Source organism: Trichosurus vulpecula, chromosome 6 (genome assembly GCF_011100635.1).
Source record: "Trichosurus vulpecula isolate mTriVul1 chromosome 6, mTriVul1.pri, whole genome shotgun sequence".
Classification (NCBI taxonomy): domain Eukaryota; kingdom Metazoa; phylum Chordata; class Mammalia; order Diprotodontia; family Phalangeridae; genus Trichosurus; species Trichosurus vulpecula.
In genome coordinates this window covers 212640212-212784390 of record NC_050578.1, presented here as the reverse complement: position 1 = coordinate 212784390, position 144179 = coordinate 212640212, and the positions used below count along the sequence as shown (strand labels likewise).

At 42.7% G+C, this 144179-nt stretch overlaps 3 protein-coding genes and 1 pseudogene across 3 annotated transcripts; 2 read left to right on the top strand and 2 right to left on the bottom strand.

Annotated features, from left to right (window-relative positions):
• Nucleotides 1–56146: 56146 nt before the first annotated feature.
• Nucleotides 56147–74639, bottom strand: LOC118854484 (stem-loop binding protein). Its single transcript, XM_036764853.1, has 8 exons — nt 74397–74639; nt 72720–72881; nt 68632–68736; nt 67831–67890; nt 67259–67396; nt 66100–66249; nt 65064–65145; nt 56147–57029 (listed from the first exon to the last, which is right to left on the bottom strand). Exons 1-8 carry the CDS (start codon nt 74468–74470, stop codon nt 56913–56915), a joined length of 888 nt encoding a protein of 295 aa, XP_036620748.1. The 5' UTR covers nt 74471–74639; the 3' UTR covers nt 56147–56912.
• A 12301-nt stretch (nt 74640–86940) lies between these two features.
• Nucleotides 86941–107984, bottom strand: TMEM129 (transmembrane protein 129, E3 ubiquitin ligase). Its single transcript, XM_036763125.1, has 4 exons — nt 107631–107984; nt 102313–102787; nt 94028–94187; nt 86941–88473 (listed from the first exon to the last, which is right to left on the bottom strand). The coding sequence occupies exons 1-4, from the start codon at nt 107833–107835 to the stop codon at nt 88225–88227; spliced, it is 1089 nt and encodes a 362-aa protein (XP_036619020.1). The 5' UTR covers nt 107836–107984; the 3' UTR covers nt 86941–88224.
• A 7820-nt stretch (nt 107985–115804) lies between these two features.
• TACC3 (transforming acidic coiled-coil containing protein 3) lies at nt 115805–141432 on the top strand. The gene is made up of 16 exons (XM_036764923.1): nt 115805–115978; nt 125552–125714; nt 125880–126025; nt 126802–127884; nt 128566–128638; nt 130368–130527; nt 132699–132751; nt 132926–133032; nt 133719–133806; nt 134833–134958; nt 136527–136603; nt 136687–136730; nt 138939–139099; nt 139866–139972; nt 140074–140194; nt 141159–141432. Exons 2-16 carry the CDS (start codon nt 125553–125555, stop codon nt 141222–141224), a joined length of 2574 nt encoding a protein of 857 aa, XP_036620818.1. The 5' UTR covers nt 115805–115978; nt 125552; the 3' UTR covers nt 141225–141432.
• Nucleotides 117299–121904, top strand: LOC118854898 (annotated as a pseudogene).
• Nucleotides 141433–144179: the final 2747 nt, after the last annotated feature.

The window sequence follows — 144179 nt, the reverse complement described above, 5'->3', positions numbered from 1 at the left end:
AAAGGTCCTAGGGTAGCTAGTATTGGAGAGGTTTCCCTGAGGTTATCTGAAACAAAGCAGCCAGAACTCATCTTCCACCTGCTGTTTCAGAGACTGGGTTGGGAATGTTCACAGCCCTTTGAAAGAATCTGGGTAACCCCAAGAGAACGTGACAAGGATGGATCTTTTATTAAATACCTTAGATATTATAAAGGAAAAGAGGCCCCTCCATCTTCTTTCCCCTCACCCCCCTCCAAGCAAACAATCTATCTTCCCACTCCTTGAATTTATGTTCTGAGAACAGTCTGGCACAAGAAAGGCCCAGATGTTGGCACTCACTTTTTTATGTGGAGACGAGGAAGTTTGAGTGGAGGGAGCTTAGCCACAGTCAGTCATCCAAAGAGCTGTTTAAGCAGTGGTTTTGATAGATAACAGTGAAAACCGGTTCTTTCTCTAAAACAGTTTTTTCTGGTCCAGAATAATCATAGAATCATGACTGTTGGACCACCTGGAGAGGCGGCAGTAGCAGCAGTAGCAGTAGTAGTAGTAGCAGCAGCAGATTTGCTCTTCAGGTAGGTGCTGGACTCTGAGGTCCATTCCAACACACACATGCTTACAAACACGCAGACGCACATAGGTCATGTCTTAAACAAAGATATGAACCCTGAAGGGTTTTTGCAGCACACACAACCCAGCCTTGAGGAAGGGAGAGCCTTGGCCCCTAAAGTCCCTGCTTCTCACCCCAAGAGGAAGAAAAAAGAAGGAGCCTACACCTATGAAGGAGACAAACGGAAGGTTCCTTTTCATCCTGCAATGTGGTACAATGGGGCCACAAGACCTGGGTTCAAATCCTGGTTCTGTCACTTACTAGCTTTGTGACTTTGGTCAAGTCACAGATCCCTGGGCCTCAGTTTCCTTATATATAAAATAAGAGGACTGGATTTGACGAGTTTAAGATCCCTTCCAACTATAATCCTATGATCTTACGGATTCTGAAATGGCAAGACTCAGAGAGTCTAAGCTTAAGAGACCTTAGTGAAGTCATCAGGGCAGCCTTTGTTAAATCAGCATCCTCTGGGACATGGTGCTTATACCAAGCCAGACTGACCAAGGCCTGATGGAAATCCCAGGAGAAAACTGTATCCTAGTCACATATACACACTGACTCTCTTCTTTCTTTGAAAATATTTTTACAAGCATTTGTTATCTCTCCCTGCCACTGCCTCCCTCAAACCAAACAATAAGAAAGAAAAAGAAAATGCCCACAATAAATATACATAGTCCAGCAACAACAAACTCCCATGTTGGCCTTGTCCAAAATGTGTGTCTCGTGCTGCATTTTAAGTCCATCGCTCCTCCATCAGAAGGTAGGAGGCATGTGTCATCCGCAGACTTCCAGACGTGTGGCTTATCATTGCGTGGATCATGGTTTTAATGCCTTACAGGCTGGTTGGGTTTTTTCTCTATACTGTTGTCATTGTAGAAACTGTTCTTCTGGCTCTACTCACTAAGCTCTGCATCACTCCAGAGAGGTCTTCCCCATTTCCTATGAAACACATGCTAACTTAGGTAGACAGAAAGATAGATAGATAAATGGATGGATAGACAGATAGATAGATAGATAGATAGATAGATAGATAGATAGATAGATAGATGGATGGATGAATAGATAGATGGATGGATAGATAGATAGACACATAGACAGATAGACAGACAGACAGATAGATAGATAGATAGATAGATAGATAGATAGATAGATAGATGGACGGATGAATAGATAGATGGATGGATAGATAGATAGCTAGATAGATAGACACATAGACAGACAGACAGATAGACAGACAGACAGACAGACAGACAGATAGATAGATAGATAGATAGATAGATAGATAGATAGATAGATAGATGGATGGATAGATAGATAGACAGGTAGGATAGATGGATAGATGGCTGGCTGGAGATAGAGATGGATGGATGGATGGATGGATGGATGGATGGATGGATGGATGGATAGATAAATAGATATTGATGAGATAGACATGTAGGTAGATATAGACTGAAAGATAGTGACAGAAAGAAATAGAAGAGAGAGAGGCAAATAGACAGACACTGATATAGACAGGGAGACAAAAGACAGATAAACGGGATAGATTGAGATAGACAGATTTATTGAGGGTATAAAAAAAGACAAGATGGTTCCTACTTTCAAGGAGCTCACATTTAATCAGGGGAAGGAAAAAAAACACCCAGGAAGGGGAACAGGAAAATGTATCCCTGCAGGGGCAAGGCTGCTGAGAAAGCAGAATACCGAAGAATTGCATTTAGTTCTGTGAATCTTGTCCAGTAGTTTTTCAGGTATATGAGGGAGGCCCTTTTCTGGGCTCAGCTATGATGTGAGGGAGAGAGCAAGAAGACAGCCCTGTCCTCAGTGTGTGTGTGTGTGTGTGTGTCTGGGGTGGAGGTTGAGGGGAGGAAGTGAGCTAAAAACAGGAGAGTGTGCCAAGTGCCAACGATGTGGTAAGGGGCAGTAAGTACATATCAGAGTTCACAAGGATGAGAGACTGAGATGGACTCGAGTAGGCGGAAAGAATCCTCATAAAAGAGCCTCCTATCTCCTTGATTGCCACGTCTGAGGGGGTGGGGAGAAGGAATGTTGGGATGGAGAGACACACATACTGTTTGAGCAACCCTTTGATTGCGGGGCTGGGGCAGGAGACACAAAAGGCAAGGGCTCCCTCCTTCTCCAGCTTACAAAGGGCAAGAAACCCATTCTGACACTTTTAGTGGAGACCCGGGGTTGAACCTTCTGCTCCTGATGGGCTGGGACTTCCCTTCTCTTTGGTCTGTGACTAGTGACCAGGGCCATATGCAGGAATTTAGTAGTAATAGGGCCCCAGAAATAGTTGTGGGGCTCATCAAAATGTCAGTGTTAGTCATTGTGCGGGGAATGACCTTCCAATTAGGGCCCAGGGGTTCCCCGATGGTTCTACTTCTTCAAATGCCCCAAGATAAAGGCCCTAGGGGTAACATAACTAGTGCCTCTCAGAGACCACACAGGTCCTGTGCTAATCTCATTGTTGTTCAGGGGACAAAAGGTTAGCCACCCTCTAAGAGTTCACAGTGTAATAATCACAGCTGGACAGATGGACAGGCCAACAGAGAAGCAGAGAACCCTTTCAAGGATAAGACCAAAGACCACAGCAATGGAGCAGAATAGAGGGAGACTGCTGACTGATGTGTCAGACTTGGCAGGTTGTAAAGCCAGTTCCGCCACTAAATTGTTGTATGATTTTTAAGCAGGTCCCACCCCCACTCTGGGCCTCAGTTCGCCCAATTGTAAAATAAAGGTATTAGGCCCCTTCCTGCTCTAGACTTCGGGGCAGTCTAAGACTTTTAAAGTCTTTTAAAGGGTAGGAAAAGGGACATACCTGTTGACAATGATTTAGATAGCTAACTCTAAATTTGATTGACTTCCTTTGTAATCCTTTGTGTTTTATTTTATACATTTGGCAGCATGAGTCTGAGTCCATAGGCTTCCATCAAAGGGGTCCAAGGCATAGAAAAGGTGAAGAACCCTAGTTAGAGGGAATTTCTGCCCAGGTACGGGTTGGATTAATTGCCCTCTGGAAATCCCATTGAGCTCCAAGATTCCATGACTCCAGGACCGCAGGAATTTAAATCATTTTCAGAGGAAACCTCATCCCCAGTTTCGGGGGCTGACTCTGCTCTCCTTCCAGGGGAGGCCATTGGCACAAGCCCATCCTCAGAACACAGTTAATTCCTGAACAAAAATTAATGCAAGCCCTTCAGTGAGGGACTTTTAATGGTTTGTTTACCTGGCACTGGAAGAGATATTTAGCAAGAACTGGGGAAAGCTTTAATCTGTTGCCTCGGAGCTCCTGTTCTTGGCCAGATGGCCTTAAGCTCCCGGCCTACGCAGCCAAGGTCCTGTGCCGGCACCGTTTCCATCAGGGCGGTGCTTGGGAAAGTTTTCCTGCCTTCGGTTACAGGTTACAACTGGCACAACTTCCCCCACCCCCAGCCCAGAACATCCGTTCTTCAAACAACAGATGGGAAGAGAGGCCTGATGTGAAAGCAGGCCGCACCCACGGGCTGTGACAGCGCCCCCCCCCTTCCCCTCCTTCTCTCCCAGACTCAGAGCCTGGGCTGCAGGTGGGCTTCCCAGTGGCACAGGACCAGGGGATGGGGGGGGCCACCCTCTGGAGGAGGGCGTAGAGGTGGTCAGCCTTACAAACCAGGCTGAAGTCTACTACTGAGCCAACAGCAGGGTACGTGGGCCAGAGCCCTAGACCCAGGAGATCTGGCTTTTTTTTTTTTTATTTTTTTTTTTTGAGATCTGGCTTTTGTCTTTGTTTTTCACTGATGGTTGGGGAGTAGAAAGGAGAGAGAAATAAAGGATTGTTTTTGTATTTTTTCTAAGTCCATCTCTCCCACGCCGGCTTTACTTATTCTGAACCTGACCTTTTCCTTATGAACTGCCGCTTTAATGATTCACTAACTACTGTCCTAGAACTCTTCTCACCGGCCTGAATTTCTACTGCTTTCAGCCTGAAAATTCTTTCCCCTGGGTTGTTGTTCAGTCGTGTCCGACTCTTCATGACCCTGTTTGGGGTTTTCTTGGCAAAAATACTGGAGTGGTTTGCCATCTGCTTCTCCAACTGATTTTATAGATGAGGAAACTGAGGCAAACAGGGTTAAGTGACTTGCCCAGGGTCACACAGCTAGGAAATGTCTGAGATCGTATTTGAACTCAGGTCTTTCTTACTCCAGACCCAGTGCTCTATGCACTGTGGCGCCACCTAGCTGCCTTCTTTCTACATAACTCTCATTTGATTTTTTTGCTTCTATACCAGAGTTCCTGAGTGTCAGAGGAGAAAGCAGTGAAATGTACTTGATTTCATTCCTTACAAATTCATGATACATGTTCTCAGCCAGGCCTTCGCACTGCAGCTTGATGGTCTTTCTACTCTACTTCTCCTGATTCCCTTTCTTATTCCCCACGACAATCACTGCAAACTGTTTCTTCTCCCCTCTCCCCTCCAACCCCACACTTTATGAAATGAAGACAGCCTCCTCTCGCAATGAAAAGATAAGCACCCTCAATTTCCCTCCTCCATTCTTCATAACTTCTCATAGCCCATTTTTTCCTCCTTCCCTCTCTTCACTAAGGCTTATCTCTCTACCCCTTCCCTCTATCTCATTACCTTCGGCCTCTTCTGGCTCATTCCACCAATCATCTGCTCTCTAAAATTTCTCCCTCTCTCCTGGCTCCTTCCCACCTCCCTAGAAAATATACTCAGGTTTCCCTGGTTCTAAAATCTTCTGTTGACGCTCCTGTCCCATTCCATTCCATTCCATCTCTCCCCTCCTAGTTGACATTTAAATCAGGTTGTCTATACCCAGTGTCTCTCCCTTCTCACTATGCATTCCTTGTGATCTGTCTTCCACTCTCCCTATCCCCGACTCCCCACCACCACCGCTCTACCGAAACTGCTTCACCAGTTTCCAAATCCGAAGGCCACTTTTATTTTTTTAGCTCTCACCCTCCTTGACCACTTTTGCTCCCTCCCGTTGGGCACTCTCGCCTGTCTCAGCTCCTCTATCTTTCTAAAATGCTTCTCCTCGGCCAGCATCTAATTCTATACCCAAAGGGTGATGCAGGTGTTCCCCAAAGGTCAGTACTTGACCCTCTTCTCTATTCTCTGCATTTTATCCTTTGAGAATGACATTCATAAGATCATGGGATTTTAGAGGAGATCTAGGTTATAGTAGAAAGAGTGCCAGGCTTGGATTGAGGAGATTTGAATTCAGATCCCTTCTTGACACTCAGTAGCTGTGTGACTCTTAGCTTAGAGCCCACATGACCTTAACACAACTGGAGATGATGGTTTTTTTCTCCCCAGAGACAGTGGTCAGTTTGAGATAAGCCTGTGGAGTCTCAACTCTAGATACAGTGAGGAAGTTGTTCAAGGGTATTGACATTCACAATATCATAGAATGTCAGACTTCCAATGCCCTTAGTTCTACAGAAGAAAACTCAAGTGAAGTGTCAGAAGGAGAGGTGACTTGTCCACTGTCACACAGGAAGTTAATGACTAAGCCAGGACTCAGATCTAGATCTAATTCCTGACTTCCAGGGAGCTTAGCCTCTAGTGATAGACAACTGAGATCTCTTGACTGTGGACTGGCCCAGGGGATCATGACTGACAGAGGACCCCAGGGGTCCATGATTACTATCTTCTAATATCTGAAGGACAGTCAGGAATTGTACTTTTTTTTTTTTTTGGCTTGGCTTCAGAGGGTGAGGCAGCTAGATAGATAGAGCTCTGGGCCTGAAACCAGGAAGACTCATCTTCCTCGGTTCAAATCCAGCCTCAGACACTCACTGTGTGACCCTGGGCAAGTCACTCAACCCTGTCTGCCTCAGTTTCCTCATCTGTAAAATGAGCTGGAGAAGCAAGTGCCAAATCACTCCAGTATCTCTGCCAAGAAAACCCCAAGATAAGGTCATAAAAAGTCAGACACGACTGAAAACAAGTGAACAACAATCACAGGGTGAACTTGGAGCAACAACAAGGCTCATGATAGGAAAGGAAGAAGCTGGAAGAAGGTAGATTTCAGCTTATTATAAGGAAGAATTTCCCAACAATGGGATGGACTGCCTTGGTAGGTAGTGAGCTCCCCAGACGTATTCAAGCAGAATCCATGTGACTGTATTGTCAGGGATGATATAAAAAGATTCACGCTACCATAGGGAATTGGAATAGATGACCCTGGGTTTCCTTCCAGCTCTGAGATTCTGATTTGGAGGCTCTCATTCTTGGTTCCAGCCTAGCCCGTCTCTGCCGCTAAACACCATAAAAGCCTGAAAGAAGGCAACTCTATTTTTTTTTAATGCTCCAGCTTTCTCGTCTGCAAAATGGGTATAATCACAACCTCCCATCATTCAATAACCAGGGATATTGTGAAAAATAATTGGGTAATATCTCTACTATGCTCTGAGGTCTTTAGGCCTTCCATGCCTCACAGGGCTGCTGGGAGAAGGCCTCTTTAAAATTAAAAAGAGAGAGAGAGAAAGAGGGAGAGAGAGAGAGAGAGAGAGAGAGAGAGAGAGAGCTCAAATGAGCATGATAATTATACTGTAAAGAGGCCATAGCTAGAAGCACTAAGTAAATGCCAGGGCGTAGAAGACCAATTTCCTTAATGAGTAGCCTATGAACTGTTCTTTTGCAACACCCCCTAAGACCAGGGTGTGTCAATATTCAGAATACACTCAGAATCAGAGAGTATCAGAGCTAGAAGGGACCTTGGTCCAACCTGGTTCCAGCCATACCTGAGCAAGAATCAACTCCATTGCACGGATGACAGATAAGCCAGCATAGGGCACTTGGAACCATGAAGATTGGAGTTCAAATCCCGCCCCAGACACTTACTAGCTGTGTGACCCTCTGGGCAAGGCACTTTATGGCTCTAAGCCCTAGTATCCTCATCTGCAAAATGGAATAATGATAGCGCCCACCTGGCAGGGTTTTTGGAAGGATACCTACACAGGTAAAGCATTTTGCAAACCTTCCGTTGCTATTTAAATGCTAGCTATTATTAGGAATTATGACAAGGGGTCATCTAGGCCTCCAAGAAAGAGGAACTTTTAGCCTTCCAAGGCAGCGCATCCCTTCAAGGAATCTCATTGTTAGGAAGTACTTCCCCACTGGGAGCTAAAAGCTCCCTCTTTCCCCCAGTGCTCCCAGGTCTGCCTTCTTAATTCCCAATCCCCATTCCTTCTGGGAGCCCAGCTGGTATTGAAAGACTGTGACTGTTTCCAAAGAGCATCATCCATTTGGAGTAAAGAGCAGCGAGTCCAATCCTTTCATTTGACAGGCAAGGAGACTGAGGCTCTTGGAGTTAAGTGACTTGTCTAAGGTCATAGAGGTAGACCCAGAATCTGAACCCAGTGCTTTTTCTAGAGTTGTCCAAGGGTGGGATGCACCACTATAAAAGGTAGTAGGTTTTCCCTCCTTGGAGGTCTTCAAGCAGAGACTGGATTACCACTGGTCTGATATAAGGGAGGTTCTTTTGGAGTATGGCTATGCGGTTCCTTCCAACTCTCAAATTCTGTGATCTATGAGTGATTCTATTGCACTGAATCCCTCTATATTTTCTCTTCTTCAACCTCCTCAATCTCTAGCTCCTCGAATTGATCTTTATATGGCAGAATCTCCAGTCCTCTCTCTATTCTGGACATGCACCAGCTTGTCAAAAGTCATCCTAAAATATGGGACATAGGTCTAACGTGATCAGGATTCATATTCACCAGCTGGAATCTGACTAGGTCAAAAGACAGCAAGATTACTGAACTCACTTAAGCAAGGATCATGATGAGGGTAGGATGGTTGTTTTGCTAGAAAATGTAACTATCACAACTCTTGAACTATCACTATTTTTCCAAGGAAGCTTTGGACATGCTGAATTTGCCAAATTATATCCTACAAGGCTAGAAAGGAAGAAAGAAAAAGAGAAAGAAAGTTAGAAAGAGAGAAAAAGGAAGGAAGAAAAGAAAGAAAGAAAAAAGAGAGAGAGAGAAAAAGAAAAGAAGGGAGGAAAGAAAGAAAGGAAGGAAGGAAGAAAGAGAGAGAGAGAGAAAGGAAGGAAGGAAGAAAGAGAGAGAAAAAGAAAAGAAGGAAGGAAGGAAAGAAAGAGAGGAAGGAAGGAATGAAGAGAGAAAGAGAGAAAGAGGGAAAAAGGAAGGAAGGAAGAAAAGAAAAAAGAAAGGAAGGAAGGAAGAGAGAAAGAGAAAAAGGAAGGAAGAAGAAAAGAAAGAAAGGAAGGGAGAAAGAGAGAGAGAAAGAGAAAAAGAAAGGAAGGAAGGGAGAGAGAAAAAGGAAAAAAGGAAGAAAAGAAAGAAAGAAAGAAAAAAGAAAGAGAAAGAAAGGAAGGAAGGAAGAGAAAGGGAGAGAGAAAGAGAAAAAGAAAGGAAGGAAAGAAGGAAGGAAAGAAAGAGGAAGAAAAGAAAGAAAGAGAAAGAAAGAAGGAAAGAAAGAAAGGAAGGAAGAAAGAAAGGAGGAAGGAAGAAAGAAAGGAGGAAGGAAGGAAAGAAAGAAAAGGAGGGAAGAAGAAAGGAAGGGAGAGAGGGAGGAAAGGATGGAAGAATGGCAGAAAGCAGGAAGGGAGGGCAGGAAGGAGGAAGGCAGAAAGGAAGAAAGAGAAGAATGAAGTAAGGAAGGCAAAGAGAAATAATTTATTACAGCTTACTATGTACCTGGCACCATGTCAAATGCTTGGGGATACAAATACAAAGACAGACCTTGTCCCCAAGGTGCTTACATTCTAATGGAGGAAGAGTACACATAGAAGGAGCTAGAAGTAGGAAGGGGCTTCTCCGGAAGTACAATGTGGAATTGGTCTGAAAATCGTGTGGAGGCCTGGTTCTAGCCAGTCATCTCAGGGGTGGAATCCAAGATTCCTGGAGCGGGGATGATGACTGAGGTACAGGTAGCATGGTGTAGAGATGGCTGGGAAATAAATATAGCAGAGAGGAAGACTTCTGAGAAGAATATGTCTGTTCAGTTTGATCACTCACAACCAGCTCAATAAACATTCACTGACCACATGCTATGCGTAGAGCTCTGTGCCAGGCACTGGAATTCAGAGATAGACTCCACCCATCGGGGGCAGCAATTGTTATCCCTCCCATTGCCCACCTATATGACAGCCGCAGACTCACGCCTTGAGTTTTTCTGCTCGGGAGGCGGCTTCTTCTAATTCCTGCTCCCACCACTCCATTCTGAGCCAAGGAAGGCATGCACATCCCTCCTAGCCCCAATCTTGGAGGCACCCTTACAGGCTGTCTCAGGAGAGCTTCAGGGGTTACACGTAAGACAATTTGTAAAATACCATAGAAATATCAGCTGGGATTATTCCCCTCTTAGGTTCTAGACTCCCTCATCAAGAACTGCCTTAGAATCCTAGAATTTAAGAGAAGGGATCTCAGTGGCCATCTGTCTATAATAACATATCTAAAATGTGGTCTTCCTAGAAGACCACCAGGATGGAAGAAACCTATCAGCTTCAGATAGCCCATCTCACTTAGGGATAGCTGTAATTGTTATGAAATTTCTCTTTACTTTGTAAGCTTTGGTTTATTTCTCCTAAACACATCCCCACTGCTCCTTCATTCTTCCCTCTCCAGGCCAAACTGAACAGGTCTATTCAATCTTGCAGGTGACAGCCCCCAGGTCTATTTCTGTGTTATATTCCAATTTGTGTCTGAATGCCAAGTCATCCCACCACATCTCCACCCCCTCATGTTCAGCTCCTAGTCTTTGCTCAGAACTTGTCTGCCACACCTTGCTCCCCTCTCAGCCCAACCTGGAATGTCCTACCTTGATCCAAAACAGACACCATGGTATAGAGGACAGACCACTGGACCTGGATGTCCCAGCTTCAGTCCAAAGCTCTGTTGTGTTCCAGCTAGGTTACCTGAGCCAAGGGTTTCCAACTACTTCTGTTTACTTCCATTCCTATTGGCTTTCAGTAAACCTTCCCTTTCTCCCTCTTCAATATGAAAGGAAAATTCTAGAATTTAATTTCAATAGGATATTTTAGTTTTTGGCCAAATATTCTTATATCCCTTGACAAGTTTCTGGTATGTGTACTCCAACTTGGAAACTTCACCTAAGGTAGGTCATTTTCCTTTTCTGGGATTCAGTTTTCTCATCTGTAAAACAGGGTGTGTGTGTGTGTGTGTGTGTGTGTGTGTGTGTGTGTGTGTGTGTGTAAAACACTATCTCAAAGGGCTGTTGGGTAGAAAGTGCCCCTGAAACCATAAAGTATTATAGGAATGAGAATTGTTACTGATAATAACAGGGAGCATTTATGTAGGACTTGACATTCTGCAAAATACTTTTATATATGGTATCCCCAACAACCCTTAGGGAAACTGAGGCCAAGACAGGTTAAGTGACTTGGCCTGGGTTGAACAGCTAAGGTAAGTATCTTAGGCAAGACTTGAACCCAGATCTTCCTGACACCAAGTCCAGTGATCTGTGAGCTAGAAAACTAGCTACTATTTCTATTGTCAGGGGCAGCATGTACAACCTGGTTCCAGTTTGTAATCCCCAGTCTTCCACGATTTCTGGGCTCCTAGATAGGCAGCCAGCCACATAGGGACACACAGAGCAAAGGCTATATTCTTCTGCCCTACTACTGAAGTCTAGATAGAGGGAGAAAAATGGAAGCAGTGCTAGATTTTATATTCTTGGGCTCAAAGATCACTGCAGATGGTTACTGTAGCCATGAAATTAAAAGGTACTTGTTCCCTGGAAGGAAAGCTAAGGCAAATCTAGTCAGTGTATGAAGAAACAGGGATGTCACTTGGTGACAAAGGTCCGCATAGTCAAAGAAGCAGTTTTTCCAGTAGCAATGTATAGCTGTGAGAGTTGGGCTATAAGGAAAGCTGAGCACTGCAGAATCAATGCTTTCGAATTGTAGTGTTGGAAAAGACTTCTGGAGGAGACCCCTTGGACAGAAAGGATATCAAATCAGTCAATAATTAAAGAAATTAATTCAGGCTATTCCCTGGAAGGTCAGCTATCGAAGCTGACGCTTAAATACTTTGGCCACATAATGAGAAGACAGGACTCAGTGGAAAAGACCAGGATATTGGGAATGATTGGAGACAAAAAGAAAGGGGGACAGAAGAGGATGAGATGGACTGCTAGTGTCATGGAAACAAAGAACGTGAACTTGGACAGACTTTGAGAGATAGTGTAGGATAGAAGGGCCTGGCATGCTGTGGTCCTCGGAGTCACGAAGCATCAAAGAGTAGGCCACAACTGAACGACCGTACAACAACAACTGAAACCCTCACTCCTACCCATGGACACCACCCTGAAGGACTCAATTGTCCCCAGTTTGGAACTCCTGCTCTGGGGCAGAATTCTCCTGTTGATTCAATAAGCACCAGCTCACAGAACCCGCTCAGGACAGAAACAGACCACGATTCACCTATCTTAGTCCTCCTTCCTGCTGCCCTTTGTCCCTCTCCTTCTACAGCTTGTTCTGGAAACCTGTACATTGACTCCCATGCTCCACTCACCATCACAGTGACTCCCCAGACCAAATCACCCTTCCCTGGTCATTGCTTTACTACATCTGGTATCTCACCCTATTAGAATATGAGCTCCTCAAGGGAATGGACGGTCTTGCTTTTGTATTTGTATTTCTAGTGCTTGGAAGTGGTAGGTGTTTAATAAATGCTTTTTTCATTCATTCATTCTGAGCTTTCCAGCCATGCCCCCTACCTCACCTGACCTCTCCATCTGCTTTGTCTTCCCCCACTCTTTCTACTTATCACCAGATAGATATCGATCTGATTAAGCAGTTCATCCCCCTGATGCCGTCAGTTGGGGAATGGCTAAACAAGTGGTGGTATATAAGTGACAGAATACAAAGACACAATGAAACAGATGGTTTCAGAGAAACCTAGGAAGACTTATATGAATCGATGCAAAGTGAAGTGAGCAAAACTAGGAGAACAATTTATAAAATAACAGAAGTAGTGTAAAGATAACCAACTCTAAAAAAACTTAGGAACTCTGATCCACAGACTGACCAACCACAGTTCCAAAGGACTCGTGATGAAACATGCTATCCACTTTCAGATGGAGAACTGACGGACTCGAGAGTACAGATTAAAGCACATTTTCTTCTTAAAAAAAATCCATTACCATAAAAAAATTAAACATGAAGCCAGGTTGTCAGCTAATGGGGCAGCAGGGAGTCATGGGAGATCTGAGGAAGGATAAAAAGGTTTGCAAAACTTTCTGTGGTGAGTGAGATAGTCAATTAGGGAGGTGTAACAGGATTGCCTTACCACAGTGAGGGCTGAGTTGAGGTAATATAAAGTAAATCTGTAGTAGAACTAGTTAAAAAAAATCAACTCATCCCTCTCAAAAACTCTCCTAAAAACTGTGTAGACCTCACTAATAGTGCCCACGTAGTAAACCAACAACTGAACCCCCAGCTTTCTCCATAGCCTGGGCAAGAAGGAAGCATCTCTGGGGCGACCTCTAGCTTCCATGGTCCCAAAAGCACTATGCAGGCCCTGCTGCCCTTTACTTGAACATTGCTCCTGTCTGGTGTAATCCAGCTCCCAGAATTATCACTAGGATCAATATATGTCATATCTAGTCTATATGTCATATGCAGGCTGCTGAGTGCTGAGTTCAAATCTGGCCTCAAACACTCACTGGCTGTGTGACCCTTAATCTCTGTCTGCCTGTTTCCTCAACTTAAAAATGGGGGAAATATCACCTACTTCAGAATCAAATATAAGCTATTTTCTCTGCCCTCCCCCAGCTTGTCCAAACTATTTCAGCCCTCATCCATCTCCCCTTTCTCTGAGTTTCTATGAAGCTTAAAGTACACCACCTTCAGTCCTTTGACCCCAGGCCTACTTTCTTGTATGGTTGAATTGTTCCTAGGGTATAAGTCCAGTGTCTGGACCACACTATGGACTCCCTTAGTACAGGGTCTGGGTCTGCTTTTCCTCTGTCTCCCTCTGACTGGTAGTTCCTTCTCGCTTTCCCAGATTTTTCCCAGACTTTCTCACTCTCTGAAGCCTTCCGCTTTCAGCATGAGTCCCAACAGACTGGGAGCACACACAACAGCCTCTCAACCTGGCCAAAAGAAGAAATCATAAACTCACCCTGGCCTAGATAAAAATTTGTCCATGGGTAAGGAGTCTTCCATTTGGGGTTGAGGGATCCCCAAATGATCTTGCGTGATTATTGGCCCTGGTGGTCACCCAACGCTTATTAGTGAGTTAAAGACCCAGTTATACCTCTCCACCTAGAGAATACATTTAAGCAGAATGAGGTTAGGTGAGGCAGTTTTGCTAGGACACAAAAGTAAACAAACACCTCCTTTTAAGTAGAAAAGTGATCCATCCCAGCACTACCTGGCCTCGACTCCCACCAATGGAATGACTCAACCTGGAGTACAGCCCACTGGATTGAGGAGGAGGAAGGAGAGTCCCACAGTCGATGCTCTCATCTACCCAGGAGAGAGGGTGGCCAGCATGTAGACAGGCTGGAGGATCGCTGTGGCAGAGATGGTGTCGGGGGATTTCCTGCCCAAGCACGGGCTGGACTGGGCAGCCTCTGAGGTTCTGCAATTCTGTGATCTGGCTCTCAGTTCTGGCACTGTCACCCACTCAGCTGTGGGACCTTGGACAGGACACTTAACCACTTTTGAGTTTTTTATGACCATCTTACTTATAAAATGAACCAGAATCTTTAGGTCTGTTTCCTCCTCTCTAAAATAAGGAGATGGGACTGTATACTTTCTATGTCGCCAACTCCAAATCTTATGACTTAAGGCTTTTAACCTTTGTGAGACTCAATTTCCTAGTCTGTAAAGTGGGGACAATACTCAGAAGACCTGCCTCATTGGATTGCTCCTCGTGATCCTAGTGAATCATTGTTTTGGTGCATGAAGAGAACTTGGAAACTCTAAATTGCCATGCTAATGTGAGCTATGACTATTATTATAATAATATATGCAAAGTGCTTTGTAACTGCAAAGGACTAGATAAATGGGAGCTATTATCACTGCAAAATTAGCACCTTATTATACAAAGTAAGACGATCAGGTAAAACGAAACTGGTTGCTTAACGCGCAGACCAGAATTGACGCAGCCAAATGAGCTCTGGCCTCGTCTAAGTCCTCTCCTGGTTCTTCCAGCCTGCTCCCAGATCCTAAAACATGTCTTGGCTCCTCCCTGGGAAAGGCCTTCAGGGCCAGCAGTGCATTCCTTTGAATCTCTTTACTCGGGACAAATCCTCATCCTTTAAGGGTACATTCAATTGCTGGAACTAGCCAACATTTCCTTGGGATCTGAGTCTGGGAGAATCTAATTGCAGGAACGAAATTCTGAAGGCTGGGGATACCATTCTGGGTCCATCCTCAGGTAGCTCTGAGATAATGGAGATGATTTTCCCTATTCACCCTGCAGAGTAAAACTTGAACACAGGACTTCTGACTCCAAATGCAGTGTTCCTCTTGCCTTACCACAAGGCTAACATTCATCAGTGCAAGAGTAGCAGCTGCTATTTTTTTAAAGAGAGCACCCATTGTGGACCGGAGTAGTCAAGGTAGTCTTCTAGGATGAGACAGGATTTGGGGCTGAGTATCAAACAAGATGCTCCGTCTCCTGATTCTGGGCATTTTCTCTGGCTGTCCTGAATAATCTCCCTCTTCATCTCTGTCCCTTGGCTTCCTTTCCGTCCCAGCTAAAATCCCGCCTTCAACAATCCCATTCCTCAAACCCTCTGATTCTGGTGCCTTTCCTCTGTGGATTATTTCCCATTGCTCGTGCATGTATCTTGTTTGTACATCATTACTGTTTACATATTATCTCCTCCATCCGACTATGGTGAGTTCCCTCCAGATGAGGACTGTCTTACCTTTCTTTGTGTCCCCAGCACCGGGACCCAACAGGTACTTAATAAATGGTTATTGACTGACTAAATGGAAGAGTCATTACAGGTCATGTAGTCCAAGCGCTTCATTTGAGTTGAACCTTGAAAGAATCTCAAGGTTCCAAGAGGCGGAGGTGAGGAAGAAGTACATTACAAGCACGGCGGATGGCCAGTAAAAGGCATGGTGATGAGAAACAGAGCGTTGTACATGAGGAACATGGAGCTGGACCACGGAGCGCACAAAGGGGAGGAATGTGCGATAAAGCCGCAAAGGTCATTTGGGGCCAGATGATGGGGAGCTTTAAATTCTAAACAGAGGACTTTGGGAGCCGTAGGGGTTATTGAGCAGGGGAGTAACATGGTCAGAGGCATGCTTTGGGACAATCCCTTTGGAAGCTGAATGGAGGATGGATCGGAATGGAATGGTAAGAAACAGACCAGGAGACCAGTTAGGAGGCCCCTGAGATAAACTCCAGGACTGAAGGAGGGTTGTGGTTGGGTGAGTGGAGAAAAAGGCCTAATAAAAACAGCAACAATTTACACAGCACTTTGAAGCTTACAAAGCACTTCGCAAATACAATCTCACCAAATTCTCACAACAACCCTAAGAGGTAGGGGCTACTTTTATCTCCATTTTGCAGATGGGGAAACTGAAGCAGACAGACGTTAAGTGACTTATCTGGGATCCACAGCTAGTTGAGTGTCTGAGGCCCCATTTGAACTCGTGTCTTTCTAGGTCTAGATCCAACACTCCATCCACTCTACCGCTAGCTGCCAAGGCAGAATGTCTAGGAGAAAGGGGGAGGCTGAAACCATAATATTCAGCAGCCGATTAGATATTCGGTGTGAGAATGAGACTAGAAGGGGGAAGGGTCACTTTTCAGGATCAGGCACTCCAGGAAGACCTAGAAAAATCCTAGGAGTATAGATTTAGAGCTGGGACCCCTCTGAGAGTTTGGTGAAGAGGCGAGAGCTTCAGTTCTCAGCCAGTCTCCCTTTGGGGACTCCTCACTGGGGTGCTCCCGGCTCCCAGCTTCAAGAGAGAAGATGACAGAGGTCCAACTCCACTTCATGCTGCTGAAGGAAAAGACTGGCAGTCTCCATCATGTCCTTATTCCCAGCTGGAATTACAACAAGCTCTTTGGGACAGGGGTTACATTCACATACATGGATCATGGGCTTATAAATTGAGTGAGTCAGAGACAATTTCTCCTGCACAATTCTAGATAGTTTTGAAGAAAAGGGCGGACCACTTTAGTTTCAACTGCATTGAACTATCGTGCCTATCTTCCTACAGCCCTTCCCACACTGAGCATTTCTATCTTTCCCCATTTTTACCAATTTCATGAGTATAACGTGATCTTCCGAGTTATTTTAATTTGTATTTTCCTGAATATTTGAACACAGTTATCAAGCAATTGTGTGCAAAGGCTGTAAGATGTGGTCTCTACCCTCATGGAGTTCAGTCTAGTAGAGGAAAAAGACATAAACACAGATTACTCCAATATACAACATTATATAGTAAGTATGTTAGAGAGAGGCAAACAAAAGTCCTGCGTGAGGTCTGAGGGTCTGAAAGACCATGCACCGAAGGAGCATATTCATGTTTACTTCAATTCAACAAACATCGGTTAAGTGCTTATTTATATATATATACATATATACATACATACACACACACACATATATTTATGTATGGCTCCATATACCATGTGGTATGATGAAAAACAATGAAGTCTCTGTATCCAAGGAACTTACATTCTATTAAGATGGGAGGTGGGGAGAAGCTAATACTGATTGCTACCATTTACGTAGCACATTCAGGTTTGCCAAGCACCATACAGGCATCTCACTGGATCCCCACAACAACCCTGAGAGGTAGATGCTATTGACTATCCCCATTTTACAGTTGAGGAAACTAAAGCAGGTAGAAGTTGAGGGGCCTTGCCCAGGGTCACACAGCTGGGATGTGTCTGAGGCCATATTCGAACTCAGGTCTTCCTGACTCTGTGCTCTATCCACTGTGCCACCTTTGGGACAGGGGTTACACAAAAAAGCTTCATGGAGGCATTATTTGTCTTAACGAAAAGATGGAAACAATACGAGTGCTCAGCGGTTTGGGAATGGCCAAACAAACTATCATTTAGGAATATTATAGGATATTACTGCACTGTAAGGAATTACCAATATTAAGAATTCAGAGAAACAAGTGAAAGACCACAAAACTCAAGTTCAAGACAAAGGATGAATCTGGTACCGAACTATCGAAGTTGAAGTGGATGTTCTTCTAGAACAGGCTAAGTAAGTGTCTGAGGCTGGCTTTGAACTCAGGTCTTCCTAACTCCAAGCCCCCTGCTCCATCCACTGGGTCACCTAGCTGCCTCACTTGGAAAAGAACGGATATTTTAAAAAGAGAAACTATAAGGAGAGACCCACAGAAGCAGGAAGAGATGGAGGAGCCAGGGGACAGAGGAAGAGCCAGGTAGAACTTGGTGTCACCAAACCCAGGAGCCCTGGAAGCATCCTGATGACCCTGAGAACCAGTGTGAAAAGCTTCACAGATTTCTAGCCTTTCCCCAAGACTTCAGGACTTCTCCAGCCTGTCCTGAGAGATATGCAGGGAAACTCATGAGGCAAATAGCAGCAGACTCCAAGCTTTGATGCAAAGGTGGTAGGTGCTTGATAGAATGGGCGTGGAGTTTATGAGAGATGACACCCATTTTGTACATGTATGAGGAAAGAGAGCGATCTGACTGTTCGATTCCCTCTGGCTATTTGTGTTGTTTTTATGTCTTAATTAAATTCTCTCGCTATTTATTAGATTGCTGGCTTTTGCTCGGTCTTATAAGGAAGAACAACACATCGCAGGGTGCTGGGTTCATTATGTCCCTAATTAATTACCTGAAACAACACATGCTGAACTTGATAGGAGTACCAAGGGGCCCCAGAACCAGAGTTCTCAGGAATTATATGGACCCAGTTACTATGTTTCTGTTCTGTTAACTACCAAAGTGGGAAGGCAATCTTATCTTACTGCTTTGGGAGAAAGTACTTTATGTGGAGTGGGGGTGGTTACAGATTGTTTGGGAAGGATGGCAAAAGGAAATAACATTTTCATTAGAATATATGTTGAGTTGAATCAATAAAAAAAAAAATCTAAATTAAGCAACTACTTCGTGCCAGACAGTGTGCTAAGTGCTGGGAATACCAAAAGGGCAAAAGACAAACCCTGCCCTCAAGGAGCTCCCAAACTCAATCTTGTTCTAAGAAGGGAGTGCTACAGAAGACATTTAAGCCTAAGAACCTGGGGTGGGGAGGAGGGAAACAAGATGAAGCATCTAAGTGGCACAGTGGACAAAGCGCTTGCCTTAGAATCACAAAGACCTGAGTTCAAATGCAGCTTTCAATGCTTCCTATTGTGCAGCCCTGGACACATCCCTTCACTTAGCCTCAGTTTCCTCATCTGTAAAATGGGGGTGTTCATCGGAGCCCCCACCTCTCAGGGTTGTTGTGAGGATAAAATGATATGTGTAAAGCACTTGGTAAGGTACCTAGCATACAGTAGGCGCTATATAAATGTGTGCTGGTGGTGATGATGGTGGTGGTGATGGTAGTAGTGATGACAGTCATGGAGATGAGGCAGCCGGGTGGCACAGCGGACTGGTTGTATGACTCAAGCCAACCATTTCGCCTTTCTTGCCCTACGGGGATAATAAAAGCACCCATTTCATAGGGTTATTGTAAAGATCAAATGAGATGCTATGCATATATAAAAAGTACTTTGCAAACCTTAAAACATTCCTTAAACGCTAGCTATGATTCTTATGAACCTCCCCAGGTCCTTGAAATCTCAGCCCTTGTAGGAATCAGTCTACAGAAGGGAGACTTTTTCTGACCCAGGGCTCACAGGCAAGCCCAAAAAGGAATTAAATGTGGAAGGCAGGGCCAGGCCCACCCTCCCTTTTCCAAAGGCTAGCTGACCAACTGGGAACTGACCTGACAGTGGAATTTGAGGGCAAGAACTGTAATTGGTTTTTGTTTTCGTATCCCCAGAACCAAGCAATATAATAAATGCTTGGTGAATGAATGCACAGATGAATGATTGGATACTGGCTCACAGCGCTGGTTGCTTCTTGCTGGTGGGTGGGTTGGCCTTTTTTCTTTTTCTCTAGGTTTTAGTACAACCACCTCTGCCGCCAACCTGAGCCAGACCTGAACGGGAGGAGCACTAGTAATGGTGGCCGCTTCTGGTAAGTCCAAGATGGGAGGGGAACGTTTTTCTCTGCCTGTTCCATCTCCCACATACCCCTTCCCCCTATGACTCCAGGGGAGGGATTGAGCTCTGCACAGAGAACAGAGTCATTTCCTATACATTTTTGGGCCTGTACAAGGTAACAGATTTTGAAACACACACACACACACACACACACACACACACACACACACACACACACACACAAACCACGGTTACCTGGCCCAGGCACTCACACAACTGTCTGCTCTAGGCCCAGCTTCTTTCCTCCTTCTTTCTCTGTTCCCCTCTCTTCCTCCCCATCCTTTTAATGTATGTTTGTAGGTATGTATTTATCACCTATCTATCATCCACCTGAATCTTCTCTCTCCTCCCCATCTTCTCTATCTATCATCTATCTTTTCCCTCCTCATCTTCTTTATTTTCTCTTATCTGTCTATAGCTTCTTTGTCTCCTCTCCATCACCCCTCGCACTTCTCTTTCCCCCTCCTTCCTTTATCTGATTATGAAAGAATTAAATGAATAAATGAAGGCATACTTGTTCATAGAGAGAAAGGAGAACATGAACATGATTACTGCATTCAGGTATTCAAAGGGCTGCCAGGGGGAAGAAGAATCAAAGAAGCCTACAGAAGGCAGAATTAGGAGTAATGGGGTTGGGGGTAGGGGAATAAAGTTCCAGGGAGACAGACTTTGGGCTCAATCTAGAGAAGAGCTTCTTAACCATTAGAACTGTCCAAAAGTAGGTGGCCTGCCTTGGTAGGTGACCAACTCCCTAGAATCAGAGAGGGTCACAGGATCTCCAGAATAGAAAGGACTATCTGATCCAGTCTCTGGTAGAGCAGTAATCCTCTCTATGGGATCTCTAATAATCCCCTTCAGTTTCAGGGATTCTCTTGCCCTATCTCTGTTTTTCTTATCTGTTTATGTGTCTCTCCTGGTCTGTCTTTCTCTTATCTTTCTCCTCTTCTCTCCTCTCTTTTTGTCTTTTTCTCTAACCCTACCCTGATCCCTATGCTCGGAATGTCCTACATTCACCACTTCACCCTGTCCCCCCACCCACACATTTCACTTTGGTTCAAAGCTTCCTCCTTCCAATATGCAAAATAACATTTTAGAATAGAGGAAGACCTTGGTATCTATCTAGAATAAAGGGAAGATATGATGTGGTAGAAAGAGCACTAGGTTTGGAGTCAGTCAGCAAGCATTTATTAAGCACCTACTGTGTGCCAGTCAACGTGCCAAGGGATGGGGTTACAAAGAAAGGAAAAAGATAGTTTCTGCTCTCAAGCATCTCATAGTCTAATGGGAGAGACAACATACTAACAGCTTTGTACAAACAATATATACCAGATAGAGTGAAGGCACTAGCATTAAGGGTGAGAGAATTTCTGTTGTTCAGTCATTTCCAGCTCTCTGTGATTTCATTTTGGGGTTTTCTTGGCAAAGATACTGGGGTGTTTGCCATTTCCTTCTCCAGCTCATTTTACAGATGAGGAAACTGAGACAAACAGGGTTAAGCGACTTGCCCAAGATCACATGGCTACTAAGCGTCTGAGGCTGGATTTGAACTCGGGTCTTCCTGAGTCCAGCCCCAGAGCTCTATCCACTGCACCACCTAGCTGCCTCCAAGGGTGACAGAGTAGGGGCTCACTATATACACTTAAATATTTACAGAAGCATTTGTGGTACCAAAGAACTGGAAACAGATGCCCATTGACTGGGGAGCGAATCAACAAATTTGGATGCATGAATGTCATGGAATATTAGTGTGCTGCAAGAAACAACAAATGTGATGACTATAGAGAAGAATGAAAAGACAGAAAAGTGAGCAGAGCCAAGAAAACAAAATACAAAATGCCCAAAACCATGGAAATGGAAAGAAAGGCCACAGAATGATCAAAAGGTTATGTTGCAAAATCACAAAGCCCGAGCACCACCCCAGACAGAGGGTGAGAAGACAATGCCCGCCCTGCTCCTTTACAGAGGTGGGAGGCCCGTGAGTGTGAAAGTACATTGAAAAAATCTATTCAGCCAGTTTAATGGATTTTTTTTGTCTTCCTCTTTTTTTTAATCTTTAAAAATATCTGTTAAATGGGATGCTCCCCTGGGAATGCAGAAGGAGAGATACTTAGAGAAAGTCTGGTTACGTAAAAAAATTAAATGTCAACAAAAATTAATTTTAAGAAGAAAGAACAAAGAGGAAATGGGAGAAAACGTCTTTATCCCAACTCCTTTGCAGAGGTGGGAGGTTTGGAATGGTGGACATATTTGCAGTTTTTTTTTTTTAATGTCTTGATCAGTTTTGCTGGGTTTTTTTCTTCCCTTTTTTTCTTTTTAAAATATTATTTTGGGGGCAGCTAGGTGGCACAGTGAGTAGAGCACCAGCCCTGGAGTCAGGAGGACCTGAGTTCAAATGTGACTTCAGACACTTGACACTTACTAACTGTGTGACCTTGGGTAAGTCACTTAACCCTGATTGCCTCGCTTCCTACCTCCAAAGGAAAAAAAAAGAAGATAAGATAAAATAATATTTGTTATATGAGAAGGCTCGTCAAGAGGGGAAAGGGTACTGGGAGAAATTCTAATGCTGTAAAAATAAAAGATATCAATGAAAATTTATTTTTTTTAATTTATTTTTTTTAAAAAGAGTGAGGGGCTAGTCCTGTCAGTGCCACTAATTTGCAGTGTGACCTTCCTGCACAGGGCCTCAGTTGTGCTATGTAAAATGAGAGAGTTGAACAGATGAATTCTATATTCCCTTTTACTTCTAAAACCTATGCACAATGCTACCCACCTCCTGACAGAGAGGGGATAGGCTAAGGGTGAGGAATAATACACAGACACAGACACAGACACACACAGACACATACAGACACAGACACACACACACACAGACACAGACACAGACACACACACACACACACACACACACACACATATTTTTAATATGACCAGCGTGTGAATTTGTTTTGCTTGGCTGGATATATTTATTATAAGAATTTTGTTTTTCTTTTCTCTTTTCAAGCAGTCAAGGGAGAGAAAATTTGATGTTTGTTAATTGGTAAAAATTAATATAAATTATATTTATAAAAATTTAAATAAAAATTATGTTTTTTTCATGTGTGGAAATTGTGGCTTAGCAAGGAAGAAATAAGCTTACCCCAGGTAACAGGACAATCATTCACTCATTCATTTTGTTTATTCATGGATTCAAGAAATGTTTGCTGTGTTCCTTTGGCCAGGCCTAGCTCTGTGCTGGGTTCTAGGCCCTGGGTAGGGCAGGGTAGAGGAGACAAAGGTAAATCAGATACAGGCTTAAGCTGAGTGTCTATGAGGGGCAGGGGTAAGAGAGGCCCATAAATATTCTCATGCAAGGTAGGAGGGGATAAATTCCAATAGGAATCCCAGAAGCAAAATACCAAGAGACCAGGGCTGGGGAGAGAGATCACATTGGACTAAGGAAATCAGGGGAGTTTTTATGAACCACACCTTCACTGCTGGATGTAGTCCTGGACCAGAATTTAAAAGCCACTTATCATTCAACCCCTTATTTTATGCATCAGGAGGCACCTTGTGTCCAAGGTCACAGTGTCCATGGTTAATGGGAGAGCTAGCTTTGAACCTAGGTCTTCTGACTTCAAAACCAGTACCCTCTCATTTAGTGCAACCCACAGCTAACCACCTCTGTCCCTCCAGCTTCAGCATTCCTGATAGGGGATCAATCATTTCATCTCTACTTGCTATCAGTGATCAGGAGCTTCGAAGGCAGCCTAAGCCACTTTTCAATGGCTCTCTCTAATCCTCAGGAAGGTTTTCCTGAAATCTTCCTCCCCGTGACTGCCTCTCATTGCTTCCACCCACCCCTCTGGAACCAAAAGCAAACCTAATTCCCCTTCCCCTTAACAATCCTCAAGTTATAAGGGAAGATAATGACCAGTAAGTCCAATGGCTATAGAGCATTTTTTTCCCCTGCATTTAGGCTCATCCCTCCAATCGTACAAGCCTGGAGCTGTGGGTTGTCCTCACCTCTGATGACCCTCCTCAGCTCCACTACCCTCAGCCCAGGGCCGCTGGATTCCCTTCGGTTCCACTGACCCAGGAAGGCATCACTGTCTAATGTTGCTCCTATATGCCATTCATTTTTCCTGGTGACCAATTCACAACCTCAGACCAGGTGTGCCTGTTACCCAGTGACTTGGGACTTCTTTCCAGACTGGCTCTGGCTAGGAGGGCCATCCCTGTATACTAGGCACCTATGCCAAGAAAACTGGCTTGATGCCTGGATGAGATAATCAAGATATTCAGCAAATTCATAAACTAGGACCCTGTTTACACTTCTATTGTCAGTCTTCTGTTTGTTTCAAGTACTGTATGTACCATGTTCTATGGCACAGAGGTTACCGGTAACAGAGTAAACACACGTACTAGAATTTCTACAAGAAAATAGGCTTTTTGTGACTTTGATATAACATTGCTAGCCTTCTCAAGGGCCGGAGGACAGAGAGAATTTAGAACTCAAAATTTTTTTTAAATGAATGCTAAAAAAAAATTTAAATGCATTTAAGAAATATTTAATAAAATAGATTTAAAAAAAAAAGAATTTCTACAAGAACATCTACATTGTACACAGTTTGCATTCCACAGCAAGGACCCAGGCTCAGGCAACACTTGGATGTGCCTGAGGCCACATTTGAACTCAAGTCTTCCTGACTCCAGGTGCAGTGCTCCCTCTCCTCCTGCCTCAGCTACCTCTTAGCTGGGTGGCCCTGGGCAAATTACTTTATCTCTGTCAGCCTCAGCCTCCTCGTTTGTAAAATGGGGATCATAGCCTCTACCTCCCAGGCTCAGCTGAAATAATGTAAAAAAAAAAACCAAAACATTTTGCCCGCCTTAAAGCATTTTGTAAATACTGGCTATTATTATGATTAGGTTCTGTGGTAAGGTATACCATAACAGAAACATCACAGGACTGGGAGGCAAGCTTCCTCACTAAGAGGGAGTGCCCCCTTTGGACAAAACCTCTGAATAGGGGCTTTTGGTGAGTAGGGATTTTTTTTCGTTTTTTGCATTGCTATCCCCAGGGCTTAGCACAGTAAACAGCACATGGTAAACGTTAATAAACAGTCCATCCATCTGTTTAAGCTCACAAATCTTTAGTGCCACTCTAACCAAGGTCAGATTCCACTTTGCTCCGCTTTTCTGGTTGGCATTGGAGGCCCTTCATGATCTGGTGGCAGCCTGGGTTCAGACATCTCCCTACCAACCACATCACGTATGCTCCAGACAAACTGTGCTCCCCTCTCCCAAATGTGCTCTGTGCTTTCCCACCCCCACATTTTTGTTCTCAATGTACCCTAGGCCGGGAATATCCTCCTTTCCCCTCTTCACTTGATTCCTACCTAACTTTTACAGACCAGCTCACATGCCACCTCCTCCAGGATGCCTTCCCTAATCTCCTTTGTCATAAACGACCTTCCTTTCTTGGACCTCAGATCACGCTTCACTTAAGCACTCACCCTGTCTTGTTTGTTTTTTAATTATAGTTTTCTGTGTATTTGTCATATTCAGCCTGTCCTTCGACAAGCATTTATTAAGTGTTTATTATGTGTCAGGAACTGTGTTAAGCACTAGGGATAAAAAGAAGGGCCAAAAGAAATAAAAAAATCCCTGCCCTCAAGGAGCTCACGGTCTAGTGGAGGAGCCTACCTGAAAATAATTAGGAATATAAAAGGTATATATAGAGAGAAAGAAAGAGATGATGGCAGCCTAAAAGAAGACTTAGCAGGTGTTGGGTGGGGAGGAATGGGGAGACAAGAAGAGGCCCCCGGCTAAGGTGGGACATGAACTGAGTTTGGAAGGAAGCCAGGAGAATGAGATTGCAGAGTATTCTATGCCTGGGAACAGCACGTGCAAAGGCACCAGGAGGGAAAATGGAGGGTCGTGTTCAAAGGACCGTGAGTAGACCAAATCAGAGTTCATGGAAGGGACTAAGGCATCAGAAAGCTGCCGAGGTTGGAAGGGCCTTGGAAGAGAGGTTTCAGTGCCCAAGAGAGGACTTTCTATGGGATCCTCGAGGTGAGAGGGAACCAATGGAGTTCACCGAGCCTGGCTTGAACCTACTCTTTAGAAAAAAAAAAACACCTTGGAGTTCAGCGGAGGATGCATGGGAGCTGGAGAAACCTAAGGCATCCAATGAAGTCTTAGGCAGGATTAAGAGAGTAACAGCGTCCAGACCAAGGGTGGTAATTGTAAGAGTTACACAGCCTTCTGCCCTGGTCACATCCAGGGACTTGCGTCCAGCTCAAGGTGTAGCATTTTAAAAAGGCTATTGACAAGTTGGGGTGCATTGGGAGGAGGGTGACCAGGATGGGAAAGAGAAATAGGACCTATGAAACATAAAGGCTAGTGGAAGAAGGAGGAGAGAAGACTCAGGAAGGGTGTGATCATGGTATTCCAGCATACGAAGCAAAGTGGACTTGTTCTGCTTGGCTCTGGGGGAAAGACTGGGAGTTGGAGAGGCGCAGATTTCAGCTTGACGTCAGGGAAGAACTTCCTAACCATGAGAGCTGCCCCCAAATAGAATGGACCGCCTCAGGAGATGGTGAGCTCCCCGTCGCCCAAGATCTTGGAGCAATCTACTGATCATAAGGTCACAAGAATCTCATAACTGAGGTCATCTGTTCTCTGACACATTTAGACTCATACGCTACAGTCTTGTAACCTTCACAAGCTGCTTTCCTCGCAGGAACCCCATCAGTTAGCACAAGTGGCACCGATGCCATGCTGTTATTGTCATTGAGTTGTTTTAGTCATAGCTGAACCTTCGTGACCCCATTTGGGGTTTTCTTGGCAAAGATACTGGAGAGGTTTGTCATTTCCTTCTCCAGCTCATTTTACAGATGAGGAAACTGAGGCAAACTGGGTTAAGTGACTTGCCCAGGGTCACATAGCTAGTAAGCATCTGATGCTGGATTTGAACTCAGGAAGATTTTAAGCCTAGTGTTGCATCCACTGCCGATGTCATTCTGCCCATTGGTGAAAGGCCTCTAGCACACCTGACCAGCTGTGGAGGAAACAAACAAGGGTCAGCCAGAATGGGCAGGGGTTGGGGGGTGGTCTGCATCATTACGCTGAGCCTGTGTCTATGAGATCACAGATTCATCAGGTGTTGAAGCATTCTACAAGTGAGGAAGGAAGGTTAAGAGGGGTCATGTGAATGATCCAGCATCCCACAACCTATGGAATAGAAGAATCTGAGTCTAGGTCTTCTGACTCCAAACCCAGGGTTCCTGGTCCTCACTGGGATGCTCGAGATGGGAATCCTGACTCAGATGCCCTCAGAGGACCGGTCACCCTGCCCCAGCCCAGAGGCTCTTCAATGCTGACAGAAGCACTCTACTTTCTACCCTATTTTCCCCAGCTCGGTGGATAAGGCTCTGCCCACAACAGGCAGTAAATAAACATTCATCGAAGTGAATTCTGTGGAGTGGAAGGAGGTCACAGCTCCCCAAAGCACTTGGATGGGACCCATGTAGGTTGTTTTTTTGTTTTGTTCTGCTTCAATTGCCCTGGTTCAGACATCACCCCAAGCTCCCCCCTCTTCCACCTTCTGGATAAAGGCTGACCTACAGCCTCCTCTGGCCTCCCGTCTGGAAGCCAAAAGCTGATAGCATTTACTCATGCCTCTTCAGAAATGTTTTCCCATGAACTAATGATTACCTGTTGATTGATCGATTAGGGAAATTACCCCCAAAGTGCTATGCCTGTCAGTTTGCTTTTGTTCCCATTAGAGATGGGTGGTGGGAGATCTCGGGACCAAAGCAGTTGGGGAAAGAGCCAGTTGGTTTCATCTTTGCCAATTTGGCTGCCTCAGAGCCAGAGAAGAGGCCACCATCTACGCCTGGGAATCTGTGGGCACCCCCACACACACCCCTGCCAAGGCTAAAAGTCTCCCCCTCATCATTTGTGCTAGAACTTAATTTCTTGGTGGAAGAAGGCCAGAGTTTAATGGGGTGGGGTCTTAAGGAATAAAGAAGGAGTGAGGTAGGGAGCTGGCAGGGTGCCGGGTGAGGGGGTGTGTGAAAAGGAGATGTGGAAGAGGCTTCTGAGGTTATCTAGTCTAACCCCCTTGTGCCATCATGCTACAGAAAGAGCACTAGACTGGGGCCCCAAAGGCTAGGTCCCCGCCTCTGCTGCCTTATGCAGATTGCTGAATTTCTCTGGACCTCATTTTCCTAAGATGAGGTGATTAGATGAGCTCTAAGGTCCCTCAAAACTCTATGATCTGATGAAGTTACTAGCTAGGGTGTACCTGGCACACAGTAGGTGCTTAAAAATACTCATTGACTGCTTAATGGATTGGCCAGGAAGGCCTTGCTCTGGAGTATCAGTGGGGACATTTCCATTATGGCAGATTCCAACACGTATGTACTACATTTAGAGTTAGAAAGCGCTATGAGGGCATCTAGTCCTCTTTGTTGTCCTCTTTATCTTATAGGAGGCCTGATGAGATGACTTGCCTAAAGTCACAGAGGTAGTAAGTCAATCAGTCAGTCAACAAGCATTTGTTTATGAAGCACCTACTATGTTCCAGGAACCACGCTAGGAAGTAGGGATACAAAGAAAGCCAAAACACTATCCTTGTCCTCACAAGGACTGGGTGGGGAGAGGGGGGGAGGAGCTCACAGTCTCTCACAGTCAGAGGTAGGATTGGAACCTAAGCTCTCGGACTCAGATACAATTTGTTTTTAATATTACGAGGGAAGGATAAATCAAAGGGGCAGACTATATCTAGAAATGATTGTGATATAAAAAACAAAGGCTTCAGTAAGACTTTTTTAGAAGATGAAATGAAATAAGTGATCTGTGGGGTCACTTTTATCTCTAAGCTTCGTGCTCCCGTGAACCTTAGGCGGGGTGAGTTGTCAGCTGCTTTGCTCCCCGGGGGCCTGGGGAGCACCTTGGCCCGCAGCCCAGGGCTGGCCCGGCATGCCCTTCTTCCCTAGGGCTTGGCCAGATCCACAGAGCAAAGAGACTAGACCTGATCTCGGAACCAGGCCTGCTACACTTGGGAGAGAACAGAGCATGGGTGGACTGGGGGCTTTCCGCAGACCTAGCCCACTCTGAGACTTGGATAATCCACCCCTTGCTGCAGTAGCAGCCTCTCCCAGATCTGAATGATAGCTAACAAAATTGACAGCTAACGAATATGTAGAGCTCGAAGGCTGGCAAAGTACTTGACAAACGTGATCTCTTTGGTCCTCATGACATACCTGCTATTGTTATCCAAATTTTACAGATGAGAGAGGTTAAGGGTCACATAGCGGCTGAGGCCAAATTCGAACTCAGGTCTCCCTGACTCCCGGTCCATTGCTCCATGAACTGCCTCAGTCCGCCTTAACCCCGTTTGCATCATCTCTCTGATACTGAAGACATCTACCTCAACCTATAACTCAAGAGGAATCTCCTACAAGCGATTATCCAGCCCCATCTGCTGTTTTTCTGTCACATCTGACTCTTCATGACTCCATTTGGGGTTTTCTTGACAAAGACACTGGAATGGCTTGCCATTTCCTTCTCCAGCTCATTTGCATGGGGGTTTATGACATGAGGTCCAAGGTCCTCCCTTACCCACAACTTGAATTAGTCTTGCAAAGCTGACATTTGTTGCCTGGAAACCTCTCAATCAATAAGCATTTATTAAGCATCTACTGTGTGCTGGGCAGGTCAGCTAGTCACAAAGGGGCTAGGCATTGCACCAGGAAATACGAAGAGGAAAAAGGAAACTGACCCTGCCCTCAAGGACCTTACATTCTTTTGTTTGTTTAAATATATTTTTAAATTTATTGATCTCATTTGTTATCTCATTACCTAAATTTCCCCCTACTGGGGACTTAAATTCTATTCATTGTAAAAGTTGCTGCTTATGGCTCTGACTGTACTCTAGGCAAGCAGACTAGGCTATACATTCAGAAAAATCTTTCTCTGAGTTTAAACAAAACCTTTCAGGCTACTGACCTAAAGTTTGCTGCCACAGCCTATTGGAGGCAGCATGGAGTAAAGTGTCAAACTTGGATGCATGCAAAACTCCCTGAATCAAATTTAAATGTAATTGGGAAATGTTTAACAAAATAAAAATGCAATACAACATAGAAAATGTTAATTTCTGGTTTTCTAAGTCAAGAAGTAGCCCACAAGGATTCATGTGAGTTTGATGTGGTGTGTAAAGGAAAGAACCGGACTGGATGTGAAGTCAAGGGTTTGAGCCCACCTCCACCCTTTGGCGATCTGGTGGACCAGGAAGAAAGTGCCAACATGTGCTCTTATCCTTGTCTGTCAACTTTGGTCATCTGATGGGTGTGAGGTGGAACCCTGGAATTGCTTTAATTTTCATTTCTCTTAAATATTAGTGGTTTGGAATGTTATATATATATATATATGACTGCTGATAGCTTGGATTTTTCCCCCTGAGAACTACCCCTTTAACATCCTTGAATATGGAAGGGGCTGGGGCTGGGGCTGGGGCTGGGGCTGGGGCAGGAATCAGAGGGAACCCAGTTGTTCTCAATCCCATCGGAACAGGTTTTGCCCTGCTCTCCCAGGCTAGTCTCTGATGTCAAGGCTTCTGCTGAATGCCTCCTCGCTTCAAGATCTCTTAAAGCCCAGTCCCAATTCCTGCCAGATGCCTTTGCCTCAGAAGCAAATTACATGTCTCAGCTGGTTAGTCCCTCCCTGGAAGTTTGCTGTGGGACCTTCAGCCCTTCCCCCTGGCTTGTAGAGGGGTTGGGGCTACAAATTCTTACTAAGGAACTCTGTCAAATTGGATGATGAGACCATAAGCTTCTTGAGGTAGGAACTGGCTCGCTTTTCATCTCTGGATTTCCAGGATTAAATACAGGGCTCTGCTCCTGGGAGGCACTTACATACTTGGGTGTGTGTTATTTGTTGTTACTGCACTCTTGTGATAGGAGGGCAGGGCAAGGGCTGGCTCTGGTCAGCTCATAGAGACACTACATTTAAAGGTGAGGTCCTGCTGGCCAAGGTGACGTATGGTATGAGAATGGATGTGTGGGACAGTATCCAAAGCCAAGCCAGGCAGGACAAGCCCTGGAGCTGTATGCAAGGAAAGAGAACCAGGGCAGAGGGGGCTGCAGAAGGCTGGGCTCACTCACAGGTTGAAAGGACACACTCTATTCGGTCTATGTTTTTTTTACAGGCAACTCAAGGTCGGTGCTCATGGAAAGGAGAAGAGGTGAATTTTAACAGAATGCCCATACAGAGACAAAAGTCTCTCCTTGGGAGGGAGGGAGGGAGGAAGGAAGGAAGGAAGGAAGGAAGGAAGGAAGGAAGGAAAAGGAGGGAGGGAGGAAACTTAAGTACCTATTTGCCAGCTAGGTAGCACAGCAGATAGAGGGCCAGGTCTGGAGTCAGGAAGACCTGAGTTCAAATCTGGCCCCAGACACTTACCAGCTGTGTGACCAGCAGGTCACTTAACCCTGTTTGCCTCAGTTTCCTCATCTATAGGATGAGCTGCAGAAGGAAACAGCAAATCGTCCCAGTATCTTTGACAAGTAAAACCCCAAATGGAGTCATGAAGAGCTGGACAGGACCAAATGACGTGCCAGGCACTGTGCTAAGCCTTTCACAAAATTTACAAGTCTCATTCCAGCCTCACAACAACCCTGGGAAGTAGGTCCTATTATTATCCCCATTTTATAGTAGAAGCAACTAAAGCAAACAGCTATAAGTGACCTGCCCGGGTCATAGAGCTAATGAACATCTGAAGCTGAATTTGAACTCAAGTCTTTCAGGACTCCAGGCCCAGTACTCCATCCCTAGCACCACCCAGCTGCCTCCCAGGCAAGATTCCACCCCCTTTGTTAATTACGGCTTTGTACTGGCTGCCTCTGAAGCTGGAAATACTCTCTCTTCACCTCACTTTCTTCTTTCAAGCCCCGGCCTCCCCCCACCTCCATCTCCTGGCAGCTGTGAGTGGTGCCATCTTTTCTGGAGTTACCTTGTCTCTACTTTGAACAATATGTGTGATACATGTATAGATATAGATATATAACCTCCCGACCATACTGGAATATGTGTATGTATATTCCAGTATGGTCCAGTGGTGTGCGTGTGTGTGTGTGTGTGTGTGTGTGTGTTTTCCAGGATGGTCCAGTAGCTAGAGACAAGACCACCGGGATTCAAGGCTGGCCTCTGACACCTTAAGGCCCCGCGGTCCTGAGTCGATCACTGTCTCTCAGTGCTCTGGGCAATTCTCCAACACTACACCCTGACCGCGGTGCTCATTTGCATTTGAAAAGGGAGTTTCCGTACCAGGAACTTCCTACATCAAGGAAATCACAGGTAGAGTTAAAGAGTAAAAAAAGGGCAGGTGGTGTCACAGATTAAAATGTAACCTCTCGGAGGGCAGGAGCCGTTTTCACTTTTTTCTTTGTATCCTTGGCGTAGAGAGTAAACCACTTCACCCGGACTGACTGCTTCCACTTCCCTTCCCATGCTCACATCCATCCCCGCTCCTGGAGCACACTCTCTGGCCCTGCTTCTCCAAACCAGACTGGTCCTTTAAATTCTAATCCATGAAACTATGCTGACTGGGGTGTGGTACATAACTTCAACTGGGTCCTCCCTGCTCCGAGGCAATCCTCTTACATGGCAGCAGCCCAGCCATACTTTTTCGTCCCTTCCCAAACCTTCCATGGCTCCCTCTTCCTTCCTCAGTTTCTTCAACTGTCAAGTGGGGATAATAACGCCTACCAGGGCTGTCGTGAAAATAAGATGAGATAATATTTTTAAATGTGCTTAAGTCTATATAAATGCTAGCTATTGTTATGTTAACAATACTCAAATTCCTTCCCTAGGTCTTAACAACCTTCCTTTAGGCTAAGATGGATCTCCAGGGCTTTTACCAATTTTCTCCACTCACCAATCCACCCCAGTGGTTTGCTTAACCCCTCATTGCTTCTCTTACCTTCTCTTCCTAGCCTGACCCCCTTCCCTTTATCTTTTTTTTTTCAGTCTGCCCCTTCAGGTTCTATTCCCTAATCCTCCTTAATCTTTTTATATCCTTCCTAATAGTCCTCCATCTAATTTCTCTTAGCAGCAGGAAGTAAAATCTGAACCAGTATCTGGGCCTGGAGATTGTTCTTCAAATTGTGAGAAACGCGGTTTTGGCGATCACTGGACTTCCTAGGCAGGGCCAAAGTCCTGAAGAAGAACCCTGTGATAATCCCTAGGGAAGGCTGTACAGACCACAGGACTCCCAGAGAAAGACCAAGTGGTAGCCATCCCTTAATCTGTGGGGATCACAGGGCCTCCTAGGGGTCAGACCCTAAGGAAGACCCAAGTGATGGCCCCTTAGGATGGCAGTAAGATCACAAGGCTCCCGAGACAGGGCCGGAAGTCCCATGTGATGTCCCTTTAAGAAGGCCGTGCAGACCACAGGGTTCCCCAAGGGAATCCAGAGTGGTAGCCCTCTTAACACCGCAGTGGGGATCACAGGACACCCCAAGACAAGATCCAGGAGTAAGCCTGGCGAGCTTCCGCTGCCTGTTGCTTCCCTTCACTTGACCTTAGGAAAATCCATGCGATTTGCCCATTCACACCCAAAGAACTCAGGACCAGAGTGGGCAGAGGAAGGCATTTTATTACGCTCCCCGGGAGAGCGGGTGCAGTGCTCGCGGGAACACTCACACTGCTACAGCTGCAGGAGCAGGGGTAACCATTCCCTCCACTCCTGCTAGAGTCATGGTTAGTTTACAATCTTTGTTTTTTTACATAGTTTTCCTAGGTTATATAGTTTATATAAATAGGATAATAAGGATACAGAAGCAAAAGTGAAGTTAATTAGATTTTCCTTGTCTTAGTTTAGGATTAAACTATATTCTTTTACTTCCCCTACTTTCCCTCTTTAACATATGCAAATGATGCAAATCAGTAGGCCTGGATTCTTGACCAAGACCAGACACTAGATAAGCTTGAACAGGTTCAAGTGGGTTTGGCCTCTCTAATTCCCCAGACTGCCTTCTCAAAAAGTATGCACATGCGTACAAGTCTCTGACCTCTCACCTGACCGACCTTGAGGCCTGGTCTCTGCTAAAGCTGGGATGGGGGAGGGCAGGGAAGCACACCTTTAGTTCTGTGGAAACAAAACTCCTTCTCCCATTTCTTACAAAATTCTCCTCAGTTTCCCTCAAATCCAACCTCTCATCTGCTTCACTAGTTCAAACTAGTCCCCTGGCTGACTCCAAATCACCTGATTTTCTTCTCTTTTGTATTCAGGTCCTTTTTTCTCCTGCTCCTCCCACAACCTTCTCTCAAAGAAGTCAGAAATACAAACTCCTGGAAAAGGTCATAGCTGGGGCTGTTCCCTCCGTTTCCCTCAGACTATGAGCTGCTTGAAGGCTACTCCCCCTTTCGTTGTATTTTCTCTGGCTGTCCTCGATGCCTGAGCTCTCTCTCCCTCATCATCTCTGCCTCGTGTCTTCCCTGGCTTCCTTCAAGTCTCGTCTAAAGCCCCACCTTCTGCAAGAAGCCTTTCCCAGCCCTTCTTAAACTTAGCCCTTTCCAAACTAGGAGACCGCCCCCTCCAATTGATCCTGTATGCACCTTGTTTGCATAGAGTTATTTGCATGTTGTCAGTCAGTCACTAGGCATTTGTGAAGTGCCTACCTTGTGCCAGGCACTGTGCTAAGTCCTGGGGGATACAAAGAAAGGCAAAAGACAATCCCTGCCCTCGAGCAGCTGACGATGTAATAGGGGAGACAACATGCAAATGACTACGTACAAACAAGGTACTCGAGGTAGAAATGGGAAAATGGGCAACAGGAGAAAGGCTGTTGAATCAAGAGGGGCTGAGAAAGGCTGTCTGCAGAAGGTGGGATTTTAGTTGGGATTTGAAAAAAGCCAGGGAAGACAGGAGGCAGAGATGAGGAAGGAGAACATTCCTGACATGGGGAGCAGCCTGGGACATGGAAGGTCTTATTCAAGAAACAGCCAGGAGGCCGGTGTCATCGGATCAAAGACTACACATGAGGAAGGGGTGGTTAAGGTGGAGGAAGAAAGGAAAAGTAGGAGGGGGGGCTAGGTAATGAAGGGCTTTGAATGCCAAATAGAGCAATTTTTTATTTGATCCTCGAGGCAATAGGGAGTCACTGGAGTTTATTGAGTTGGGGGGAGTGACGTAGTCAGCCCCCATGGTGGTTTGGGAAAATCACTTTAGCGGATTGGAGTGGAGAGAGGCTTGAGGCAGATACACCCACCAGCAGCTGTTTCCATAATCCAGGTGTGAGGTGATGAGGGCCTGCACCAGGATGGTGGCAGTGCCAGAGCAGAAAAGGGAGCTCATTTGAGAGATATTGCAACGGTGAAATTGGCAGAGCCTTGGCAACATTGGGATATGGGGGGAGGGGGAAAAGGCAGTGTGCACGCATGAAAGAGAGAGAGAGAGAGACAGAGAGAGAGAGAGAGAGAGAGAGAGAGAGAGAGAGACAGAGAGAGACAGAGAGAGACAGAGAGAGAGAGAGAGAGAGAGAGGGAGAGAGGAATCCAGGACGACTCCTAGGTTGAGGGCCTGAGGGATGGGAGGACGGCGTTGTCCTCAACAGTAATAGGGAAGGTGGAGATGGGAAGAAGAGGGTTTAAAGGGATAGGTAATGAGTCCAATTTTGGACATACAGAGTTAAAGGTGTCTACTGGACATACAGTTTAAGATGTGTGAAAGGCAGTTGGAGATACAAGACTGGAGGTCAGCAGAGAGGTTAGGGATGGATAAGTAGATGCAGCATAGAGATGTTTCCCCAACTGCTTTTCTTTCTTTTTCAGTGAGGGAAGAGGAAGTGGGAAAATAAAATTTTTAATTGAAAAAAAAATCAAATTAAAAAAATAAATGCAGGCAACAAACATGATTCTTAGGAGGGGTCTATAGGCCTCACCAGACTGCCAGAGGGTCCCTGACACCAAGAACGGTCAAGATCCCCTGGTAGAGGACTTCTAACATCTCTCAGAACTCTAAAATCCTAATACTTTTTTTTTTCCTTCTTACTTCTTTCCTTTATCTGTGGCCCCTGTGCCCGTTCTTTGACCCTCTCTTTTCTTCCTTTGTTTCTGGCCCTCTCACCCCTGTCTCTGCTCTCTTTCTCTGACCCTCTTGGCTCTTTCTCTGCTCCCTTCTCAGTTCCACCCACCTCTGACTCTCTGTTTCTGTCTCTTTCTGCTCTGTCTTTGACTATTTCCTCCTTCTCTTTCTGCCTCTCATTGCTTTTCACACACACACAAGACAACTGTTTGAGCAAATCTTTCAAGAAGAAGATGGTCTTTGGAGTGCAAGAATACATAAAAATCTACAGGAGTGCAGGGCTCACTCGAGCAGACTGTTATTAGACCGAGGCAGGAGTTCAAAGTCCCAGGTAAACTGCTAGCAGCTGTACTTTCTGCTGCTTCTTTGCTGTGTGACCTGGGGCAGGACATGTGCCTTCTCTATTTCTCTAACTGGAAAACAGTGTTCTTGGGGCTCACCTGGCCCAGCAAGGCTCTTGAAGGCAATGTCAAACCCTGGGAATCACAGATGAAAAGACCTCTTAAGCAGGGAGTATTGCCCACACTATTATGGGCAATTCCTTGTAACAAGCCACAGGAAGCAAACAGCAAAGGAGTAGGGACATTTCTGTAGATCTAGTGGTTTTCCCTAGGTTTATGCTCATTTCAGGACCTGGTTCAGGGAGATCCTTGGAAGCTGATGTCATCAGGGCTTACAGAGTAGCTATAGTGAATTTATAGTAGCAGCAGCTTGCTTAGTTGGCCCAAAGGGGTTTAATCCTGCTGTTTCCCAAGAAAATCCCAAACTTAGTGCCTATGAACCTCTTCCCACTCTGCCACTGGCTTTTTGTGTGGTTTTGGCCAATCCCTCACCGCAATCTGGGGCTCCTTCTTCTCACCTACAAGATGACAGGAATGGACCAGATTTCTAAAATACCTTCTCACTCAGAACCAGCACTTCATACCACTGCCGAAATAATCTTTCTCATAGATATGGTCAAGTTACTCATCGGTTCTAAAATCTTCAGCAGCAAACTATCGCCTCAAGGATAAAGTTTAAATTCCCCTCCCGGCATTCAAGGCTCTCCCCAGTCTAGCACCAGGCTACCTTTCCTGTTTTATCTCATATTACTCCTCTGTACACATTCCACCACCCAGCAAAAATGGATCACTCACTGCCATGCAGAAAGGCCTGGTACTTTCCTGCATCCAAATCTTTGCTCATGTTCTGATTCCCAGAATGTTCTCCCTTCCCCATCTTTTTTGCCTACTAATCTTCTATAGAGTTGTGACTCAGTGAAACGCCACCTCCTCCCAGGAAGCCTTTCCTGGTTCCCCTAGTCAACAGCAACCTTCCCCCTCTGAAATCACAGAGCACTTTGTTGGCAGTTTTCTTTAATAAATTTTAATTAGTCTTTTTTTTTTAACATCACCAAAATTTCTCCCAGTATCCTTCCTCCACCCCACTCCAGGAGAAAAATCCCCTGTGTGTTTGCCCTTTTCTGAGGCATTTGTCATCAGACAACAACCAAACAACAAGTACTTGTTAAATGATGAGCCCAATGTCCGGCACATGGCAAATACAAGTACAAAGAAGGGAATAACCCCACCTTCTAGGCAGTCTGCCCTTCCATGGGAGAGATTACTAGGACAGATCTAAGTACAGTATAAAGGGACAGAGACAGGAATTGGGTTTGAGATTTCACTCAGTTTCACTGGGTGTTTCCCAGTGGGGAGACTCCCTCTCCCAATACAGGTCCTACCTCTGCAACCTCCAGCCTTAGAGGGCCCACAGAGCCAAGGTGTGCCAGAGGCTCGACTCAGATCCAGGCCTTCCTGGCTCTGAGGTCTCTTCTGTAGCCACTGCTTCTATAATAGAATAAATACAAAGATAATAAATACGTCACGTAAGATCAAAACCAGATCTTCAGATTCCAGATCTGATGCTTTTCCCCCTACCTGACAGTGCCTCAGCCCAGGGCAGAAGGCAGCCATGGTGACCCTTCCCGGGGGGCTCCTCTTCCTGACTGTGGGTCCTAGGGGGCCAGGCCTACAACTATGCCGCTGCAGTTGAGCAGACAGGGGCATGGCTAGGCTGGCCAGAAAGAGAAGATGTCAGGTTGATTTCTCAAACTGGACAAACAGCCCTTGCCAACTGTGGTAGGAGCGATAGCTAACAAGGTCATCACTGTTTAGGCTAGTTTTTCCTAAGGCCCTACCCAAGGTAGACTAGGCCAGTTTCTCCTTAAAAGGCAACAAAACAATCCTTGAATCCAGGGGACTAAGACTTGAGCTTTTGATGGAGATTACTGATGGCCAATATAGGAAGAATCAGGATCTCCTCCCTTAGAGAGGGATGAATCCAGAGGCAGAAAAGCTATTCCCAAAGGAATCGATGCTGTATCCTTTCCATGCTACAGTTAAGTAAATTTCCTTTTGCTAGTTGTAAGATGATTTACAAGAATCTCTAGGGGTATCTCATTTCATTCCAGTCCTGAGCCTGAACCACTGAACCAGCTAGAATCAGATTCTTTACCCCCTCACTTCTCACCCATGACTATCCCTTTATATTACTCTGGGCAAAATTGCCCATCTCACCTATGGGGGCCTTGAACCCCTTGTTCCACTATAGTCTAATGAACCCTGGATTTAGAGTCAACCTCAAATAATGGATCCAGGATGTCATGGGCGCGGGTGTTCCATCCTTAAAGGCAGAGCCTACCCCATCCATGCCTGCCCATCCTGTGTGATTCTTACCCATGTTCTCCTTCATAAGTCCATCCATGAGAATGGGGGCCTTCCTTGACTTATTCTAACACCAAGAGGACACCAAAAGAGAAATGTCAGTGAAGAAGGCAGGCCGGCCATCTCAATGTGTGCCCAGTCCCTCTCCCATCAGACATTTCTTTTTGTTTTAATGTCATTAATACTCTCTTTAAAAAAACAAAAACAGCACTTCCAGTGACTCTGCCCCACCACAGAACCCTCCTTTATAACACACAGACACATTTAAAGCAAAACAAATCAACCACTGGCCCTGTCTGAAAATGTACTCTATGTCCTGATCTAAGGCCTACCACCTCTGCACTACGGGCAGGAAGCTACATTCAGCAGGGGTTTGTCTGGTCACAAGTGGTCACTGCTTTGGCTAAGAGTCCTTTGGCTACAGTAACTTCACAAAGCATCTTTCTGGTTGTGTTTACTTTGCTCACACAAGTCTTTGAGGTTTCTCTGAATTCTTCACATTTATAACTTCTTGTAGCATAATAACATTCTGTTACATTCATATAGCATTTCATTCATTGAACCATTCCTGAGTTGATGGGTCCCTACTTTCCATCTAGGTATTTGCTCCTTCAAGTGCTGATATCAATATTTCCATATATAATGGGATCTTGCCCTGTTTTTGATCTTCTTGGAGATTATACCTAGTAGTAGGTCAAAGGGCATGTACACTTTAATATAATTTCAAAATTTTTTGAAGAATGATTGGATCGATTCCTATCTCCACCCAGAGGGCATCAGTGTGCCCTTTACCCCACGCTTTTCCAACCTTTATTATTTTTGTCCGTAGTCAATTTTGCCAATCAACCCATTAATCAATTAAACATTTATTAAGTGCCTCCTGTAGAGAAGAAAATGGCAAACCAACTCAATATCTTTGCCAAGAAAAACCCATGGACATAGGAGTCGTACACCATCGAATCAATGAAGAACAACAGTGTACCAGGCAGTGTGCTGAGCCCTCAGGGTACAAAGAGAGGCAAAAGACAGTCCCTGCCCTTAAGGAGCTAATAGTCTAATGGGAGAGACAGCGTGCAAACAAATATATACAAAGCAAAGAGAAGACATAGGAAGAGAAGGCACTGAGATTAAGAGGGGTTGGGGAAAGCTTCCAGTAGAAGGTGAGATTTTGTTTTTGTTTGTCCTTCATTTTGATGAGGACCAGTGACATCACAAGGTGATGTCTTGACTCTTGAATGAATTGGACTTAAGTGAGGCAGGGTTGCACAAAGTAGTAGTCAGCTTCACTCTCTCTTCCAGAGTCATTGAAGTCCAGTGGCGAGACAAAATTCAAGACAACTGGCCCAGGATGCAGTATCTTGGCATCTCTGATGTCTGATCAAACTCTAAGCGCTCCACAGTGCCTGCTTCAGCGGCCTTCATGGTCATTGGAGCAAACTGTCCTCATCCACCCATTCTGCTAGTAGAAACCTTCACATGCTCTGGGTAGACACCCCCCAACCTACTAACAGGTTTGAGGCCTGTCAGTTACTTTCAACCTAGTTTAGCCCGTCTGCCAAGATGGTTTTACTGGGGTGTGGCCGCTGCACATGCTACAGCTTCTTGGAGCCACAGACGAGAGTTGGGTAAATCAAGTGGACACCAAAGGTGAGGAGCAGCTCTTAAAAGGACACAGCAGCCCTCACTAGCAGAGGTGCTAGTTCTCCCTAAATTCCCCATATATTCCTGGTGAGATTTTAGTTGGGACTTAAAGCCAGGGAGGTCAGTAGTCAGAGTAGAGGAGGGAGAATATTCTAGGCATAGGGGACAGCCAGAGCAAATACCAGGAGTTGAGAAATAGTGTCTTCTTCTTGGTACAGCCAGTGTCACTGAATCAAGGAGCATGTATCAGGGAGTAAGGAGAAAGAAGACTGGGGAAGGGAGGAGGATGGGTTATAAAGGGCTTTGAATGTCAAACAGAATACTTTGTATTTGCTCCTAGAGGTGATAAGAAATCGCTGGAGTTGACTGAGTAGAGCCATGACATGATCAGACTAGCACTGTAGGAAAATCACTTTAGTGCCAAAAAGAAGGGTGTGAAGTGAAGCCTCAGTGTCAATTATATATTGCTCTGATATATTTTATTCTGGGGTTTTTTCCCTGCCTTCAAGGAGCTTACCTTCCACCAAGAAAGACAACATATAAATCTAAGGATATATACAAAATAAATACAAGATGAGAGGCTGCATGTTAGAAGGGTGACCTTAGAGTTAGGAATGCCTGGGTTCGAATCCTGGCTCTGACGCATCCAGGTTTCCAGCTAAGCCATGACTTACCTAATTGGTGGAAAGAATGTTGACGCAATGCAATGTGGCTTCATGAGAAAAGGAGTTGGTATGAGAAACTTGGAGAGAAAAGCCATTGCTTGCTTTTTTTCCTTCTTCTTCAAGCTTTTCTTCCAGAGGACATGTGTTGGTCTGGACTCCTGATATGTGGACAGAGAGAAAGAGACAGACTTTGGAGGCAGCAAACGTGGGGAAAAGCAGCTCTTCAACATGCCCCTGATTTCCAACTTGCTTCCCTAAAGGCTTCAGAAAACTTCCCATTGTGTGAGAAAAAGGTATTTTTCTCTTAGTTTGAGCTGAAAAAATCTTACTTATAACAGAAGAACTCATTTAGTCTGTATTTTCTGGTATATTCTAACCTGTACTACTTCTGCAATTTCTGTTTGCTGTTTGATTGAATGGGTTTACTTGCTATTCACTATTTGTGATGGTCCTTTGTGTAACTAGCATTTGGTGGGAAGAGGTCAAATCTGAGAGTGTTAGCTAAGTGGGGATAGTGATTGGGGAAGCCAGCAGCTTTTGCTTTTCAACTACTGTACCCTTAGACCAGCAGTATTTAGGATGAAAGACAGATATAATTCTAGTCCAGTAGCACTCTCCTAGAGATTAGAGTACATTGTAGTCAGCCTTGTGACCCCTTCTTCCTTGTGGTTCCCCTCAAGGCAGAAACCAGTTTCCCTTAGGAAAGGATGGGCAAGATTCCACAGATAGATCTGACCATGCTTCCCCACAAGCTGCATTTAGATAACCCTGGTGCCACACGAACATCTGGTATGAGCCCACACACCTTAAGCTGGGCTTTGTGTCTTTGGGAATGTCATGTAATCTCTCAGTGCCTCAAACAACTTTCTAAGACTTTAAGTTACAGATTTCTGCACTGGGAGTTCCCTACACTGAAGAAATCACATATGTACTCAAAAAAAACGAAACAAAACAAAACAACACAACCTGTTTATGGGAGGGGAAGGCACTGGCAGCAACTGAGCCAAGTCTTGAGGGAAACTGGAAATTCTAAGGGGGGAGGGGAGGAAGGAGTATATTCCAGACATGAAACAGCTAGTGGAAAGTTGGAAAGATGGTGGGAGATGGGGTGTAATGTGTGAGAAACTGAGAGAAGGCTGGTTTAGGTGGACCATAGAGTATGTGAAAGGGAGTAAAGTATAATAAGGCTATGATAAGGTTGGAACCAGATTGTGAAGGGTTTTAAATGTCAAACAGGGAAATTTATATTAGAATCTAGACATAATAGGAAGCCACCGGAATTTACTGAGTAAGAGAGTGATATGGTCAGACCTGTGCTTTGTGAAAATCACTTTAATAGCTGTGTTGAGGCAATCCAGCCTATTCTCTCCCTCCTATTTAATTCTGATACAATTGGGTCCCAATTAAGTGTCCAACTTCACTGTCTGTCCAAGATATCTGTATCTACATATATAGATAAAAATAGATAAAAATATATTTTCACAATACAATTAAGTATATATGTATATTTATATAAACATATACACAGCTGTATATATGAATATAAATGTATATATACATATGCATATGTACAAATATAAATCTATATAGGCATATATAGATATATGTATATGTAGATATAGATATCTCACTTCCACCCCCATGGTCCTTAGCTGACCCAGAAACCCTAACATACTTCCTAGGTCTATCTAGAAAATATGGCAGTCTTCACCCACTTGGAAGCAAAATACATGGTTCAAATCTTGACTTTGCTACTTATTACATCTGTGTCATAGAATGGGGGTACTACTTGTGAGGAGCAAATGAGATAACACTTGTAAAGGACTTACCACATTGCTTGGCACATAGTAGGCACTTAATAAATTGTTTAATACCTTCGCTTCCCCCTACTATGCTCTAACATTCCCCACCGAAAAGGTGCCTCTCTTAGGCTAGCCACCTGCTGCCAGATCAGGGTTGTCTGGGGCCTAGGAGAGAACCTGGAGGCCATTTTCAGGCAGCACCTGCTTCCCTTCTTTCCCTCCTTCTCCTCCCCTCCTTGGTTCCCCACCTCATAGAGAGTGATGGAGAAAGGAGCAGGCTGAATGCATGACAACTTGGCTTGGCTTGGCCTGATTCAGCTGTGATCTCACTAGCACAACCAGAAGGCCCTGGTGGGCTCAGGCCCACACACATGTACCGATGACACAGCCATGGTCTAATATTAGTAGAGAGAGGGCGTCGAGGAGGAGAGGGGCCAGCAGGGAGCAGGGCCGCCCACCCTCCACTTCGTGCAGTCATCCAAATCTGGCTTTGGCAACCCCAGCCTCTCATTTCTATATTCACACACCCTTGTGCCCTCTCTCCCCGGCCCACCAGAAATAGAAATCAGTCACCTTTCATCAGAGCAGCCCTAGGAAGCAGGCCTATGATCCCCGTTTAAAGGAGGAGGAAACTGAGACTCAGAGCCTGTGACTAAATTTCCTGAATGTCACCCTACTAATGCACATCTGCATTTCAACCCACAGCTTCTGTTTTCAGGTTTGCTGATCTTCTCACTATATCACTGTTTCCAAAGAACTGAGAGGCCTCAAAGTACTCTAGTGGGGAAAGGGCTGGACCTGGCATCAGGAGATCCATGTTCAAATCTTGGCTCTGTCATTTACCGTCTATGAGGCCTGGGGCAATTAAGTCGCTTAAATTCTCTAATCGACCAACCAACAAGCCATTTTTAAGTGCTAAGGGCTGGCTGGGGATATAAACAAAAACATGGTCCCTGATTTTCAGCTTCCTCATTTGTAAAATACAGGAGACTGTACTATCCGCCTACTACAGGGTGGCTGTGAACCGTGAAACATCAGAGAAATATGAGTTGTAGAACAAGTCCCTTGGATAGATGAAGATGGATGGAAACAGCTCCTTTGTAAGCAGGGCACATAGTAAGCCAGGAGGCTCAGAAGACCTGAGTTCAAATCTCACCCCCCAATACTACCTGTATGACCTTGGGCAAAGCAGTCCAGCAACACAGTCTCCCTTCCCTCCTCTCTAAAGTGAGGACATTGCTGTACATGACCCCTGAAGACCCTTCTGACCCTGGATCTGATTCAATGACCAGAGAAAACAGAACTGAAAGGAACCTTAGAGATCTATCATCTGGTTCAGCCCTTTCATTTTACACAGGGGACAACTGAGCACCCAGGGAGGTGATATCAGAGCCCTCCTAACAGTACCTGCCTCCTTCAGGGATGAGACAGTAGATGGTTGAGTCCAATGGAATAACAGGCTGAATTAAAAACAATACCATTCCCTCCCCAGAATCTGCCTCCAAACCATATACACTGAATTTCCATTTTCAAGCAGAGATGATTTCAAACTTGGAAAGTTATAAATCATTTGGGGCTCCAGAAGTCAGGATAGGAGAGCTCTCTGCCTTTAGCTCCCCAGAGCCCCCCAGGGAAAGTCAGGCCAGACAGAATGGCCCCAGCCATGGGGGCCTGGGGCACAGTCATACCTGGCTTGGTTGGCAGGCTGGTTGTTGTAGTTCCTGTGCCTGCCTGCCTGCCTTTGGCCTTCTCCTCTGACTCAAGAGTCAGAGCCCACTCAGAAAGGGAGCACCAGTTCCCCCTGGTTCCCACCTCAAACTATACACCAGCCCACAGTGTTCAGAGCTTGGCCTGGTGCCACCCAAAACTTGGCCCTGGCTTTGCCAGTCTCAGCAATATTTCCTGGCCATGCCAGCTGGAGCTTGGGTGGCTGAAACCCAGAGGTTTTCCCCTATCTGAGGTGTGTCTTGATTAGCAGGAGTTTGCCTCTGCCTGAGGAAGGGTTCTAACCACAAGGTTGGACAGCTTTGGAATGGTAGTGACATTGATGGAATTTGCCTTCAGAAGCTTTCTTAAATTGTTAGTTCTTTTTGCTCACAGATATGAGTCCTGTCTCTTCCTAACACTGAGGACTCCCTGAGGCTGAACTCCCTTCCCTATAGGGGAATCCTCTCTACAATGTCCTTGACAAGGTATCATCCAGCCTCTAACCACACACCTCCACTGGCAGAGAGCTCATTACAGAGAACAGTCCATGCCATTGTTGAACAATCGTGTGAGGGAGAGGATACCAAATTTTTTTCAGGCATCTATTAACAAGTATTTATTTTCTTTCCTTCTGCCCCTCCCACCCCCCACTGCTGAGGGGGAGGGGGGACGACACAAAAACAAACAACCCTGTAACAAATATGCAAAGTCAAGCAAAACAAATTTTCATATTAGCCACGACCAAAAATAAGTGTTTCATTCTGTATCTTGAGTCTATCACCTCCAGGTCAGGAGGTGGGTGACACAGGGCACTAAAAGTCCCAACTTCACCTTATCAATTAACCAAGACAGGTAGAGAAGACTGAGGACAAGCAGCCTGAGGCCCTACTCTCAGGGAGCCTATAATATGAGGAGAGACAGAACTCATATACCTGGACAAAGAGAACAATTTAAGATTGTTTTTTGAAAATAAAATTTTTGTAATATCTTTTGTTTTGACATCATCCACACTTCTCAATCTAGCCCTTTCCCCCTTCCACAGAAACATCCCACATAACAAAGAATAAAATAGAAAGGGGGAAAAAACCAGTTCAAAGCTTGCCAACACATCAACAAAGTCTGACTTTATCAATAGTGGTCCACACCCACAGTTCCCCACCTTTGCAAAAGAAAGTGGGAGGTGCCTTCTTATATCTCATCTTTGCAGACCAAGCTTGGTCTTTATAATTTCACAGCATTCGGTTTCTCTTCTTTGGCTATTATGCTTTCCATTTACCTTGCTAGTGTTTTCCTGGTTCTGTTTACTTCATTTTTCATCAATTCACTGAAGTCTTCCCAGATCCTCTGTATTCATCATGAGACTCTCAAAATCAAAATTCTTAATCTCTTTTGTGTTATTTGGTCCTTTTGCAACGTTTGATGCTTATGTTTGTAATGGAAAGAAATGCTAAATTTCAGTTAGAGGTTAGTGAAAATAAAGATGTAAATTTTTCCCCCCATCCATGTTCACACACCCACCGAACACCCCTTGAGAGTCCATGGATCTGGGGTTAGGAGCCACTGCTCCAAAGAGAACAAATGGACTCAGCTCTCATTCCACATTCTCTGGGCCTGGGATCTCTTGTGTTCACTTTCCCTTCCTCCTTTCTGAACTCACTCTTCTCTTTTACTAAGGAGGTCTTCCAATTCCTGTCCCCCTTTCTTTCCCACCTTCTTCCCCTACCTTTCTTTTCTGGTTTTTCTCTTCTCTCTCTCCCCTCCTCTCTTCTTCTCTCCCTCCCACTTTATTCAACATATTAAGTCCCTACTATGCACAGAGTACTGCGCTGGGAAAGACAGAAGGTAGGCTTAGCCTGCCTCACACCCAACCAACCCCTCCCACCTCCACCCCAATGGTCCTTAGCTGCCCTGGAAACCTTCCTGTACTTCCTAGGGCTGCCTAGGTCATGTCAAGCAGCTCCCATCTGCTTTTGGATTGGGGGAGAGGGGTACCTGGAAGAGGAATTTAGTTAAGTCATCCATGCCCTTAGACCACAGCAAGACAACAAAATACATGTGTCCCCTTCTTGGCAGATACACAGAATTCCCATAATGACCATTTCTCCCTAAGTGACTTCTAGAGGAAAGATGGGCTTTCTCACTGGACAGTGCATAGTGGAGGGAGCCTTGGATTTGTGTCCCAACTCTGCCACTAACTCCTGGCGTGACTTTGGGCATGTCCTTTCTTCCTCTCTTTAGAAAAGCTAATCTCCTTGGCCTGTGCAATTTGGATATTTTCTGTTCTAAAATCCCTCCCCAGCCCTAATATTCTTTTTTTTTAAATTTTATTTAATTTTATTTTTTTTTCTAATTTAAATTTATTTAACATATTTAGTTTTCAGCATTGATTTTCACAATAGTTTGAGTTACAAATTTTCTCCCCATTTCTACCCTCCCCCCCACTCCAAGATGGCATATATTCTGGTTGCCCTGTTCCCCAGTCAGCCCTCCCCTCTATCACCCCTCCCCCCTCTCATCCCCTTTTCCCTTCCTTTCTTGTAGCAGCCCTAATATTCTATGAGATAAAATCAAAAGGTACAGAGATTTAGAGCTGGAAAGGCCCGTAAAAATCATCTAGGTTAGACACTCCATTTCCCCTGCCTCCATTTTTAAATGAAGAAACTAAGACACAGAGAGGTTAGATTGGGCCAGAAATAGAACCTATGAACTCTGACTCTAAATTTACAACTCTTTGGAAAGGAGGGTTCCCTGGCTAAGCTAAGTTCCTGGGCTAAAGTGGATCTCGAGCTAGAAGGGACCTAAGAGATCCCACATTTTACAGGTGAGGAGTCTGAAGCCCATAGAACAAAGGTTCTTAACCATTCTTGTATCATGAGATACTCCCTCTGGCAGCCAATGATGCCTATGGACCCTTCCCATGATAAGGTTTTTAACGAAACCAATTATATTGAGATATAGTTATCAACATGTTAAAAAAGCTAAAAGTGCTGCAAAATGTCCTAAATATAATACAATTCCCTGACTTCCTATTCAATTCTGCACCTACTTCATTCGTTATTCATCTATACTGTGTCCAAGATACACATACTCTACAGCCTGTCCTTTCAACTGTGTGCTATAGCTCAGATGAGAGGCATTTTTCTTTCATCCACTTGGTTTCTCCTATGTGAATAGTTTGGCTGAACTCTTTGGAGTTATTATGTATAAGGGTTGGAAAGGTAAGGTAGTGTTGGATTGTTGAGGGCCTTGAAAGCTAGAGAAAGAAGTTTGAACTTTCTTTGGGATCCAACAGAGAGCCCCCTTAGATTTTTAAGGAGTTTAGCAAGAGAGCTAAAATTGTATATAAAAAAGTTGTCTGTCAGCAGTTTGAAAAATGAATTTGAGGGGGAGAGGATGATGACCATTTTATCTGCCATCTGGGATGCCAAAACTCCTTTGTCCTCCCAGAAAAGGAGAAACAGGCCTGGTCCTTCACTTCATCCCAATGGCTCTTCTTACTTGCCCCACATGTGGGTTTGATAAAATGCCCAGATGGAGCGCTGGGGCCTAAATTTCCTGGCCATGGGTCTGGTCTGGGATTGATACTGTGTATTCTCAGAACTTTCAAGTACACATGTCGTGGTCTGGAGAGACGTGAATGCAATTACCTTCATGTTAAGGTGTTGTTAATGTGGGGAGCACACTATGGGTTTGAGTCTTGGCTTGGTAACTTTGGATAAATTGCTTTCTTTCTCTGAGCCTCATTTCCCAAACTGCAAAATGATAAGTTGGACTAAAGGATCTCTCAAGTCCTTTCCAACTCTCAGAATTTTTCATCCATGATCTTCCTGGCATGTACAGAAGGTAATTTGCCTGACCCTGACTTAAAAGAGAAGTTGGGGCCTTGAAATGGAAGTTTTTACAAGTGACCAAACTCATTACTTTGATGCTTATGATTGAGGGAATAGTTTAAACGCTTTAGCATGACCTGCCTACGACTGGAAACTACGGAGAATGGAGAACAGGGCCCCAAGAACAAATCTGAGGATATTTTGGGAAGAGAATGGAGGTGGGAACAGCTTTGGAGGTAAGAAAGGGATGGGGAGAACGAAGGAAAGGCAATCCAAGAAAGGAGATGGAAAACCCATGGCTTCAGACATACAAATGCACAAAATATAGGTAACAATATAACTAGTGATCCTAATGCAAGGAGGCAAATTAGACCTCAAAGGTTTTACTGAGACTTGAGATGGAACCCAAGATGGGAGTGTGGCTCTGAAAGTTCCTTATTAAAAAGGAACAAAATAATTAAAAGGCCAGGGAGGAGTAGGGGCACTAAGCATCGTTGTCTATTAGGAAGATAAGCTCTTGTTAACTAATAAAATATATTAAATTAAAAAAATATATACTCATGTGAGGAAATTCTGCTAGGAACCAGGGCAAAGAAGCATGGTAGAGAACATTTGGGTGAAGATTAACAGACGCAGACAGAGAGATGCTATTGTCATAGTAGAATGCTACACACCACCTAGACAGAAGGAAGCAATACCCGAGGAGTTTGGGAAACAGGAGATAAGCCTAGAGGGGCGGCCTGACATTACTCAGACACCTTCTGGATGTCTTTTCTTTCTCTGCCAAGAGCAAAGGAGCTAACAGTTTCTTACCTTGCCTTAATGATATTTCAAACTTCAAAAACAAACATCTACGTGCCCAATAATTAAATAATGGCCAATAAGTTAAGCTATGTTAAAGCAACAGAATATTATGATGCTGTTAAAAAAAAAGATGACATACACAAATATGGAAAAATCCATACAAAATAACGAAGTGTGAAATTATCAGAATAATAATAGAGAACATTTTAACGTTTGCAAAGCGCTTTACATTTGCCATTCTCACAACAACCCTATGAGGGAGGTGCTATTATTTCAATGACTTTCTCACACACCTATTAAAGTGTCTTAGGAGACACATAATAAAAGCATTTCCTTGGCTCATTTTGTTTTGTTCTCTCTTCTAAAGTCAAAGGATTTGGGATAAGATCTTTGTCCCTTGTTTTGAATGTTCATTTGATTATGTGTTTATGTTGATAGCTATAAATAATAAAATTATAATATAAATATAAAATATGAATTAAAATTTTTAAAATATGGAAGAAGCAACAAGAGGGCAATTTTGTTCTGAATTTGGTTCTTACCAATAGGAAATACCACTTTATTGCCCAGATGTTCAATATATAACTGGTAATACACAATTATTATCCATAAAATTTCTCTTCTTTCTTATGGCCTCAGTACCTCCCACCCCTTTCAATTACCGTGTCTTCTATTCTAAGCACTGTGTCCCAGGCACCTTCTGACTGGCGAGACTCAGCACCAAATCTAAGCCACACCATCCGTGACTTAGGAATAATAATAAATGACATTTCCACAGTACTTTAAAATTTGTCAAGAAAGTAATTTGAAACTATGCCCCCAAAGTTCTAATCTGTGCACATCTCAGCCATGGGGTGTGCATACATGCCACTATTGTGCCTATATACGAAAGAGATCAAGGAGAGAGAGGACCTCTATGTATACAGTGCAAGAATAACATCACTTTTATAGATGTATGTAGGCTAAAGGCTTTCTATAAAAAAATTTATTTGCAAATAATTATTTTGTTCATAAGTAATTACATATTTGTAAATAGCTCATTTGTTGGCTGGTTTTTAAATTTTTTTTTTAATCAACAAAAATCTATTCTATTTTTCCCCATTTCCTTTCTTTTTTCTATCATTGGAAAAAAATAAAAGTAAAGCTCCTGTATCAAAGGTGCATTGTCAAGCAACATAAATTCCCACATTGGCCACATCCAAAATTCTATGTCTCAGACTGCACCTTGAGTCTATCGTCTCTCTGCCAGGCAATGGGTAGCATACTTTCTTGTTAGTCCTCTGGAATCACTGTATTGTTCAGAGTTCTGAAGTCTTTCAAAATTGTTTTTCCCTTACAATGTTGTTATTGTGTAACTTGTTTTCTTGGTTCTGTTCATACTGTCCTCTATCAATTCAGACAAACTTTCCTAGATTTTCTCCGAAATCGGCCATTCCCCAGTTGATGGGGAAACCCCTTCAGTTTCCATTTTTTGCCACTACAAAAAGAGCTGCTGTAAATCTTTTTGTGCCTGTGAGTCGTGGCCATCTTTCAGCCTCTGATGCTCTATGACTGCCCTCTGCAGTACTGATTTATCATTGGTTTTATTTCTAACTCAAAGCTGGAGGTTCAGGCCTGAGACTGCAGAGTTTGGCATTTTTGGACCCATGGTGCTTTGAAGATGTGTGTAACCCAGCAGTTTTGTTGCAGAAGAAGATAAACAGATCTCTGATGGCCAGGAGTCATTTTTGGTTTTTGTTTTGTGCTATGAACATTTTTGTGAAGGTCCTTCATTGATGGAATTCTCCCCCGCCCCTCCCCACCACCCTGCTAGAGTTTATGGCAAAGCCAAACTCCTGCCTTCCAAAATCTGTTTAAGGTCCATCTTTTCCAACAGGCTATTATGTTGGCTAACACAAGCTGAATCGTGGGCTGCTGAGATGAGAAGGCCAGCACAGTATAGCAGAAAGCACCTGGGACCTAGAGTAAGGAGATCAATGAATTTGAGGAAACTACTCTGTGCAAGGCACCATGACAGGCAATGAAGATTCAGAGTAAAGCAAAATACTGCCCTCAAAGAACTTATTTTCCACCCTGGGAGACAACATGTATATATGAGGTATATACAAGACACATATATAGCAGATACATAGGAACTTCGATAGGAAAGATTCTAGCAGCTGGTAGGTTGGGGTGGAGGGGGCCAGGAAATGCTCGGTACAGAAAGAGGCATTTGAGGTGAGTTTTGAAGTAAACCAGGGATTCTAAGAGGTCAATATTGGATGGGAAAGTGTTCAGGCATGAGATCAGAGATCTGTTTGTACTAGAGGGATTGTAGGATCAGAAATTGCAAGTGGAAGGAACCTTAGAGGATATATAGCATAACCCTGTCACCTTACAGATGAGAAAACGGAAGTGATTTGTTCAAGGTTGCCCTGGCAGTAGGTGGCAGAGTTGGGGTGTGAGTTATTATTTTGGCCTTAAGCAACACCTGATCAGTCCTTTAACAGTTCTTGCTTCCAAGATCTCCTCTCTCAAATATCCATGCAGCATGTAGTCTTGCTTACACAGATCTGACTTTTCCTGCTTAAAAGCCTCCAGTGACTTCCCATTGCCTCTAGGATAAAACAGACTCTTCAACTCGGCCTCCAACGCTCTCTAAAATCTACCTCGAGCCTTCCTTTCTATCTTTATTTCCCAGTACTGTCTTTCATGCATGTCCAGTCAAATTGAGTGGTGTGCTATTCACAGAACAGCCAGTCCCCATCACTAGCCGGTGTATACTGTATCCTTCATGGCATACTTCGAGCGCTACCTCCTTTGTGAAGTCTTCCCTCATAACTGGGAATATTAGAGTTCTTTGTCTTCTCAAATTCTTATGAGACTCCGATATCTGCCCAGTAGAATGTAATAACTTACCTTTTCTCTAGCATAGCAATATTACAAAGGACCTTTACATACATCACTCCTTACAATAATCCTGTGATGAAGACTGACAATATGGCACCTGCATGCATGGTTCATGCATGTTGGGGCAATTTTGTTTTACACCCCATGTAGCTTGAAATTAGGGTCCCTAAAAGTGAATTTAGATCTAGATAGTCACCAAGTCAACAAACATTTATTAAGCACCTATTATCACCAGGCACGATTTAGGGCAGGAGATACAAAGGAAGGCAAAAATAGTCCTTACCCTCAAGGAGCTTACAATCTAATGGGGGAAACGGCATGCAAACTATGTATTAGCAAGATCTCTATGTGGCAATACATATTTATATTTATATATATATATATATATATGTATTATATACATATGTATTATATGCATACATACATATATATAATAAAATAGATGCATTGATAGATGGATCTGCACTGGGAAGTGTAGGCTCACCCTCATGTAGTCCCTGTTACACATAGGCACTAGAAGAATCATCAGGTGAGGAAATCTGAGTTTGAGAGGTGGTGACTTGCTCATGGTAACACAGTGTCCAAGGGAGAAATTAGAATCAAGGTCTCCCCTTTTCCCTAGATCCACCACTCTTCTAACTACCCTAGATTTCTTCTCCTAAACTCCTGACTGAAGGGTCATTTTTTGGTTTTGTAATAACCAGTACCTAGCAGAATACTTGGCACTTAATGTTTGTCGGGTTAAATGAAATCTGCCTCTACCACTAATTTGCTGCATGTCCTTGGGTAAATCCCTTTCCCTCATGTTTCCTCATGTATCAAGTAAGGGATAATGCCCACATGACTCTTCTGGCTCTAAATCTGGTAAACAAGGGAAGTATCTCCATCCCAAAGCAGTAGATCCCAATTCCACCATGTTATTCTAACGACTCTAACATCACTCAGAAGTTGCTAACTCATTCCTCTTCCTACACCACCCTAAGGATAGTCCTGGTTAGCAGTCAAGGAGACACAGTTGTTGAGCTTCTGGGAGAGAAAGCACTAACTGTTGCCAGTAGCCCTCAAGAAAACTACACGCTATTTCCTACCCTGAGCCAACCTTGGTGGAGGCAGTAGATAAAAGCAAAGTGAACCAAGGGCCTTGGGCTGGTAAAGAATCATAGCCATAGGATCACAAACAAGAGTCAGGTGAGACCTCTTTATGGCAGCTCAGGCATTCCTCAGGCTTGCTTTGTATCATGTATCCCCTGGGAAAGGTGTGTAAGCAAGGCTATGCTTAAGAGTTGACTCAGATTTTGGGCACAGAGCAGTCAAAAAGGTTGGGTGACAGTGACATCTGCATCTTTGATTGCCAACTTTTGGTACTTTCCCTATTCTTTTAGATAGATCTGTATCATAGATCTTGGGATCCTGACAATACTGAAGACACAAAATCAAAATAATTGACTTGGTTTAATTGAGAGAGAAATGTCAAATGAAGACTGAAAATGTTTTAACAGGCGAAGTCCATTCTGAGTAGTGTGCTCAAAGACACGGAGGCAGGAAAGGGCAAGACAAGATTAGGTAAAAGCTAATAGTCCAGTTTAGCTGGGAACATATGATTGAAAAAGATTAGATAAGAAATAAGGTTGAGAAGGTAGGATGCCACCAAATTGTGCACAGCCTTGAATGACAGGATGAATTCCTAGTTTATCCTTAAGCCAGAAGCAGCCATTTGTCTTAGAGAAGAGGAAACAACATCGTCACGCTTGGGCATGTGGAAGAGAAAAACAAAAGCAGGGGGCTCAGTTAGGCAGCTCTATTATCACAATATAGTTGAAAGATGAGGATTGAATCAGGTTATGGGGAAGAGAAAAGGAGCAAGAATTTTACACACAATCCATGGGAATGAAAAGAGGATGGAAGGAAGAGATTTGTTTCAAGTTTATTATGAACCTGACAATGAACAAAAACAAACACTTCAATATACAAAGAACAGAAAAAGGATTGTGCATGCAACTGTGAATTTCTTTTATAGTTTAAGTGTATGTTAAACTTAATGCAAAAGGAACAAAACTGCCTCACTTGTCTGTGTTCTCTTCTGAGCTTCTGCTCTTGTTCTGTTATGTTTCGTTCATTTTTTTTTTAGAGATGTTTCATAAAGCAAACTGACAGGACATCTTAGTCAAAAACACTATGAGGCAGAGATACAGAGATGGGGCACTTGGGGAATTAGTCCAATTTAGCTGGAAAAGAACATACCTGAAGGAGATTAGTGGGAGATAATGCCACCAGATAGACTGGAGCAGATCATGGAGGAACTAGCTTATATTTAAGAGTTTGGCCTTTATCCTTTGAGCAGCAATGGAGCCCCTGAGGAATCTGAACAGCGATATGGTCTGTGTCTTAGGAAGATTATTTAGATAACTGGTGAGGACGGATTGGACAGGAGAGATAAGAGGTAAGGAGATCAATTCAGAGACTATCAGAGTTCATGAGAGGTGGTTAAGGGCCTGACCTAAGGCCTAGAAAAGCTAAGTGAAGCAGTTTGGCATTGACAATGGAGAGAACAGGGGTTCAAATCCCCTTCTGACACTTACTATTTGGATGACCTTGGGCAAGTAACAGCCCCCTGGGGCCACTTAGATGACTAGGTGGCCTTCCAGCCCTAGAGCTAGAATTCTCAAGTCATTGCCCAAAGTAAGATAATGCAAGCAGATCTGAGGTTCTGTCCATCCTATACAAATATTCCTAGCACCTCCACTCCTTATAGTCTGGCATATTACTATCACCCTACTTATGATGGCATTCTGTGTTACTTTACTCTTCCCCTCAATGGTCTAGTCAAACTGTATGACCATTCTGCTTCTGAACTTCGGTTCCAACTATATATTTTACTATTTCCTTTTACCCAAGTTTCATGATAAGGTGACTTAGCTCATCAAGTTTCTGTACCTGGAAAAGTATGGGAATAATTGTATAAACTTCTATAAAAGCATAGATTAATTAGCCATTTTCTTTGGTTATTTTTGTTGTCAAAGGTTGTGAAAAAAGGTGTCAAAAAGATGTGCAAAAGTCTTACTTGTAATGAAAGAACAAAACAAAAAAAGTCCACCAGAATATTCTTATAAATTTAAGGGCAAATCCTAGTCATAAACTTAGCTACAAAGGGATGGCAGCATTTTTGAGTATTAATTCTGCTAAAATGAATTGTGACCGTCATGGAAATCACCTTCAAAAGGTCCATTTCATTAGTGTGGATCCTCAATCACAGATCTACATACACACAAACACACATGTACTCCCTTAAATAGTATGTAAAGGGCAGTAACTATTTCATATTTCTCCTCTGTATTCCCAGTGTCTAGCGGTACTTGGTCCATCATTTGCTGGAAACCAGAAATTGCATGCGCTTTTAAGTTTGGTCTACAATGGTCTCAGGGAGGGCCTGGCAACACCAACAATGTCTTTAAAAAATAAAAATCACACTGATAAATTGCTCTCAATTTTTTTGTTGGGCTCTGTCCTTTTTTGTCACCCAAAGGTTGGAATAAAAGATTTAAGAATAACACAGTCTTCCCTTCAACTAGCTAACCTCACTCTCCCTAATTTTTCCAATTTGTCCTCAAAGATCCTCCTTATTGCCCTGACCTGCTCCAGTTCAACAACCACCTTCCTGAGATGAGGCATTTCAACATCAATGCAACAGTACTTCAGATGAAGTCTGACTAGGGGGAGTCAAATCACATCTCTAAAAAAAAAAAAAAAAAAAACAACCCCCCCCCCAAAAAAAAACAAATTTCAATAGTTGTACAAACCAGTAGACACTTACTATAAAACAACCAAGAGATTTTTACTAGAAGACCAGGGCAACTAAATCCTAGCAATGAAGTCCAGACAGGACTCACTAGGAATAAGAAATAATTCAGAAGAAATACATCATTTGTCACTACTTGGTATTTTACTAAAATTCAAGTTTTGAACAATTTTCATTCATTCAAATATGTATACTGAGCACCTATAAATTTCAAACTACCAACCTGTAATAAATTTACGCTGTCTGTATCCTCCCATCTATAATCTTTTTAATAAAAAAAAAAAGTGAAGGTATAAAGACACACAGGATAGTTATTTCTAGTATTTTGAAAGAAAGGTATATGAATTCTGAAAACGAATGCACAAGGAGAGGCTCATCGGGAAGCAGAGTAACAAAGTTCACATCTATCTGACAACCTAATAAATCTGATACACCATATTCTTTTCCTTTTATTTTTTGCAAGAACATTCCATACAAAAGCAATTAAAACATTAACTGTATTAAGTTTACAATTGAATATTTGAACAGAAAATCTGTACAATGTTATCATTTACAATTTTACATGGCTTATTAATTGGCTGTATTTAAAAAAAGTTTTACCCTACATACTTTGCATTCCTTTAACTCTTCTTCAAATATCACAAGAAGAGCTATCACTGACTATTTACAAGAACCAAACCAAGTATACAGCAATTTTCAAGCTCAGTATTCAAATAATTCACCATATCTATGGTGACTTTCCAGTGCTCTGGATAAAACGAAAAGCTTAATACACCTGACACCTTGAAGAGATGCCAAGAATTTAGTCTGTAAAGAAAATGGAGTCACATTCAACTCAAAGCACACTGGCAAAACACAAAGAAATGCTGGCCCCTTATTGTAGTTCTATGATAAAACCAAGAGACCAATGCGGCATTTTATACCTGGAAAAAACCATTTCTGTCAGCCAAGTTAACTTGAAGAGAAACCTGTGGAACAATTAAATTGTTTCAATGTCACTTTTCTTGGGTTGTTGTGATTTATAATTTAACACTTGCAAACCCATCCAATATACAAAAAATTACGTAAAAATAAGAAAATGAGGCAAGAATAGCAATATCATGAAACAATGAACTATGAACAGGAAGGAAACATCCAGTTACCAATGCACAACATAGTTTGGCCAACATTTTACCAGAATTATTTTCACCTAAACAATGTCATTTTAGAATGGCATTCATTTCCTCAAAATAGCCTCCAGGTGGCACCCTTAGCTCACAGATGGGAATTCTTTCAGTGGTTCAGTCAAACAAGCCTCCAAGTCAAATTCATCTCCTGCTTGATAATCAACATGTCTAACTTTTGTGGGCGTGCCAGAATACATATCCTACAAAACAAAAATGTGAGTCACACAAAATTAAGAAAAGGAGGTAAGCAATTATTAATCCCATGGTAAAAATTTTATTCTTTTTCAAAAAGGCTTCTTTAATGTTTCTAAATTTACTTTTCACTTTTCTGCCATCTTAATACAGGCACAGATAGTGGTAGATATATTCATATACTTATTAGCCAACTAATTCAAATGCATAGGTAAATAAAATCTCACTTAGCTAAAAAAATTTTTTCCTAACAAACATTTCCCCAAAACTACATACAACCACAAACAAGACAATTATGTTGTTTTCCCTTCTCCCTGAACTTGCTAATCCCTTTGTTAGGGGAGGAAGACTATCATATCTTAAATAACTGATTTATATATAGTACCTACCACTTTGTGTGATCTTATGGTTTCCAGGTTAGCAACTATATCACTTTAGTATACTGATAAGAAAAATCCAAATATATTCTTGATTTAGTTAAAGTACAAACTTCTGCTTACATCCTAGCAATTAAACCATAGCAATATACACCTTACGGTGGCTACTTTCATAATTCAAATATTTGGTTTATTTCCAAAGTAAGACTTTTGAATTGGGTACAAACGTGTTTTTAAATAATATCTCTAAATAACAAACTATAAACACAAATTAAAACTATCAATTTTACTTCCCATCTTACAAACTGGCAAAGATGTGAAAACTGTAACAGGGGACTACAGAAAGAGATTAATATGCCATAAAAGGAGCTCTAAGTCAGTCTTACTCATCCAGATATCAGTTTGGAATTAGGCCAATAAAGGAACTTCTCTGCTTTGTCTCAAAACTTCTTGACATCACTCCCTATTATTTCCTCTTTGGCTCCAGTCTGATGAAAAGGCTGCTCTTCTTGCCAAAGCCAACCCTTTTATCCCATCTCTTTCTCATCCTCCTGCAGACTGTCCCGTCCCAGTCCCTGTCCCTGAACTCCGTCCCCCTCCTTCTAATCCTCAAGTACTCTCTGTCTACGGGCTCCTTCCTTGAGGCCTACAAACATGTCCTGGTCTCCTCCATTCTTTAAATAACAAAAACTCTGCTTGATTCCCCCATCCCCTGTGGTCTTATACCTCTCACTCTCTTCACAGACAAACTGCCAAAAGGAGCTCTCTGGTCTTAGTCTGCACTCCCTCCTCTACTCTCACTCACTTTTCAATGCCTTGCAGAAATAGACTTTCCACCTTTACAAGTTGAATCTTTCCAAATTCACGATGATTTCAATTTACCACACTTAATGGCTTTTTTCTTAGTCCTCGTCCTTCTCAACGTTTGCAATAGTGTTCACCATGCTTCTCCTTCTGGATATTCTGTTCCCTCTGACTTTCATGACAAGGTTCTTTCTCTTGGCTCATCTCCTTTCTGGCCACTCCATCTCAGTCTCCTTTGCTGGACAATTATTCATATTCCTTCCCTACAAACCATGAATGTACACCAAGGCTCTGTACTGAGCCGTCTCCAGTCCTCTCCTCTATACATCCTTGATGACCTAATCAACTTTTGGGGGGGGGGGATGGGGGTTAATCATCCATCATTCTATGCAGATGACTCCCAGACCAATGTCTACATACATCCAACTCCAGCATCTGCTGAGGTCCTGGTCTCCACTGCCAGCTGCCACTTACTGGCCTTTTCCCATTGGTTATCTCTTAAGCATTTCGAACTTAACACATCCCAAACAAAATTAATTTTATCCCTGCCCAAGCTATCCGCCCTTTCTTTGCTTATTTATGGTGAAGACACCATCAACCTTCCAGCTACACAGATTCAAAACCAGAGTCACATGGCTGCCATTTTCGTTCTAGACCTATCACCTCTTGCCTGGGCTGTAGTAATAGCCTCCCAATTTGTCTCCCTGCCCAGTCTCCACAATCTCCAATCCAGCTTCTAGACCGAACTCACCACTGGCAAAACTGCAGCCCAAACCAGATTAAAACATAACTGGGAAATGTCTTAACAAAATTAAAAACATATAACACAGATGTTGTTAATTTATGGTTTTCTAGGTCAATACATAGGCCACAGGGAGCCATCTCTATTTAAGCTTGGCACTACTGCTCGAGACTAGCACTAACATGCTACCCCTGAAGTACAGGTCTGACTACATCCTCACCTGTTCAAAAATCACCAGTGGCTCTCCACTGCCCTTATGACCAACCACAAACTCCTAAAGTTCAGCATTTTAAAGTTCCTCATAATCTGGCACCAGCTTTTATTTTCCAGAACATTACTCTTCTTCTACCCATCTCCTATCCCTGGGCCTTTGGTACCAACAGTCCCTCATGCCTGGAATGTAATTCCTTCCTCCCCTCTGGCCTTCTAGGAATCCTACCTCCTTTCAAAGCTCAAAGGTCACTACCTGCTGCTTGCCTGTAAGTCACATATTGCTTTCTCCATTATAACGTCAGCTCCCTGATGGGCATGGACTACTTCATTTTTGTCTTTGCATACCCAGGGCTTGGCCAGTTCAAAAGGGGCCCAATATACCAGTAATCACATGTGAACATAATGGATTATTACTGAGCAGTTCAAAATAATGAATTCCAAGAAACACGGGAAGATTTGTATGAACAGAATCTAAATAAGCAAAACCAAAATATATACCAGTATAACAGCATAAATGAAAACATCTACACGGAATCCAATGCTGACTAACTAAAAATCCAACTCTGGTCCTGAGGATAAAGCAATGAAACATTACTCCCTACATCTTGGCAGAGGGGCTCTGGCAGAAAGGGGTATACACTGTCAGCAGTGGCCACTTTCGGGTATTTGGGTTTTTTTCTGTTACAAGGATAGGATCAATTCTGCGGCCAGGGGCTAAGACTGAGAAATGTTTCCAAAAATGAGTAATAAAAACAAAAAAGCATCAATAAAAGGTTTAAAAAAATATTGCGTACTTCAAAGATCTGTAATTTGCTATTTAGTAATTACTTCTTCCCCTGATACAAACCACAACTCTTCTGTCAAACTGACTTAAAACAGCCTTAGTGAGTTGTCACAGCTAAAGACTTCCTCACCCTGCAGGGAACCCAATGGTGAATCTCTCCCAATGTGGCTAGTTCTCCAAAGACTGGACAATTCATCATGTGATACAAATGGGACGCCTTTCCAAGATGGCGCAATCTTCCAACACGGAACATCTTTCTAAAACAGTGACTCTGGAGTCATAGGACTTCAGGTTCACTTACCATTTCCAGGCCTCAATTTCCTCATCTGTAAAATGAGGTGGGACTGACTAGACGACTTCAAAGGTACCTTCCAGCTCCAGAGCTTTAAGAACCCCCAAGGTCAACTCCATGTCACAAGAAGAAATGTCTCACTGTGGAGACACCACATAAAGGCTACAAATAAGGGCTAAAGAGGTCCTAGTTGGGCCCTTCTATTCAGCCCTATTGCTAAAGTAGCTCTGAAGATCCTTTTAAGGAACCCCAGGGAAAGCTAGCAATGGCACAGTAAGAGCCACCAAGATGTGCAGTGCATCAGTCCTGGGGCAGTTCACTTAGGAAGCTAGGATATCAAACCCTACACATCTCTCTTACTATAGGACTAGGTAGGGTTATAAAAGGAGCAAAAAAGGACAAACCAGGGCTCTGTGGAAACTAGCAGCTTCACAATAACCCAGAGAGAAAAACAAAAGGCTGAAGTGCCAGTCTCAGTCCTAAGGAGACAATGCTCCAAATGCGGAAGGACAACCAGGAAGAAGGTGGAGACTAGAGATATAGTGCCGAATGTGAGGAACAACAAGCCAGGGAGAGTAGTCATACTAATGCAGTTGCAAAGTTGAAGCCAGATTATTGACGGCTTTAAAAGCCACATAGAACAGCCAATCCAGTGATACTGGAGGAAACAATAAGTACTCATTTTAGTATACATTTAATTACCATTGGTCAAACACAAAAATAACAGACAGAAGGTTCATTTTGGAGAAATCCCATGAGACTCAATTACAGTCTCTTTTTTATATGGAAAAAGTTACCTATCTCTAACAAACTCTTTTCCCCTTATAACATAGAAAAAACATAAGCAAAGTCAACTTTGCATTTAATGGTGTGTGCAACATTCCATGCCCACACTGCTCCCCAACTTTCAGGAAGAGGGAAGTCTATTTCATTATCTGTTTTCCTGGGCCAAGATTGACTGCTATAATCAATGAGAGCCACTTATTCACAACTGTACTCATTATGTATCTTATTTTGATTCTGCTTAGTTCCCATTTCATCAGTTCACAGAAATCTTCCCATGCCTCACATTTGTCACTATTAACAATACATTATAATACATTATATACTTTCCCCAATCATCTCCTACTGGGTGGCTACCAGTAGCTGCTTTGTACCTGGTTTTGTTCCTCTTACAAATGCTATGAGTATTTTGGTGGAAGAAAACTTGACTTGGAATGCCTTGGGGTATATCTCCAAGTCAACAGTTATTACACTTTGGTGATTCTCTTCACTTTTTTTTCCAAAAAATTTTCCAAAATGGTTGAACAAATTCAAAGTTTGCCTGTCTTTCCCACAGTCCTTCCAACACCAACTATTTCTTAAAGTTTATGATCTTTCCAAGTAGTATTGGTTTGTAAAGTGAAACTAATTTGTGGTTCTATTACTGATCTGAGTAATTTTTCATAAAGCTGTTGATAGTTCTTTATAGTTCTATAATTGTTGATAGTTATTCTTTTGCAAACTGTTTATATCCTCTTACCACTTATCTGTCAGACTTTAACCAGCAGCTGGGGACAAAGTGGACTGAATTCCACATTTGGAAGAACTTTTGTAGAACAGAGAGTTCTCCCAAGTACTTTATGTCCTTGGGCTTATCAAACATTGGGATACTGTGTCCAACTGCTTCTCTAAGTTTGGACTTCATTATTTTGTTGACACACACTCTTCTCAAAAAATTTAGTATTTTATTTTTTCCCTAATTACATGTAAAAACAATTTTAATAGCTTCCCGCTCCACACCACATCGAGAAGGCAAGCAATCTGATATAGGGTCATACACGTATGGACTACACTATCCCCTTGGCAGTTTGGCTAAAAGGGTAGTGAGAATAACATTTAGTCCAACAGCATACCTTTTAAGAAAAATGAGCCTGAGGAAGTTCAATGACTTGCTCAAGGTCACAATAGTGGTAAAATGAGACCTAAACCAAAGTTTAAGTGTTCTTTTCATCATCTACACTGCCTCCTCCATCTATAAATCGGTCAGTAGAAGTAGCATTACTAGTGAAGGCCACACATGAGCAATGATACTGCAGGATTTTCTGGCAGAACCCTGTACTGGGGAAAGGGGACATCCTGTTTCATCCAATATATCTGCTGGACAAAGTTTCCCATGTTACTCCCCTATAAAAAAATGCTGTCTGTTGGCTTTAGATACAGATTTATCTCATCGAAGGGCCCTTTCATTGCCATGTTTTAGAACTCATGACAAAAATGCTTTTGAAATATGATTAACTCTCTAAAATGAATCATAATTTTTAAGAGGCAGTGAGCTAAAAGTTAAGTTAGAAAGAATAAGATTCTGAAAATGAATATTCTGGGGAAAATACTTAACCTCTCTCCCACCTCAGGAAATTCCACAGGATTTATCTATTAATTCAGGTTGGCAGAGGGAAAGTGGCTAGAATATGGTTATGTAAATTGTTTTCAATCCTTGAATCACTGGCATAAATCCAATATAATCAAAGTGAACAGTTTTCTAAACTTTGCTTCATAAAGATGTTTGTAGAATGCCTTTGTTCTGTATGACTGAAAATAATTTTTGTAGCATAAGTATTACCTATTCTTGAAATATTTGCTGGAAATTTACTTACAAATCTGCCTAGACCAGTGTTAGCTCTTATTTATGACTTGATCAATTTCTTTATCGGTTTTTAGGCTAAAATTTCTATGTTTTGTTCATTTGGTTTATTTCCTATTAATTATCTACATAAATTCATGATTTGATAAGCACACAATCATACAGTCATTTCTGACAATTTCTTTTATTTCTTGCTGTGAATTCACCTTCTTGCTTCATTTTGGTAACTTTATTTTCTTTTATACTATTAGCCAGTGATTTCTCATTTTGTCTTTAAAAATCCAGTTCTTAATTTCATCATTTCTAGCATTCATTTTCAACTTTACATATTTCTAATTCAAAACTTTCCACTATTCCCTTACAGATGTGGGGGAGGGTCCACAGATATGGAACATTAATATATTGTCAGATTTTTTTCACTACATCAATCATTTGTGCCTATGTATTTTCTTCCTCTTTAAATTTAAAATTCTTTGTTATAAGTGATGGCTCTCAGAGGGGGAGAATTGAAAGGATACAAAGTGAAATTTAGACAACATAAAAAGCAAAATATATCAACAATATTTATTTTAAAAACATGTTCTTTGGCTTACTCATTTGGGAAGTTACTTATTGTTCATTTAGATCTGTTATTCAGTTGTTCCAGTAGCATCTGACTCTGTGACCCCATTTGGAGTTTTCTTGGCAGAGATATTGGGAGTGGTTTGCCATTTCCTTCTCTAGCTCATTTTACAGATGAGCAAACTGAGGCAAACAGGGTTAGGTGATTTGCCCAGAGTCATAATGCTAGGATGTATCTGAGGCCAGACTTGAACTCAGGAAGATGAGTCTTCTTGACTCCAAGCCCAGCTGTGCCACCTTTACCATGATTAATTCGCTATATTAATTACTATTTTAGCTATGTTCTGAAAAAGATGTTTAATATGAATATTCAATATTCTCATTCAAAAGATGCCTTAATCTTTCAAATCGATTTTTCCAACAAAGTCAACTGTTTTTCTTTTTTATCATTCCTAAGTTCATCCCGAAAACTTTGAAAGGAATATTAAAATCTCCTATAATTCTTGTCCTGCTATCATCTGTCCTTTTGCAACTAGGCTAGTTTTTCCTTTATGATCTTACATATTATGCATTTGTTGCACATATACTTAATATTGTAATCCCTTCATGGTCTACAGTGACAGCACAATAGTTTTTTTTTCCCTCTACATTTAATTTGTTTCCTTGTCTGATATAATAATTTTAGTTCATGCCTCTAAAAACTATCTTGATGCAGAAAAAAAATTTGTTCTAGCTCCTCATTTTCATCTGTGACTATTTCAAAGAACGTTTCTTGTAACATAAATTGTTGGGGTTTGATTTCTTATTCATTCACATTTAAGTTTATTAATGGTTATGCTTTTACCTTCCTCTATTTCTCTTTTCCCCTCTTCTTAAGTCAACACTTAGTCCCTGCAACTAAGTTTTGCTTGTACTAACTTAAGCCTAGTCTTTCAACTGTTCTTCCAAGCCTCAGTCCCCACTTTTTTGTCCTATCATTCCTTGGGTTCACTTAAATTATTCTTTTATTATTTCTACTGTTTCCAATCACCAAAAAATTCCTGCACATCTTACAAACTGTTGAATGATACACTGGATCAAAGGTGAACTTTGTATTTGCTACTAAGTTTGTATTCACAGTATAGACTCAGTGTTCAGGTCACCTAGTTTAAAAGAAAAAAACAAACCCTTTATTTTTCAGATAGGGAAATAGACTGAGAGGTTAAATGACTTTGACAAGTCATTTAAAACAGCTAGCAACAGAACCAAGATTAGAACCAACATCCTCTTTTTATTGTACCACATATTCTGCCACAGAATCTAACTTAGAGATGTAGTAGTAAAAGGTAGTTAGGAAACACTTAAAAGTGTGACTAGTCTGACTGACATGAGAGTTACTCAAATATTCACTGCATGATTTTCCTTTATCATATCTTTGTAATATGCATGTCAAAATTATGGGCAGTGTACTGTACAAGAGATTTAATACACTCAATCCCAGGACTAAACCTCAGGTTATACTAATGGATATTTCTGACTCTCTAGTGTCAAGCTCAAAACAAGCACATTTTACATTACCATTTAAAATGAGCCAAACTGCCAAGAGCTAAGTAGAAGGAATTAGAAAACTTAAAGGTAGAAAAGAAAAACAAAACCCCAGTACTCACATAGTTATCCTGAGAGCTTGTTTGTGATTCAGAACTACTTTCGGCAGATTCAGTCTCCATTTCACCAATATCTACTGGGGTGCTGTTAAATTACAAAGCAACATGCAAATGACATCACTGACTTGCTTAACATAGTGCTGAAAGAAACCTGACACTGGGAAAGTCTCTTGCCGGTTGCTGAATATCTCCAGTGAAAACCACATGTAGATTTTCTCCAGCCCAGTATTATTCTAAAGAACTTTGAAAAGTTGTATGCACCAAGTTTCCTCATTTGCAAAATGAGGATAATGCTTGTACTACCTAACTTGCAGACCTGACGCAAGTATATCATTTCATAAATCTCAAAGTGCATTCACTGCAAATGTGTTGGGGCAGTAGTGAGAAAAAGTTTTAAAGGCAGTCCAATTTATTTTTATGCCAGTACTTATCTAGAAGATTGTCACTTTCTCACTGGCTGATCAACTTATAAATAACAGAATTATTATATATAATTTAAAAACCTGGACTGGTTGTTTTCTAGTGCTTGAAATGAATTTTAATACATTTAATACCATTTTAATATCGGGAAGCTTTCACAAATAACGTGCATAGTTGGACAAAAAACTGAAGATTAAAACAGTCCTTGAACATTAGATGACACTCTCACTTTCTTAAGGGAAGCACACTGGACATGAAGGTGCAGGCTTTAGATTTTAATACAACCCATGACTTTAACTTCACTAACAAATCTTCTGATTCCACCAAGCTAGTATGTTCTGCCTACTCATTAGAGACGGCTTTTATGTGCAACAGAGCTTAATTAAGGGTTTGTTGTTGTCACACCAGACTGCTCCCCGGGAGAAGAAACCCTGCTCCATGCCCCGTATAACCAAGACAGTGAAGTTTTCATTGAACTGTTCTTATGGGAAGATCTGAAGGACCCCATTTGCGGGTCACAGAACTGTACGCACAACTTATGCCAATGAGCACAGAGGGTCTACTTGTGGGACACACACTTCTATAATACAGAGGAAAATAAGTCCTAAGTTATACACACATTTCTTGTAAGTTACAGCCTTCCTCAGCTGGAGGATCCCAGAAATGTAAAGCAACCTTCCACAGTTTGATCTGCTGGTCCCATGATCGCCTACTGTACTTCTTAAATTTGTTTGGAGTCTTAGGATGAATTCCAGGTTGTCTAAGATGCCTATAATTAGGAAGAGAACACCCATTAGTCTAAGGAATCACGTCCTATGTTTCCATAGGATTCTCACCACTAATTATGAAATCTAAGATTTTAATGAGACTGAGTTTTCAAAAACTGAGATTTTATTTAATTTATTTAAAAAGCTGTCACAGGATGTCAATATTTAAAATTAAGCTGGACATTTCTTTGGATTATATTAGGCACCTAAATTCTTTGGAAATCTATTAAAAACAAGTCCTAATATATCAAGTTATAGGATGACATTCCTTACTCTTGAAAAACAAAATTACATTTTTCTAGCAGTGAAGCCAGCTGGTGCAACAGGGGCCAGTACACTTCTAAAACCCACAACAGACCAAATTGCCCTAACAAAGAAAGGTCCTTTTTTGGGGTGAAAACTAGCCAAAGGCTTCAATCCAGTTTGCTAGTGCCCTACACTCCCATGGGCATGACTTCTTTGGTAACCTTCAGATTCTATTTTTAGCTCAAGTTTCTCCTACAACTTTCCTTGTTCAGCCTCCTACTTTCTCTCATGTATAGACCAAGATAAATTAAAAGTCTTAGCTTTCACCTCTCATTTTGACTCTAGATTCTCTTTCCCAACATCTCCCTAGGAATTCAGTTATTATTGCCATACCAATCTATTTGCCCGAAACCTCCTAGGGTATCTTCTGCTGATCTGTCATCAGAGGACCACCCCATGACACATGTGCAATACTTTCTTTCTCTATTATTATGAAGATTACTGTAGCAATCTCTAAATCACCATGTACTTACTCAGGGCAATAAACTGCACAAGCTGTCCTTAGATAATAGTTCTCCAAAGGTTTAATATGTTTCTAAAACATAAGCTTTACTTTTTCTGTTACAAAGAAATGTTTAATTGATGGGATAGGGGATGTATATTCAGAAATAAGTGGTATAAATTTTTTCTTTTTTACAAAAGGAAGTTACCGATAATGACATTATTTCACTTAAAGACCTGTCATTCACACAAATGAAAATCTACCTTGGAACTTCTTTAATGTATCGATCATAGGCAATGGTATTCTTTCCATAATTTATCTGTTTTTGTCTCCTCATCAGAACAGTTTCATCTGTTTCTAATTCTGCTGGTGCTGTAGATGTCGATTCTTTTGAATCAGAACTAAACAAAATAAAAAAAGATTTTATTTTCAGAGATGCCAAAGGTTATTAAAAAGTCTAATGGATATTAATATTAACAATTTTCATAATTTTACTAAACATTCAAAATGGTAATCAAATAGCCATAGAAGAGTCTTGTAGAAGAGCCAAATAACCTTGCTTTGAAAATATTTATATTTAAATAAACGAATTTCAACATATGAAATTTCAACTTATTAGGTCACTCCCATTAGTTATCCATCAACTTTCTCAGTTTGTTCCATTCATTCCCATTGACTTTTCCACAACAGAGTTTGTGGATATGATGTACTTTCTGTTTCCTTTGCATAATTTCACAATGGTCATCCTAGATTTCCTTATAGTATTCATACTTGTTTGTTTTTCACAAGTATCTTTAACAGACATACGAAATTGAAAGTATTAAATGTTACTCACCTTCCTGAAGATGACTTTCTTTCTCTTCCAAATTCATTTATGAGAAGTTTTCTTTTGTATCTGTAAAAGAAATTCATATTATACTTGCCATTCAAGTGACATTAAAGATGCAGAGTATAATCTAACAAACCCAACAAAATATTCCTGTTTATGCTGCATCTGTCCAACATGGTGAGCTCTTAACACATAAATGAATACTTATTAATAACCATAAACAAGTTCTCAAGAAGAGTCTCTACCTATACCTCCATCAATTTAGGAAGTAAAATTCTATGGCAAATTTCAGCCAAATTTAAAAGGTTAAGGAGTCCAAAAATAGTACCTAGAATAATGTTTAAATAGAAGACTGACAAATCCAAATGCCTCTCTAAACTTCAACAAATTCAAGGCTGAAATTATTTTGATAATCTTAAAATGAAATGACTATTTAATTCCAATTTCATTTAACTAGGTTCTGCTTCATACTAGAAGGGGGAAATAACTAAAATTAATGATGTCACTTGGCAATGTTTCGCTTGAGTTTTATGTGCATTATTAATTATCGTAGTACATGGTATAAATAGTTTGAAAACCCCCTTCTACTCAAAGCACCAAACCTGCACCTCAAAGAACTATCTAATATGCTATGTTCTAGCCAGGAATATTATCAATGCATCACTTTTTCAAGTTAAACTATCATACATAGTTTGTAGCCTAGAAACATAGCCTAGAATACATCTCAAGAAAAAAAAATGAATAGCTTGAAGTATGTAGAAAATCAAATTACCAAGCAAAGAGTTAAGAGACAAGATAATTAAGTACCTTGCAATTTCTTTATTCACTTTGGTCCTCATTTCGTCCTCTTCAACTGCACTTCCCCAGTCTTTACATCTTGAATGAGGTTTGGGGCCTTCTGGTGTTGTAAAGCTGCAAACAAAAATTTACTGTTCAGATAAAACAATGAATTTTGAAATTTTAGTAACAATTTGTGGGTTTACATATAGGTAACTGATGGGTGTGAACAGGTTGCAATACAACGTTAATAAGGAACCATGAAAGGGAGGTGGTATAAAAGAGGGCATGCATGCTTTAAGAAAACATGGGCTGGCAGAGATCCCATTGCTATACATATATTCCAAAGACAAGACAAAAAGGTCTCAAATATACCTAAATTTTGTGGAAGCACTTTTAAGTTAGCAAAATCCTAAAAACGAAGGTAGGAAATGGCTAGTGTTACATGAAGTCATGGAAAATAGTGTACTGTAAGAATAAATTATCTTGATCAGTTTAGGTATTTTTCCATTATTTCTTTTTTTTTTTTTTTCCATTATTTCTTATTAGTCATCGTATTATTTTTCTGGTTCTGCTCTGTTCTCTCTATGTTGATTCATATAAGTACTATTATTTCTCTCTGAAGAACTCAGAGAACTAGCCAAGGTCCTGCACTCTCAATTCCACCCCCCCATTCTCCATCAGATGGCCCCACTCAAGCACTCTTCCTCCCCCCATTCGCAACATATTTCCCCATTCCTTTCTGTAAAGCCTTTAAATATGCCCAAGTGTCTTCCATCCTTAAAAGTCCTTCATTCAATCCAGCCATCCCCCCCAAGTTATTAAGGCCCTCTTTACTCATCTTTCCAGCCAAACTCCCCCAAAAAGTTGCCTCAACACTTCAACCTCATCACTCAACTGAAACTGTTCTTCCAAGCTACCAATGATTTCTTAATGGACAAATCGTGTATTTCTCAGTCTCCATCTTTACCTACCCATCTGTCCCATTTAATGCTGTTGCCTACATTCCTCCCTCTTTATCTTCAGGCTTTCTTTTTAGGTTTTCATAACACCAACTTTCTTGGGTTGGAGGGAGACTAACGTATATATTGTTAGTCATTTGATGTTTTGCTGAACTGTTATTTTTCTTATTCTTTATTAAGAGGGGAGGATCTCTGGAGGTCAAGATCTATTTGGAAAATAAAGGGATATAGGTCTGACCATATTACCACCTTACTCAAAATTCAGGGGCTCCTTAAAACCTCTAGGATCAAATGCGATCCTTTTTAGCATTTAAAGCTCTTCACAACCTGGCTTCTTATCTTTCTTGTCCTTTAACACATTACTCTCCTCTACACACTGGTATGGTCAAGCCAAACTGGCATACTTGCCACTACATGGACCCTTTCTTGGCTTCAAACTACTTCCTATGTCTAGAAAGCTCTCCCCTCCTACCCTTTACCTCTGGCTTTCTTTAAAACTCAGCTCCCTCTGACAAAAGGTCTTTCCTGGTTCCCCCAGATGTTAGTGCCTTCCCCTCTAACACTACTATTCATTCACTCTGTATTTATCTTGTGGGAATCAATTGTTTGTTGTCTCCATGATTAGAACGTAAGCTCTTTGAAGGTAGGGACCAGCTGTTAAAATTATATTTTCTTAAAGACAGAATAAAGACCTATGCAAATGATCTGGGGGTGTGTATGTTTTGCTTAAAAACAAGGAGAGACTATTCTGACAGATACTAATTTTTGCTTAGAGGTACCATCAGTTGGGTTATGATATTGAGGAGCTTCAATTCTTCTGAACAAACGATATATGCAAAGTAAAGGAAGATGTTAGGTTAGCCATGAAAAAAGTTTTTCAGTGCAAAGAAATCTTTAGCATCTTCTGTCCCACCATGAGGCAGATCTCTACAAATAAAATGATTTTGAACACCTCTAGAATAAGGTAATTATCATTAGAAACAGGCATCAGTTTTAAATTCTTTAAATTTTCCCTGTGATACAGGAGAGCTTCTATCTTTTATATAGTATGTATTCATTCTTTATGTAATTCAGAGAAACTTTATATAGAAATAATGTAGAGTTTTCATTTTATAGCATAATTTTTCTATTTCAAACTTTAGAAATTTGTAGTTACATTTTATAACACTGCCTAATGACAGAATATTTCTTATGGGGGAAGGTCTTACTCTTTTCAATACTTCTGCCTACAAAGAAGAGGAACAATAAAACACAGGTTAAAGTAGATGTTAAAAAGCATTCAATTTTGCCTTTTAAGGTCTCATTCAAATGAAAAAATCATCCTAGTTTATTTCAAATACAAGTCATAACTACCAGATTGTTTCATGTAAGGATTAAGGAGTATTATGGATCAAATTATTGAAAACTTCTGTTAATTCACCTTTTAAAAAAATAGCCCAATAATTTTTATTCACATAACATCAAAACAAAAAGGTAAATTTATTCAGTCCATTTCTACCAATTTCTGCAATACCTAAAAAAATTACCCAACCATATTACAACCAGTATAACCCTCTTCTCTACATAAAAAAACCCTAAAAACATTTGTTAATAATTTCTCATAGCCCACTACAATGCCAGATAGTTTTTAAAGACATTAACACAATTAATACTGAGTGTCTAACAGTGCCTAACAAACTTTTGTTTGTTGAAAGTGAGTTAGTACAAGTTCAAACAGAGGCGGCTAAGTGGAAGAAATGGATAGAAGGTGGAAGCACGGAGTCAGGAAGACCCTAGCTCAAATCTGTTCTCAGACACTTATTTGCTTTACTAGCTAGGTAACCCTGGGCAGGTCACTTAATCTCAGCCAGCCCCAGTTTCCTCAGCTGTAAAATGAGGATAATAACAGCACCTACCTCCCGGGGTAATTCTGAGGATCAAATGAAAGGAATTATATTTGCAAAGTACTAATAAAGGCTAGCTAGTCTTTTTGTTAAACAGGTTAACAGCATCCTGTCTCAAGTACTTCTTGAAATATTGAGATTCCATGGCTCAGTCTTAAGAGAAACAAATGTTCACATCTTTTAAAAAGTGAACTGAAAACCAAACCAGAGACACAAACACAAATCCCAGGGTTTTATCAACCTATCTTATCACTGGTCTCAATGTCTACAGTATGTTCTTAAATACAAGTTAATTAGCCTCGAATGAATGAACAAAAAGTTCAATCATTTTAAAACCCGAAGGATTCTGTACCCATTTTCTTAACTATATTAAATTTCAAATTGCTTTTTGTTAACTTACATTAGGTAGCAAAATTTATTAATCAACTAAAACAACCCATAGATAAAGATATTTTTCATGCCTAATCAAGTGACTAGAGATTTTCCTGCAACAATTTAAATTTAGGATTTTTTTAAAAAAAATTTTGTCCAAAGTATGTATTTTTGGAAATGCTAAAAGGTCCTAACACATGGCAAGCTTACAGAAAGACCTGGAGAGAAGTTGCACAGAAAGGGTAGGCTGAGATGTGACACGATATGCATTATTGGCAAGAATACCCACATCCATATTACAGATACACTGAATATAAAAATACATGGCAAAAAACAAGTCAGAATGACGGTTACTGGATCGTCTCACTAGTGTTCCCATAGGGGTAAATTCGACCCAACCTCTCTGGGTTTCTATGAATTGGGATCATATACTTCTAACCATGTTTAAACCCCAACTTTCTATATATTCGTCAGAGTATGCAAATATGTATTAAGGTGCAAACTCCAACTGGGACCAGATATGTTCAAGGATACCTCCTACATCAAGCACCACCTTTTCCAAGTACAAAGGAAACAGAAGCAGAGAATTAAGGTTTGTTTTGAATATGCCAAGTAAACACAGAATACAATTTTTTTTCACAAAATGAAGACCAACGAGTTACCATCTTCAAGTTTTCCTGTGGCTAGATACCTCCTCTTTTCAGCTATCACCTTCAGCCATACTGGCCTAACATTCTTTGTGTCTCATTTCTCCAAAATGGGCTTAACTAATAAGTAATTTTGATCTGGTCACATAATTGTCACAAAACTCTCATGACTGTCAGTCACAACTTGGACAAAGAAATGTCCCATTCGCCCCTTCCCCACCAATGGCAAAGTATGTTTCTGCCAAGTGTCGAACCTTTCAAGCCTGTTGTCTGAATTTCGACATTCGGTTTCTTCTGCATTTCTAGATTTGGTCTCATCTTCAACAAACAGAGATGAATCAACATCTTCGGGTTTTCTGTGCCTTCCATCCAATCGTCTTTTGCGTCCAAGAGACCACCGGGATGGAGAAAGTGTGCTTTGTAGGAGGAAAAAGTTAGATTTACTTACTAGTGTTCTAAATTATGAGGTGCTTTGGAGATTAGATATAAGTAAAAGTATCAGACTAGGAGGCAGAAGAACAAGGTTCTAAAACTGGCTCAACATGACTTTTGATTATAGTCAATTCACTGCTCTAGGTTTCAGTTTCTGTTTCCTCATTCTGTAAGATAAAGGAAATGAGGGTAGATTATGGTAGTATCCCTTCCAGCCCCAAAGTTCCTATGAGGTTGGGCTTTTTGGCTTAATAACTGAATTGGGGGCACACATGGAAGCACACTTTTTTGACTGAAGCTACTTCTTGGTTTCTAGATGTTCACACATGCCCTTTCAGGCCCAGGACCTAGATCAAGTGATAAAGCAGCAAGCACATTCAGCTACTTACTAGCAGGAGCAATGAGGTCAGGAGACCTTGGGTAAACCACTTCTCCCTCCCACATTTCTCCTTTGGTAAAATGGCTGATTACAAAAATCCTCCACACTTTATGGGGGGTGGGAGCTGGTTTAGTGCAAATGAGAGAAGCAAGACTGGTGCAAGGGAAAGCACATTTTCAAAACACAGGATTCTAATTCCAGTCATGCCAATTAAGGCAAATTATTCATTTTAGAGATGAGAATATGATTAAAAAATAGAAAATAGATTTTCAGCAACACATGATTTTAATTCTAGGTCTGCCAATTAATCCAAATTATTCATTTTTGAGATGAAAGAATAGAGCTGGAACAATGGAAAATAGAATTTCAGGAACACGGGATTTTAATTCCAGGTCTGCCAATTAATCTAATTATTAGAGATGGGGGAAGAACTAGACTTGGAAAAGTGACCTAGTAAGAAAGCCCAGGTTGTCTAAATGCAAATCCATTGCGGGTGCGGGGGGGGGGGGGGGGGTGTATTACAAAGAGCACGGCAGTCCCGGACACTCGTGTGCAGTTCCTTTAAGAGTTTGCCGCCACCCCACCCCCCCCCGGCCCCGATTTGCATCTCAATCGCTCAGTACGATACCTGGCCAATGAAGCACTGGAATAAGAGCATTTTTAAGGACCACGGTTAGGGTCCCAGGGCCGGCCCCTCCTCCTCGGCGGGACTCCATTTCCTCTTTATAAAGGCCAGGGCACTGGATGAGGGGACTGGAGGGCCCCTAGTTACCTGCGGCCTCCCGGTAAAACGGGCAATATGGGTTACGAAGGGGACCTCAGCTCCTATTCGGACATCAGTTCTTACAGCGAAGGGGGATGACCAAACTCCTCACCCCAGGCTCCACCTCAGCCCTTTCCGAACCCGCACCCTTCCCGGCTCGAAGGAGCCCTACTGGGGTCTTTTCCCGCCACCCGCATCCCGAGGGGGTAGGAAGGTGGAGCTGGGCCCGCCGCGCAGGCGCGGTAAGGCCCGGGCCCGCCGCGAGCCCAAAGACCAGACCGCGAAGGCGTCCGCCCGTCGTCGTCTAAGTCTCGCGTTTAGCGCCCGAAGCGGGACGGCGGTCCTCAGCCGACTTACCTGCTGTCGCCGCCCCAGCAGCTATTCCCTGAGCTCGCCCCGGCACTCTGAGAACTCCGCTGCCGACAATCCATGGTAAGGTGTGGGGCGGAGGTAGTGGCGAGATCTGACGAGAATGGGAGAAGCCGAGTCTGGACGTTCCCTTCGCAAACGTCGAGCTGAGGGGATGCTATGACTACCCAGCACCGGCGCAGACTGATTTCGCGCGCGAGGGGCGACCGCCTCCAACGGCATTTTATAAGCTTTCTGCCCCACCCCCACCCCTCCACCGCCTCTCGCGAGCCTGGAACGAATCATCGGAGCGTGGACGCGGGGAGGAGGGGAGTAGGGAAAAGGCGGCTCCAAGTCTCGATCCAGGAAAGAGAATGAGGGAATTTCAGGTCAACGTAGAGGGAAAAATAGAACATGAAAAAGGGCAGTTCGATGTCAGTAAAGGCAAACGAGCCCCCAGAGGTGGGTTTGGGAAAGGCTCAAGCATAAATCTCCCCCTAATTCCGAATTAGTTCGGCCCAGAAGTAGTCCGGGCGGCAGATAAGCGTGCCGCAGGCTTTCATTGGCTGCTTCTACGCGGGCTGGGGGAGGGGTGTTGGCGGGAAATTCTGAAGCCCAGAGGGAAGATTAAGGCGGGGAGGCGAAGGGGGCGGGGAAATGGAAAGATGAGGGCTCATGCTCATTGCTGATTGGGCCGAATCAATTTCAGTCATCTCAGGGCAGGGAAGCGGAGACAGACGGATCCTTTGAAGGCTTGGGCGGGGAGGAGAGATGGAAGAAGAGTGTCCAGTTCACTTCAGCTCCATTTCAAGCCGGGTCGTATCTTGACTGTATCCCATTTAGAGATGTCCAAATCATAACTTACAGACAGTCCGGTCTATTCTCATTTAACCGATGCGGAAGCTCATGTCCAGAGAGAAATTACATGTCCAAGGTCTCGCAGTCAAAATGGCAGGAGCCGAATCCTCGTGGCCTGAGCCTCCCGGTCCAGTGCTCAATGCCCTTACCCCTTGGCTACTTACAATACATGGGTTATAGGCATGAATATCTGCCATCCGTGTAAAGGCATCAGTGCCAGCCAGCCTCCACTCACAGCACTGGCCTAGCCCAGACAGGAAGCACCACCACCATCCTGACCACCAGATCACGCAATAATGGATCTATCGACATCTATTAAGCACCTGCTGTGTGCCAGAAACTGGGATGGAGTTAGCCAAGGGCCCTCACTTGGTGCTTCCAGTCCAGTGTCAGATGTTCCCAAACCAGGAAACTGCTGTGTTTTTAGGAGTGGGAAAGATATTAGACCATGGGACCTTTCCTTCTGGACCTGCCACTGAAACCTTCCATGTGTGTTGTCTCTCCCCCACCCCCCATTAGAATGGGAGCTCTTTGAGGGCAGGGACCGGCTTCCATTTATGTTTGTATGTTGCATACAATAAGCACTTAATAAATGCATCATTCACCCATTCATCTGGGAGAACCAGTAAGGAAAATGGCTTGGATCACTTGCTTTGAACAGCAATGACCTTTTGGCAGCCGACTTACTCCCCGAGTCAGCATGGTGACTCAGCAGCCAAAAGAGCTGATGTTCCCTGGAGAAGCCTGGCTCTGGAGCAAAGGCTGGAGCCCTAGCCAGCCCCTGACCAAGCATAGCCTCCTCTAGAACATCGCCACCAAGGGAGCTTGAACCCCTCCCCAGTGGTTTGTTTCCAGCTCCTAAGACAACTCCTTCCACTTTTGGACAGCAGGAATGGATGAAATCTGCAACTCATTGTGCCCCCTGCCCCCAGACCTGTCCTCAGGGGCTGAATAAGCAAGGCCTTTCTACGCACCGGTTTGGTCCCACCGCCCTCTTTCCCCAAGCCTCTCCTTCTCAGGGATCCACATTCTCAGGGGTTTCATTTGAATATGGAATTGGTGACCCAAGTTCAAATTCTAGTCCTATTCAAGTCAATCAGCCTCATCTGTAAAATGGGGAGAAGCTGACTTCCACTCTATACCCACAGACTGGTTGTGAAAACGGTGCCGCAGAAATACTCCCCTTGAGCAGAACCAGGAGAACGTTATCCATGATTACAGACACATGGTAATCCGTGATGACTAACTTTGATAGACTTGGCTCTGCTCAGCAATGCAAGGTGCAGAGACAGCTCCAAAAGACTCATGATGGAAAAGGCTATGCACATCCAGAGAAAGAATTACAGAGTCTGAATGCAGATTGAGGCAAACTATTTGCTCTCTCTCTTTTTTCTCCTTCTTTTTTGGTTTTGTTTCTCCTTTCTCATGATTCATTCCATTGGTTATAATTCTTTTTTACAACTGGACTACCAAATAAATAAGTTCAATGTGAAGGTGAATGTAGAACCTACATTGGATTACATGCTGCCTTGGGGGTTGGGGGGGAGGAGAAGGCAGGAGAGAAAATTTGGAACTCAAAAACTTGTGGAACTGAGTGTTGTAAACTAAAAATAAGAAAGAAATTTATTAAAAAAAAAAAAGAAATACTTCCCTTATGTTTCATAGAGCCAAAATTAACTTTACAAACCACGAGGTCAAAAGCCCTTGTTTTACACAAGAGCCCAAACAACAAACAAGCATTTATTAAGCACCTGTTACCTACCAGTCACTGTATTGAGCACTGAGGATAGAACAAAAAAGCAAAAAACAAAAACAAACCCCCCAAAAAACCAATACCCCAGCCTTCAAGGACCTCAAAGGATAATGAGGGAGATAGCATGCAAACAACTGTGTACCAATCACACACACACACACAGAGACCCCACACACACACACACACACACATATACACGTGTGTGTGTGTGTGTGTGTGTGTGTGTGTGTGTGTGTGTGTGTGTGTAAGGAGCTCCCACATACACTTGCCTTTCTCTTTGTAAATAAATCAAGTTACTACCCATGTCTTTGGTTAACAATATATACTTTTTTATAAAAAAAATTTCTCACACACACATACTCCCTTTTCACAAAATCATCTATGTAAATAATATTATTTATATTTTGTTAAAATGGATAGTTTATTACAATTTTATAACATGCAACTCTAAAATAAAAATACAAATAATTTAACCGTTATTTATTCATCCATAAATATGTAATGTTTATATTTATAACTTCCAAAAATAATCACCATGACAATATTTTAATACGATGGAGGTCCTGGTTTTTCTGTGCAAAGCTTCTTAAAATGTGGTGCTATTGGGAATTCTTTTTCAGACATTTCAAAATTGAGATTTTTGTCTTCACAATAACTACAGTAGGAAACTATGTCTCATACCAATGAATTCTGAATTGTGGTAAAATGTGTACTTCTTTGTTTGATAAAACAGAAAACTCTTTATTCGACTGTAGCCAAAACCACAAAAATTTTAAGTTCAAAGGTTTATTTCAACACACCATCATGTTGTCAGTTAACCTAATATCCCGATGAAGTTAGATCAAATGTATCGTATTTGCTCATGGCAGATGAGCTCCTTATTCCTTAATGTTTAGAAATATCTAAGTCTTTAAAATAAAATGAAAATGATTGCACCTATATATTGCCTATATCAAATTGCTTACCGACTTAGGGAAGGGGGAGGAGAGAGGAAGGAATAGGAGAAAATTTGGAACCCAAAAATGGATGTTAAAAATTGTCTTTACATGTAATTGGAAAATATAGAATACTATTTAGAAAATTTTAAAAATAAAATAAAAAGAGAATAGAGTCAAATGATGAGCAAATATATCTTTACTTTCTTCTATTTTATGTGTGAGATATGTAGTTCTTAAAATGAGAAACATATCAAAAATGTTATTTTGCCAACTCATTAACCCAGGGTTTAATTTCTTCGTAAATTCAGTCATTCTGCCATTGTAGATTGGAGTTTAAATTTGAGAGAGAACCTTGCACTGATTTATTTAAAGCACTAAATTTCTTCAAAAATTATTCATCAGATATGTGGGTTTCAGGAGACATTAGGGAGCCATATGATTTACCTCCTGCCACAGGCAGCACCAACATTTTCCCTGTGTGATGAGAGAATATTTTTATATTTAACAATTCTGTAAGCAACCATATAAGAAGCAACAGATCCTTTGCATGTTATAGGCATGGCTTTTGAAAAAAACTATTTTTGCTTCTCAGAAGTGTCTGGTTTTCCCTTTAAAAAATTCTTTGCATGTGCACTCAGTATTTAAACTGTCTTTAGTCAACTTAGATTGTACTAATTCAGCTGCTCCATTGGACTTCCTCTTGTATCCATTAGGGAAGGATCATATTTCACTTTTTAAAAAAATTACAGACAATGAAACATTAATGCAATTAAATTTAAATGTCATTGTTGAAAATTTCAGAGGATTACCCAGTTTTGCTCCCAAGTTAATTCAATTTTTAAAAACAGGTTTCTTTGAAACCAACTTATACTGTGTTTGCCCAAATGGATGACGTTGTGAAATCCAACAAATATTATGGTCCTTTTAACTTCTACATGAAGAGCATTTAACTTTGCCCTGACTCTCTTCACACATTCTAATGTAGCAAGGACCACAATGACACAAGTCCTCTGTGTCACAGGCTTATGTGAGCAGCAGTGGCAGATCACCCCTGCCTGTCAGGTCCGTCCGTCAGTCGTCAAACATTTATCAAGTGCCTACTATGTGATTGGTACTGTGCTAAGCAAGCAAACAGGAAAAAAAAATAGTCTCTCCCCTCAAGGAGGGGAAGAAAAGCTGAAAAGAAGGTGGGAGGTGTTGGAAAAGTGAAGGAAAAGACAAGGGGGGAGAAGGTAGGGAAGAAGGAGGGAACACGTGATGGAGAAGTCCCCTGACTCAAATTTGACTTCATTTGTGTATTACGCATATATACATATATACACACATATGCATTTGTATATATATTAGTGTATCATATGCATATGTGTATATATTATATGTATATGTATTTGTGTCCTTATGTATGTGTATATACCTTTATTGCATTTATTGTTAGTAGGAGTGAATTTATTGTGACCGGCTTGCTTTGGTTGATTGTTTTAACTTTATCTTCATTTAAAAAAAGGATCTATTAATAAATCAATAACTAAAATAATAAATAATTTTTTAAAAGGATGTATTTTCTGCAGGAGTTATATTCTCAAATATCTATTAATTGGCCTTAGCTTATTGATTTTCGTTTATTTAATTTTTACATTCATGGGTTCTTTTTTAAATGAATTTTTAAAAAGCCCAAGCATTTATTTTCTCTCCCTCCCACACCACTCCCCAGTCCCCAGTGAGGGGAAAAAGAAAAAGAAATCCTTGTAACAAATATGCATGAAGAAATCCCCGTATTGCTGGCCATAACTCTCCTCTGAGGATCTTGCACCCTGCCCCCAGTCTTGGAAGACTGGGTTCTAGGTCATTCATTCTTTCCCATTTCCCTTCACTGACAGCCTCCTCCTGGGCTTTCCTGTGGTGTGGAGGTAACTCTGGGCCCTCCAAGGTTACGACAGCCGAGGAGATGTTCTGGCAGGTTCTTGAGAATGTCCTGTACGTCTGTCATCTGGAAGCCAGCCTAGCTCAGTTTGGAGACATTTATCACCATGGAGGGAATTTTTCTGGCCTCTTCTGAAACTAAGGTATGAAAGGGCCACATTCACTGCCCCACGTGGCTTAGTTTCACCACCTCCTGACTTGATTATTACAATGACCCGTTCATGGGTCTGCTTTCCTCAAGTCTTTCCACATTCCAAACCATTCTCCATCCAGCCACTAAAGTGATTTTTCTGAAGTACAGTGGATAGAACACTGGGCTTAGAATCAGGAAGACTCATCTTTATTAGTTCAAATCTGGCCTCAGATACTTCCTAGCTGTGTGACCCTGGGCGTCACTTCACCCTGTTGGCCTCAGTTTCCTTATCTGTAAAATAAGCTGGAGAAGGAAATAGCAAACCACTCCTGTATCTTTGCCAAGAAAACCACAAATGTGGTCATGAAGAGTCAGACAAGACTGAAATGATTCAACAACAGGTGATGAGGGCCTGCGCCAGGATGGTGGCAGTGTCAGAGCAGAGAAGCGGGCATATTCCAGAGATGTTGCAAAGGTGAAATCGGCAGATCCTTAGCAACAGCTTGGATAGGAGACTGAGAGATAATGAAGAGTTCAGGATGACTCCTAGGTTGGGAGCCTGTGGAACTGGGAGCATGGTATCACCCTGTACTGTAATAGGGAATGGCAGGGGGGTGTAGGAATAAGGTTTGGGGAAAGATAGTGAGTTCTGTTTTGGACATACTGAGTTTCAAATGGCTAATGGACATCTAGTTCTAGATGTCTTAAAGGCAGTTGGAGATGGGAGACTGAAGGTCCACGGAGAGACTGGGGCAGAAAAGGTAGATTTGAGAATCACTGGTATGGTAATTAAATCCATGGGAGCTGATGAGCTCACCAAGTGAAGTAGTGAAGAGGGAGAATGGAAGAGGGCCCAGGACAGAACCCGAGGGACACTTGTGGTTGGAGGGTGTGATCTGAGGAGAATCTAGCAAAGGAGACAGAGAATGAGTGGTCAGGAGAGAATGGTGTCCCAAAAAACTAGAGAGAAGAGAGGAGGAGGAGAGAGTGACCAACAGTGTCAGAGGCAGCAGAGAGGTCAAGGAGCATAAGGACTGAAAAAAAACCATTGGACTTCGCAACAGAGACATCACTGGTAAGAGCCATTTTGGTGGAATGATAAGGTTGGAAGCCAGATTGTAGGACGTTAAGAAGACAGTGAGAAGAGAGAAAGTGGAGACACCAGTGTGCAAGCACCAAAGAGATTCACCTCTCAGCTATGCCGTATCCCAAGTGAACTTTGTGGACAGGATGCTGGTGATAACTACTTTGAGACTGAACCCACTCTCCTCAAAGGCTGTGGTGGTGAAGGAGAGTATATCTTCTGTTTGGGGACTGTTGTACCTTTTCAATAACTAACTCTGCCTAAAAGCTAATTGTTGTTAATTGGCCAACTGATGTGGAAGAGATATTTACTGATTTATTGATATCGGGGGTAACACACTGGACAGAGGCTCCTGAACAATAGCATTTGAAACACCACTTCCTAATCCTCGCTGAGTTACCCCCAGGACTTGGAGGGGAGTACGTCACATAGCTAATTCAAAGCCATGGGTTTTCTAAAGATAATAGTAGAATAAATAGATCGGCACTAATAACATCTTACATTCCTAGCTTGCAAAGCAGACCTCCTGTCTCCCAAAGGGTGCAGGTGGGGAGAGTGAGGCCAGTCTGTGTGCCACATGAATGTCACGGACACAGTCATGTCTAGAACATTATTTTGATTTCCCTTCCCCTCTAACAAAAGTGTGGGGGGGTGGGGGACTAGACTTACAAAATCCATCTTTAAGATATACCTACTGACTATTTTAATGCTCTTCTAAATTATACACGTATTGATTTCTTTGAAAAAAAAAATTTCTCTTTCCACTTAACCTAGCCATAGAACGTGAGACTCATCAGACGGAATCATGTTGAGATTAGGTCTTCTTTCATTTCTGCATCTACCCCTCGCCCAAACAATGCATCTTGCCAGCAATAGATCTTCCCGAGTGCCTGTTAAATTGAATTGGATCTTTCTCCCAAAACATTTTATCTTGGGTAGCTACGAGCAAGAAAGACCAGAGCATTGGCTTTGCAGGGGAGACAGGATGTCTGCTTTGCAGGCCAGGAATGTAAGATGCATCATTAATGCCGGCTGATTTATTCGACTGTGGCTGCTCTTTGTATTGTCTTTAGAAAACCCATGGCTTTGAATTAGATATGTGACCTAGTCTGCAACATTGGGATAGATTCAATGGGAAGGGGCATGGAATTGGCTTCTAGAAAACCTGGTTTCAAGTTGCTAGCTCTTCCACTTGGGGACTGGGTTTGCCTCGGTCAAGTAACTTCCTTTCTTTGAAACTCAGGGTCCTCATCTGTAAAACAGGGACAATCGTACTTGTACTAACTACCTTTTAGGATTGTTAGAAGGAAATAGTACTTTGTAAACCATAAACCTAGGGCACCTAGGTGGCCCAGCAGATAAGAGTGCTGGGCCTGGAGTCGGGAAGACTGCGTTCAAATCCAACCTCAGACACTTAAACAGCTGGGTGACCCTGTGCAGGTCACTTAGCCCTGTTTGCCTCAGTTTCCACATATGTTAAAAAAAAAAGCTGGAGAAGGAAATGGCAAACCACTCTGGTATCTCTGCCAAGAAAACCCCAAATGGGGAGTCAGACACGACTGAACAAAACCATAAACCAGTATGGAAATCGGGGTTGCCGCTGTGATTATAGCATTAGCGTGCGTCTGTGAGCTGATTTCTCGCTTTGCTGCGCTCGGGAATAGATGGCATTTGAGCATCACTTATTCCCCTATTCTGTCTCTCCAGATGCCTTTCCAATGCAAGGACAGCATTTAAGCCCTCAGATATGTAGGACCATAGAACTGAGGGCTGGGAGGGAACTCAGAAACGCTCCAGGCTGATCCCATCATGGTGAAGTGGAAAGAACACTGAGCAGGGGTCAAAGGTCCTGGATCTAACTCCTAGCCAAAATGGGTTTGACAATCTCTGTACAATCAACCTTGCTGAGCTGGTTTATGGAAAGTGCTTTGTAAATCTTAGAGTCACTATGGAAATGCTGGTTATTATAATAACCTCAGAGACTAGACACAAAACAATTTCTGCTGCATTAGGTTTTCTAAGATCAGAATTTTAAAATGTTGGAAAATTATTTCCCCCCAGTCCTTGTAAAAATGTGTGTAAGACAAAGAAACTTGGGGGAATAGGAAAAAGGACACTTTTTTCAGTCTGTGATATTTAGAAAAGATGCAAAGATGGATGTGGATAACAGCACCAAAACTCACTTTTGGTCAAGTTCCTACTCCTCTGTGGATCTGTTTTCCCTCCTGTAAAATGAAGGGCTTGTATTAGCTGGTCTCCCAGGCCCCTGCCAGCTCTGACATTCTGTGTTGATATAGTTTGAACTTCCCTTTCACACATAGTATTCTATGGTCGATGTCTGCATTCTGTGATTCTGGCTAATTTCTAGCCTCGTTCGTTTTAAGACTTTGTAACAGACTCGGGATGGGAAGCCATCTGTTTGTCAGAGACCATATTGAGACGGGGTCTTTGAAAAGGGGCCCCTCACTCTCCTCTCCTCATGCTTGCTGATTCTCCCTCGCCTTGAAGGAGGAGAATAGTCTTCGTAAGGTATTGCTGTCTTCTCTGTCCCCATGAAGCACAGGAAGGAAAACAGAGAGGCAGTGTAATGGAATGGAACGTTAGATAGACTTGGAGCCAGGAAAGTCGTGGGTTCAAACAATGGTTTTGACCCTTATTCCGTGTGACTATGGACAAAGTCACTTCACCTGGATAAGCCTCAGTTCCCTCATCTGTTAAATGGAGATAATTCTATAAAAAATGAATCTTTATCAGTCTTGACAAGTACTGTAAGTGGGAGCCATTTTTATGACTTCTTACACATGTCAGTATTATTAATAACGTAACATGTTCAGATTCACTATATATCATTCTGTAACCTTTTGGGTTACCTGAAATGATGATTCCTTTTTTTAATAAGTTAATTTATTTTAGTTTTCAGCATTCACTTCCATACGTTTTAAATTTCCTCCCCCTCCCCAAGATGGAGTCCAATCTGATATAGGTGCTACATATACATTCCTATTAAACATATTTTCACATTAGTCATGTTGTATAGAAGAATTAGAATGAATGGGAGGAACTTTGAGAAAGAGAAACATTAAGCAACACAAGAAAATAGTCTGCTTTGATCTGCATTCAGACTCCGTATTTATTTTTTTGGATGTGGATGGCATTTTCCATCATGAGTCCTTTGGAATTGTTTTAGGTCCTTGCAGTGCTGAGAAGGGCTATCAAAATCAGTCATGGCATACTGTGGCTATTACTGTGTACAATGTTCTTCTGGTTCTGCTTGCTTCGCTCAACATCAGTTCATGTAAGTTGAAGGGATGATTCTTGAGATCATGGTGTGGCATGATTTTAGCCAGACAGACACACCAAGAAAAGAGTGAGGGTAATGAACTGGCATACATCGAATATTAAAAGAAACAGAGGAAAGCCTCCAGGGTATTGGACGGATCTTCTCAGGGAAAACATGAATAAGAATGGCCCAGGATGAGAAGCCAAGGATGCCCTGTGGTCTATCCACCATTTGGAATAACCACACTGATGAGATCCTGGATCCCAGGGTGCAGTTGAGAGTTTCTTCAATGTATCCCCAGTGCCTGGAATACAGCAGGTGCTTAATGAATGCTTGCTGATTGATTGATCTTTTCCATGCCATCATCACCCTATAGACAACCGACTGTTCTCTACATCTACTTGCAAATGCTTCTGTTTCATTAACTAATGAACTATTCCTCATGACTGATTTCTGAAGTCAAAAGTCCGGTGTTTACCAGGTCATCTCCACAGAGTGACCCAGATTAAAAAAAAAAAATGAGGCTATTATCAGGGGCCAGGTTTTACCTAAGTCCAGAAGACTGGACGGTGGCTAAGACAGTAGAAATTCATAACTCCTGGTACTTCTGAGATGCCCACAATGCTGAGCAATACTGCCTCTCCACCAATCTGCACAAAAATGGAATGTAATACCCCAGGAGGTAACAATTCCCTCAACTCTGTCTCTAAGTGGAGAATGAATGACCACTTGCTAGGGGGAGCGCCATTTTGGGTATGGATTCAATTAAATGGCTTCTGAGGTCACCTCCCAAATCTAGGTAGCTAGATGGTACAGTAGATCAAGCCCTAGGCCTGGAGTCAGGATGACCCGAGTTCAAAACCAGACTCAGATACTCTAGCTATGTGACCCTGGGCAAGTCATGTAACTCTCCACAGTCTGCTTCCTTACCCGTGAAATGGGAATAACAGTAGCACCTCCCAACCAGGATTGTTGTGAAGATGAGATATTTGTAGAATGCTTAGCAAGCTTTAAAGAGCCATATAAATACCAGCCATTATTATCTGAGATTCTGTGAACCCACTGTAGGTTTCTGTACTCACCCACTGCTGCCGCCTTCACACTATGATTCATGATTCTCAGGATGCTTCGGCCCACAGTATTTCCAGTGAGAACGAGGTCTGCTCAATCTGTGTGATCTGCTGCTGCCACTGCTATCCCACCAGGCGACCCTCAAGAATTCTCTGGGGCCTATCGTAGAGGTCCCGTCTGCCTCTTTTAAGCAGTTTGCACCCATCGGTGCCAGACTTAGCCTACGTCTTTGCCCTTTGTGTTCTAATGAGGACGGGGCTGAAGAGGAAAGCCACACAGGCAGGAGATACGGTTAAAATGAGATGGTCTGTGTTCTGGAACTACAGCTGTTCTTGAGGACAGAAGGCAGCAGCAGCTGCTGGAAATAGCTGACCCTGGGCAGGTGGCAGGAATGCTTCATAGCAATGCCTTCCTTTTCTCCCCTCTCTGCAGACATTGTGTCAAGTGACATGGATTCGTTCTGATTAGGGCCCCATGAGTCACCTCCATACATACACAGAGATTACAACTTGGGCAGTCTCTGGAGGGCCACATTTGTCTACTCATCTCTAACCAGGAGCCGAGAGCTGTGTGGGATTGGGCGTGAGCACCTGGGTAACAAGTTTGGCACCGGGGGCTTGGGTTCAAATCCCAGCTTTTCCACTTGCCAGCTGCGTGACCTCAGACTAGTCACAGGGCCTCTCTCTAGGAATCATTGGTCACACCAAGTTGGCTGGATTAGATGGTCTCTAAGATCCCCCTGAGTTCCAAGTCCATGATTCCATGACCTGGGTTTGTACCTGGGTTCTGTCACTTACTACTGACACAGCATGGGAGATTTAGAGCGGGGAGGAACCTGGAACTTCATCTAGTCTAAACCTCTCACTTTACAGATGAGGAAACTGAGGCTCAGTGAGGAAGGTGACTTGTCTGAGGTCACCCAGCCAGAAAGTGGCAGAGCTGGGATCTGACTCCAGAATTGGAGCTCTTGACAATACCGACACCTCCCTTCTGTGATCACAGACAAATCACTTCTCCCTGAGCTTGGTCAGAGGAAGAGGGTGCAAAAGGTCATTCCTTGTTCTAGAGCCTAGGACCTCATGAGGACAAGAGTACATTTCTTCCTCTTTGGTTACTGTCAAAAAAGTTCATCTCAAGTTCATCAACTGCTTTTTAAAAATTAAGAAGCTTTGATTTTGTGTCTTATGAAATTTAAAACATCAAAGTATAAATTTAATTTTATTAGTCACTTCAGATCCTTTTCAGACCAGGTGGGTCCTAAGACCCGAGCTCTCAAACAAAACAAACAAATCTAAGCTATTTATCTGAACCTCAGTTTTCTCATATTTAAAAGAAGTTGAACCAGATGACCTCACCTGACCTTTCTAGGGCTAAGATAAGAGTCTATTTCCTTCTCTATCTATCCACCTGCCTATTTACTTCCGTCTGTCCATCCAACCATTCATCCATCCATCCATCATCTATATTCGCTCTCAGCCTAGATCAGTGGGGAAGTAAGAAAGCAAACACAGAGAGCCACATGATTCCTACTCTTTATTGGAATGAGAGTGTTCATACCTTTCATACTAAGGGATCCTCTTTCAATTGCCCAATGCGGTAAATGCTAGGAAACAGGTCTAACAATCAAATGGATCCAACATAACTAGAAATACTGCATCCCCTGCAAAGAATGGAAGATCTTTCTTTGTATTTACACCATGAAACCGATTGCTTTTGTCCCAAAGTTGTAGGCTTTTTAAAAATCTTAGTTAGATGATTCTAGTCTTGTCCTTTAAAATACCTTAAAGAAAAAAAAATAAAATGAAATACCTTTATGGTATGGATTTTTGTATTATAGATAATTAAGGTGCTTGCTCTTGTCCCTAACAGTTGTGCTGAGAAGCAACTTCCAACACTGTGGTCAACACAAAGCACTGAGCTATAGGGCTGTAGTTTAGGGGTGGTGTGGAGGAAATGGTTGCATTTAAAACTATGATTACTGAAGCTGTAGAAATTGTATTTTGCTACTGCAGGACCTAGCCCTCTTTCCTGTGGCCTACAGTGGATTATCTAGTACAAAACACATGGGTGGAAGGGACTACAAGAGTGGGAGAGATAGGAAGAAAGAGGCAAGAGGAAGGGAGGAGCAGGGGTGGGGTGGGACAGAGAGAGAGCAAATAAAACAGAAATTAGAATTAAACTTCCCACTGAAATGATGAAATGATTTGCACAGGCCTAGAAGCCATGTCTATCCTATACGTGTGGGTAGGTACAGGCCCAAAATGTGCGTGAGGAAGTCCTGGAGAACTGTATGCACTTGTGCAAAAATCATAAAGAATGAACTTTTAAAAACAGCTTCAGTAAAAGAAAGCTCAGCTCCTGTCAGGGACAGTGTCTGACTTATTACTTAAAAATAGCCCTTTGCTAGTCTAGTCACACAGAGGATGATAGGCAATTGCCCTGGAATCCTTCACTATATATGAAGTGTGGAGAGAGAAAGAGGGTGGGGCGGGGAAGGGTTGAGGCATCACCTCTTCCTTCCAAAGTCTGGAAGTTAGAGCCTTGTGCTGCCTCTCCTCCCTCCCCTTATCTGGGAACAAGGTGAAAGGAGCAGCCTCCAGAGAAGGGCTGCTATTTGGAGGGAGAGGACAGGCCTGAGGAGCTTAGAGGGGAAACCCTAAAGCCTGCCAAGTTTCCCAAACAGACAGGGGATGGTGTTACTGAGATGGGCCTTTGCCTTGGACACAAAGAGCCCAAGAACAGCTCCCCCACCCAAGGCCACCAGAGCCAATCCTAGGAGCACAACCCTGCTCAAGGAAGGTCAGTGGATGATGCAAACGTCCAGGATGCAGAATTTGGCCCTGCAGGTGGGGCAAGGCACTCGGCTGGAGAGCCAGGTCTCTGGGTGTTGCTGGTCCTGGCGGCTGGCGAACCACTTCCCCATGCACGTCAGACACCACATGGGGCGGCAGTAACACTGCTGGCACTCGCCCTCGTCCGACTCCTGGCAGTTCTTCACCAGCTTAATGTTGGCACTTATTTGCATGCAGCCAATGCAGGGCTCCAGCTCCTTCCAGGGTATTGGGAAACGGGGAAGGGGGTGGGAGAAAGAAGGGGAAAAAAAGCAAAAACGTAACTCCTTTTTGGCTCTTTTTAGAAGACCTGTATAGTTTAAGGCTTTTTAAAAATTATTATTATTCAATGCAAAGCAATGCAATCCACTAAACAAGAATTAATTAATTCCCAAGTGGACACGGAGCCTGAGGCTCCACCCAGAGGCTTACCCGGTACAGATAAGAACAATCACCCCAGCTCTCATTTCCTGTGTCTGAAGGCTTCAGTTTGGGGATGGAGGTAGTAGAACGACTGCAGTCTTGATTATATGGATGAGCAGAGAGGGAAGCTAAGTCCCCCAGGGCCTGGAGCTAGTAACTGCCAGCGATAGGAAGACTCGGGCCCTCGCCGGGTGCGGGTTAAGTTATCAAACTGTGACACACAATAGTGCATCCCTGTGAAACTACGTATGTGAGGGCACTGCTGACAAGGGCCATGAGGGAAGGCTTCCTGGAGGAGGAAGAATTGGATTTGGGCTTTGAAGGCCATGTGGAAATTCATCAAGGAGAGGGGGCATTGTAGAATGTGCAAAGAAGCAGAGGTGGGAAAATTCAGGGGGGCTCAGGGCATAAAGGGAGGCTGGAGAGGTCCAGGTGGGAGAAACCTGTGAGTGACAAGCAAGGAATTTCAGCTTTATTTGGCAGCTAACAGGGAACTCCTGAAAAATGCTCATGCTGACTTGCCCAGACCTTTACCATTTATTCTCCTGAATAGAAAAGAAAGAGGGAAATGGGGAGAGGAAAGCTGTAATTGCAAAAAATCAATTCCTCTCCAGCTCTGATTCTGTCCCTTTTCCTCTCTGCTCAGCACCTAGTCCATCACTACGCCAGCCTCTAAAGAACAACCTCTCAATGACACCAACGGGCTGCCTCCTGCCCGGCCTTTGTCTGGGTGCCTAACAATGTACCAAAGAAGGGCAGCTGTTTTCAGCACTGGCTGCCCAGCCTAACCGTCCTGGGAAGCCTCCTGTGAAGGCGGGGAACCATCAAATTCAATGGAGATATTCCCAAGCAGGCCTTTGCTCTGCTCTGCTCTGCCCTGTCCTGTCCTTTCCATCCCACCCTGGGGCCCTCTGAGTCTTCCCAGACCTCCATGGTCCAGCTTGGCTCACATCTGTCCTGCACTGTTATTTAACTTACATGTAGCTAGACGTTATCTTCCCATGAGCACGAGATCCCCAAGGCCAAGGGTACTGTCTTACATTTATTTTTTCGCTCTCCCCCCTTAGTGCTAAGTACAATAAATACTCAAGTATTTATTGACCATTTACTTCCTAGCTGTAGTAGGAGCTCAATAAATACTCGCTGAATTGAATTTAATTAAATCTTATTTTTTCCAACCGATTTATCACTTGGTTCCTTGTAGCCACCCTCCCTGACTAAGACAAACTTAAGATTAAGAAAAGGAATTCCTTATGGTGCAAAAGAAGTAACACATTATCCAGGCTCTCTCAGAACCAATTAAAGGGGCAGCATATATTGTCTCCTGCTGGGCATCAATTTAAACCCAAATGAAAAACTCGACTGGCTTTATCCATCTGTACCCAAAGATACATATGCACACAGGCAAGGCTAGATTTTTAAAAGCTCATTTTGGTGACTACCAAAGTGACAAAGTCTATAATAAAGAGGGTCAGGAAGGTTGTTAATCTAAAATGCCCAACTTAATTCAACTCAATATTTATTAAACTCCTACTTTATAAAGAGCCCTGTGCCAGCTATAAGGGGAGAGAGAGAGTTTAGATACTGATAACAGAGGTAACTGCAGTATATAGTAGTAGATGACGAAGGCACCAGAGCAGAGTGGGCACAGCATGGTGTGAGATCCTCAAGGGGATGGCAGACGTGGCATCTGTACTGGGGGCTGTAAAGGGAGAGGTGGGACTGGGGGGGGGGGGGTGGTTCGGGGAGGCCACAGGGAGGGAGACCGAGGCCCAGGCAGGTGAAGGGACTTGCTGAGGGTCACATAAGTACTTCAGAGACAAGATCTGAACCCAGGTCCTCTGACCCCAGAGCCAGTGCTCTTCACACCGGTTCCCTGCTAATTCCACGTTAGAAGGCAGCAGCATTTGTCCAGGCTGGTAACAGAGGGCTGACACCTGGGGATGGCAGTTTTCAAATCTGGTTGTTTACTGGGAGTGAGGAGCTGGGCACACCAGGGAACCAAGAGGATGGAATTCCATGGCTGAACAGACAGCGCTGAGGAAGGAGACCCCAGGGCATAAACGCTCAATGGGTCAACGGGGCTGTGGAGGAATAAGGTGAAAACACCTGGTGGTCCTATGTGGGAAGCCCAAGCTCAGTGGCAATCCACAGCACAGAGAAGACTGGAAGGGCTCGAGGACGAGGTCAGAAATGAAGGTCCCAACACAGCATGGTGTGCAATGGAAGTGATACTATTACTTCATCTTTCCCTATTGCTTAAAGTTTTCCAAATTGTTTCTGGTTTTTTTTTTGGCTACCTTGGGGGATGGGCAGTACAAGTATTATCATGCCCAGTTCACAGAGAGGAGCGCTGAGGTCAAGAGGGTGAAACTCCTTGCCCACAGTCACCCAGCTGGAGATGTGGTTCTGGGCATGAGTGCAGGGGTCAGGCCTGGGGAAAGAGATCTGGGCATGTTGGGTCTGCAGCGAGCAGAAGGTGAGGCAGTACCTGAGTTGTAGAGGGGATTGGGGGGGAATGTAGAAAGAGGAGAGAAGGCTGAGGTCAGAGCCTTGGAGAATCCACCCCTCAGATGAGCTGGGAAAGGGGATAGGCAGCCAAGAAAGGAGATGGACTGGCAAGGTACCAAATGGCTTCTGCTCACGATGTCTCTTTCTCTGTCTCTCCCCTAAGGACTTTCTGTACAGAAAGTAAATTTTTATCTCTCTATCTACAGACTCCTTCCCTGCTGCCTCCACACAGGCCCAGATCTCCCCTCATCCTTTAAAAAAACAAACACAAAATCCTTCACTTGACCCTGCCAGGCCCTCAAGCAATGTCCTATGTCTCTTCACCACAAAATCCTAGAACAAGTTTTTTACACTTGTTGTTTCTACAACCTTACCTCCCACTCGCCTGGCACTTCCTGGCAGTCTGGCTTCCCATCCCACCCCTTGACCCACACTCATTGCTCCAAGGTTACAGTCTTTTCTTAAATGCTGAATGCAATGGCCTTCCTCAATCTTCTCCTTTCTTTGTGTCTCTGCTGACCCTCCTCCCCCATCTCCTGCCTGGGGTTCTGACTCCCCCATCTTGGGGTTCTCCTCCCAGCTCTCCTCCTCAGTCTCTTTCATGAAATCATCGTCCACTGAATCCCAGCCCCTGTATGGGGGTGTGCTCCAGGCCTCAGACCTGCTCTTTCTTCCTTTCTCTTTCTTTACTCCTTCCCTTGGTGATCTTATTGGCTCCCAAGCTTTCAATCGTCATCCCTTTGCAAACACTTTCCAGTCTCTGTAGCCAGTCCTCCTCTCTGTCTTAAGCTCTAACTCACGATATCTATAACTTAACTAGATATTACCACTACCCGCTGGACATCTCCACTGGATGTTCCACAAGTATCCCAAACTCAAGCTGTCTAAAACAGAAGTCACTGTCTTTCCCCTGAACCTCTCCCTAACTCCCCCTGTTTCTGTCAAGGCCTCCCATTTCACATCCCTTCCATTTCCTCACTTTTGTCAGCTCTCCCACAACACCCCCTGCCCCTGCCCCCTTCTCTCCACTCAGTTTGCTGCCTTCCTAATTCTGGCCCTTATTCCTCTCACCTGGATGAATGAAATCACATCCCAATTGACCTCCTTCCTTCCCGTCTCTTTCTCTCCAATTCATCTTCCAAACATGTCAAACTGAAATTCTATAAACACAAGCCTAACAGTGTCATGGTCCTCAAGAAGCTTTGATGGCTCCCTATTGCTTCTGGGACAAACAACAAACTCCTCTTTGGCGTTTAAAGCCCTTTCCATTCTGCTTCTGCCAGCCTTTCCAGATTCATTTCATTTTACTCCTTCTCTGATACAGCTGAGCTATCCTAGCTGCTCTTCCCCTCCATTCCCACAAGCTCTTTCTGGAATCCCTAGCCTCCTTCACAGCTCATCAGGTACCTCCTACACAAAACCCCTCCTTAGAGGAGCTGGGTGGTGCATCGGACCTGGAGTCAGAAATGCCCGAGTTCAAATCCAGCCTCATGGAGGTCCCTGGCGGTGACCTGAGTCACACAAGTTACTTAGCGTCTGTCTCCCTCAGTATCTTCATCATAACAACACCTACCGGTTCTAATGAGATGTCTGTAAAGCACTAGATAAATACTATTTGTTGTTATTAATATTGTTAAAGCGTCCTCCCATTCCCACCACTGGTATTAATGGTGGACACGACACTTGACGTAGAGTCAGGACTGCTACCTTTTTCAAGTTTCGCCTCTGACACTTTGGAGCTATGCAGTCATGGGCTAATCACGGCACTTCTCTGAGCCTCAGTTTCCTCCTCTTCAAAATGGGGATGATATCTGTAGCAGCACCTACCTCACAAGACTGCCTTAAGTGACACCTAGAAAGCTTGTCAAAAACCTTAAGGTGCTCTGTAAATGTCAGTCATTATTATTTTTGTTTTGCACACGCTTGTCTGTGTCCATAGTATATCCCTCCCGTAGAATGTTGGTTCCTTGAGGGCAGAGATTATTCCACTTTTGTCTCTCTATACCCACTTCCCTCCTCAGTGGCTTGCCTATCAGTAGGCACTTAGTAAATGCTTATTGAATTGAACTAAATTGAAAATATGGTTGGAGCCGGTCTTACAGGCACTATCAATGAAAACTCTGCTTCTGCTCGCCTTTCTGGCCTGGTTGTGAACAGCTCTGGAATTGAAGAGAGGCTAATGCCACCTGAAACACTTACTGGCCTGCTGCCTCACCGCCCTCATAGCTCAGCTGCACTGCCTTCCTTGCTACGCTAACACTGTGAGTGAACTTTTATAATCTCTCTACTACCTATTAAAGAAATTTATGTTCATGGCAGTAGTGGGGCAAGTATCTTAATTTGTTCCCATTCCTCGGATCAACTGATCAAGGATTTACTAATTGCCTAACACAATCTGGGTACTGTGCTAGGTGCTGGGGATACAAATAGAGAGAACGGAACAATCCTTACAACGAGCTTATGTTCTAATTCTGGAGACAAGTACATATGAATATAAACATACACACATAGTATAAATATAAAAATTCACATATACACAGAGTAGTCAAAGACAAAGTAGTGTGGGAGGGAAGGTGCTAGCAGCTGGAGGAGGGCCAAGAAAAGGTGTTCATGCAGAAGGTGGTGCCCAAGGAGGAGGAGAGAGTCTATAAAGCAGAGGAGGCAGTCTATAAAGCAGAGGAGGAACCTTTTGGTTCCAGGCAAGGGGGGCAGCCAGTGCAAAAGCGGGCAGATAGACATGCTGTGCTTTGGAACAACTAAGTCGGTGGTAGAACCCGAACCATAACCTGTGGCGCCCAGGGCTCCTGACTCCTACCTCCCTCTACCGAAGTTACCTACCTGGTTGCTGGGAATGGAATAAGGTGGGTTGATTTCCACCAACGATGTAAATGTTTCCAGAAACAAGTCCCCGAGGCTCTGGTGGATTACGACGTTGGCAGCATTGCGGATGGGGGCATGGAGTTTCTCTCGAAGTTCACCGTACTCTGTAGAATTCAACCTGAATGAGAGAAGAGGAAAGGAAAATCATGTCCTCATTCTACTTTTCCTAGGACCTGGAAATTGAAGGAGTTTTTGTGTGGTTTCATCTGGTTCTCTCATTTTACAGACAAGGAAACCAAGTCCTGGGAAAGCTAAGGGTCTTGCTGAGAATCAGGGGCTAAATGCCAGAGCCAGAATTTGAACCCAGCTCCTCTGATTCCAAATCCAGGGCCCTTTCTACTATGCTACTTTGTCTCTGACGCAGACATTTAGTGAGGAAATGTCATTTACAATGATAAACTTTGTACTGTTCTGGCCAAAGATTCTGACCTGCCTTGTACTAACTCTTCTTCATTTTAAGAACACTTCATACTTTTCCAAAGGGCCACTTAGTTACACAACCTTGACGTAAACTAAGTGCTTAACAAATACTTCATTTGATCCTCGGAATAACTCTGGGAGGTAGGTACTAGTGTACAACTGAGGACACTGAGGCAGAGGGGTCAAGTGACTTGCCCAGGGTGCAGAGCTTGTAAGTACCTGACGTTGGATTTGAACTCGAGTTTTCCTGATCCCAGATTCAGTGCTAACCCTACTGCATCACAGCTGACTTCAGAGAGCTTTCTTGTGACTGTATTAGGCCATCAATCAATAAACATTTATTAGGGGCCTACTATATACCAGAGGCAGCAAGGTGGCATAGTGGGTAGAGTACTGGGCTTGGCATCAGGAAAACTCGTCTTCCTGAGTTCAAATCTGGCCTCACTCACTTACTGCGTGACCCTGGGAAAATCACTTAACCCTGCTTGCCTCAGTTTCCTCTTCTGTAAAATAAGTTGGAGAAGGAAATGGCAAACCACTTCAGTATCTTTGCCAAGAAAGTCTTGAAGTCAGGAGGCAGAGATGGAGGGAGAACATTCCAGGTATGGGGGACAGCCAGAGGGAATGTCAGAGCCAAGGGATGAGTGTCTTGTCTGAGAAAGAGCCAAGGGGCCAGTGTCACTGGATGGAAGATATGCGTGTAGGGAAGGAGGGGAAGTGTAAGGGGTAAAAAGACTGGCAAGGTGGAAGGCAGGCCAGCTCATCGACCCTGAAGGAGTGTGTGAGTACACTGTAGAGCTGCTCTGATTTGCAGAAAGTTCTTCCTCACACACCTCCTTTTCTCTTCCCCTGTTCATTCTAGCTTTGCTCTCTGGGACCTGACAGACCAAACTGAATCCCCTCTACACTCCATGGCCCTTCAGATACTTAAAATCCTACCACTGCCCTAAGATTGTGTGAAGTACCCTGTATTTCCAGATTCTACCTTAAAAAGTGTTGTCACCGTACTGACAGTCCTATCAAGCCACTATCCTGTACTTGATGCTACTGAGGGAAAAGCATTGGATTTGGTATCATGAGAAATTTGGGTCCAAACCTGTCCTCTGACTTGGCTGCTTCTGTGCCCATGGACAAGGCACTTATCCTTCCTCATCTATAAAACAGAGACAATGCTTGCTATAATTCCTTGCAAGGTTATGATGAAAACGTTTTGCAAATTTCAAAGTTTCTGATAAACGTAAGATAGTATGATGATCGTTATTATGATGTCATCTGTCGAGGGCAGAGGATGTAACCTCCCTCATTCTGGATCCCTTCATCATCTCGGATGGGAATAAAAACACACTGTTCAGCACCTGTCTTTGTATTCTGGGAGAATAATTCATTCTGAGGTGGAACAAAAGTGACAGGAGGTAGCCTGTGGCTTACAAAAAATGAATTCTCTCTAGATTTGTGAGAAGCCATTGGCTATCGGCTGTGCTCTGAATTGGATGGGGGAGAACAAATGGACTGAGGGATACATACTTGGCTTAGAGGGTGAGGATGTGTTTGAGGAAATGAGCTGGTGAGAATTATTCTGATTTCACAGGTAACAGCCTTTAAATCACACCAAGGGAGAAAAAAAGCTCTCTCGGCAGGCCCTGATGGATTTTGCCAGGCTTCACGGTTTCCCTGAGCACCTGCTTTACTAATTCATGGTGCAGTGATAAGAGAAGGATGTTTATAACCAAGACCTACAGGAGTGTGTTAGAGCTGAGGGCAGCTACAATGAACTTTTAATCTTCACTCAAGCAAATGAAAATGCATCCAGCATTCTCTAAACACAGTATTTTTAACACTCCACTTTTTTTAAACACAAAAAGTATTTGTTTTTTTTTAAAGCTTTATTGATTTTGTTTTTCACACAATCATTTCTCAACAAACCCACCAATCTCTGATTCTTCCTTTGTAGCAAGTTAAATAAACCTTCCCCCAAGTTAACTGCATCAGAGAACACATGCAACGTTCCCTTCCCATAGATTCCTACTTCTCCACCAAGAGGAAGTGAGGGTCAGCACAGCACTTTAACTGAGGGATCAACGGCAGAATTGAGGGAGGGAGACAAAAAGCATGTTAACATGGTATTGAGCAACAGGGAGGGCCCTGGAGTGCACCTCATTCCATGCCCCCATTGTCTTTTTAATGATATAGGTGCAGTAATAAATAGCTAGGTGACCCTGAATAAGGCCCTCCCACCTCTGTCCTGTGGCTTTACTTCTGCTCCTAATTCCCTGTATGAACTTCAGCAAGTCTCTTCCCTTCTGGAGGCCTCATTTTCTCCAAATGCTGAAAGGGGAGGTTAGATTTTGTGATTTTCCAGGTCCCTCCCTGCTGACATTCCAGGTTCTATGTTGTAAGGTCCCTCCTGGCTGTGACATTCCACGTTCTATGTTGTAAGGTCCCTCCTGGCTGTGACATTCCAAGGAGGGTACCAGCTCTGACAATCCATGTTCTGTTCCCAGGACCCTTTCTGCTCCAGTGCTCTGGGATTCTAGTTATCTCCACACCTTGAAGGTGGAAACAGGAAAAGCATGAGAGGCCTACTGAGAAGCCCCACTCAGATGGCAGAGTCCAGAGCTAGTCTTTATTAGGGCAATAGATTTCTAGGAATGTGGCCAAAACAATGACATTCATAACATTACCTGCTGTGTTAGGGAATTAAAATGAAGCTGGCTATCTTGGTCTTTGGGGGACTGTGTATCCAAATATACATATTAGTCTTGCCAAATACAGCATCTGTTACTACAATCATTGAATGCCGCAACCTGGAATGCTTGTGCTGGGAGGGCAGGGCCCCTGGAGACCATTTACTCCAAGCTCCTTATTTTATCAAGGAGAAAACTGAAGCCCCAAGATGGGATGTGCCTTGCTCAGGGCTTTATAGTGAGTTATTGGCAAAGTAGGAACCGGAACCCAGGTCTCTTGAGTAGATTCTGTCCACATTATGCTCACTGGTCCACTCAGGAAGGCGTGTTCTTGGGGAGGGTCACTCAGTGGCAGCAGAAGAGCTAAGATGTCCTAGGCAGAGTCCCAGGAGAGGTCTTAGTTTTTTCTGTGTCACTGACCCCTTAGACGGTCTGGTGAGACCTATGGACACCTTCTCAGAATAACGTTTTAGGGCCTACATTCATAGCTAAAGGAAATGCTAAATTTCAGTTAGAGGTAAGCACAAATAAAGATGCATTTTTCCCCATCCAGTTTCTCAGACATGCCTGGAATCTCTTTGAGGGCTCTTTAAGGGACCTGCAGACCATAGGTTAGGATCTCCTTCCATAAAGCCAAGGGTCTATCCTGTGAAGGCTCAGGGGCAGCCATGATGTAGAAGGGAGACAAGCCTTGTTTGGCCTGTCCTGGAGGGCAGAACTTGGGAGCCAGTTAGAGGTGTATTTTGGCTCAATGTAAGGAAGTACTTCCTAACAATGGATACTGCCCCAAATGGGTACTGTCTTAGGAGGGCTCCTCGAAGTGGCTACACGACTCCCTGTTGGGGATGGTGTAAAGAGGACTCCGGTTTAGTATGGGTTGGATTAGTTCCGGGACATTAACCTGGGTCTGTGAACTTGCCTGTGTGGTTTCTTATATTTTGTTAACCGTATTCCAATAGGATCGATTCTCTTCAGAATCCTATGGAACTTATTTTATGCATTTAAGCTGTGATTCTGAAAAGGGGCCCAGGAGTTTTACCAGACTGCCAGAGGGGTCCATGACACCCCAAAGGTATGGAACCCCATGAGTCTCTGATCCTGTCATCCGCCGTGTTTACGCTCCTGTACTAGGGAGCACAGAGGAAGGCGGAGACGAGCCAGAAGATTCCTGCCCTCACACAGCTCACGGTCTAGTGGGGCAGATGACACACAAATAAGGAAGTAAAGGAGCTGAATGGGTCCAAGTCCAGATCCAGCCTCAGATACTTCCTATCTGTATGACCTTGGGCAAGGCCTTGTTTGCCTCAATTTCCTCAACTGCAACATGGGAAGAGTAGTTGCACCCACGGCCAGGGCTGCTGTGAGAGTCAAACAGGCTAATTCTTGCAGTGCTTAGCCCGGGGCCGGGCACACAGGAGGCAAGACAGAAGTGCTAGCTATCGTAGTCAGTGCTGGAGGAATTCAGGGGGTGTCAGGGGAGGTGAGCCTAACGATTCAGGTAGGCAGAACTGAAGAGAGGAGGAGGGCATTCTGTAGGTGGGAGAAGAGCAGAAGTGAAGGTGGAAGCGAGTCTGGCTGAGCAGCTCCCTGTGCTTGGGGTGATCACTCAGCCCCAGCTCAAATGCCACCTGCAGCCTGAAGCCTTCTGAGCCCCCAAAGCTGAGGAGATTTTTCCCATCTTGGAACCTCCAGAGCTCTTGGTTTTTTCCTATCTTACAGCACCCTCATACTTGTCTTATGTTTGTCATTGCTATTTAGCCTCCTGAAGTTCTGGTGAGGGCTCGTCATGGCTATGGAAATCCCAGGTTTTGAATGAATTGTGAGGCCCTGCCAAGCTGGGAGGGCTTGGTGCCTCAGCCCGGCTACAGACCACAGACCACGCAGCTGTCCTCCCATGACCTGAGTGCGTTAACTAAATGCAGAAAAGTTCATTCCCACGATGACCCATGAGGGCCTGCACCAAGCCAATAATTCTCTGAATGTGCCAGGAGTTTCACATGGTGTAGCGTGATACCTGGAACAGTATTTTATTGCAGATAAAAGAAAATGAATACAAGGCTTTGTATAGTATACAAAGTATGCTAAGCACATAATTAGTATGTGCAAATAAGTGGGTGCCAAATTAATAAAACTTGCCTCTAACATATAAAAGTGTGAACACCAGACCTTGAACTCAAAGAACTCAACAAAAAGGGAAACTGTAAATGTGTGGGTCTCCAGATTCTCCCATACCACTGCCAGCTTAAACGTGCAAGGCTCCTCAGGGCAAAGAATAATGTGCCACCAGCAGAAAACTGAATATGACTCTATGAGCCACGAAAGGGACTACAGAATCTGTGTAGGTAGAAGAGGAAACACTAAATCACAGACCCTGGAAGTACTCAAGTCTACCTGTGCCTCTGCCTCTACCACCACTTCCTCTCTACTCCTTGACAGTGGAAATCCACCAATAGCAGCCCAAGGGGCAAACCTGTCTTCTATGCCCCCAGCCCAAGAATGGTCTTTACATTTCTGAATATAATTACTGAGAAACACTACTCTTAGCTGGCCGGCCAGTACAAAGACCTGACCTACTGGTCATGGTTTGCTGACGCCTCAACCAGTCTATAGACTCCCTAAGGATCCTGGCATAGGGCCTGCACACAGCGGGGAATCACCTTCAGGAGGAGCGTTTGCTCCTCTCTCTTCTGGCCCGGGCTTCCTGCCTCTCTAATGTCTGTCTGAGATGGGAAAGGCTGAGATGATAGGCCAACATTTTCAGAATGAGGGGGAGGGAATCAGTCACAGTAGGTAAGGTGGAAAAACAGCTGTGGTCAATTAAGGGCTCACCAAGATGACCAGGAAAACACTAGGAGCATAATTTCGGCCCTGTTGTCAAGAGATCATCCCTCCAAGATCTTTCTCTCCTTCCTGGGGTTCCCATGGAGCCCAGGCTCTCTGTACTCCTCATGTGGTTGCTAACTATCACATACTGCTCTGTTCATTACATGATAATCATAATAATAGTTTATTTTCCTGAGTTCACTGTAGTTCAGAGAAGCCACAGAGCTAGGAAATACAGAAGCCTACATTTGAACCCAGGTCTCATTATTCCAAATTCAAGGCTCTTTGCATTGAACCATGCAGCCTCCCATGTGGCATGATGATGGGACAGTGTGTGTGTGTGTGTGTGTGTGTGTGTGTAGAGTCTCCTCCCTCAAACTAATACTAAAGAATTAATGAATGTTGTTGAATCAACACCTCTTAAACACCTACTATATGCTAGGTACTGTACTAAACATTGGGGATACAAATAAAGGCAAAAATATTGTGCAAGTTTTCCTTGGACTGTGATCCTCAGTTGCTTCATCATGGTGTGTGTGGGGGTCACCTCTTGGGCTCTAAAAGGCCATGCCAGCAGAAAGCCAGGTCTGGCAGGCCCTGCCAAGAGGGAGCACCTTTGAGTACAGGCCCAGGCATGGAGGATGTCCCTGCCATCTCAGGACTCAGCTAGCCAGGTGCCCAGAGAGGCCCATCGTCAGGAGGCCGGCGGCACAGCATCTGAGCCTGTTCACACAGGTGTGGAGGATCTGCAGTCTGCACATGTGGGAAGGAATGCCCATAATGGTAAAACCACAGTGAGGGATGGTTATTGTTGTCCTACACCCTCTGTAGAGTCCTGTAGGCCTGCTTTCTAGACACATTTGCCTCAGATCCCTCTTAGTCCCTAGGACAGCTGCCCTAACAGGAAAGGGGGGAACTAGCTGTGTGACAACAGGCAAGTTACTTAATTTCTCTGAACCTCAGTTACCTCATCTGTAAAATGGGCTTATAAAATGCCTGTTGTGCTCCACCGACCTTAAGGTGCTTTATAAATAAGAGTGTATTGGTAATCATTTAGCCACTGGCTCTCTGGAAAAGAAAGTATACATGATGTACTTTTAAGTTTAATCTGCATTATTAACATTTTCTCCATCCTTTTTAAAGTCCAGAAAATTAACAGAACAATAACCAAATCCTGATTTGCAGTCTTTCCTGAAATGCATGTGGAAAAGGCAGTGAAGTGGCACAGTGTATAGAGCACCAGGCCTAGAGTCAGGAAGACCTGAGTTCAAATGTGGCCTAGCTGTGTGACCCTGGGCAAGTCATTTAACCCCGTTTGCCTCAGTTTTATCATCTGTAAAATGAGCTGGAGAGGGAAACTGGCAAACCATTCCAGTATCTTTGCCAAGAAAACCTGAAATGGGCTCATGGACAGTTGGACACATGACTGAACAACAACAAAAATGTTATTATCATCATTAAAGTCAAGGAAGGCTCTGTAGATGAGTCAGCAGCAGGAAGCTGGCCAGTGGGTGATCAGTGACTGGAGCTAAAACAACTCAGGAGGTACAGTGTGGCAGAACAGTGTAGGAGGAAGCACTGGGGAGTCAAGGCCCAGCCCTGAGATGATAATGATGCCTGTCTGCCTGTCTGCCTGCCTGCCTTTGGGCAGGTAATTTAATCTTTACGAATCTTAGTCTCCTCCCCCTCCTCTGTGAAATGGGATAAGGACAACTACACTACTGACCTCACAGGGTGGTTGTTGAGAAAGCACTTTTCAAAGTGCCCCAGATATGTGCGTCATGATCACCTAGGTGTCGGTCAGTTAGTCAATGAGCACTGATTAAGCACCTACTGTGTGCCAGACACTGTGCTAAGGGCTGGTGTAGGGAGACTGCAACAATCTACATTGGTGCAGTGTGCCCCCTTTGCTGATGATATCACATATCTTTTGAAGTGCTAAAGAACCCCAAACATTTAAAAAAAAATTTAAAACCAACTTCGGGCCTAGAGGATTTTCTCATAAACTAAACCTGCTCCTGGTCCTTGGGCAGGCCGAATCTGAGCCAAGCTCAACCTGACACCCTGATCGATTTCATCTGAAAATGGAGACATATTAAGAAATATGAAAGATTCGTGCTGTTTGTCCCCAGAGGCCAGAACTGGGAGCACAAACCGGAAGCAGCAGAGACATGCTTCGGTTCAACATAAGGATAAACTTCCTAAGAGTCAGACTGGAGGGAATGGGCTGCCTGGGAAGCGGGGAATCGATTCTCCATCACTGAGGGCCCTAAGCAGAGGCTGGGTTAGCACCTGTCAGAAAGAGAATTTGCTTACCGAATGTCAAAGGCTTTGACCAAGGGATTGACACTGGCTACTCGGATGGTGAGAAACTGCACGGGCAGATTGGAGTCTGGCGAAAGCTCGTGCTGGCGCGACTCCGTCACTGTCAGGTGGATGTCCTGCTGCTGAGCCACGTGGATGTGATAGGTGGTCACCTTCATCACCCAGCTGTCGGTGACAATCACCCGGGCGCCCGATACCCCCGTGGCAAACTTGTCAATGCGTCGGAACTCTGTGTTGATGGAGGAGGCCACCGCTCGCCACCCTGACTGTGGGAGGGCATGAAGCGCCAGAGTCCGAGCTAGCGGGTGACGGTCCCACCTGTTCCGGGACCAGTAGTAAGCAATGGTGCAGGTGATGGTGGGGAAGGAGACTGAAAGTAGAAGGAACAGCTTCCAGCCTTCTGGGGCCTGGTTGAAATAATACAGTTGCTTTTCGGATGCCGCAAAGCACATGCCGAGGTAGTACCCTGCAAGGAGCAAACAAAGGTTCTGCTCTTAGGAGACAAGGTGCAAAGGTGTCCCATGGCCTTGTGGGGCCTCCGCTTGTATGGGAACCAACAAGTGGGCATTTCCTTTGTCTCTGGCACTACAGGAAGCCCCAGGCCCTTCAATAATTCGATTCAACAAATATTTCCTTCGTGCCTCCCGGGAGTGTGGAAGGAGATCAAAGGTTGGAGGAGACAGAGTAGCTGCTTCTCAAGAAGGTCACAGTCTAACGGATGAAAGGACCAGGTGCTCAAAGGAGTGTTTCTGAGAGTGCTTTATTCCTGGTATTGTGCTTAATGCGATAATGATAATAAGGATGATGATGGTGATGATAATCCTCCACTAAAGACATAGGATCATTAATGAAGAGTTGGAAAGAATCACAGAGGTCATCTAGTCCAACTCCCTCATTTTACAGATGGGGAAACCAAGGCACAGAGAGGTTTGAAGACTGGCCTGAGCTTATGCAGTATTAAGGGCAGAGCTAGGATTCAAAGCTCTTTCTCACTTAGGACTTCTCTAACGCCCTGGATCATGGAAGGCCATGGAGCACTGCTCACACTCCAGCAGGTTGACGCTGGGAAGAGTACAAAGCCTGGCCAGACCCCGGTAGCTGTCTGACCTCGGGCAAGTGATGTCACTACCTGAGCATCAATTCCTTCATCTTGAAATGAGGACGATCCCTGCTTACACTTACACTGTCTACTCGCCTCGCTCACTTTTTTTTTGTTTGGATATGTCATTTCACCAGCACTGGGATCTCCCTCTTGTAGCAACTGCCTCCATAGATGCAGATTAGCAGCATTATTGTGTTGTGGGGAGAGGGCTCTAGACTCAGTCAACCAGACCAGGATTCGAATCCCAATCAGACACTTGAATGAGTGAATGAATGAAAAAGGCCGTATTAAGCCCTGACTAGGGCCACACCTTGTGCTAAAGGCTCGGGATTCAGATACAAAAGCAGAAACAGTCTCTGCCTTCAAGAAGCTTACATGCCAAAGAGGAAAACCACAAACACTGGCAATCCGTGGCCAAACAAAGTTACAAGGATGGTGAGTAGGGCCGGAGGGGAACAGACTGGCACGCTTCATCCTGAAACATTGCAGAGTCGATTTAATCATGGTTTGGGGCCCCAGAACTGGAGGGGAGGGATGGGAGCAAGGAAGGGTAAGGAAGCCTCCAGGGTAGGACCCAGGTCACTGGTGCTATGGAGGACATGGTCACATCTGAGTTATGGGACTCTGGGTGGTTACTTCCCCCTCTCTGGGCCTTAGTTTCCAACGAACTCACTGGCTTCTATGGTGATTTTCAGCTCTAAATCTATGAACTTATGAACTCATTCAAAGAACTGAATTCAACAAGCACTTATTAAGGGACTACTAGGAACAAGGAATTCTGCTGGTGGCTGGAAATACAAAGATAAAAACAAAACAGTTCCTCCCTCCAGGAGTTCCTATACAGAGGTAAATAAGTACAGATGTATTCCTATAGGGGGAGAAGCACCAGCAATACAAATACAAAGTAATGGGAGAAAGGAGAGCTTTGTGTAGGGTGGGGGTGGGGGTGGTAGCACTTCCAGTGCCTCTCTTAGGGAGCTAGGGGAAGGGGGAGCCTAAGTTCAGCAAGGTGGACAGACTTTGCAAAGGCACGAAGATGAGAGATGGAATGTTGAATTTAAGGCCCAGCAAGCAGACCAGTATGATTAGCCTGCAGCATATATGAAGAAGAGGAAAGGTGGTCTACAGTCAAACTGCAAAGGGTTTTAAACACCCCCAAGCAGGGCTGGTATTTCATCTTAGAGGCAACAGGGAGCCCCTGAAGCTTCTTGAGCAAGGGAGTGAGTGACACTTGCCTGTAATTCTGTCTTACAGACTTGATGAGGGCATGGAGAAGAGTGATTACTTGAAGACACAAGTGACTTTGCTCTCCTGCCAGCTCCACTGTGGCCTCCTCACCAACTACCTACCCCTCAACACACAGCTAGTATCACTGGCAGCTCATAAGCCCAGGCTGTCCACTAGCCCACGACGCCTAGCCACTGGCTTGTGAAAATCAAATGGCATCACATCTGTCTATAAAGTGTTATATAAAAGTTCAACTCAATTTTACTACCATTAATTAAGGACCTACAATGGGGAAGGCCCTGGGATCGGCGATGGGGAGCTCGAAGGCAAAGATGAAAATGAACATAGTTCCTGACCTCAAACATAATCCAAGAGAGAGGATAGGACAGATGAGCCAATAAGTATGGTACAAGGGAGAATGGGACAGAGCAAAGGGGCATGAGGAGGAAGGGACCACTTTCCTCTAGGGAGGGCTATCAGAGAAGGCTTCTGCTGGATAAGTGGTGCCTTTGCTGAGACAGTTTTCACCTGGTGCTTTTACCAGTCTCTATCTCGGAATCCCCTTCCTCATTCTTGACTCTACCCACTCTCAGCCCAGTCAAGAGCACTTCTCAAAAATCTTTCATCCTCCTTCACCTATCCCCATCAAAACTCTTAATCTGAATAATCTGCATTTGTGGAATCTTTTTCCAAGTGTTAATTTTCATTGTCCCCCTCCCCATTTCTTCTCCCATCTAAGTTACTCTCAAATAGATGACTTCCCTTTTATGGGCTCTACATTTACATGTCCATTCTATATTCTCTCATTAGTGGAACAGCTTTTAGGAAACAAGATTTTTCCCCTCCTCCATCCCATTCCTCTATTAATTAATACACGGGCAGACCGTGTTCAATCCTTCCTTCTCCCTCTTTTTCTTTAATTGCTATTTGTTTTTGATGTACATTGTTCTAGAAGGCCTCACTCCTAGAAACGGCTACGTGGAGGAGGCGGTAATTGTGCTGTTCGGATAACTTTCTATCCTGAATCATTAAACCCCAACCTCCCCCCCCCCCCTTTACCACAGCACTTATCCCTTCTGGAGATAGTGAGGACAGCCTTTTCCAACCTGGGCATATTGTAACTTTTAGATCCTTTTTTTTTTTAAATATAAATTTAATTTGACTTCCCCTGACAAGTACATATATTCAATGATATAAGCAAGCACATAAGAAATGAAAATAAGAAATTGAGGGAATGCCCAACAGTTGGGGAATGGCTGAACAAACTGTGGTATATGATTGTGAAGGAATACTACTGTGTTATAAGAAATGATGGGCAGGATGCTTTCAGAAAAACCTGGGAAGACTTACATGAACTGATGCAAAGAGAAGTGAGGAGAACACTGTACACAGGAACAGCAATACTGTATGAAGATTAGCCATTCCGATTAATACAATGATCCAAGACAATTCTGAAAGACTTATGATGGAAAATGCTATCCACCTCCAGAGAAAGAACTGATGGAGTCTGAATGCAGATCGAAACATATTTTTTTTTACTTTACTTTTCTTTTTGTTTGTTTCTTTTGCAACAGGGCTAACAAGGAAATGTTTTGCATGATTCCACATATAAAATGGATATCACATTTCAGTGCTGGAGGGAGGGAAATAATTCAGAATGCAAATTTAAAAAAAATTAATGTTAAGAATAATACATTTTCGGAAAAAAAAAAAGAAAATAAGAAAAAGGAGCTTATGCTGAAACAAAGACTCATCGTACCTGTGGTGCAGTGGACAGAGCCCTGCATCTCGAATCAACTAGATCTGAGTTCAAATTTAGCCTCAGACATTTATTAGCTGTATGACCCTGGTCAAGTCACTTAATTGGTCTTCCTTAATTTCCTTCGATATAAACCGGGGATGATAACAGCACCTATTTCCCAGGGTTGTTGTTAAGATAACATAGTATTTACAAAGCTCTGTAAACCTCAAAGTACTACATAAAAGCTATTTATTATTATTGCTGATTGTTAAGCCCATCCCCAGAAATCTGCATACTGACTTTATTTTTATTTATTTTGTTGGGACACGTCAGATCCAGTAATAAGAAACATCCTATAAAAATGCAGTCAAGCAAGCCACAATATAGTGATTCTGACTGCCTGTACATATCACTTGTGTTTTACAGTTTTTTTTTTTTTAAACAGAAAGGGAGTGTACTGGGAGTTTGGTAATTTGGAACCAACACTGTCCATAATGTTGGACTTAATTTTGTTGCCTTCCCGGCATTCGTTTCCTGCTCGGATTAATGATAAACTCCTTCGGGGAGGGGATTTGTGATAACTCGTCAGTTTCATCCCTGTACCTTCTCAGTAGCCTTGCACAAAACAGGAACATTATGAATGCTGGTTGACTGGACGTGGAGAGTTGGCAAAGGCACAGAAGTAAGCGCTTAATAAATATTTGTTGAATGTTTCAAAGGGCTTATTTATCTAGGGCTGGAAGGGCGGAGAGCGCCCCCCCCTCCCTTCCCCCCTGCCCTGGGCTTCCTTCAAGCCCACCCACCCCATTCTGCAGGGGGCCTTTCCCCGGTTTATAGCTCGCTGGGCTGGACCCTCTGCCCTGGGCGGCCCCCTCGGCACCCCGGGGGCCCCCACTGGACTGAAGCACCTGGAAGGCTTCTGAGCCCGCATCCCCGGCTCTCCGCAGCAGCCTACACTGCCGGTCTTGCAGACACCCAGCCCCTTCGGACCGATCCTGTGGGAGGGGGCTTCCATGGGTCCCGCTCCGGCCCCTCTCCGCGCCCCCCGGGGTTTGCCCGGACCAGGGCCCCGATTGCGAATGCGGGTTCCAGAAGCGGGAGTGAGGGGTGAAGCCTCCGGGGTAGGGGGCATCTCAGCAGGCCTCCGCGGACAGACTAGGAACCTGGGGGAGGGGGCTTGCCCGCGGTCGCGCAGGCCCCGCCCCCAGGCTCTCCGCCCCCGCTCCCGGACTCACTCACCCAGCGGCAGCAGCGAGTGGACCAGCATGGTGACCGTGGTCCTGCGCAGGTGGTACTGGACGAAGGCCACGTCCTCGATGCCCAGCCAGCCGGACAGCAAGTTCTGCACGGTCAACCCCGCAGAGTGGAACTCGTTGGGGGTGAAGACGAAGCAGACGGAGAAGACGATGTAGGCCAGGGTGAAGGTCACCTCGGGGCTGTCCATGTTGGCCCGCCGGGCGCCCTCAGGCCGCCTGGTGAGGCAGCCCAGCCCGGCGGGGTGCCGAGGGTCCGGCTGGGAGCGTCGGCAGAGCGAAGCCCGAGAAGCCGCGGCGCCCGGCCCCGCCCCCGCCTTGGGGGTCGCAGAGACTTCCGGTACCCGGCGTCGACGGCCGCGGGGCCGCTGGGAAATGTAGTTTCCGAACCCGCGACCTCTTCCTTCGCGGGCGCTCTCCTGGCTGCGTCCGCAGGAGGTGTAGCTCATACATCACCGCGGCTTTGCCTCGGGACACGCGGCTCCACGTACTCTGCGCTGGACTCACTAACCCGCACTTGGGGTGGGGTCTGTCTGCAAGCCCCAGTGTTCCCATTAGATGATTCCAATATCACCCAGTGGTCTTGTACAAAGACGAGCACTATCCTTCGATCATCAAGACCCCCGCAGAAAAGAGGGAAAGGTCTCTTCATTTCAAGGAGCAGCACCCTCCTTCTACAGGGGAGGAAGCAGCGCCCCCAGTATTTAAGGGACGATCCCACCTGGGGCAGAACCTGGACTAATTAGATCCGTAGCTCTATCCTCTACAGCAAGCACCCCCTTCTCCTCTGCGCCATCGGGCAGCCTTAAAGAAAGGGCTGCCCCAATTTTAAAGATTAGATGTAGATGTAGTGTGTTTACACATTATTGTGTATATAAACATGTACACAGATAAATATATATCCCACAACATAGCCTATCGATTGTTAACAGATGGGAAGCGTCCTTTAACTTTGACCATATGGAACTGAAATTGACCCTTATATTTGACCGGAGTTTTGTTGAATACCAATATTGACTTTAGTTACATTGCTGCAATCATATATATTGTTAATTTGGCTCTTCTTTCTGTCACATCATACTGTCTGCTCAGGGGATAATTTTCATCACTTTATCAGATGTTAAAAGGAAAGAGTTTTCTGCGTTAAGATTGTGCCTCTGGGTTCTCATCACTTTCCTCTCCCTCTCTTCTCTCCTCCTTTTTCTCTCCTCTTTCCTCTGTCTTCCCCTTCTCCCCTCCCTCTTTTTTTTTCTCTTTCCTAGCCAATGGATATCTATTTTGGTTCCAGTTCTTGCTGCCATAAAAAGTGCTGCTATAAACATTTTGGTGTATGTGGATCTTTTCTTTTTGTCAATTACGTCCTCGGGGTATCTGCCTAGCAGAGGAATCTTTTGTGTCAAAAGGTATGAAAATCTTAGTCATTTTATTTGCATAATTCCAAATTGCTTTCCAGAATAGCTGTGTCAATTCAAAGCTCAACCAACAGGGCAGTGCTTATAGTTTGTCATCTTGTATGTGTGTGTGTGTGTGTGTGTGTATACATATAGAGAAAGTGAATGTACAAATATATAAAAGTATTATATCAATATAATATGTAGCTATTTATATAATATATAATTAATAGTTCTATATTTATATACAAAATGCATACAAAATATTATAACATACATATACATATATATCTATACACATATTTGTCTATACACAAACATGTGTCTATACACACGACGTGTGTCATATATGTCTATACTATATGGTCTATACACATAAACATATCCATACATACACATTCCAACCTCTTGTTCATGTTTATTTGTATATACACATGTATTTATTTATAAATTATGTGTAAAATATATAAATGTATATATATTCACACAATAGAGGGTGAACCAGTTAATCTCCAAGCTCCCTTCAAGCTCTAACATTTTCTTAGTATATGTACATATACTTAGAGATCAGCTGTTCTACTCTCTATTTTACAGAAGCTGAAACTGAGGCAGAGAGTAAAAAGGGTGAGATGGAAGGAATTAGAACCCATCTGGGACTCTTCCCACTGTGCCACCATTTCCCTAGATAACCAAAACCCCTCAGGGGTGGGGAACCTGTGGCCTCCAGGCTTTTGAAGGAGTCCAAGTTTTACAGAACAAATCCTTTTATTAAGGGAACTTGTTGGGTGAAGTTTGGAGTCAGTCAAAAGGCCTTACTTGAGGACCTAGAGGGCCACCTGGGGCCTGGAGGCGTTGGGTTCCCCACCCCTGCCCATAGAAAGAATTTTCATTCATTCATTCTTTCAATACATTATTGGCCATTTGGACAGCACTACTAGCCTCTCATGTCTTGAATGCTCTTCCCCCTCCCCCCAACTCTTGGAATCCTTCCTTTGCTTCAAAACTCTGCTTAAGTGACAAGTGCTGTGGTCTCTCCCCCCCTCCCCCCCTACTCCCCTAAAAGCATTTACTTGGAATTCATTTTGGATCTTCATATTTAAATGTTTGCTAATTGATTGATATGTCTAAAGTACGGTACTTATTATCTGAGGAAATAAAGCACAGCTGACTTTGCTGTAAGGCAGAATGCGATCTGAGTAAAGGATCGATCCAGGCACAGTGCTATAAGGAATTTGAAGAGGGAGATACTCTATCTTCCAGAGGAAGTGATACCTGAGCTAAATCTTGGAGGAAGGAAGGAATTTTGATGGAGATAGAGAGCAGGGGAGTCCATTACAGGCATTGGGGTAATGTGAATAAACACAAGGTGATAAGGGAAGTCAGATTGAGCCTGGGAGATGGATCAGCTGCCAAAATTTCCAAGGTACCGGTGTGACTGTTACTTTTCTGCTCCAATACCTTCTGTAGCTCCCCAGTGCTCATCTCTGTGGTTCTCAGGAACCCTCTAGGTTCATAATAATGACAAGGGGGTTTAATTTTTAATATGGTAAATATCAATCACTGGAGGGGCAGTTCTCAATAATTTAAAAAAAACATAAAGGAGTCCCAAGAGAAAAAAGTTGAGAACCACTGGGCTTTAGGAAAAGCATTTAAGGCCTTCCACAACTGGGCTCCCACCTTCTTTTTTCAGTCTTATTTCATATTGGTCCTATTCAGGAACTTCATTTAGGCTAAAATGGGCTATTAACTGTTTCCCAAACTTGATGTTCCACCTCCTGATGAGGTTTGGGGTTGAGGGGTGCTCGACACCCCAAAGTACCGACACACTGGGTCCTGCCGAAAGAATTTGATTCAAGCCTTCTCAGCCAAGGAAAAAGATAAAGTTTATTAAGGATTAGCCATATTGGGTTGTCACTCTTTGTGAGGCTTGTTTTCACGAGAGGGCCAGATTCACTCTGAACTGAGCTAGACTGAATCTGAGCATCTTCATGGAGACAGGATGAGACTTATATATACAAAGATTGGATCTAGGGTGGTCCTGGGGTGATGGGAGGAGGGGTTTAGGGAGGGTCTTGAGGAGGAGTCTAAGGAGGAGCTTGGTGGGACTGGGATGAGGTCAGACTCCAGGAACCTAGAGAATGGGATTAAGTGTGGGAAGTAGTTGAAGACTACTAGGAGATAACAAGACTATGTAGGGCTATGCTAGTTTAAGGGTAACAGATTTGGGCATAGACTCTTTGACAAGATCAAGGGTGGAAACTAACCAGATCAAGTGGGAAGATTCAAGGAGAGTTCAAAGGGGTACCCAGAGATGGCACCCTCATCATTCCCCCCTCAAACAAATAGGACCCAAATTCCTTTGGGGTCCAAGGGGGTTCCCATAGTCTAAACCCCATCACTCCCACCCCCACACTTTTGTACACACATTCCTTCTTGCCTGGAATATTCCCTCCTCATTTCTGCATCTCCAAATCCTTGCCTTCCTTCAAGGCCTCAATAGGGGTCACTTAGATTTCCTTATTTTCTAGTGCCTTCTCTCCCCAAATTAACTTGTAAAAAAAAAACTTTACTTGTGTCTATATTGTATCCTCTTGATAGGATAGTATAAATTCCTTGTGGGCAAGGGCAGTGTCAGTCATTCAAAAAGTCAATCAGCAAGCATTTATTAAGCTCCTATGGTAATCATCAGAAAAACAAAGACAAAATTGAGAGTGCTTGCTCTCCATAAATAAACACAAAGTAACTGGGAGGGACATAAACAACTGGAAAAATGAGAAAAGGCCACCTAAAGAATGTGGCACTGGCATTAACTGCCCTCTCTGTGCAAATGATTCACTGGCTCTCCCCTGAGTTTTTAGTCCCATATCACCAATCCCCTATAGGACATTTCAAACTGAATGTCCTGGAGACATCTTCAACTCAACACGACCAAACTAGAACTCATTGTTCCCCTCCATCATCCCCTGCAAAAAAGAAAAAAACTCTTCTCCTCTCCCAAACATCCTTATACCCAATCTCCTCAACTCGGCAAGGTCCCTCAGGCCATGGAGCCAATCAGTTGACACATGTTGATAGTTCTATTTTCACAGTAACTCTCACATGCCACCCCTTCTCTTGACCCACCCAGCCCTTACCCTAATTCAGACCTTCATCACTTCTCTTCTGAATATGACCACAAAGGAGCACTTGTATGAATAGATGTCTATAGTAAAATAAACACAAATGAGAATGACATATGTGGTGACTACAGTAATATAAACAAAAACAACACGGAAAGACAGTCAAAATCTGATAAGCTGTATGACTAATTTTGGTCTGGGGTTCAGGGACCACTAGAATGGAATATTTCATTATTGGTTGCTGTGTTAATTGGTTTTGCTGAGCTGTTTTTTTTTTTTTTTGTTACAAAAGAAGTCAACGGTGGTGGGGATGGAAACTGAGAAATAATGGTGGTGTAGAAACAAAAGGAATCAATAAAAAAAAAACAAAAAAGAGAAACCAAATGTTGCTACATGAGCAAGGAAACAAAAACTGTGACATTATATTGAATTCTGTAGTCCGGTTTGGCTAAAATATATGTAAAAAGGGTCTCTCGATGGCTTGAGTGGATAGAATGCCTGGAGTCAGGAAGATTCTGCTTCCTCAGTTCAAATCCTGCCTCAGACACTTACTAGTTGTGTGACCCTGGGCAAGTCCAATCCTGTTTTTGCCTCAGTTTCCTCATCTGTAAAATGAACTCGAGAAGGAAATGGCAAACAACTCCAGTATCTTTACCAGGAAAATCACAAATGGGGTCACAAAGAGTCAGGACTGAAATGGCTGAACAACAAAAAAGTTCTCTAAAGTCCCTTCCAGTTGTAAAGTTCTATGATTCTATGAATTTTTTTCCACTACACTGACTGAACACATTATGTGAATTGCCTTCTTGTGGTGATTTATCTGATGGGGACATACATGATTTTATTGTCTTACTCTGTGAAAAGCTATTTCTATGGGAAACCAAAAATGAAACAGCCTTGGAAATCACCAGGGTTCTTATCCTGCTTTTTTTTTTAAATTTTGATAACTATATTTTAATATAATTGGTTTTCTCCGTATGCCTATGTATTTTATTTTGTGCATTTAAAAACACTCTTCTTAGAAGGGCTTCATAGATATTGCCATAATGCCAAAGGGATCACCGATGGAAAAAAAGGTTAAGAATCCCTTCTTTATTGGGCTATAAGCTCCGTGAGGGCAGGCCCAGTCTTTGCTTTTTACTCACACCCCCAGCATCTCGCAAAGTACTTGGCACATAATAAACACCTAATAAATGAGTTTTCATTCATTCATTTCACCATGCAGAAAATATTTTTGCAACTTTTTTGTGTTTTTTTAACTTAAAATATTTTTAAATTAAAAAATTCTTTTAAACTTAATTTTATTTTAAAAATTTAAATTTAATTTTTTATCTTAAACTTAAAATCACAAAATTAGAAAAGAAAAAAAAATACCATGTACACAGCTGACCATAAGAGGGGATTCAAAATAAAACAATTAATTTGCATTTCAAGAAAAGCCATATAATAAATACTACACATTGTTTTCAAAGCTGCCCAGCTTTGCTTTGTTGTTGGTTTTATTTTATTGTCTGCTGTGCACTTTTTACGCACCGCCCCCCTGCCACCCCTACAAAGGTTACAATTAAGCATGGATACACACACACACACACACACACAGAGATATCTATAAAATACATATATATGTAAGACCATACTATGCTTGTTTCCTTCCATCATCTGTTTAAGTCCAGTCTCCATGTTTTTCTAAACCAACCAGCTCATCATTTCCTACACCATAGCAATATTTCAACCCATTCACATCCTGAGAGATTGTTTACAGAAGTTTTTTTTTTCCAGATTTTTTGCATTCCTTCTGTTCTTGGCTATACAGGCTTTATTTATAGAAGAAAATTTCAATTTAAAATAATCGAAATTATCTTTTGTACACTTCAACAATGCTCTCACCTTATAATATAGTTTAAGATCTGACACTACTGAATCTGCTTCCTTTACATCTTTTTCCCCTGGTTTCTTTGAAGTTTTTGACCTTTTGTTCTTCCAAATGAAGTTTGTTATTATTTTTTTTAATAATTTAGTTGGGATGACATCGAATAAATAGATTAGGTAAAATTGTCATTTAAAAAATTATATTGGCTTTACCAACCATGAACAATAAATATTACTTCAATTATTTAGTTTATTTATAATTCCTCTATCTGTTTTCACAAGTATATACTCCGGTATTTTATACTGTCTAGGTATTTTAAATGTTTGCTCTAAAACAATATTGAATAATATTGCTGACAGTGTAGTTTCATTATTTTTCACTTTTGATTAACTCTATTTAACTTTAACTTTGTCTGAGATCTCGATTACTATCCCTGTTTTGTTAGGTAGTAAATTCTGCTCCTGCCCTTTATTTTATCTTTGTGTGTATCTCTCATTTTCACAATGTTGCCTGAAAGCAACAAATTATTGAATTCAAATTTTTAATCTGCTGTCCCTTTCAGTTTTATGGGTAAATTTATCCTAGCCACATTCTGAGCTACAATTACTCGTTGTGTATGCAACCATTTTTTAAAAGGATGGTGAGCAAAATGTTCCCTTTGAGTGTGATTTATGGGCTTTTTTTTGTGTTGTTAGGTTGGCAGGAAATCTGGGTTTATCTGTTTGTATCTGGGGAAGAAAGAGAAAAAGGCACCATGACACAGATGAAAGAGTCAGAGTCTACAAGTCTGGTGAGCTGTGATCGATCACAACTTGGCTACTCAATTGCTGTGTGACCTTAGATAAATCACTTTCCTTTTCTGGTCCCATCTTCCCCTTGGTAAAGGAGAATTTTGAGAAGTGTCTTTGAAAGAATCTACAAATGAGCTCTCAGGGAAGTTCCAAGACTCCTAGATGGGAAATGTGAGTTTTGGTTTGGGGTGGGGAAATGTATCTGTGAATACATTGGGGTACCCTCCTACCAGCACAGATTGGCACTTGTTCCATTACTTTTCTAGAGCACTAAAGCCTGACATTAAAGAGAGTCGCCAAACAGGTAAAATTATGCCACTCTTCTATTTTTTTGTTTTGGAATATTTTTCATACAAATGTTATTTATGTTAACTCAAATATGTTTACTGTTATTTTAATTGAATTAATGTTTTAAGTTTGTTAGTTTTAATTTCAAACATGGAAATGAAATATGTATAATATATAAACATACAAAAATTAAATATATAGCGATGGCTATAACCCACTTAAAAGAGAGCTCTTTAGGGCCCTAAGCTGGAAAAGGGGTCCTGAGACAGAAAAGTTGGATAATTGAGGCTCTCCATCAGGACGCCCGGCTGCTTCTCTAGTTATTATTATAATGTTATTACTCGTACGCTTAACCGATGTAGTTTATACACATTTGCTGCATATCATGTAAATATACCTATATTCTCAGCGTCTTTTTAATGGCAAAAATCTTATTGGTCTGTCCCCTACAAAGAACTTCCACTGTTACACTTCATTTCCCAGGCTTTACCTCGGGACCGGAAGCGGAACTTTCGTAATCACCAATCAGCTCTCAGCACCACCACTTCCTCCCAGGGACTGGGAGCTATTCGCTTAGACGGGAGAGCTGAAGGAGGGGGCGGGGCTTGCGGCGACTCCCCCGTGAAAGCAACGGAGTCTGCGCGTGTCCTCCGCGCACGCTCTTGCTGGTCAGCACGCTGATTGGCTGAAAGGGTCCGACCGTTCCTGTTTGAATCTCGGCGGCTCGGGGAGGAGTTTTCAACGCGTAGTCTGCGCCGTTGCTCGGGACTGCCAGGCTCGCTGAGGTTCCGCGCCCCGGCCCTTCCCCGTCCCCCGCTCGGGATCCCTTGTCCTCCCTTGTCTGCGCTCGCGGCCTACGAGTCCTAGCCCGGCAGGTAGGAGCGTCGTGTCTCCCTGTCCCTGCCCCTCTCCGTGCGGGGTTGATGGTTATCCGAGGCGGCCAGGGCTCTCTGGAGGGTGGGCCAGTCCGTGGCTCAGGGAGCTGGGGGGCGGAGGGGAGAGGGGAGCAAAGACCCCAGGACCCATCCAGGCCAACCCTGGTATTTCCCAGAGGCAGCCTGAATAGAGGGGAGCGGGACTAGGGAGTCAGCAAGAGTCCAGGTGCTGCTTCTAAGCACTAATGAGCTGCGTGCCCCTGGCCACGCACCTTCACCTCTCTGAGCTGCGGTTTCCCTATTTGGTGGCAGCTCGGTGGCATGGTGCCCTGGGCCTCGAGTCACGAAGGCCTGGGTTCAAATTCAGCCTCCGACACTTAGCAGCACTGTGACCTTGGGCAAGTCACTTAACCTCCGCTGGCCTCAATTTCCTCCTTTGTAAAATAGGAACCACTGCAGCACCTTCCGTGGATCACGAGAAATAGCCATTGTAAAGCGCTTATCCACAAGCCCCAAACTTAGTAGGTGCTTAATTGCCTCCGCCCCCACCCTCTATCGTTAAAAGAGGTAATAATTGTACCTCCTTCTCACCTGTGAGGCTCGAATGTAAGTAAAGGACTTTCCCGTTCTTAGAGCGCTGTATAAACGCCAGCTACTACTATTACTGTAGAGGAAAAAAAAGTTCTTACTTCTTTTCAGCGGAGATAAAATATAAACAGTCCAGGGTTTTTTCTGGCCATCTTGCTGTTAGTGTTTTTTATTAAATGCCCTCTGGACTGTTGCACGGGTGGATACAATTACTGCTTTCTGTATTTGAATAAAAGAATTGGGATGTAAACTCATTTTGTGTGAACTCCAGCGGAAAGAATTCTGCGCCACAGGAGGGTGGACGTTTCATCTTGTTTCCACGTGATCTTGACCTCCTTTGCTAGGTTTTGGAAAGCTTTTGGCTTCTTTTTTTCTGGGAGGAGATTTTTTCATTTGGAGAGCGATTGCTAATAAAGTTTCCTTTTCCGTCAGTCAGCTAAACATTTATTAAGCACCCGCCTGCCTACCCTGTGCCGGACACTAGGCTAAGAGCCGGGGATACAGAGAACCACAAACACCAGTCCCTGTTCTTTAGGATCTTATGGTATAAATGGGGAAAACACCGTGCAGACAAGATGTAATCAGGATAAATTGGGAGCAGTCTCAGAAAGGGCACCAGAATTAAGAAGGATTGGGAAGGGCTTCTTGCAGAAGGTGGTGGGTCCTTAGGGAGGTTGGAAGGGAAGCTAGGGAGGCCAGGAGGTGAATTTGGAGAGGAGGAGTATTCCAGGCATGGGGGACAACTACTGGAAATGCTGGGGAGATGGAATGCCCTGTGCCAGAAATAGCAAGAAAGTCAGTGTCTTTTTTTATTCAGTTAAATGCTTTTTACCGGTTCTGTGCTTTATTTTGCCTTGCCTTCTGTTAGCATGGTAGTAACTGAATAACTTAGATCCAAGCTGACTTTAGGAACCCGAGTTTCACACTTTGGGGCGGGGGCTCAAGATATGTGGGTGTATACTTAACAGAAGATTTGCTTTTATGAGCACGAACCCACATCTTTGAGGGCCTAGTGCCGGTTGGCACGGGGGTGATCTTCCTTACAGGCATGATGTATGTAAAGGTGCTTTGGGAGTCAGGAAGATTTGGTTTAAATCTATCCTCTGATACGTGTGTGACTGGGCAAGTCATTTACCTCTTTTCCCTTTGGTTTCTCACCTGTAAAATGGGGATAATAGCACCTACGGCCCGGGTTGTGAGGATCCAATGAGATAGTATTTGTAAAGTGTTCAGCATGGTGCCTGGCACATAATAGGTGCTGTATCAGTGTTAGCTATTATTATGATTATGCGTAGTTGTTACATTCTGCTGGGGGAAGATTAATAGGCACTAGATGAGTAAAGGTAATTTATGAAGGCAAAGAGCATCAACACCTTGGGCTGTCAGGGAAGGCTTCCCAGAGCAGGCAGTACTTGAGCTGCTGGTGGAAGGAAGGTCAAAACACTGAGAGGCAGAGTTGAAGGGAGTGCATTCTAGGCGTGGGCAGTTGGAGTGCTGAGTTTTGTGGATAGTTACTAGTGGTTCAATTTGGTTGGAAATGAGTAAAGAGAAATAACATGGAAAAAAAGGCTGAAGAGTGAAGTTGGAGTCAGATTATGGAGGGCCTTAAATGTTACACTGAGGAGTATGTGTTTTATCCTAGAGGCAGTGGGAAGTCTCTAGAGCTTTTGAGCTGGAAAGGGGCATGATTAGATCTTAGTAGGAGAGTGGATTGGAGAAAGAAGAGCCTGAAAGTAGGAAGACGATTTAGGAGGCTGATCCAGGTGAGGGTATAACAAGGGCTTCAACTAGAGAGAAAGAGATTTATGCAAGAGATGTTTTAAAGGTTGAATCAGTAAGATTTGGACAAAACCATTGTTTTTTTAAGTTCCAATAAAAGGTCACATCCTAGCTCTGCCACTTAATTTGTGTGACCATGAACAGATCACTTCCTCTCTCTATCGTCTCCAGTGCTTTAAAGTTTGCAGGATATTTTCCTCACAACTTTGTCAGCTGAGTGTTACAAGGCTATCATTCTCATTTTACAGGGGAGGAAACTGAGGCTCTGAGAGATTGTGCTTGTCTATGAGTACATATGCAATCCGTGGGGACAGGAGCCATTTCATTGTCATTTTTTGTATCCCTAACACCTATCACAATGTATTAAGTTACATCCTTAATATACTTGATTAAATGATTGTGGGCAAAAGTTTGGTCTGTGAAAAGGCTCTGGTTCCAGGTTGAGCCCTCAAGTTTTTGTTGAGGTCACTGTCTGTAGTACAAGGACTTGTCATCTGTCAGACCGTGAAAAGATTGTGGTATTCTCCTGTATGATTCAGCCACCAGGCCTTGTCTTGCTAAGCATTTGGTAGGAGAGAAATCTTTGTAGCCTACAGGATGCTGCCATATGTGCTATCATTTAACTCCAGTGGTTCCCTGTTGTCTCCAGGAGCAGATGCAGAGTGCTCTGTTTGACAATTAATCAGCACTTCCTGCCCCACAGGCTTTTCTGCTTTTTGGCAGGGCAGTTGGGGTTAAATGACTTGCCCAAGGTCACACAGCTAGTAAGTGTGTCAAGTGTCTGAGGGTGGATTTGAACTCAAATCCTCCTGACTCCAGGGCTGGGTCTCTACTCACTGTGGCACCTAGCTGCCCCACCCTACAGTCTTCTGCTACCTTACTGACTGCCTTGCTGACACTCCATCTCTCTGTCTGTGCCCCATTCTTGGAACATTCTTCCTTCTCTCCTCCAACTACTGACCTCCCCAGCTTCCTTTAAGTCCCAGCTAAAATCTCACCTTTTTAATGGAAGCTTTTCCCAACTCCTCTTAATTCTAGTGCCTTCCTTCTATTAATATTTCCTATTTATCCTGTATATAGCTTGCTTTGTTTGCATGTTGTCTTTTCCATTAGATTGTAAGCTCCTTAAGGGAAGGGCTATCTTTTGCCTCTTGTTGTCTCCCCAATACTTAATAAATAATGATTGATTGATTATCTTCATTGATCTCTGATTCTGGATACCTCCATAGGCTTCAGCACACACCCAGGGGGTCATTATTTGGACCCTGGGTGCTCTGAGTGAATGCAAGTAGCAGTTGTTTCTGTTTTGGCCAGAAACCCTGAGCGTCTTCCCCTCCCTGCTATCTATCCAGCCACACATCCATCCATCTATCTAAGGAATAGCTAGAAAGCCAGTTTGTTGTGATTGTAGAAGTACCTGGAAGAGTAATGTGTATAAAAAGACTGGAAAGCAATGTGGAAGATTTTAAAAGTCTTAGAGGAGGGAGCCAAGATGGCGGCTGGAAAGCAGGGACTAGCGTGAGCTCCCCGCCAAGTCCCTCCAAAAACCTATAAAAAATGGCTCTGAACCAATTGTAGAACTGCAGAACCCACAAAATAGCAGAGGGAAGCAGGGCTCCAGCCCAGGACAGCCTGGATGGTCTCTGGGTAAGGTCTATCCTGCCCGGAGCTGGGAGCAGAGCACAGCATAGTCCAGCGTGGGTGGTGTGGACCAACCAGACCAGGAGCCAGGTGGAGCGTGCCCTAGCGCCCTAAATCAGTGAGCTGCAGCAGTTACCAGACTTTTCAACCCACAAACACCAAAGGCAACAGAGAAGGTTAGTGGGAAAAGCTGCTGGGGACGGTGAAAGGAGGAGTTCATGGTTCGGCCACCACCATGGGGGCAGCGGAGGTGGGTTAGCTACAGAACTACTGCTGCAGTTGCTTCCTGGCCCCAGGCCCACCTGGTGGGAGGAATTAAGTGGCGGATCAGAGCAGGAGTCTTCTGAAGATCTAAGTCCAGTCCGGGTTGGGGGTTCTTGGGGAAGGAGGAGTGCTGGTGTGGCAGAATTGTCGTATCCCCCCATGCTTGGAACGTAGTACTCTTTACTCTACAAGCAGTCATACTCTGCTGAAAAACTCAAGGGTCAAGTAGTTGGCTGGGAATATGACCAGGCAACAAAAACACACCCAGATTCAGTCTCAGACTTTGCAGTCTTTCTTTGGTGACAAAGAAGACCAAAACATACAGCCAGAAGAAGTCAATAAAGTCAAAGAGCCTACATCAAAAGCCTCCAAGAAAAACATGAACTGGTTTCAGGCCGTGGAAGAGCTCAAAAAGGATTTGGAAAAGTAAGTTAGAGAAGTAGAGGAAAAATTGGGAAGAGAAATGAGAAGGATGCGAGAAAACCATGAAAAACAAGTCAATGACTTGCTAAAGGAGACCCCAAAAAATACTGAAAAATATACTGAAGAAAACACCTTAAAAATAGACTAACTCAAATGGCAAAAGAGCTCCAAGAAGCCAATGAGGAGAAGAATGCCTTGAAAGGCAGAATTAGCCAAATGGAAAAGGAGGTGCAAAAGACCACTGAAGAAAATACTACTTTAAAAATGAGATTGGAGCAAGTGGAAGCTAGTGAGTTTATGAGAAATCAAGATATTATAAAACAGAACCAAAGGAATGAAAAAATGGAAGACAATGTGAAATATCTCATTGGAAAAACCACTGACCTGGAAAATAGATCCAGGAGAGATAATTTAAATATTATTGGACTACCTGAAAGCCATGATCAAAAAAAAGAGCCTAAATATTGTCTTTCAAGAAATTATCAGGGAGAACTGCCCTGATATTCTAGAGCCACAGGGCAAAATAGAAATTGAAAGAATCCACAGATTGCTTCCTTAAATAGATCCCAAAAAGAAATCTAGGAGTATTGTCGCCAAATTCCAGAGCTCCCAGATCAAGGAGAAAATAGTGCAAGCAGCCAGAAAGAAACAATTTGAGTATTGTGGAAACATAATGAGAATAACCCAAGATCTGGCAGCTTCTACATTAAGAGATCTGACTTTTAAACACAAGAATCAAGAGAAGCATGAAAAGATAATCAAGAAAAAGAACAAGAGCTTTTTTTTTCTTGCGGCAACCTGCAACACGCCTTCCCGACTAAGGAAGACGAGGAAGCTCCACGGGCACGTCAGCCACGGCCACAGGCACATCGGCAAGCACAGGCAATGCAGGAGGGCTGCACCATCACCGGATCAACTTCGACAAATATCATCCAGCTTACTTTGGGAAAGTGGGTGTGAGGCATTACCACTTGAAGAAGAACCAAAGCTACTGCCCAGCTGTTAATCTTGATAAGCTGTGGACACTGGTCAGTGAGCAGACCAGGATTAATGCTGCCAAAAACAAAGAGGGGCTTGCTCCTATCATTGAGGTTGTATGGTCAGGCTATTACAAAGTTCCAGGAAAAGGGAAACTCCCCAAGCAGCCAGTCATCATGAAGGCAAGTTCTTCAGCAGAAGAGCAGAGGAAAAAATCAAGGCTGTTGGTGGAGCCTGTGTCCTTGTGGCATAAAAATCTAGTGCTATCAAATAAAACAAATGTCTTTATTAAAAACAAAAAAATGAACAAGAAAAAGAAATTGCAAGGGACTTACTAAAGTTGAACTGTTTTGTTTACATTCCTGCATGGAAAGATGATGTGTATGATTCATGAGACCTCAGTATGAGGGTAGCTGAAGGGAATATGCATATATACATACATGTATATATGTTTATGTATATATGTGAGTGTATGTATGTATATATGTGTGTATATATATAGAGAGAGAGAGAGCAGGCACAGGGTGAGTTGAAGATGAAGGGAAGATATCTAAAAGAAATAAAATCAAATTAAGGGATGAGAGGAATATATTGAAAGAGGGAGATAGGGAGAGATAGAATGGGGTAAATTGTCTCGCATAAAAGTGGCAAGAAAAAGCAGTTCTGTAGGAAGAGAAGAGAAGACAGGTGAGGGGGAATGAGTGAATCTTGCTCTCATCAGATTTGACCTGAGGAGGGAATACCATACATACTCAATTGGGTATCTTACCCCACAGGAAAGGAGGAAGATAAAAAAAGGGGGGGATGATAGAAGGGAGGGCAGATGGGGGTGGAGGTAATCAAAAACACACTTTCGAAAAGGGACAGGGTCAAGGGAGAAAATTCAATAAAGGGGGATAGGTTAAGAAGGAGCGAAATATGGTTAGTTTTTCACAACATGAGTATTGTGGAAGGGTTATACATAATAATAAGCATGTGGCCAATGTTGAATTGTTTGCCTTGAGAGGGAGGGTGGGAAGGGAAGAGGGGAGAGAATTTGGAACTCAAAGTTTAAAAACAGATGTTCAAAAACAAAATTTTTTTTTTGCCTGCAGCTAGAAAATAAGATACACAGGCAATGGGGCTAGAAATTTATCTTGCCCTACAAGAAAGGAAGGGAAAAGGTGATGGGAGGGGAGTGGGTTGACAGAAGGGAGGGCTGACTGGGGAACAGGGCAAGCAGAATATATGCCATCTTGGAGTGGGGGGGAGGGTAGAAATGGGGAGAAAATTTGTAATTCAAACTCTTGTGAAAATCAATGCTGAAAACTAAATATATTAAATAAAAAAATTTTTTTAAAAAGTCTCCAGAGTTTACATTTAATCATAAAGGAAATAAGGGAGCCATTGTATTGAGTGATAATGTGGAGGGGAGGACAAGGTTTCACCTTGGTCGCGCATTTTTTCCTCCAGAACTCTTGTTTCAGTCCTAATTTCATTTTTTATCTCTTGATTAATTTCTAGCAACTCTCCTTGTGTCCAAGCCACTTTTTCACCCTGAGGCTCTAGTCACACTTGAGGATTAACTATTTTAGTTTTAGCTCTCAGGCTTTTCTTAATTCATTGTATTTCTTTATTGTGTGTATTGTTTTCAGGCCTCACTTAACATTTTTTTCTTCATGCTCTACAGATTTTATTAACAGAATTGTTTTTCATAAGAATACTTTTGTATTAAATTCAGTAGTGGGTTTTTTGTTTTTATTCTTTTAAAGTTTGTAATATTTTTCAGTTATATGTAAAAACAATTTTTAACATTATTTTAAAAAATTTTGAGTCTGAAATTCTCTCCCTTTCTTCCCGTTTCCCCTCCCTAAGAGGGCAAGCAATTCGATATAGGTTATACATGTACAGTCATGTAAAACATATTTCCATATTAGACATGTTGTGAAAGAAAACATAGACCAAAAAAAAACCCAAAGAAAAATAAAGTTTAAATAAAAAAGTATGCTTTGATTTGTATTCAGACTCCATATGTTCTTTCTCTGGAGGTGGATAGCATTTTTCATCATAGGTCCTTCAGAATTGTCTTAGCTATTCTCAGCAATAGACAATTCTAAGTCATTCAGAGTTGGTCATCATACAGTATTGGTGTTATTGTGTATAGTGTTCTGGTTCTGCTTGCTTCACTTTGCATTTTTCTGAAACCATCCAGCTCATCATTTCTTATAGCACATTCTATCACAATCATACACTGTGACTTGTTCAGCCATTCTCCAGTTGGTGGCCACTTAATAAGTACTTGTTGACAATCGTGTCCCAGTTGCTTAGGATACAAGTAAATGAACAGTGATGGCAAGAATATGTATACATGTATTCAGATTAAATATAAAAAGAATAGAGTAGGTAAGTACAGGGATCAGAAAGGCTTCAGTAGAAGGGGGTGTTCGAGCTGCATCTTGAAGGAAATGAAATATTTTGTGAGGAGGAAGGAGTGTTTGAGGAATTGACACAGGAGATGTAGTAAGGGTAAGAATTAGAGGGTTAACTGGACGGTAGAATTTGGGAAGGGGAGTAATTTATGATGTGCCTGGAAAGGTACTGTATTGTCCCCATGTATAAGACACACCTTCATTTTGGGGCCCGAAATTTGAAAAAAAAATGTACTACATAAAGTTAGTGAACTCAAGTTTTATTCATCTGCTCATAGCTTTCAGGCTTCTTTTGGGCAAGTCTGGTAGGTGCTTGCTTAGTCCATTCCGCTTCGTGAACCTGAAGCACCAATTGTGTCCTTTGAAATCCGTAACTTCTTTTCCATCAGCAATTCTTCTTGCCTCATGCTGAACCATCTTTGTGGACATGGGAATTCCAATTGCCCTTTGCTCTTCAATCCATATCTTCAATTCCCTCTCTAAATCAGACCATTTTGCTGACTTGCCTCTCATGGCCTTCTTCTGCTGTGGCATTTTTAGTAGGGTTTTTTCTTCCCATAGCCAGTCTCAGATTGTTTTCTCAGTTGGAGGAGGACCAAACTTACGTTGAGCAGCGCTATTTCCATTCAAATTTGCAAACTGGATCACTTTTCACTTGAATTCAGCACTGTACGAAAACCTTTTCTGAGAAATTGCTGGGCAGAACATGGCAAAATATAACCTAATATAATGGTAACAAATGCAAAACAATGAGTGCAAAGACAACAAATGCGAAAAATCGGGAAATGCAAGTAAAAGAATCTACGACCACTGTATTAGATGCACCCAATTTTTAGACCCCCAAATTTTATGGAAGAGGGTGCATCTTATCCATGGGGAAACACAGTAGATTGGGACCAGGGGGGTAAAAGAGCTTTCAAAGCTAAACAGGTGTTTATATTTATGATGGAGTCAATAGGTAAACAGCTGGAGGAGTTTGAATAGTGGGATGATGTGGTCAGGTCTAATATATAGTTTGTAGAACCTCTGCTCTTCTCTGAAAATGGGGTCCCTTGATTCCTGAGAACTAGAAAACTAGGAGTGTGGCTCTTACATTCCATAGCAGATTCATTGAGCCCTTCTAAGAAGCTTTGTCCTTTCTCCTATCCTCTCTGTGGAGGTTATACTTGAAGTCTGAAGGCCAGATAGGTAGTGAAGTTGGGTGGATAGCTTTGGTTTAGATAGAAGCCCATGGTTAGTTGAGTTATGTGAAGGCAAATTTGGGTAAGCTTTACAGTTGTATCTTTCTTGGCAATAAAGGCGAAAGGCATTAATTACTGGACTGTGTAACTGTATCCACTCCACCTAGGTAGGCTGTCACACTCTGAATTATCTTAGCAGTCAAGTTTGTATGGCTAAAGTGGCCCTTTCTGTTCCTGTTAATACTATCTGAAAGACCAGCTGTTTCTGTGACTACTCCTTACATTGTTACATGGATGGTTTGCTTTTCCAGAATGAGTCTGCAGATCTTAAATGACGAAAATGTTTGTGGTGACATAACTGCAGAAACTTGTGACTTCCTGTTTTCACCACCGGAGCTAACAGGAAGATCATCAATTTTTCGTACATCCCAGAAAGAAAATGTGCCACCGAAAAGTACAGCAAAAGCTATGAAAGTAAGCGTATTTTGTTTTTGTGTTTAAAAAACGTTAATCTTTCATGTTTCTTTCTGGGGGCCTACTTTTTTCTAATGAAACAGGAATAATGCTGACACTAATGTTGAAGGCCTTGAATTATTTAAGAGATAACTCTCTCTCTCCCTTTCCTTTCTATATAAACAGGTAACTTTTCAAACTCCTTTGCGGGATCCACAGACAAATAGAATTTTAAGCCCGACCATGACAGGTAAAATTGAGAACTCTTTTAGTCTGGATGATTGTACAGATGATTTAAAGAATTCTCACCCTCCTGCATCAAGATATGAAAAGTAAGTTTTGCACAAGCCATTGTGGTCTAATTTTAAATTCTCTTGGCTAGATATAGGGGTAATGGAGATGGGGTGCAACATCATGTCTTGATTGGATGTTGACTGATAAGACTATGACCTATCACAATTGACTTAGTTCCAAAGCTCATAAAACAGAAGCTTATTTGCTAGTAGAAAACAACCAGGAATCATATTTGGGTAGAATGAAGGGAGCCTTCAATTTTTCTCTGCAAATTACACTCCTGCATTGTTCTACCAACAAGTCCATAGTCTCGTTTTATAGTTATATCTCTGTCCTCAAGCTGTTTCCTGTTTCAGTTTCATATTCCTACTTCTGTCCCTTTTCTTCCCCTCCCTTGCTTCTGCTCTTGGCATACATACATGAAAATACTCTCCTCCAAACCTTTGCTGTCTTGCTGATTCTTCTGCTGATAATGTGAGTGTTTTAACATTAGCTCCAGGGAAGCTTCAAAGGTGAACAAGATGGAGAAATTTGTGTTTAATGAGGGAGAAAATTATTTGTACAACTAGTTGAATGTCTGGCTCCAAATATCAGTAAATGAAGTCAGTGCCTAGCATCTGGCATACCTCATTGTCTATAGTAGGTAACGTTACCTATAAATGTTATTTCTGAGGAGCATTGTACTGTAGGTTAAATCTCTATGCCAAGAGGAGATTTGGGCAAATATTTTCAGTATGCTTATAAATAATTTCTTTCAAATGAATTAAGAACTAATTTTGAAGCTCTGTCACTTTTTAAAAAAAATTTCTGAAAGAAATCAGCAGGTAGCCAAGGAAGTCGATAGGAGAACTACGAATGAAGATCCTCAAAGACAAGAAACAAATCCTGCCTGTTCTCTGGATGATCTGCTGCCAGTGAAAAGTAGTGGCTCCTACAGTATTGACTTGGAGGGTCTGGAGGATTTTGATCCATTTGTAAAGTCGTCCCAGATTCCAAGGTCTTTTGAAAGTTTGTTAAAGTCTCCAGTAGTAACTGACCCTGAAATTCTTTTAGAAGAAATTAACTGTTACTCGTTGGATGATAACTTTCTACTCATTTCCGAAGGCTCTAAAGGGTCCCCAGGAATAAAATCTTCCGGGAGCCCTGAAAACATCTCAGAGACAAGTTGTGATGGTGTAAGATCTGCTTCGTTGACTGACAAAAGCACTAATGAAATAAGTAGAGGATCAGCCTTAGAGGATGAGTTGGATGGTGGTGTGGTAACCCAGCATCTTATTGTGAATGAAGTGGTATCCAGTGAGGAAGAACGGAAGTCATCTTTGGACTCTGGGCAGCCTGAAGAACCAGTTTCTAATCCAGCGCATGATATCCAGTCTGCCAGTGTATCAACGCATTTGGTAGCTTGTAACTCTGACTTTGTCAGCACTGATGGAAAAAAGACGATTGATTGTGAATCACCAAACCTTCCCCCTGTAGAAGAGAAGCCTGTGCAAGTGGTTGGACCTTTGAAAGGCCAGCCTGTAAAACTAGAATTTGACTTTTCTGATAATGTTTCTGTCAAACCACCACCAAGTAAACTAAGGAAGGGGCCTGTATTTAAACCTCTTTCCAAGAAACCTGCAACCCAGGAGAAAGTGACAAAAAACTTGGCAAAGGAAAGCAAATGTCAGGATAAAGAAAATATGGACCCTCTTCCGAAGGGATCTTATAATTTAGATTGGGACAAACTTAATGATCCAAACTTTAACCCGTTTGGAAAAAAGTCTAAGCCTTCCATTTCTGATCACCAGAAATCTAGTAATGAAACCCCTCAGCTTCAAGAGAATCACATAGCGCAGGACTGTCTCTCCAGCGAGGAGCCGACTAGTGTGACTGTGATCGATGTACCTAGAAGCCAGTAAGTAAAGTTCCTTAATAGGTGGGCTGTCTACTGTATTATTAGAATCTTTGGATTTCTATAAAAATTTAATATTATTAAATTTTTGTAGTTTATAAAATTCATTTGCTATGTTAATCAAATTCTGAACTTGTCTCTAAAAATGGCAAACTTCATTCGAGTTTATTATTGAGAGTAAAACTGACTTTTGAGGGAGGAAAAAGACTTGCCATGTGAGCTGATTTTGGCAGTTTAATTATTCTGCTTTGGAGATTACAATTGTTAGAATCTAGTGGCATTTGTAAATAAGTGATTCTTTAATATGCATTTTGTAGACTTCTGATTAGTAACCTATTATGAATAAATGTTGGACCTACTGTATTTTATCATTGCTGATATTTCAGAGTGTGGTTAGAGTTGCTATGCTGCTTCTTTTTGGCCACAGTAAGTTCATTTTTTGTAGTCTAATTAAAAATACTCATTTACTAAAAGTCTAGTATGAGAGGTGACATCACAGAATTTTTTTTTTTACCGATGCACGTGTAACTTTCATTGTATCTGTCAAGCTGGCTCTCACTTTGTCCTTAAGTAGCCAACCTAGATTGATACAAGTATAACCAAATTTTTCCTAGCATATTAATCTAGGCTAATATGGTAAATCTCTTATTGACTATTCATTGTAAACTTTTATATTGTCTTCAGGCAAGTTATTACCCCTGTTGCTGCTGAATCTGTGCTTCCAGTAGGAACAGAAACTTTGATAGCAGGTGATCAGGTATGGTGTACTCCATTATAGCAAGGTAGAGGGACCTCAAACGATGTTCTCCACACTGTCCTTCATTGGGAGTATTGGAGGTCATTATCTGGTCTAGGGGATATCTTTTCATTACTGTTGACAAGTAGAGGCAGATGCTTTCCAACACCTGGTACTATATAGTGTAACTGTGTAGAGATACTATATGTATATTTATCATGTGTAATGGGATCGCTATGTTTAGATGATAACATTCTATTTCATACAAATGCATATATATGCACACATGGATATATATGTGTTGGAATGTAAGCAATGCTCATACTGTGCTTCTATTGCTTACCCTGCCCGCTTTACCTCCATCCCCTCCCAGGTATTGTTTATGTGTATCTCCTTGGTAGAATGTTCAGGATCAATGTCTGATCACCAAGAAGTTTGTTCCTGTTTTTTAACCAATTGAAAAGCATTTTTTTCACTGTTCTATCATTTTTTGGAAATGAGAACTTCTAAAAATGTGTGAACCAGATACCAAAGTTGACTGAAGTTACTGTTTTGTGAATCCTTAAGAGCTTAAATATTGTTTGGAGGATTAGTGGGTGTTGTATAATCTGTATTTTATTTTTATTTAATATAATTTTTACTCATACTGTTGTTTCAGTATAAACCTGTAGTCTTTCACTATCATAATTACAAATTAGCCTCAGCCTAGAGAAAGACTTTGACTCTAAGCTTATGTCAGTATTTTAAAAATTACTTTAGCAGTTATCCAGCAAGCTGTGTTTCACTTCTCCCAGTTCAGGCAGCATGAATCTTTACTTAAATCTGGGGTAGCTCCAAACAAAATGTGCTGTTTGCTGCCTTCCTCCCTGATTAGTATTTCAAATTTTGTTTTTAATTTTTCCTCCCCGATCTACAACTTAAAAATCCCATGTCCTCTATGGCACTTTTTGCTTACTACCATGGAAGGAAAATATTTAGAACTAATTTAAGCCAGAATTAGCAGGCATTTTAAGCACTTTCTTCTTGAAAATTTACTAGAAGATGAGTATTCAAAGTTAAAAATGAAATATACCATGACCTAGAAGAATTAATCACATTTTCTTTGGGGGATGGGAACCCAGACAGACTAAAATAGATACAAGATTCATTGTAGGGAAGCCCTGGCAGCTGGTAGGGATCAGGAAAGGTAGGAGGTGCTTGAAGGAAAACTTGAAGTTAACTAGGTGTGTGTCTTTCTGGGCCTGAGGGGCAGCCTGCCCAAGATATGGGGTGTGGGAGGACCATCAAGCAGGGCAACATGTTGGACCATGAGTTAAATCAACTACAAGAATTGTTTCCGCTCCCAGTTTTATCTGTATTTCAAGAGGAAGTTTTGAGGAGCGGTACCTGAAGGGAAAGAGTGTGACTCTTTTATATGGTAGCCTCCCAGACCTTTGGTTGGGAAAGGAAAGAGCATCCTTTCAGGCCCACAGGGTCTATGTATATGTGTAATCCTTTGCTTGCTGAGAACAAGAATCATTTCCATTTTTTGTACGTACTTATATCTTCAATACCTGGAACATCATAGGTGTTTGGTATTTGGTAAATGCTTGTTGAGGGATCGATTGTGCAAGCTGTTTCTGCAGAGTAAACATTGCGGAAGGCCTTCAATTAATGTTTAAGTTACTGTTTTAAGTTTTTAGTGAGCACATGATTGTCACATGATATTTGGTTCTGCAGGACCAAGATTTAACTCTGAAACTATTTTTAGGAGAACAGAGAAAATTCTTCAGATACTTCAGCTGACGCAAGCAGTCAGGTTAGTCCAGCATTAACCACTGGTTCTGAACCCCCCCAGAAGGATGAATTGGATACAGATGTCAAAACAGAAACTGCCATCTCTGAAGAGGCCTTCAGATCTCCTTCACAAGGTAAATGGCATCCTAGGAAAACATCTCACTCACCTTAAAACTTGGTTAATCTTCAGTGTGTTAATCTTGAGAGTGCTTGCTTTCAAACTTGTCAATTCCAGTCAACCAACTTTTATTAAGCACCTACCTGTGCCAGGCGCTGGGAAACCAATAAAAATGCAGGCTTTCTGTCCTCCGGGAGCTTCGGTTCTGCCTGGAGGGGATGCAGCATGCACAAGGATAAGTTAGTGCCAAATACTTTGAGGAAAGGGAGAACATTAACTTTCAGGGGATTTGAGGGTTGACAAAAGAAAATGGTTGAAGAGGGAATATATTCTCCATGTGTCAAATGGCTAGAAAGGTGTGCTAGGGCCAGGTTATAGGCATTCTCTGTTCTGAGTCCTTTAGGTTGTATATCCAGGAGTGCAGTTGCTGGGTTAAAGGGTGCAGTTTGATGCTTTTTTTATTCACATAGTTCTAAGTGGTTTTCCAGAATAATTGGACCAGTTCATGACTTCTCAGTATATTGGTGTGCCTCTATTCCATTGTTGATCTTTTTCTTCTGGGTAGGGACACGTTCATTGCTATCTTTTTATCCTTAGTGCCTGGCAATCAATTGGTACTTGATTGTCAAGGTGATAGGATTAAAATCTAATCTGAAGTAGAGGGCTCCCCTTTCTCACCTCCCCCCCCCCCCCCCCCCCCCCGCCCCCATAGCTTTCTTTAGGAGTTTGTGAAAGCTGGGATAAGGCATTTTGCTTGATGGGGTAGCAAAGTCAGATACAGGTTTTTTTTGTTTTAAATTAAGGACGATGGAGAGTTGAGCACTTTGGAGGTAGTAGGGAATGGTCCACTAGATAGGGAGAAGCAGGGAAAGCTCTTGAAGAAGGCAGGAGGGGACAGGAGTAAGGACAGGAGAGCTGGCCTTGGCAGTGAGAAGGGCCACCTCTTCATCAGAGACCAGAGCAAAGGAGGCGAGGAGGGAGGATAGTGAAGGAGTGAGGAGGGAACTCAGGGGCTGGCCTTGAAGACAAAGAATAGGCAGGTGGAACAGAGGAGGAAAGGCTAAGAGACTGATTAGAGATGAGAGTTTGAGTGCAGCATTTTACAGACTTTGTCATTGTACCCGAACTGCACCATTTAATCTGACCAAAATGGGGCTTATTAATCACCACAACATGTAAGGAGAATGACGCCAGCGACATTAGTACCATTTGGTAGATCTATGTATTTAGTAACCACGTTTTCCTACAATTTATTTGGGGAAAGTAATTATTGCAAAATAATGAGTATAACTTATACTTTTAAACCCTTCCGCCAAGCATGTACTGTATTGTTCATCCTTTACTGCCTTTTTTTTTAAGCCAATAAATATCTTTCAGGCATTGGAAGACAAAATGCTAATTGAGCCTGTGGTCAGGGTTTTCAAAGACTGGCTAAGAGGGCAAGATATTAGATGGAGATCTGTTTAAGTCTCTGGGTGATCCCATCTACAGAAAATAAGGACTGCCTAGATTGGAAGTAGAATTTCATTTTCTTTTTATAAAGACGAGTCTGATTAAATGTTTTTATATCTACTGCTACTCATAAGATGGATTTAAAGACTTAATATCTTAATCTCAATATTTCTTTAAGACATGCACTATAGAGAAATATATGAACTTATGAATAAGTAGGCTAAGCGTCTGCATGGTGGAGTGGAGAGCGTGCTGGGTAGGAAACGTGTTCTGCCATTTACTATAGACTGGGTGACCTTGGGCAAGTCACTTAGTCTCTGGGCCACAGTTATCTCATGTTAAAGGAAGAGGTTGGAGTAAATGACGTTTCAGCCCCCTCCTGCTCTAAATCTATGGTCCTCTAATTCTGCAGGTGCTAATATATTGTGGTTATATATCAGCCATCTTTTGCACATTAGTATTAATTATTTCAGTCTCTTAGGTTTCATTTACTAATGCAGTTTCTAAAGATCTCTGCCTAAGGATTTGAGTGGTGAGAATTTAATAGATGACTTATATATGCTTAGGGTGGTAGGCACTTGTCTGTAAGTCTTCTTTTTAGCTGAGAATTAAGTTTTGGAATGTGTCTGGAATTTATTTGATGGTGTGAATGTTGGTAGAGGGTTGGGGCGCAATGGGCAATCCTGTAAATGTAGTGTCATTTGAAATACTTTATTGGTGAATTTTATTCTTCAGTTTTAGGTACCGTTATAGAAATTGATTATTTGGAACAATTTGGAACTTCTTCAGTAAGTACATAATTTATTTAAACAATTGAGATCTGATATAATTTAAACACATGATTTGATGTAGGGATATTTCTATTTCTGATTACAAGTGCTAAACCAAAATCATCTTTGAGATGATTGCATTGTGTATAGCAGTTTAACTAATTTTGGGGGTCTGTTCTTTATTCTCCTTAGTTTAAAGATTCTGCCTTGAGAAAACAGTCCTTATATCTTAAATTTGACCCACTTCTGAAAGAGAGCCCCAGTAAACCCACTCCTGTAACTACTGAAATAACAAACAGGTGAGATGATTATCTTTTTTGGGTGTAATTGAGTTTATTTTGACCAACTTATGCTTTCTGTGGCCAAGATATTATATTACATATTGGGGATCAGAGCTACAACTAGGAATTTTTCTGCTTGGGGGAAACAGTTGGAGGCTGTAGTGTGATACAGAAGGCAGGTGAGTCCAGGTGTACCTGTACCTGGGCTGGAGGAGAGGAGAAGGCCTTCCTCCCAACCCTGAGAAGCTTCGAGGGGCTGGCTGGAGAGGGAAGGGGGGACAGCCGATGGTGTTTCCTGCTAATTAGAGTTCTGTTAGAGCTACAAAGGTGAAAAATCTAACTTGACTAGAAAATTTAAATAACCTCAAGCATTTTAAGATCTGTTTAGAGTGCAACATCTTCCTTTAAAGTCTTACTTAGAGACTGTGTTTTGGTGTGGAGGTGGTCCATGATCATGGCAGGCATTTGAGCTTTGGGAGGACCCCCCTCCCCCCGCCCGCCACAGTCCCCTTGTAGACACAGGATTACTGGGGGTTTTGTTTTCTTTCAACCAGAGCTAGCAGTTCTCAGCTCTACTGTGTCACAGAGTTGCAGGCTACATTTGTGGAGGGGGGACCTGCCCAGATCACTGCTTTATTTGAGAACACTGGGGCCCTAATTAGAAGTGAATTAAGCCTAAAAAAGCATATTCTTTTTTTCTGAAGCCTTGTGGACATAGGCAAGCAATCTCAGGAAAACCAAAATGATGCAAAACTTGATGAATTTGACTTCTTAGGAACACTTAATATTCCTGTAAGTAATTGCTTTATTCTTTTAAAATTCATTAGACTCGAATTCTACTACTATTTAACTGTGTTAATTTGTCCTTTTTTAGGTGGGGGGAGAGTTGGGATATTCCATCTCCTGAATCTCTTCTTATTTTGAGGCATTTGGACTAGGTCTTTGAGCATCTACAGTGAGTGGGGAAGGCAAGGCAGTTGGGGTTAAGTGACTTGTCCAAGGTCACACAGCTTGTGTCTAAGTGTCTGAGGCTGGATTTGAATTCAGGTCCTCATTACTCCAGGGCCCGTGCTCTACTCACTGGGCCACCTAGTGGCCCCTACAGTAATATTTTTAAAAGAGGAAACAACCTTATATTCTGATTGAGGGTTAGTGTTAGGCTTAGTTGGCAACTTTTACTGTTGATTACTGAAAACTAATAAGAAATGTTTGAATTAGGCACATCAGGAAAGCCAGATTGATTCAGGAATACTCTTCAAGAACAACCTCTTAGCATGTAATACCATTCCCTGTCACCATTATGAAGCATTGGTAAACAATAAAAATCTTTGCTCTAGAATGCTTTTGTACAGTCTTGTGTGGCAGTTTGGTATCCTAGAACATTGGAAGTGGGACCCAGTCTTTTGTTTTCTTCCAGTAAGTCAAGAAAGTCTAGGGACCAGGAGGTCAGAAGGAAAAAATGTGGTTAAAATTAGGTTTGGGGTTTTGGTTGATGAGGACTGAAGTGTCCTCCTTTCCTGTAGTAGGTGAGTAAATGAGAACTCATTTAACACCGTTTCTTTGTTTTGTGGCTTTAGGGACTGAGTTTTGCTTTGAATCCCTGAAGTGGGAAGAATTTTTCCTCCCGTGAAGAAGTTTGTCAGGCCAAAGCAAACACCACTTGTTTTCAAGTGGCAATTAAAGAAAACTTTTTAAAAGATAGTCTAGACCCTGACAACTGATGATTGCTAGATGAGAAAATGAGTGTCCTATGTGGTTTTTGTTCATTTAGCTCCTTTGCAGCCCTGATAGTTTGTGTTACACATTATTTTCCCACAGGTGATAGTACCTCCTCCTCCTGATGTGACAGCCACAGATTTATCTGTTTCAGTAGATGCGATTATAGATGTATTGAAATATAGCCAGAAAGACATGGATGTGGCTATAGACAAAGTCAAACAAGAAGTAAGATGAAATGACTTTATTTTACCTTTAAGATTCTAGTATTTCTTTCTAGAAATGCAAAATAATTTTAACTCTAGCTAACTTTTGGTTGCATGACTAATGAACTGATAATAAACATGTTGGAATCTATAGATTATTTAATTTTTAGTTTCACATTTTTTACTTAAAATGTTCTGTTTCTTCCTCTAGCCAGCTTTTCATAAGTTGCATGAATGTCTGTTCCTAGTCTAGGGACAAAGATATTAAGAATCCCATTTTTAAATATATTTGAAATATATTTACTTGAGGTTGGGTGGGAGGGTGGAGTTGGGCAAAGAGCTTTTATCTCCAACATTCAGGACAAGGAAAATGAATATAAAAAAAAGGCTCTTCGCCTTGGGCCTATTTCACTTTATAGACAAGTCAGATAAGTAAAATATCCATTTTAATATGAGTTGGTCTAAATGGCTTGTTTTTCTAACTTAAAAGTACCTGGTTTTGTCAGTGCCTTTGAATGGAATGAATGAAAAAGCACTTAAAATAAATTCTAAAACCTTCCCTCCTTTTTTTTCTAAAATTTTGAGTTCTGAAGAAAAAACATGTTTGTTTTTCAAATGTGGTAGTCAAAAGGATGATATAATCAGTTTTTTTCTTCCACCTAACTTCATTTACCAATTACTGCTATAAAGACTTAGTTTAAATTAGTTTTTATTCAAACATCTATGAACCTCAGAAAAGGTGACACACTACGGAACAGTGAAAGGATTATTATGCTGTTCTTCCTCATTAATTGTCCCTTAGTGAAAGTTTCATTTGAATGTATATAAAGAAACGAATGTCAATGCTGTCCACACCCATTTATAAAACACTTACATTTAGTTGTGTATACCAGGTACATAACCTGTAAGTTATCCATGACTCTTGCCTGTCCTCTTATCTAATGAGTTATCACATAGTACCATCATCCCTTCATTCCCTTTTTCACAGTCACTATCATCATTCCCTGCCTAACTAATGAGCTTCCTTAAACTGCTTCCTTTTCCTGCTGCCAGAATCAGCTTTCCTGGGCATGACATTTTTTTGTTCAGAAATCTTCAGTTCCCCTCAGAGCAGACCTCAGATTCCTTTTGGTTGTGTCATTCAACCGCTTGTGTCCCTTGCATCCACTTCCTATAATTCTTCATTGGAAAAAATGCCTTTTGATTTATGTTAGTGCTAGGAAAAGCTTGCTGCCCTCTCTTCCATATTCAGCTGTTGTTTATAACAAAACCAATCAGAGCAGTCCCATATAGTGTGTATAACATTTGGACCTGCTCTTTGCCTTGAGGAGAGAGAGATGTCACATTTGCTATTTGTTCTTGGAAACCAAAACAGTTTTCCATTTGCTCAAAGTTCAGTTTTTTTAATTGATCTTATTTGATCAACTATCTTATTTAATATAATTGATCCATTAAAAGTTTTTCTATTGCTATAGTCTTGTGTATATTATTTTTTCTTCGTACAATTTCACTGACGTACTCTGGCTATCGTAAGGCCGAAACTACATAGTTCGTTGGAATCTAAAGTTTGTAATTTGTGTGTATACATAGGTTAAAGAAAAACAAATGAAGATTCAAGCATTAGAGGACAAATATGAAAAATTCCATGCTGAATATTTAGCAATGGGGTATGTACCTATTAAGACTCTTTTAAACTCCCTTAAAGTGTTCTCTTGTGGTCTCTCATCCTTTCCTTTTTATAATCCTATAGGAAAATTGTGGAAGAATATGAAGGGATAATAACTCAGCTGATGGGTAAGTCAATGTAGCACAGACTTTGAAATAATGAATCATGGGATTTAGAGCCTGGTAGCACCTTAGCTTTGTCTAGCCTCCTCATGTGTAAGAGAAAGAACCTGAGACCCAGAGAAGCCTGGGGGAACACAGTTTGATTCTAAAGAATGTGTATTAAATCACCAGAATGTTTTCCTGATGCAATCCATTAGTAAGTAAAACCAATAAGGTTTGAATCAAATCAGCCAGGACATTAACATTTCCTTTTATCTTAGTAATGTAAATATAAGTGGCAGAATGGTCTAAAGGATAGAGACTGACTGTGGCGTCAGAAGGTTGCTGCCATGTTGGAGCCCAGTCAAGTCCTTTAGTCTCAGGGCCCCAGGCACATAAGAGAACTCACTCCTTACATCAGTCATTCACTAGGAAAAAAAAGGGGATGGGGGAGGTGAGCAACAGCTACTCCAGAGTGCACATGGATGGAGTGGGGTGTTGTCCTCTTATATGTTCCTCTTCCCCCCAGAAGATTGGGCTTTCTCCCATCATGAGTCCACCCTGCCTCCAGATTCTATGTTTACTTTCTTCATTAAAGTATACCTGCTGTTAGGGCCCTTTAAATTTCCTTCCCTTGGGCAAAACTTGGTTTTGGCTCTGAAATGCTGATACACTCAGGTGTTTTGGGAGGTCCCTTCTAGTCTTCCCCCACCCCTCCCTCCACTTAATAGGATTTTATTTTTTCCAATTACATGTAAAAATAGTTTTCAACATTCACTTCTGCGAGATTTTGAGTTCTGAATTTTTTTTTCCTCCCTCCTCCCTCCCCAAGATGGCATGCAATGCAATCTGATAGAGGCTATAAATGTGCAATCTGTTAGACTTATTTCCGCATTAGGCATGTTGTGAAGGAAGAATGAGAACAAAAGGGGAAAACAAGAAAGAAAAAAGAAAATAGTATGCTTTGATCTGCATTCAGACTTAATAGTTTTATCTCTGGATGTGGATGACATTTTTCATCCTAAGTCTTTTGAAATTGTCTGAGGTATTTGAAAACCAGAAGGGACCAAGGTTAGAAGGGAAGCAGAAAGCTGGGAAATAATTTTTACAGCCAGAGTTTCTGATAAAGGCCTCATTTCTAAAATGTAGAGAACTGAGTCAAATTTGTAAGAATATAAGCCATTCCCCAATTGATAAATGGTCAAATGAGATGAACAGTTTTCAGTTGAAAACGGTAGTCATATAAACTATCTATAGTCATGTAAAAAATGCTCTAAATCACTATTGATTAGAGAACTGCAATTAAAACGACTCAGAGATACCAGATTGGCTAATACGACAAAAAAGGAAAATGATAAATGTTGGAGATGTGGGAAAATTGGAATATTGATGCATTTTTAGTGGAGTTGTGAGCAGTTTGGAAATATGCACAAAGGACTATAAAACTCTGCATACCTTTTGATCCAGCAGTAGCACTACTAGGTCTGTATCCCAAAGAGATCATAAAAAAGGGAAAAGAACCCACACGTGCAAAAATATTTATAGCACCTTTTTTTGTGGTGGCAAAGAGGCCCATCAGTTGAGGAATGGTTGAACATTGTGGTATATGAATGTAATGGAATACTATTGTTCCATAAGAAATGTTGAGCAGGTGGACTTCAGAAAAACCTGGAAAGAATTACATGATCTGATGCTGGGTGAAGTGAGCAAAACTGAGAACACTGTGCACAGTAACAGCAACACTGTGCAATGACCAACTTTGATAGACTGAGTTCTTCTCAGACTTAAAGTATCTGTAGTGCAGTATTTTTGGATGGTCTAATGCACCTGGAAAGTGGGACTGCATTGAAACTTGAACAGCATTTTGTATTTTGCTTTGTTTTGTGGATAGCCAGTGTGCTTGTTATGAGCTCCACCACGTAGATCTGGACTGTCCTCAGCAGGTCCAGCCCATTGCTGGGACCGTGTGTACTTTGAGATGAGTTTTTCAGAGCTTGTGTTCTGATGCACAACCTTTGGGACCCAAGCGTCGCTTCTACATCACAGTGAGGCATCAGCACATTTTGAAGAGGTGCATTATGTCACAACCCTTACTTTACATGTGTTTTAATGTGATTTGTGTTTCACTCAGCTTACTAACTTCTCAGATTTATGATGAATTTTATTCACAGTGAACTTTTCAATGAAATAACTTATTTGACTGTAAAGAAGATGTTCGATTTTTATATTCCGTAGAGGATTCTCAGAGGCAGAAGGCAGCTGCAGCGGCCGAAATCCAGACAATTTTGTCAGAAAAACAGCAAATCGCAGCAGACCTGAACTCCACGGAAAAATCTTTTTCTGACCTTTTCAAACGACTAGAAAAACAGAAGGAGGTTTTAGAAGGATATCGAAAGGTGTGGCTACCCTAAAATAGAGTAAATGTGGAATTTTATGTTTGGTGGTCATCAGAAAGCTAGTGGATTGTGCTGTTAGTGATCCTCCTCGTTTATCCTATTTTCAGCTGAGTAATTCTTGATTTATTCAAAATGGGACCATCCTAGGATTGATTTCTGGGCTAGCATAATCCATGGTGAGGTTTGCAGATACTTCTCCCTAAAACGCTGATGAGTGACTCTAGCCTTTCCCTTTAGTAAAGGCATGCTACTTTTCACAGTATAGATGTTCCGTTATTTAAGTAAAAACATTGTTTTGCATATTGTTTACATTTATAGGGTATTCATTAGTAGAAAGCTTATCCCCTGTGCCCACCCCTCTTCTGGTGGAAAGTAGAGAAGGCCTGTTAGCGAGGCACATAAAATAGAGCTGGGAGGGACCCTGGCCATGTCCTACCATCCATCCCCTGGAGTTGCATAGAAAAGAATTCAGGCAGTTCTGGGACGCTGGCAGCTCCTCCAAAAGATGAAGCTGGTGTAGGACATCCTTTTCCTACAAAGCCTTTCCTTTTTGGCTTTTGTGCCTTCTCTGTGCTTCTCTCTTGATATGTTGAGGTCAGAAGTCTGTGGCTAAGGCACCCCTCTACCCCCTCCTCCTGCTTTGAGGTGAGTACTCCCAAGTCGGTGTGGTTTGCTTTTTTTCCCCTCATCCCATAGTTACAGGAGTGCCTTTAGGCAGATGGTCTTTATTCTATAAACTGGTCGTTGAGCTTTTTGTTTCTTTTAGAATGAAGAAGCATTGAAGAAATGTGTTGAAGATTATCTACTAAGAATTGAAAAGGAAGAGCGGCGGTACCAAGCTCTGAAGGCTCATGCAGAAGAGAAGTTAAACCTGTAAGTGCTGGATCACTGGGAATTGGGCAGAGAGGCCTGTGGCAGAGAGCCTGGGATCCTCAGGTCACCTGCACAGTTCAATTTTTCTTTATATTCAATAGAGCAAATGAAGAAATTGCCCAGGTTCGCAGCAAAGCAAAAGCTGAGACTCTAGCTTTACAAGCAAATTTACGAAAGGAACAAATGAGAATTCAATCACTAGAGAAAAGCCTGGAACAAAAAGTAAGCTCACTCTCAGAGGTCACCTGCCCTTTGAGGATGCTTGTGTCGAGTTGAAATCTCAGCCCTGAGAGTTGCCTACTTAGAAGGCTGAGAATTTGGCTGGATGAAGTAGCTTCCTCAGAACTGGCTGGGAGGGTGGTGGGGGTGTGGGTGCAGGGTTGGAGGAGAGAGAGCAGGGACTGTTTGATTTTTCTCTGTGAAAGGGCCTGCTACACAGTAAGCCCTCAATAAATGCTTGTTGGAGAGTGGGGTTGGGCAGAGCTTGGGAGATGGCCTGGACAGGGGTCTTTGAGGTCTTTAGTCCAGCTCAGGAAGCATTTGTGAAGCATCTGCTGTGTTGGATCTCCCGTGCTAGTGTTTGGGATATAGAAATAAAAAATGAAAAGCATTTCTTGCCTTCAAGGACTGTTAGCCCTTTGCCTGTTCTGGCAGAGCTTCTTTTCAGACTGGTAGGAATAATTTTTTCTGGTTAGATTGGAGTAGGAAGGAAGACTGAGCAGGGAAACTAATCCGAGTGTCACAAACTGAAGATAAAGTTGGGTAAGAGGAGAGTCCTTGAGCATTTTAACAGGCAGATTTTTAGGCTTAATGTATCGCACAAAAGGAGATGAGACTGTCCATCCCTGGAGAGATAGGTGAGAGAAGGCTGGCCGGCTATGTGGGGGTCGGTGGTTGTGAGGAAAGCACAAGCTTGGACAGTTGGAAGGATCTGGTATTATGGGGGTAGACTCTGTCTTAGAGATTTAGTTTGGAGAACAACATGGGTTCCATTTCTTACAAATGATTTGTTACCATTTTGCCTGCGTGTATATGCCCTACCTCACTTGAAACTGTAATTGAAGAAACCTTTTTTGATGTGTTTTATGGCTTAGATGACTATTGTTACCTTGTGTTAAGACTATCTGAATCACAAAGCACTTAGTACGTACTGCTCTAATTTTATTTTATTTTTCTTCCTTTGTAGACTAAAGAAAACGATGAATTAACAAAAATCTGTGATGACTTGATTTCAAAGATGGAAAAGATCTGACCTAGGAATTTTGAATTGTTCCATCTTTTTTCATTCTAGTCTTTGTTTCAATGTTGCCAGTTATGTACATGTCATGTTTAATTGTCACGTGCACTTTCTTAACCTCTATTTTTCCATGTTGTAGATATACTTCAGTGTATTTTTTTAACTTAGTAAATTGAACTGTTTTTTTTAAAAATGTGCTTGAATAAAGGTTAATAATTCTTCAAGCTGTCTTTTTTTTTTTTTTGAAAATTCAAAATTAGGTTTCGTTTAAACTTCATTTAGCAGTCTACAGAGCTAAATCTCTTAGGGTTTATAATCTTTCCAAGTAACTTTTTATTTCCTGGTTTTGAACTAGAACAGATTTCATGAAAATCTTTCAAGAATAGTCCCAGTAGGGACATCTAGAGGGTAATTAGAAGAATTGTATTAACTTCTCGCTCTTGCTTTTTAAAAACTTTAGACTCAAGTACTTTAAAAATTGTTTAAAATCATTATTTATCTTTTGTTTTAAAATCACTGTCACTTCTGAATATACTCCTTTTCCTTCCCCTACCTCACAAACTGTTTCTTGTAAAAAAAAAAAATTTAAAGTGAAGGAGGGGGAAAGATCTTTAGTAAAACCAGATTCATTTTTTTCAACTCCTCTAAAGCCAACTTTGATCATTTCCATGTGATAACTAGTCTTCTTGCCTCTGGTGTGACTTCTCCCTGCCCCCTGATTTATCTTACATACCTTTGTAAGATTAATCTTATTAAAGCAGGACTAATCTTACTTTCCTGCTCACTCTTTCAGTGGTTTTCTGTTGTCTGCAGGAATAAGGTATAGGTTCTTTACATGGTATTTAAGCCTCTGTAATCTGGCTCCAGTATGCCTTTCCAGCTCTCTCATTCCCATTGATCTATGTATATTCCAACCAGTTTACACTGTCTTTCTTGAATGTGTTCTATATTTTTCTGACTCTGCCTTTATTTTAAGCAAACTATTCTTTGTTTCATCTTATTTGTCTCCCCTCCCCCCTTACATATTCCTGCTACTTGGTCCTAGATTGCCCTCCTTATATAAAGAGAAATGAGCTCTTTTCAGGAAGGGCAGTTAGTGAGTGAAAGGACTTAGCTGTGGACCAGGCCTGTGGACTAGCTGATAAGAGAACTCCTATCATACACCACACTGCTTCATTTTAATTAATATTTTGGGGGAGGGAGAGTGGGTGGGAAAAATGAGGCCTTTTAGAAGATCCTTCAGGAAAAAATCAAGGTTGGAGAAGGGACATGCAGGTAAAATCTGTAAAAGAAATGATAAAGCTGTAAGGAAGAGAATGAATTAAATGAATGTCCCTTAGAGAGTTCCCACAAATGAATGCTTGAGTTAGAGCAGTTGGGTTGGGCAGGGAGGATTCCAAAATCTTACCTGGAAGGAGGGAATGTCTTTATTTTAAGTAATAAAAATAAAATTTGAAAATAAGGGACTGGGGAAGGGGTCAAGGTTGCGGGAGATAGAGATCAGATTAGGGTAGGCAAAACAAAATGGGAAGAGCAGTGGGCTGGTTTAAAAGAAGAAAGAAAATAAATTTATCGGAGTGCAAAATTATAATCCTGAATATGCCTGGATGAAGCCCTGGAGTGAAAAAGAATAGGAGAACTGATGAGCAGTTTGCTGCATCCAAGGAACAGTAGAACATAGAGTGAAAAATATGGAATTAGAACAGAACTGTTGAAAGTGTAATGTCTGATAAGGGGACAAAAGTTGGTGATGTCAGCGGATAAATGGTAAAGCTGCATGTTGCTGGGCTCCACAAATGACCCAAACTGCAGTAATTGAGAAAAGTCAGCATTCAGACATGTAATCCCCCCCTCTGTTGAAAGAACAATGTCTTGTCTTCTGTCATCTGGAACCAATGTTAATCATTGAAATTAAACTGAGACCATCTGACTTTCAGTGTTTTCATTTGTTATTGTAATTGTCATGGTTCTGCTTTGGGGGGGAGGCAGCTTGGTGGCACAGTGGATACAGTACCAGGCCTGGAATCCAGAGTTCAAATGTGGCTTCAGACACTTAAGCTGTAGGACCCTGAGCAAGTCACTTAACCCTGTTTACCTCAGTTTCCTCATCTGTAAAGTGAGCGGGAGAAGAAAATAGCAAACCACTCTAGTATCTTTGCCAAGAAAACCCCAAATGAGGTCACGAAGAGTTGGACATGACTGAAACAACAAAATCAATACTCCACCAGGATCCTTATGTATGGTTTAATGGCCCCCATTTTTGTTTGAATTTGACACCCCGGATTGAGGCAACCTGGAGATCCACAGATTCCCAAGGGTTGGACTCAGACTGGAAGGAATCTATGAATTTGGGGGGTGGGGAGGGGCACAGGCCCTCTAACTTATATTTAGCATTTCCTTCAGTTATGAATGAGTAACAAACCCAGGTAACCTTAGGCTTCTCCAGCATACCGAAGAAGTTCATGACACGGAAGCCCCAATCAAGTCAAACCTCATCTCTTCATAGACAGTGACAAAGAGGCTCGGAGAGGTTGACTTGCCAAAGTAACTTGGGAAATAGATTAGCAAATGTGTGTCTCAAACCCGGGTTCACTCACTTCAAATTTAGTGTTTGGATGTTTAATGATAGTGGGCAAATAAAAACAGAACCCACTTCCTAGCTCATGCCAGATACACACACATAGTACAGATTTTAGAAGCATAGGTCAGTGGTTTGATCTGTGTGAGAAAGGATTTTAAAGAATTCCCAGAGCCCAAGTGTAGGAAACAGGCCAGCTTGAATGCAAGACCATCAAGGCCAAGGGACAGGGTTTCTGTCTTTGTATCCTGGTACCCGGCCCACAGTCTTGTATATAGTAGGTGCTAAAAAATGCCTAATTAGCAGGTTTCTGAAGTGTACACAGTTCTGTGACAGCTGACATCTGAGTTCCTAAAGAGACCTAGGACATCCAGGCCTGCTGCAGTTGTGTT

Bases quoted from the DNA above. Each gene is read 5' to 3' on its own strand.
- LOC118854484 (XM_036764853.1), bottom strand. From the start codon at position 74,470: ATGGATTGTCGGCAGCGGAGTTCTCAGAGTGCCGGGGCGAGCTCAGGG. The intron at 66,250-67,258 runs GTAGATTTTCAT...TCCTAATTATAG, and splicing joins TACATTAAAGAAGTTCCAAG to GCATCTTAGACAACCTGGAA. The intron at 65,146-66,099 runs GTGTGTATAACT...GTAATTTAACAG, and splicing joins GGCTGTAACTTACAAGAAAT to CACCCCAGTAGATATTGGTG.
- TMEM129 (XM_036763125.1), bottom strand. From the start codon at position 107,835: ATGGACAGCCCCGAGGTGACCTTCACCCTGGCCTACATCGTCTTCTCC. The intron at 102,788-107,630 runs GTGAGTGAGTCC...TGCTCCTTGCAG, and splicing joins CCACTCGCTGCTGCCGCTGG to GGTACTACCTCGGCATGTGC. The intron at 94,188-102,312 runs GTAAGCAAATTC...TCTCTCATTCAG, and splicing joins GTCAAAGCCTTTGACATTCG to GTTGAATTCTACAGAGTACG.
- TACC3 (XM_036764923.1), top strand. From the start codon at position 125,553: ATGAGTCTGCAGATCTTAAATGACGAAAATGTTTGTGGTGACATAACT. The intron at 136,731-138,938 runs GTAAGTCAATGT...TATATTCCGTAG, and splicing joins GATAATAACTCAGCTGATGG to AGGATTCTCAGAGGCAGAAG. The intron at 139,973-140,073 runs GTAAGTGCTGGA...TATATTCAATAG, and splicing joins GCAGAAGAGAAGTTAAACCT to AGCAAATGAAGAAATTGCCC.